Source organism: Solanum verrucosum, unplaced genomic scaffold, assembly GCF_900185275.1.
Source record: "Solanum verrucosum unplaced genomic scaffold, falcon-dt-bn FXZP01000113.1, whole genome shotgun sequence".
Lineage (NCBI taxonomy): Eukaryota > Viridiplantae > Streptophyta > Magnoliopsida > Solanales > Solanaceae > Solanum > Solanum verrucosum.
Genome location: NW_026020105.1, coordinates 1,409,381 through 1,521,534, shown reverse-complemented (window position 1 = coordinate 1,521,534; position 112,154 = coordinate 1,409,381). Strand labels below are relative to the sequence as shown.

Below are 112,154 nucleotides of genomic sequence, written 5' to 3'. Positions count from 1 at the left end.
TCTCCAATACTCTTCTTCAAAATGCACATACATTTTTAACTCTGCTTGGGCTTTCTGTAAAATCTCTCTATTCCCTGCTGTAGGGCTTGTTTCAAATAATGCCTCTTTCACCCTCACAATCTCCTCCTTGATAGATAACTGTTTGAAAATATCTCCAAAAGTTGCTCTACTCCAGTTAGACAAGGTAGTTTTAGTCTTCTTCATCTTTTGTTTCAATTTAATAAACACATCTGCTTCTTCTGAAATCTAGCTATCCTTTACTACCTGCTGAAATTCTGTATGTTCTGACCAAAACTTTAGAAATCTAAAAGGTCTCCTAACAACATCTGTCTTCTGGCCACAAGTTAGTAGTATAGGAGCATGATCAGACCCTGTTCTTGCCAGATGTTCAGATTCCACCAACCCAAAATAGCCAAGACCAACCTGGTTCATCATGTACCTATCCAGTCTTTTAAATATACATTGATCATCAATCCTCCCATTCCACCATGTAAAAGGACTCCCTTTGAAACTGACTTCCACCAGATCACAAGAGTTCACACAATGCAAAATTCTCATACTCATTAGGATATACAGGTAGACCACCAATCTTCTCCTCATCACTCATAATGACATTAAAATCTCCCCCAATCAGCTAAGTTGAATTCTGAATATCATTGCTAATACAGTAAATATCATTCCATAATTGTATCCTTTCCTCAGCATCACACTTTGCATACACAATAGAAACAATTAAATGTTGATTATTCTCCAGAAACAACAGTTCCAGAGTCAGCATCTGATCAGAGTCTACCAACACCTCTACCTGAATATGCTCTTGAATAAACACCCATATTTTACCATTGCAGTTATAATTAGAATACTCCATACCCAATCTTCTTTTGAATCTTTGAATGCTATCAGAATTCTTAAAAGGTTCCATCAATGCTATGATATTAAACTTGTGATGTCTATGTAACATCTGAATTCTATGGAATGAATTTTGAGATCTAACAGACCTCACATTCCAAAATAAGGACTTCAACATCATTTGACCCCATTCCTAGCCCCTGGATTTGATCTTGTGGGTAACACTTCCCTTTTATTCTTGCCTTTATGTGTGATTACTGTTTCATGTGAAACACCTGCTTCATTAAACACCAAGTTCTCCACCTGTAGGTTCTCTTTTTCCTCCTTATCTTCAACATCACTAGACTGTGAGACCTTTATCATGTACCTCAATTGCCCCTTGATGTGACACTATTTCATGTAATGTTTGAACTGGTGGTGATTTTGGACAGACCACTGCCAACTCTGTCATATTGTGAACCTCCTCAATCCCTCCCTGTATTAGTGAACCCTGCAGTTGTACAGGATACCATGCTTCGTTTGGGTCCAAAATTTGTAAAGGAATCTGATAATCAACATTCAGTAAATTTAGTCTATTAGACAAATGATTCTGTGAAGTTCCTTCATCCTCTTCATATCCCCTCTATATTGCACTACTAACCCCTCCATTAAGAAACATGATATCCTTGTTGTAAACCGAAACAACCCCATCATTTTTGCCACAATCTTCAATCATTTCTCCATCTTCTTTGTTTTCCATTTCAAGTTTTTCATCAGTCTTATAGTCCAGCCCATGTGTACTCTCAACCCTTGTAACCACCGACTCATCTATCTGCTTCTGATTTTGCACCTTTACCTCTACGACCTCCTCCTCCACTAGTACATTTTTATTAAGAATAACAAAAGGATTGATGTTCTCATTGATGTCTTTCCTTTCCAGTCCCTTAACAGTCATCAGTTCCCCAACTTTATTTGTAAAGGTCCTGTTTGTAGGCTTCCATCTACTCTTTACTACCCCCTTGTATAGCTGTCTATTTTCTATGTTCTGTGTTGTATTTTGAGTGTTATCATACTGTTGTACTAACTCTGGATGTAAGATCCTACACTCTTCTTTTCCATGCCCTTGTAATTTACACTTCATGCAATAAGCAGGTAAAGAATCATATTGAATTCTCACATTAATAATTCTTTTCTCAAGAGTGGATTCATCTTCTAACTGCATTTGTACAAACTCAGGCTTCTTAGTAAGCAGATCCACTTGGACCTTCACTCTAGCACAACTTGGCCGAGTTTTATTTATCGTAGCAAGATTCAATTGAAGAGGCTTCCCAACCACAGAAGCCAGTGAGAACAGGACTTCCTTCACAAAAAATATTGGCAACAAATCAGGGAATGAAATCAAAATCGTAGCCTTTGTCGTCTCTTCACTAGCTTTGAAGTTTGCATCATAAATAAACGACCTCATTTGATATGCATATCCATCCTTAGCAATTATATAGTAGGAGTTTTTCGATAGAATTTTTATATAATCATCCATCCGATCACATCTGATCAAAACATGCCTATTACGAAGCAAGCCTATTTGACAAGACCCCAACAATCAACACTGTTTTGGAATTAAATCTCGTAACTCATTAATATCAGGAGTTCCATAGGAGAATTTGCCTACCACAGCATATTGCAAATTTTCTATGATATTCATTTGCTGTATTTCGCTTGCTGACCAATTAATGGTAGGTATACCACCAATGAGAGTCGGCTTTTTCATAGGAATAGATTGTATTTCCACAACATTTTTCTCATTACCTGAAGAGCTATGTCCTTTAATAATGTCTGCAAACTTGTTCAGAAATGGAGAATTAGGGATTGTGTTTTGACCAATGTGCATTTTGTTCAGAAGAGGTGGAAACTGAGCAGATGAGGCCGAGTCTAGCCCAACCATCAATGGTGGTTGGCTGTCAGCCGACAACATTCAAACAAGGTGACCTAGTCGCCGCCATAGGAGAGAGTTTGTTACTTGGATTTTATATATATATATATATATATATATATACCTTTTTAATATATATTTATGGGTAGCGCATCTGTAATGACCCGGAAGATCATTTTTAGAAATGTTCATAAAATTACTATTTTTACCCCTCCCGATATTGGTCCCGAGTCATTTTTAAATGAGTTTTGAAATTGGTTTCAAGCTTCGAGTAAAACCGTTGTGAATTATGTAAGTTTTTGGTTTCAAAAGACTAATATTTTTAGAAATGGTTTTCAATGTCTTTTTGAGTTTTGAGTGTCAGAATAGAATTCAGTTGATTCCATCAGTTCCGGAATGTGGAAATTGATCTAAGAGAATTCTCTGTTTCAAATTTTGAGTCTTTTTAAGGATTTGAGGTCATTAATTAGTTGGAAATTTGTGAAATTTTAGCTTTTGGGTTGATTTTGGTCAACATTTAGGGTTCACACTGATTATAATTCTGAGAGTTCCGTTGGATTTGGGATGATTTTAGGCCTAGGTGAGGTCTTGGTTGAATTTTCATAGGTTCCGAGCTTGATTTATCTTTTTTAGGCATTATGTTCATTACGTGTGACTTTCACGAGTTTTGCAACAAAGAGACCTCAGATTCGTGTTTCGATGGTTCCATTGAGTTTGAAACGTCATATTTCATCAGATTATATATATGGTTATTGTGTATGGGGTTTCGAACAAATCCCGAGGTCCAAGGGTCCTTTTGATGATTTTTGAAACGGCTGTAATTTTCTGGTGTTTGTTATACTTCGCGATCGTGATAGGATATTCACTTTTGCGAACCTCGTGTTAGCAAGACCAAGATCCCGAAAGTGAGGGAGGTGAGACGCCAAACCTTCCCAAAAGCGAAGGGCCTATTCACGAATCCAACCTCGCGAAAGCAAAGGCCGAGTTTTTTTGTGGTTCGCTTTTCTGAATCATAGGTCGCTTTTGCGACATCAGAAGGGGGTTTATGCTTGCTATTTTTAGGGTTTTACCCATTTTAATGTTTGTAAAATCCTTAGGGGCAATTTTGAAGAGATTTCTTGTGCTAAATCATTTGGGTAAGCCTTTGTGACCCTAAAACTTCATTTCCTTTTTATTATTTATGAATTTTTAACATCAAAACTTGAGATTTTGATTGGAAAATGGCAAGGTTTTTCAAAAATTTGAGTTTTAAGGTAAAATGGTGATTGTTAACTGATTTTAATTCCTTTTTCCAAATAGTTTTCACCAATGAGTTTCAAATGCATTGGGTAACATTTTCAAGTAAATATTTTCGTATTCAAACCTCAATTTCGGAATTGGGTTCTACAGTTGAATTGACCTATTTTTCAAAGTGAATGATTTGGGTGTTATTATATTTGAAATCAGATTTTGATTACTTGATTGAATTAGATGTACTACCTTGAAAGTTGGAGAGTTTAAATTGCTTTAAATTACTTGATTTAAAAATAACACCTTCTAAGAGATGTTTAGACTGGTTTGCCGAGACTATGATTAGACTTCTACTTAATGTCAAACTCTTTTGTTGTGTGAGACGTCCTTCTTAAATTTTCGTAGTTTATACTATATTGTGTTGTATGCATGTAAAGTGTCTTGTGTAGGGTCTCTAGGTCTTATACGCTATTGGGTCGTGAAACTTCTAAATTATAGTATACAAACACACTGCATGCCATGGTCAGTGTTTTGGAAGCATTTATGTAGTTAATGAAGATTAGAACTAGAGAAATAGTAGAAGAAGAAGAATAAGAAGAAATAGACGAGGAAGAAGAAGAAGAATCAATCTGTTATAGAAGCTTATATTTGAGAGTTATAGGATCTCTCACAACTCTCTTATTGATTCATTGAAACAAATGAGTACAAGAGTGATTATATATATACAACACTTCTGGAACTTAGTTAGTTAGAACTCCTAACTAACTTTTGGATAGGTAGTTATATAACCGACTAACTAACTTATACACTTCCTATTTTGAATATTAAACTAACTAATCTTAACACTCCCCCTCAAGCTTGGAAGTGAAAATATGTTCTGAACTCCAAGCTTGGAACTGAGCAACTGATGTTGAATTTTAGTCAACCCTTTTATAAGCATATCAGCTGGTTGTTCATATGTAGGAGTGTACTTGGTAAATATTATTCCTTGTACAATTTTTTCCCTTATGAAGTGGCAGTCTATCTCAATGTGTTTTGTCCTCTCATGATACATAGAATTAGCAGCTAACAAAATGGCTGCTTTACTGTCTGTGCATACTTCTACAGGTTTATGCATTTCAATCCCTAAGTCTTTTAACAGCCCTAGCATCCTGATTATTTCTGTTACAATTGTAGCTATACTCCTGTACTCAGTTTCTGCTGAGCTTCTAGAAATAATAGATTGTTTCTTAGACTTCCATGACACCACTGAGTTACCAAACTTGATAAAATACCCTGTTACAGGCTTCCTTGTAAGAGGACAAGATGCCTAGTCAGCATCACAAAAAGCTGTGAGATTGGTATCTTGAATGCTGGATAGTAATATCCCTTGACCGGCTGACTTTTTATGTATCTAACAATCCTTAAAGCTGCTTCCATATGATTCTTTTTAGGTTGTTGTAAGAACTGACTCAAAGTTTGCACTCCAAATGCAATATCAGGCCTTATCATAATGAGATATAGTAGCTTTCCTATCAGTCTCTGATATAGGCTTTGATCAGCTGGAGGATCTTGTTGTACATTCTCTGAATTGAAGTGATCATCATATTGTTTTGAGCTTAGCTTGTTGTTATTGTCAATAGGAGTTACTGTTGGTTTTGCATTTCCCAGTCCTGTTTCAGAAATGAGTTCTAATGCATACTTCATTTGATACATCAGTATACCCTTACTTGATCTTAAACTCAATCCCCAGAAAAAACCTTAACTCTCCTAAGTCATTCATCTTGAAGGTTTGATTCAGTTTAGCTTTTGTTTCTTCAATGAGCTGAACACTACTTCTTGTAATTAGCATATCATCCACATATATGAGAACAAACACTGAACCTGTTGATGTTTGCTTGATAAACAAAGAGTGATCATTTTCACTCTGCTTGAACCCAAGCCTTAACAATGCCTCAGATAACTTTGCATTCCACTGTCTGGGGAGCCTGTTTCAATCCATAGAGGGATTTAGTGAGTACACACTTTATTCTCCCCCTGACTCTCAAATCCCTGAGGTAATTGCATATAGATTTCATCAGGTAAATCTCTTTGAAGAAATGCATTAAATACATCCATTTGATGTATCTGCCAGTGTTGTTGTGCAGCAATAGCCAAGATAGTCCTAACAGTCTTCATCTTTACAACAGGACTGAAGGTTTCTTGATAATCTATACCTTCTTTTTGGTTGTACCCCTTTGCCACCAACCTTGCCTTGAACCTTTCAACCTCTCCATTAGATTTGTACTTAACTTTGAATATCCATCTGCAACCTATAGGTGTTTTTCCATCAGGAAGCTCAACTACTTCCCAAGTATGATTATCTTGCAGTGCCTTTATCTCAACATTCATTGCCTCAGTCCACTTAAGATCAGATGCTGCCTCCTTGTAAGACTGTGGTTCTGTCACACTTGACATCTTTGCTAGATATGCCTGATAGGTAGGATTAATATTGTTGTATGACACATAATTATCCAAACTGTAAGGTCCTTCATGGATGTTTAATGACACAAAATCTTTTAACCATAATGGAGGTTTGGTTCCTCTTCCTGATTTTCTCACTTCAGTTTGAGATATCTGTTTTGCTTGTATATCCTCATATATATTTGTTTGTTGTAGGTTGGTAGAAGTCTCCACCTTAACATTTTCAACTTGTTCTTGAGGCGTTAACTCAGCTTGAGAATTATGTTGTGAATGTGTTGCTATTGACACTTCTTTTAGACCATCCACTTCATGATTTATACCAATGTATGTAAAAATAGGAACTGAATCCTTGGACTTGAGTTTGAATGGAAAAACATCTTCCTGAAACACTACATCCCTGTTGACAGAAAACACATTATTAGTTAGATCATATACCACATATCCCTTTTTAGTCTCAGCATATCCCAGGAAAACACAAGATGTAGACCTGGGCTTCAACTTGTCTAACTCATTTACTCTCTTAGCAAAACATATACATCCTAACACCCTTAATTGATGCAAAGAAGGTTTCTTATTATACAGTTTTTCAAAAGGAGACATATCAACAATAATACTACTAGGCATCCTGTTAATAATATAAACAACAACTTTAACACACAACCCCCAAAACATTATAGGAATATGTGCTTGAAATCTTATGGCTCTTGTTATCTTGTGTTTTCTTTCAGCTATTCCATTTTGTTGGGGTGTGTAAGCACACGAAGTTTGATGTATTATGCCTAACTCTTTGAACAACTCAGAACAATTTGTATTCATAAATTCAGTACCATTATCACTTCTTATGACCTTCACTTGTTTATTGAATTGAGTCTTTATGTAAGTCAAAAAGTTTTCAGCATTGTACACACATCAGACTTCATTCTTAACAGGAACACCCAAGTCATTCTAGAGTAGTCATCTACAATAGTTAAGAAGTATTTGAAACCATCAAATGTAGGTTTTTTATAAGGACCCCACAAATCCATATGTAGCTAATCAAAAGTACTTAAGCTGCTAGAAGTACTAATAGGACATTCTAGCTTGTTTGGCACAAGGACATACAATACATTTACTTATAGACTTTGTAATATCCTCCAAACTAGTATTTAACAACTTCTTAAGCTTTGAACTAGAACTATGCCCAAGCCTTTTATGTAGTAACTGAATATCTATTTTCTCAGTCTTTCTATCACTGTGCTCAGAATGTCTTGCTGACAATACAACATCATCTTCTTTATCTATTTTGTTGGACAAAATGTACAATCCTCCATCCTCTTTACCAATCATCTTCACCTTTCCACTGAAGAGTTCCTGAAACAACCAGAAGTCAGGATACCTGAAATATATGAAACAACCAAAAGTCAGCAACATATAATAGATTAAATTTGAACTGAGAAATATAAAATACTCCTGAAACTGTGTTCTTCCCATCAAGTGTGCTAGAACCTAGATGTGTTACCAAGGCTTTATCACCATTTGGACGATGTACTTTCTTGGGATTTTCAACTTTAGATATAGACTGATTTTTTAAGAGACTCAGGTTAGCCACAACATGATTTGTGGCTCCTGTATCTATTATCCATCCTGGACTGTGACTCTGACTTCTTGAAGTAGGATTCGTACCTGCTGCATTTACACAATGTGAAACCTCTGACTTCTTGTCAAGGAATTGCAAGACCTGGTTATATTGCTCCCTAGTCAATGTACAGGATTCCAACTGATTCTGATGTGGTAGTTTAACCTCTCCATCACACATCAACTGTCCACTTCCTGCATCACTTGCATTTGACCTCACTCCATCATCAGACCTTGACCTCAACCCATCCTCAGATTCACCAGTTACATTATATGCAGAACTACTTACTCCCTTCTTTTTGAACTTAAAATCATGTGGATACCCAATGATCTTGTAACAATTTTCCCTTGTATGTCCTTTAATTTTGCAGAAATCACACACAAGATTATATCCCTTCTTGAATCTATTTTGAGTTCCACTTGTCCTTGAGTACATAACAGCATCAAAAGACCCTTGTAGATTCGCTGGACCAGTACTCAACACTCCTGCATTAGCTACAATAGACCTTTGACTTTCATCACTTAAGATCATAGAATAAACTTGATTAACACTAGATACTGGTTTCAACATCAGAATTTGACTTCTTGCTTGCAGATATGAGTCATTCAACCCCATGAGAAACTGAAACAACTTCAAATTTTGATGATGCACACTATATTCCTTTGACCCCTCACAAGAACACCCTGGTATTGGAACTAGAGCTTCAAACTCTTCCCACAGTCCTTTGAGTTTAGAATAGTACACAGAAACAAAACTGGTGCCTTGACTTAAGGTGGCAATTTCTTTATGAAGATTAAATGTTCTTGATCCATCCACCATGTTGAATCTTTCGAACAAGTCATCCCATACAACTGTAGCACTTGAAGCATACATTATGCCTCTTCATAAGCTTTTTGAAACAAAATTCATGATCCAAGACAGAACTATGGCATTGACTGTTTCCCAATTGCCCTCTAGCCCTGGAAACATTTCCTTTTTACAAGATCCATCAACCATTCCCAGTTTGTTTCTTCCTAGCAACGCAATCTTCATTGATCTAAACCAAACTGAATAATTTTCCACTCCAGTTAACTGAAACAAAATTATTTGTATCCTACTTACATCAGAAGAGTGCAAGAACAATGGGTGATTGTGATCAATCACAGCTACAGCTCCTCCATTGGTACTAGTGGCCTGACCTTGAGAATCAGCAGAATTTGGTGCCATTTCTTGAAGAAGAAGAATAAGAAGAAATAGACGAGGAAGAAGAAGAAGAATCAATCTGTTATAGAAGCTTATATCTGAGAGTTATAGGATCTCTCACAACTCTCTTATTGATTCATTGAAACAAATGACAAGAGTGATTATATATATATAACACTTCTGGAACTTAGTTAGTTAGAGCTCCTAACTAACTTTTGGATAGGTAGTTATATAACCGACTAACTAACTCATACACTTCCTATTTTGAATATTGAACTAACTAATTTTGCTCACTAATCTTAAAAATTTACCACTGTACAAATACATATCAAATTATCAATGATCAGTAACAGGTTTAAATTTACCTCAAAATTCTATAATTACTATTGCAGTCATGATGACGATGAAAAGGCCAGACTCCATCAAATATAAGTAGGGATATAATGACGTATGGACAGGGGTGGAAATGTAAGAGTAAGAATTGAATTTATCATGTAAAATTAATTGTTTTGGGTTGTTCTTGGATGATGTCGAATATGTTAGGAAGGGAAGCAAGAGATTTTAGAAGAAATGATGTTTGACACCATACATGTATGCGGAGGCAACTTCAAAGGAAGTGAATGGGAACTTGCCAAGGCCAGCCGAACAGAAATTTCGCAGAAGGAGAGTTTGAGAGAAAATCGGGGAATTAAAAGTAAGAAACGGGGAGGGAGGAGATTGATACAGGAGCTAGCATGCCTGGATGGTTCAGAGGAGTGTGCTGATTTTCTGATAGCTTCGAAGGCGACAGATTTGGAGTGATGGTGAGAACAATTCAAAATCAGTGGAGCCGTACCAATTAAGTCTCAAAAATATTTCATAAGGGTTTAATCAATATATGAAAGCCATGATGCAACTCACACAAAAAAAAAATACCATGAACCCATATTCATTTCCATAATTATACTGATATATCATACAAATAATAGCCTAATTAGTAGCCTCTTTAGAAGGGAAAATGACAATTTGATCATTTAAAAGGAAATGACAAATAGGGGTAGTTCCAGGCTTAACATTGAGCACTACAAAAGGTAATCCCTTTGGAGTCCAAAAAGATGTATCTTGGTGGCATACTGATAGTGCTTTCACTTTTGTTCCATCAACACCTATCATAGATACCATGAATGTCTTCGTTCTTCCTCCAACATGACAATAGTGCACAGCGTATGGATAGTTTACTTTGTGACATACCATGTTGTTCCCATCCGCTATTTGTTCAACTTTTTCCATAGTATATTTCTGAAATATTTGACTACTTTTCCCTTCAACCTCTGTTGTAATTGCTTGGATATTGTTTGTTCCTAGCTCGGATAACATGAAATCTACCATAGACTCCAATGAGGTTGCACAAAATTTCTTCTCTTTATGGAGATCTGGCTCTTCACATAAATCGATTGTTTCCTTGATTGTTTGAGCATCCTTTGACCACTTACTATCGATTGAGAAATGGTTTAGAATTTCTGGGATTTTTTTCGATGAGAAGGGAATGGTTGATTGGCGAGGCAAAAATGGTGCATCATTTTTATGTTTCAAAAAGGAAAGTTGATGATATTTCCTTTCTTCAAGTCATTTTCGAAGAAGTAAGGTTTATAAAGAAAATGATTGTCATCGTTTTTCAGCTCACTTATCTCTTCCTCTGTACCGGCATGATGCCAAGGCCACACTCCATAATCGAAGTTACCACGGTATACTTTCTGATTACTGTTGGTATTAAGATCTACATAAATCAAATTTGTAAACACATCAAGTTCGTTATAATAAGTATAGCTTCCACCCAAAAGTGACGGAAGTCATTTCCCTATTTCAAAATAATTTTCATAAAAAAAAAAAAAAGGCTTATGTCGTGTCAAATACACAAATAACTTTTTTTTTAATGAAAAATAGTGTTCTTTTTAGAGAAGTCATTTTATGTCGTATATACAAAATTATACACTCATGACATTAAAACAAAATGTGTGGAATTGACGAAAAACCTGTGTGGGGAAGAACATCTTTGATTACTTTAGGCATCTCAGTGTTGGGCAATTTTATTTTCCAATAAACTTCTGGAGGTATCGCTGCATGACTTACTACAAAAGCAAGCTACATATATACAAAAATAAAAAATAAAAAATAAAAACTCTAATCAGTATAATTCCTCATGTAACTAAACAAGGGAAAAAGCTCAAATAGATCATCGAATTGTAAGAAAAGGCTCATTTATGTCATTCGTTAAAAGTTTGGTTCATCTATGTCATTGTCGTTTGAGAAAAAGCGCATTCATGCCATTATTTTTAACTTCAATTTTGCAAAACCATTTTTACCTCAACAAGACCCCTAAACAACTTTTAACACTTTTCAATTGGAGCTTTGGATCAAATGTACTCTTTTTGCTTCTGCTTCCTCAAGAATATATGAAGAACATCATGAACTCTCAAATTTCCAACTTCTTCATTTCTTCACGAAATCACCTCAAATTTCAAGAATAGTTTTCCTTCGGATCCTTAATATCTTTTGAGCTTGAATTCAACCTAACTCAACAAGATCCACTTGAAATTTCTTCAAAACTTCGACATCTTTTAATGGTAGAATTTTCTCCACAACTCCAAATCACTTGAAATTTTGGACATAGATTCAAAAAATACTAGGGAACAAAGATCTAATGTCAAAAACAACAACCAAAACACATCAAAATAGATTTTCAAAATTTTGGGATTTCGCTTTTTTGGAATATTTTTTAATACGGGCGGGTTCTTTTTAACTCTACAAATGATTTAAGAATTTTTCTTTTTTTTAAAAAATAATGACGTGGCCAAAATTTGAGGTAATTTCATGAAGAATTGAAGAAGATGAAAATTTGGGAGTTCTTGATGTTATTCATGTGTTCTTGACAAGGAAGAAGCAAAAGAGTACATCTGATCCAAAACCACAATTGAAAAGTGTTAAAAGTTGTTTGAGGGTCTTGTTAATAAAAAATAGTTTTGCAAAATTAGACTTAAAAAATAATGGCATGGATGAACATTTTCTCAAACAGGACAAAAATGTGCAATTTTTTTAACAAATGCCGTAAATGAATTATTTCTTAAAATTTGATGACATATTTGAGTCTTTTCCATTAAACAATAAGTAGATATTAGTTGATATTTTTTCAATTACGACTACTTTGATTTGTCAAAGAGTATAATTATAGAGAAAGTATATATATGTGGAATATAATAGAGAAAAAAAATCATATATCATATATTATTATTATTATTATTAATTATTAATTATTATTATTATTATTTTATTATATTTACTATATTTATTATTATATTATATAATATGTATTATTATATTAAATATTATATTATTATTATATTTAATTAAAAGTGAAAAAAGCTCCTATTTTCAAAGTTGAATTACCATTTTATCTTTTTACTAAATAAAAATATTTACGAATAAAAATATCTAATTAATAATAATAATTAAATTGTTACACAATTACTGCACCCTAATGTAATAAATAAAATATCTACTTTAATTAAATTGGAATATTTTAATTATCACACAATTATAGCAGTCTATATTCAATGTTTTAGAATTGCTAGCTTTTTAATCTTCCTTAAACTGTCCTCAATTCAATATTTTGGTTTCTTTTCAAATCAAAATGGCCATTTACAATACACGCAATAAGCCTCTTCATTGCTAAATAAATAGGAGAATTGGAAGAATTGCATTGAGTAATTAAATGTAGACTAATTAATCAGAAATAATAAATACATGAATAAAAAAGTTCAAGGAATGCACATCAGAAAAGATCTATAAAAAGGTGCAAACAAAAATCTCATTTTGGGTGACCTTCCTATTTTTCTTTTGGCATTGTGTGATCAGCCATAACTTACTGTTGATTTTGTCTGACTTTGGGGCAATTCAGTTTTGTTTTCCCTTAGGAATGTCGTCTTATATATGGAAAGGTTAAAGAGAGTTGTCATTAGTTAGTTGTTATGGGGCAAGGCGGGTTTAAGGCTATGAGGGACAGCCGGACAGGGTTGTTTCAAGGTTGTGCAAGGTGGGATGGAATGCGAGATTGGTTAAAGTGGTTTTTTAAAAACTAATGTGGGGTGAGGGCGGGTTGCAGGTCTATTTATTTTATATGTGTTTAAACTTAATTTTAACTTTTTACATGTTATAAGAGTGATAGAGCATTATTTATTAAGGTAATTTCTTTAAAATTACTAAAATATTTAAGATAGTAAATAAAAATAGTTTCTTTACATGCTTCCCAATTGACCTAAAAAAAAAAACTTATAAGTTATTATCTATTAAATTAATATAATTTAATGAGAAAATGAATTTATTTTTAGTATCAAACTTAATTTAAAAAGATATATTAAAAAATTTATGTGGGATGTCGATGCGGCGCGAGGTGGGGTGGATTAAAAATGAAAAGAATTGTTATGCAGTGCGGGTTAAGCTCAACTCACCCTATCCGACACCCAATCCGCCCCGCCACATTGCCATCTCCCGGGGGTGGGGGTGGGTGGTGATGGGTGAAAATATTTGACCTTTTATTCTTTATTTGCTTTAATATTTTTAATTCATAACTCCTATTTAATTACAAATGAATTAATTTCTACTCTTCATAACTTTCATGTTTTTCATATTCATAATTCCTAAATTTTAATTTGAAAATTTAAGATATTTTATGATCTTCTTTTATTTTTTTTGCCTATATAAATTTACATTTTTGATTTCATGAAACTCTATCCAAGGTTATTCTTTTCATTTTATATTAGAATGCATTTATATTATTATTCTAGTATTGTAGAATTAGATTCACATTTTTGTTTAACTCGATGAACAATGCTCTTGAATGTTCATTGATTTGCGGGATGGAGTATAGAGCTCAAGAAATTATTCATTGATTCTTTGTAAAAGAAAAAATCCATCCATTTTCTTATGATTACTACAGTATTAGATTCATGCTTTAGTTTGACGAAGAAAAATCTTAAATATGTCAGTTAATTAACATAAAATTTGCAAGATTTTCTAACCTCAAATTACAAATTGTTACTTTATGTATGTTTAGATTTTTATTTTATAACACAATGAAATTTCAATAATATATGTACCATTTAAAATAAATCATATGCAATATAAAATTTATATTAAGTATTCAGTGCACGTTAAGACTAGTACATATACCAGATACAATAGCCTGGACAAACCGGTAAACCTGTGTCTAATATATATTACTTTATTTATTTTAATTTATGTGACATTGATAAAATTAGGAGAGTCAACTGAATTTTTAAAATTCTTTTGTTGTTAACTATTTTTATAATATTTTTAATGTACTTGTCAAATAATATATGTGGCACATGCGATATTTTGATAGTTAATCATTTTTTAATATATTTATTTAAATATTTTAAGTTGTTAATTATTGTGATTTATGTGACACATGTGAAATTTTGAGAGTTTATCAAATTTTAAATATTTCTTACATATTTAAGTTATTAATTATTGTGATTTAGGATACTTTTAACGTAATTTTCAAATAATATATGTTACCCCCTCTATCTCAATATATGTCGCATAGAAATTTCGAAAACTAATCAAAATTTTAATATATTTTAAAAATATTTTAAGTTGTTAAATATTGTGATTTAGAGTACTTTTAACTTAATTTTCAAATAATATATGTTGCTCTCTCAGCCCCCAATTTATGTGGCATAGATGAAATATTACTAGAAAAGTAAGACAAATAAATTAAAACAAAGAAAACACTAAATATAAATAGAGGAATTTACTAAATATAAAATAGAGGAAATTTGTACATATAAAATAGAGGAAATTTGAGGAGAAGGGCAGATAGGTCAATTAACCGACTGATCTTAAGCTCCTCAAATTCACTTATATATGTTATTCCCTATGTCTCAATTTATGTAGCATAGGTGATATTTCGAAAGTTAATCAAATTTTTAATATATATTTTAAATATATTGTGATTTAGAGTACTTTTGACGAAATTTTCAAATAATATATGTTACTCTCTCAGTCTCAATTTATGTGTCATAGATGAAATTTCAAAATTAATAATAAAAAAATGTAAGACAAATAAATTAAAACAGAAAAAACACTAAATATAAATAGAGAAAATTACTGCATATGAAATAGAGGAAATTTGAGGAAAAGGGCAGATCGGTCAATTGACAAACTGACTTTAAGCTCCTCAAATTCGCTCTTCTTATAAATAGTAATACTAAATATTTTGAGATGTTAATTACTGTATTTTAGAGTATTTTTAACATAATTTCAAATAATCTATGTTATTCTCTTAATTCCAATTTATGTGACATAGATGAAATTTCAAAAATAATAAAATAAGTAAGACAAATAAATTAAAACAGAGAAAACACTAAATATAAATAGAGGAAATTACTAAATATAAAATAGAGGAAATTAGTAAATATAAATAGAGGAAATTTAAGAAGTATAGCAGATGGGCCAATTGACTGACCAACCCTAAGCTCCTCAAATGAAATTACTGAATATAAAATAGAGGAAATTTGAGGAGTAGGGCAGATCGATCAATTGACCTATTGACCATAAGCTCCTCATATAAAATTACCAAATATAACATCGAGGAAATTTGAGGAGATGGGTAGATAGGTCAATTGATCGACTGATCCTAAGCTCTTCAAATTTCGCTCTTCTAATATTTAGTAAAATATATTAGTGGGGAATTTACTTACACAAAAGAATGAGAGCAAGCAGAGAAACTGAGACTTCATTGAGAAATTTTAGAATTGCTAAAAGGCTTTGGATATTTGGATAGAAAGAAAACAGAAAATATTCTTTATTTATAGGCACAACAACAGCTTACTGTAAACAAACATAGATTTTAGTGATCTTCACGTGAATGTTGCATCTGTGATCAAATCAGTCATGGTATACATGCTTGATCATGCTTTTGGTAAAACTGTTCTATTTTGGTTTTTTCTATAAGAATTAGATTTTAGTGATCATTAAAATTTGAGATTCTTCACGTGAATGTTGCATCTGGCATCAAACTAGTTAGGGGTGTCAAATAGACGGGTTGGGTTGAAATTGAAGATATTAAAATAGGTTGAAATAAAAATTGGGTTGGGTTCTGAACCGTTCAAGTTTACTTTGGGCTCAAATGGACTTAAAACAGGTTGGATCTTGACCCGCCCAATTTGACCTCCTTAATCTCAATAATTTTAGTACATTGCTATTTAAGTTTTATAACCATAATTTGACTTTCAACTCAAGAAATTTTTAAAAGAGAAGTTACAAATGGATAGCTAAATCCTAAAAGATATAAAATAAATAGTAATTCATACCTTCAATATAGGAAAATACATTACATCAATGCAAATAAAGAGTCTTAAAACGGATTGAAGTTGGAGATTAAATTGGGTTCAATTGAGGATTCTCTTAAAATGGGTTAGGACTGTAATGAGGATTCAACCCACTTTAAAAAATCTTGAGCCCAACCCTAATAATTCTGAGCGATTGGGCGGGTTACCTATAATTGAGCTCAATTTTGACACCACCAGTCATGATATACATGCTTGGTCATGATTTTGGTAAGACTGTTTTTTTGTTTTTTTTTTTTCTATAAGAATTAGATTTTAGTGATCATTAAAAAGTTAAGGTTCTTGTAACACCCCAAAAAAAATTGAGCTAAAATCTAAACTATTCTTTTTTATGCATGTAGACTCATACCAGATGATTCCTCGTTGTTCAAGTGTATTAAGGCTTATTACCAACTGTTGTAAGTATGTTGGAAGTGATTTAGGGTTAATAAGGACCTCTAGCACTAAGGCGAGCTCAAAATCATTCTTACTCACAAAGTTTTTCCATGAAATCATACAATGGTCAACTTCAAACAACAATATATCTTATAATATGAGAAGTTTTATAAGTCATGACCTACCAAATTAAAGGTCTATGAGTTTTCTTTTCAACTCTACCAAATTTTCCACATACGGCGTTTGGAGTAAAAAGTTATGATAGTTTTACTAACGACACTCTAGTGTGAAATTCCATCCAGAAACCACAGACTCGTAACTACGGGACGTGCAACCAATTACGGGTCATGAAACATGCTCGGGGTTTAAGATCAGAGGCTCAATTTTTTAATCTGAGTTCCACAGATCCAATCCATGGATCATTTTATAGTCCGTAAATGGGGCCCATAGACCATGTATATCACTCGTATATTCAGTGTATATCAAATTTCCAGATTTCATAAAAATGTTATTGTGAGTTTCTATTCTCACTTTTCACTCCTTGGTCGATCCCAACAGCCCCCTAAATCTCTCTTCAACCTTACTAAGTATTGGTAAATATTTTTCATGATCTTACGACATAAATAGTTGAATTTCTACAAGATTCTAACATCAAATCATCCTCCTATCTCTAGTGAAATTAAGAATTCAATTTTAGGGTTCAAAGACTTGACTTTTGAGCAGGTTTATCAAGAGTTCTTCCTTCCAAATCAATGTAAGCTTATTCTCATAATTTCTTAGTAAATCCAACATATAATTATGTATCTTAAGCAAGAATCTTCCATCAAAACATAGGATATTCAATAAACGAATTCAAGAATTTCAAGAAAGGATTTTTTTATCGTTCTTCATCAAGTTAGGGTTCTCATTTAAAGATTCATGAAGTGTTTAAGATATGTAAGGCTTCAATGAGAATATCCCTTCAGTCTCATATCTAATGTATTTTAAATTCAAGGATTTTGTAAAACTATGTGAAGAAAAGTCAGGATTTTCATAAAAACTACGATTTTCCTCACAAGCTTATATTTCATTTAATCTATTTTAGCCGTTAAAACCTCATTTTACTGATTTAGGATGATTTCTATAGTCATTTAAACCTTTATGGATTTCAAGTATGAAAATTTGTATAATATGAATCTTAACCTTAATACAGTGTGACGATCCAAGCCTACACCCTTAACGTGGCCGGCACTTGAGAACCATTGTTGGTCCCCAAGCGAACCCTCGACTTAGCTAACTACAATCAGAAGACTAACTAAAGCATACACAAGCATCAAAACTGAAAAATTATTTATAAACAACTTACTAAATCTTAAAGTTATCTAAAAATACTGAGCATTAAACATAAAGTTTTAAATATCATATCTGAAACTGAATATTACAAGACTGACCAAGAATGTCTATCTATGAAGCCTCTACTGTAAAAAAAAATGTGTCAGGACAGGTGTCACGACCCGATTTCTCAAGTCATGATGGCACCTATTATAACCCACCAGTAGGTAAGCCAACCCGTAACCCGGAACAACAAGTAATGGGTCTGAGGGTAGAAACTAAACAAGAGTAGACAAATAACAATATAAACAGGCGGAAGCAAGCCAAAAACATATATACAAATAAAGATCCCTCCCAGAACCTGAAAGTCACTAGTACAGAGCTACTAACAAAATGAGTACAAGTCCCAAAATTAGACAACAGAGACTGGACTGTCTCGAAAGGTAAAAACAAGTCTATATATACAGATGGAGACTGAAATAGTACAAAACATCGTGTGCTCACTCCCGTCTCCGGATCATTCTGCTCCAAGCTTGATCAACGCTGGCTACTAGTGCCCGGACCTGCATCACGAAATAGATGCAGAGCGTAGCATGAGTACCAAAACAACAGGTACCCAGTAGGCATCATAGGTCGACTGAACTTGAAAAGTAAAGGCAATATGAAAAGAAGGAATAATACAAACCGAAGTCAAGAACTAAAATCTAACTAACAAGGGAATGCACACGAGTGTACAAAGAACTAACTAAAGTAATCTATAAGCTAACTACACCTAACTGGGCCCCCATAAGCCCAGAAAGTACACTCGTGCGCAAGTAAAATAAAAACCCGAACAGGCCCCCATAAGCCCGACGAGTACACAAAATAACTCACTACTAAAAAAACTGTAAAAAGAGACTTAAAAAAGAGACCTCATGAGGTCTCTTTTCTGAAAAAAGAGACCTAAAAAGAGACCTCAACGGTAGGTCGCTATAATGTAGGTGACTTTTTTGTAGAGACCTCACGACGTCACCAATAAATTTTCCAATTTTTTTTTAAAAGAGACCTCATTAGGTCGCAATTTCGTAATTTACATTTGTTTTATTTTTAATAAAGGTGGCCTCATGAGGTCACTATTATATTATTTATTTTTATTTTATATTTAAAAAGAGAGACCTCACGAGGCCGCTTTATTTCATAGCCTAAAAAATGAAATTGCCAAAAAGAGACCTCGTGAAGTCTCTTTACTGCATTTCTAAAAAATAAACTGCAGAAAAGAGACCTCATGAGGTCTCTCTACTGCATTTCTAAAAAATAAACTGCAGAAAAGAGACCTCATGAGGTCTCTCTACTGCATTTCTAAAAATTAAAATGCAGAAAAGAGACCTCATGAGATCTCTTTTATGAAATTTCTGAAAAATAAAATGCAAAGAAGAGACCTCATAAGGTCTCTTTTTCTGGAAAAAAACTTACAACTTGTAACTGTTTTTGCAGCTGCTCATCACCTGTCATATTAATTCAATACCTTTCTAATTAGCTAAATCAAGCTCAAAGAGCTTCCAACAATCAACTAATACAACACATTTACTAAATATTCTCTTATCAACTCAATATGCAACTCACCTTCAATGTAATTCAAAATTAAACGAAAAATCATAAAATCCATAAGTTATATAACAGGATTTCAATGTTATCATGCATTCACAAAACGAATAAGTCCCATAAAAAAGTCATAAAGTAAAGAACTTAGATTATCTATTACAACTCTAAACTTCACTAATGCGGTAGTGTGTTTGCCACATGATCACCATCTTCTTCATCACTACTAGACTCATCTGTCATATTTCTTTGTTGGCCATAGACTGGATATCGAGTAGGTTGAGACTGAGAGGGTTGAGGAGGGAAAGTGACGTCATTGGAACAAGGGGGAATCCCTCCTGAAGCAAGTAATGCATCTAATTGAGCCTTAAGACCCTCATACTCTATGTCGATTCATCATCATAGAAACTACTTAGGCCTTCAAACTCAGAATGATATTCACGAAAGGTCTGTTGTGGCATGCCATAGGCATACTCATATCTACTCGGCCCACCAAGCAAGCTAGCCACACTCTCTCAGCCTGTTCTTGGGTAAGTGGCATACCTCGATTTCTTCATGTTAAGTTTGTCGTAAATCCTCCAAAACTTGAAGATATCGATTCTAAATTGAATGGTATTATTGTTAGAATATAAATTTAGAAAATAAGTAACTATTAGTTTAAATTAGAGGCTTACATAGGTCAATTCAGCTCGCGGCTCAACCCACATGTCTGGATCTTTGAGATTTTTCTTCTTTCTTATGTGTGTTGCCTTGAATGCCTCAGTCTGAGCTACCAATCTTCCTAGTTCCTTTTCCTACATATTGAACTAATTAAGTTATAATCAAGAGTAATTAAATATTAATACCTAAAATATATAAAAACTTACAGAAAAATGATACATACCAATTTCCTCCTTGTACTTCCTTGACTTTGAGCCCCACTTGTGTGTAGAGAACCACCCTTAGTAGATGGTCTAGCCTTCTTACCGATCTCACTCATTTGCTTAAATCTTGGATCCTTCACCCTTAACAATATCTGATTTTTCATAATTCAAACATTGACATTTATTACAAGGACACTTAAGCACACCATTACGTTGAAAAAGTTCTAGTGTCTTTGCATACTCCACAAAATCAGTGACGCCTTCTACAAATTCAGGTCTTAGCCCCATTCGACCAAAATTAGTCATTTTATACATCCAACTACGATTCATTTACATAAAGATCACAAAAAATTGAATTTGTTAAACACTAATTTATGTAATAATTTACTGAAAATCAAATTGTAACAATCCTAGTAGGGACTGCTTAACGAGGCCTTGTGCAAATGAATAAATGTATCTTTGGTGACTACAAAAGCATACTTCTCTCAACAGTTTGTCCCAAATAATGTCCACTTCCCTAAATAAATCAAAATAGAATACATCATTAAAAAAATAGTAGTAAGGTGGCACTATTACAGAAGGGTCAAGGACCTTTCTGGGCACAATGATTTCTTAACCTTTCTCTCTTCATTACTGCACATGAATGGTTTATATCTATAGACTATAGTATATATATAACTTTCCTCTTCTCATTACTACAACCAATAAAATAATAGGTAGATCCATATGTCATCTTAATTACTCATAAACAACGAACAAGTCATATTAATTGTCAATTCTCAGCAAAAACATCTAATCCACACATTTTTCAGTTTAAAAACAACTAAATACATACAACGACATAAACCAAAATGATATTAGTTCTAAGTTTGCATCAGAATTTACAACATGATTATTTTAGATTGAGATATAAGATATAATAATCTCAAAATACAATACAAATCTTCATAACAGATTTTATTTCTTTATTCTTAGATATTACTACCCATGTATCTTCAGGCCTTAGGCCCGCTCGACCAAAATTATTCCTATTATACATCAAACTACGATCCATCTACACACAAAATTTGAATTTTTCAAACAAGAAATTAAGTCATCTTCCCAGTTAGTAGTATTAAGGAGATTCCTGCATTTGAGGCAACAGCTTCAGCTAGCATGATGATGATGATGATGCAGCCAATAGGCACTATTAAGGGTCAAGGACCTTTCTCGGTACAATGGTTTCTTAACTTGTCTCTCCTCATTATTGCACGATGGTTTATATCTATAGACTATAGTGTGTGTATATATATATATGTATAACTTTTCTCTCCTCAGTTAAAAAACAACCAAAATACATACAGAGACATGAACCAAAATGATATTAGTTCTAAATTTAAATCAGAATTCAACACATGATTATTAGGAGTTATTTAGAGTGAGATATAAGGTATAATAATCTCAAAATAAAATAGAAAATCTTCATAACCGATGTTATTTCTTTATTCTTAGATATTACTACCCATGTATCTTCTTCTAAATTATATGATACAAAACTTGCTAGCATTCATGTTAATCATCATGAGAAGTCAAAATAGGACATTAAGATAGAACAAGAGTAAAACCCAAAGTTAATTATATGTTCATGAAGTGAAAAGAGAATCACAAATTCTACTAATGCTTGCAGTAAATTGAAAGAGAGAGTCTGCATTGATGGATGCTTGCAATAAATAAACAATATAGTTACAACTTGGTTTAAAGATTGAAAGATTCACCTTTATTTGCAGAGAAAGAAATCGACACCGAGAATTTGAATCGATGACGAAAGCTTTGGCTTCAAACCGAGTGAGTTTCGAAGGTGAAAACTAAAATTTCAAACTGATGAGAGGCTTGACGACAATCGGAGGCTACACATCTGTAAAGCTATGGGGAAGAGACAAGTTAGGGCTTTTTTTAGCTTTTAGGTGAAGAGCAGGAAAGGAGATAAACTAAATTAAAAATGCCCTCTTATTTTAATTTAATAAAAATAAGCGACCTCATGAGGTCTCTTATTTTAAAATATTATTTTACAAATTTGACTAATAAAATGAGATCTCACAAGATATCTAAACCTAAATTAATATTTTTTTTATTTTAACAAATAGTGACCTCGTGAGGTCGCATATTTTATGCAAAGACATACTATAAAATAAAAAAATAAAAATAAGTCACTTATATTATTAATTAGGAAGATTTTTTTATAAAATTGACCTCACGAGGTCTCTCCTGTTAAAAAAAAATTAAAAAAAGTTATTGATGCAAATAGCGACTTCATGAGGTCTCTTTTTAGCGACCTATTTTTGAGGTCTCTTTTTTTAGGTCTCCTTTTGCAATTTTTTTAGTAGTGACTATAACTAAAGAGAATTGCATATGAGAACCCAAGAACGAAGAACACGAATCAGAACCTCAACCCTAATTAGTAGAATCTGACAGTACGGAGGCCGGACCTCGAACCGGATGCTCACAAGAAATATCCAAGTAACCAATCACAAATAACAAGTATAAGAGGCCGGAACTCTAACCGGATGCTCTATATAGGTATCTGAGCAATAGAGGTCGGACCTTAAACCGGATGCTCTATATAAATATTTGGGCAATAGAGGCCGGACCTTAAACCGGATGCTCTATAAAGGTGCTAATGTAGCTGCTGAAAGAGTCCTAATCGATCCACACTCATAAATGTCTGTGGAACGCCGTTCATACTTAGCCAATCAATGTAAGTCCTTGGAACCAAATCGAAAATCAAATTCAAATCGCGAAGTAGAATTAGTGTCGCCGATGTAACTCGTGAAGCCGTAACATCGGGGAAAATAAGGATAACTATAGTCAGAGAAAGAGTATCACCTAACTAAGGCCCAAACTATCAGACTCAAGTCTGCTACACCAGTCTACAGGGATCTAAGTCGGTCGAGCGACGTCAGGGCAAAACTAAGGCCTACTGGATCCGAATAATGTATTTCTAAGGCAAGCCCTAGGCAAACCTAAACTAAGGCCCAACATTCTTCAAATAAATAATAATTAAGCATGCAAGCACTCCACATAGCGAGGAGGGTCCGTTAATAACACAAAGCATGCTCACAGTTACCCGATAATTCCGGAAATAGGCCGAAAACATGATTTCTTAACACCTATGCAAGATTCAATAACTACCCAACCGAAATCCCAACTAATCAACATGCATTCACATTCTCGAGCTCAATCTAAAAGAGGAAAACCGTAGCCTACCTGTAGGCCGATCACACACGCTCCAAAATCACTCCTTCGGAGCTTTTCCTTTATGAACGGCCTCGAAACGCTTCCCCGCTATCAAAAATAGAGTCACAACGTTAATACGGTCGTTTAGACACCAAAATCACAACAAACAGAGACAGGTCAATTTTGGAGTCAATACGGGAATTGTGGGACCCGCGCCGGAAATTCCGAAATTAACCCCAAAAGTGGGTCCTAACCAGTTTCCCCCAGATCATGTCCCAAAATGGGACACAATTCGGGGCTCGGGAACAACACAATATCAACATGCAACTAAAACCCAAATTTCTCAAAAATTAGAAATGGGACAGCAGCTAATTCAGCGTATTTACCAAAAACGGGGGATCTGCAGTAAAAATTGACAACACCTCAATGTTCTCCTCGAAAAACCACTCAAGATAGCCTCAAAAATCACCAAAATCGGATCTAAAATGGCTAAGAAAACTAGTCTAAAAAATTTCCAAAATCAAGCTTACAAAAAGAGGTCTGGCAGCAGGTATTTTTCGAAATTTACCTCAAACGGGGACTCCAAATCACTATCTGAGCTCACCAACACATTGTCCTCGAAAAATCTCACAACTTAGCCTTTTGAATCACCCAAATCGGTTGAGAGATGAGAGAGAAATGAGGGTTTGAAGTTTGAAAAATGTTGCTGATTTTCTGCAATTTATTGCAGAAAATCAGCAACATTTCCAAAACTTAAAATTCCGATGTGGTGCTCCGATCTCGTTCGGAACCCCGTGCACGCAAACGAGATATGCAACCATATCAAATTCGATATTCCAGACTCAACGGCGCAGTCAAAATTTCCATCAGATGTCATTTCGATAAAAAGTGGGCCCCACTTCCAACAGCCCTTTTAAGTCAAAACCCACAAAAGGGCTCGGAAAGATATCGAAAACCTCCAGACACAAAAGAAGGGTCAATCTAGACCAAACTCGACATTCCGAAGCTAACCACGCTGACGAAATTCTCATCCGAGCGCGTTTACTCAGAATGTTGACCAAAGTCAAACTTAGGCTTACACTTAAAGTTAAAACGCCTAATCGCACCGACTCACACTGAAAACCTCGGGAGTCATGTCAACCATGCTACTAGCTTAAAATGACCCTTCCGGAGCTGATGGAATCGTCAGAATTGGATTTCGATGTCATCTTCTTGAACTTTTGATCGAAAATGATCGTTCAAGGTTCATAAGTTCCAAAACACAAAAACTCGCACCAAGACCAAACGAACGATCAGGTGACCGAACTGTCAGTCCCAGCAAGTCATAAATGACTTGGGGTCGCTATAGGAACGCTCTAAAAGACACACAGAAGGCAAGACACAGAAATGACCATGAGGGTCATTACAACAGGACCCATGGAACATCAAAATGCTACTACTAACAAACCATAAAACTGGAGTTGTACGAAAGCAAGCAGGTCTCACCTAAATCTGACGAACGGATGATGTGATCTCAAAAGTTGAAAATCCTAAGTACTTAAATCTGCATCATGAAAAGATGTAAGTCGAATGACATCAATACATTGAATGTACGAGTATGTTATCGGGCTGAATAAAATAAATAACTGAATTGAAATGCTGAACGTATCTCAACTAAGGAATAGCAAAAGTTACGATGAAAATCATTTAATGTTCTTACTGTATGGATGAAATAAAAGTAAATATTGAACTAAAGTGTATATATATATATATACACACACACTTTACTAGGGAGTTTCTCTAACCGACAACCATCACTATGTGCCTCATTATGATACAACATCTTACTCATGTTGCTAGATCCGCCCTATACCTTGCCAGAGTATAGAACACAACTAAATTGATGGATCAACTAAAAAGCCTTCTTGAGGCAGCTAAGGAGTTGCTCGTCTTGCGATACTATCTTATATACGGTGGCTGCGCAGTTTATGGGGGCTGTAAATTGTTTGTACTCTCCCTATATTGGTGCTCAATACTATATGTATGTATGTAAGCTCATGTAAAACACTCATTGCGTTGAGTCAATTACTCAAAAGGGTCTCTTTAAGAGTCAAATGAACTGTACACAATTTTTGTGAAAACTCTTTATACTTTTTCTGAAAATGGCACTATCTTTTCAATGTGAAAAATAATACCTACTTTAAGGGGTACCTGAACTTCTCTTTATTTGGTTAAAATATTTTTGAAACCTATTTATGTTCTTCTTAAAAATAGAAATTATTTTCTCAATGTGAAAATAGTACTTTTGAAACCATTTGTGTTCCCTTAAACTCATCTCAAAAGATACTTTAAAAATACTCTTGAATCCACTTTAAAATTTCAAAACCAATGCATGAAAATAAATGCACAACGGAGTTCAATAAAATTCTCATCAACTAGGGTTCATGTGAAATATAAGCATGAACAACAACTCAAAGATATCAATGCACATAATATTGCAATCTCATAATATAGAAATTTAAAATTCAGAACAAGAACATAACTCATATCAAGCATTTCATAAAAATTGAGGGTAGAACCTTATATTCAACTTGCTACTGAATTAAGATGTAGGGCGTGAGGACGAACTAGTCCAACACTATGAATGAACTTACATATCTTATACGTTCCAAATTCTTGAGAAAAGATGAGAGCTTTGGATGAAAAGATGGCAAGAATTTGTTTCTTGAACCTTAGAGGTGGATTTTCTTGAAAATCTATGAATTTCATGAATAGAAGATATTAATTGGTGTTTAGATGAAGAAATATGAAATTATATGGTCAAATCTTACCTTGGATGATGGATGAACCTTAGAGGAAGGTAGTTTATTGAAAACTTATCTTTCTAAGGTAAATTTATGAACTAGGGAGGTAAACTATGTTTTTAGGAATTTTTAAAGGACGCAGACATCCACGCTCCCGTGCGGAAAACGCCTCAGGCGCGCAGCCAACTGCGCAGGAAGGCAGTAGCTACTGCCTCGGCATGCGCCCACGCGAAAAATGCTCGGTCATCACGTGGAAAGATAGTGTCCAGTAAAATGGGCATAACCTTTACTTCAAAATCCAATTGATGCAAACTTGGTGGCGTTGGAAAGAAGACTCAAATGCCTTTACTTTAATATATTATAGGTAACATAACTCTTCATATTCTAAGAGATATGGTCGTATGAATTTAACTCAAGTAGAATCTTGCATCAAAACTTAATCGATAAGGAATCTTTCAACTCAACTTTGTGCTAGGGGATTCTTGTGACCTTGATTCATCTCCAAATTTATTCCAACACTAAATAATTGACCTTAACACCTAAGAAAAATTTATGAGTCACCCAATACGATTTTATAGGTAAATAAGGAATGATTCAGGTCTTAGATTAGAATTTTTTAGGATGTTACATGCAGGTTATACACCGTTAATGGATAGATTTTGGCCTTCTCCCGGCCATATGCTAGATGTTATGTCCTTAAAGACTTGTAGACTTGTGTTATATCTCTATTATGTCATATATGGCCTTATGCCTTGTTATTTATTGATGTCTCAAATATCAAGAACTTATTTAACTTTGAATTTATCACATAAAAGTTATTCTTTTATTTGGGGTGTCATCATATTTTCAATACAAAATATAAGAATTCAGATGAGATTATATTACGATCCAAAAAGGGTCATGAGTGGCACCCATTTTTAACTTTTTAGGTGGGTGAACCAACAAATTCAAATCCCAACTTATATTAATTGTTCAACTTACAAAATATAATCATAATGCGGAAACTCAAATAGTATTAATATAAGAAAAAAAAAGTCACTAGAGTCTATTACATATCATTTTCAAAACCTAAAAGTCATCACATCAAGGACATTTAATCCCCAAACACTAAGTCCAAGAGTATCAAAGACACCATAATAGATAAATAAAATAGCTTGTGTCTGAAATCTAAGGACATCATGTCATGACCTAGAGAATCCAACAAGAGCTAGAAGGAATAGCTCACCTTGGAATCTAATATGCTGGAGACTGGCTAGAGCTGAGGGCGAGTCGAAGTTGCCAGTACACTTGTTGCACTCCACAAAAGGAAAACGAAGAAAAAAATACAAGTAGGGTCAGTACATGATATCATCGGCAGACTCAAAATAGAAACTAATATGCACAAAGTTATAACATGAAATCAACTATAGCACTTAGCAGGTGACAAGCAACAAGCAATATGAACGGGTGATGACAACAATGAAACAAGTACGTAATTAGTCAACAATAGCAAGAACACACATGAGGTCCACACCACGCTCTTTCGGGAAATGGGTTCTTTGAGATTGAGTTATTAAATTATTTTATTATGTTTTCTGTTAATGTTATCGTGTCGGAACATGGCCTCTGATCAAAATATATTGTGTCGGCTTGTGGCACCCGATCCAACAATATAGTTAATTCATCATTCTTTATCATCACTTTTCACTTCATTAACAATATTTCATCAAGCCTTCTTTATTCAAGGCATCACTTTGATAGAGCAAGTTCAACATTATGGATTTAATTTCGCGGTCTTGGGATTAAAGACCAACCACAACAACATATAAATCTTCCAAACCACAGTAACTAAGTACATAGAAAATTTCACAATATTACTAAATTACTATCAATCACTAGTAAGAATTTCTCTATCACATAGAACAAACCATAACCTACCTCAATCGAAGAACCGAAGTCAAGTAAACTAATTTCCCAATGCTTTTCCTTTACTCAATGCATCAGAATGTTCCCAATCTATCAAGAATACATAATTGGTAAGTAAACGCGCTTAATTTTATAATCAAGTTCCTAATTTTGATGTCAATTAATATGTAGTCTTCTATTTCCTAAATTTCAAGCCTAGGGTTAAGTCTTAATTCTTTCAATATCATAAATTTAATAGTATTTATATAATACAGTACATCTAATATTTAATTATATGTCTCAATATATCAAACTTAAATCATAATATGGTTACAAAATGGTCGTAGCATTACTGATAAGTGATAAGCTTGCAGGCTTGATATATCCTTATTCAAGACTTTTCAACTATTTGATAATCATTAACCCAACATTACAACATCATTAACCATAAAATTTGTCTCCAAAAGTATTAAGAATACATGTGCAACAACATTATATAATAATTGAAAGAAGCAATAGCTTCTAAAGACAAAATAATATATATAATACTTTCTCCTGTCTCTATCATTTACCGTAATTTTTTCATATATTTTGAATTTATACATTATTGTAACTCATAATATTTTTCTATATAATTTATAAATATATAAATTTCATTTTAAAAAAGTGAAAATTCCATGAGCAAATTTCCAGTCAAATTTAAATTATTTGATTCTCGAAAAACAAAAAGTATCACATAAATTGGGGACGAAAGAATAGTATCTTAAAAGGACCAATGAGAAAAGAATTCTTGAAAAGACATGTAGTGCATGGAGTGTGTGCATAAAAATCACATTAATTTATCATGTTTAACCAATAAATTAAGGTGATAATAGATACATTCATTAATCATTATGAATACAAAGGTACATGTATAGAATCGGACTTAAAGTTATATTAATCCATAATGTTAATTACGCTTGCTTACTCAAAGACAATGTAGACATGAATTAGCTATACATAGATTCAAATTTCTACCAAACATATATAGTATTAAATAATATCATACATAATATAGGAATTATTTATTTTATTGTGGCCTACCAAACGAAACCTATTGTCTTTGAAAATTGTTAAGCAGTCGTTCGGTATATAGGATGTGATGAACAAAAATATCCCACCTTCTGAACAGTAGTCCTAATATTTACAACGTGTGAATTGTTGAGCGTTTCTTATATATATATATATATATATAATATCTCTTCTTCTTCTTCTTCTTCTTTCTTTTCTACTCCTCTATTTTTTTTTCTCTTTGATTTGTAGACTTGTATGGCAACAAAAAATCATCTCAGTTATTCGAGACAACGACTACTTCTAATCATCATCTTGTCTTCACTCATTTAAAGAAAAAAACTAAGTACTTCAACAGGGCAATTGTTGGCTCATGGAAAGGAATTGAAACCAGTTTACAACAAAAAAGGATTAAAGAAAACCTTCCGTTTTGACGAAAAAAACCATGTCTGGATTATGAAAGAATATCGTCCAACCGATAATATACTCTCACAACGTGGTCAAATTCGACATGAGAAGGATTTGCATTAAGAGGAGCGTCAATTCTTCTCAGGTTATCATCCCTTCGGATCACAATGTAGAGAATTTTCTTGATTCTCTACTAATTGCTCAGTATCAGTTTCAAGAAAATCAAGATTTCCAATGAGAACATGAGCCCAGTTAGTTCAAAAGAAGAAGAATGCTCTGTTTCTGTGATTTATCAAGAAACTCCCTCTGTTAGTTTAGTCCAGAAATAGAGCATTCTTCTTCTTCTGCAGCACTCACATTTGACGAAGATTTTTATATTGGTTTTACAGATATATGGAGTTAAGAGTTGGTGATAGTTGATACAACTCAAATCTTACAATTTTGTTTGCCCAATTGTATATGTTTTTTATTTTCATCTGTCAATGCACTTACACTTTTCTTTTTATACTTTGTGGTTTAGAATTATTTTTTTATAAAAATATTTCCTTATACATGAAAAGAAAACTGCACTATTTGAAAAAAATAATGGTCCGAGGATTTTCACATATAGCCACTCAAAAACAAGTTAATTATGCTTCATAGCTATAGTTTGCTAATTACGATTCGTAGCTACATGTTAGAGAGAGGAGAGAGGCGAGCGAGAGAGGGCAGAGAATGGAGAGAGACGAATTGTATATGTATATTTGTTGATATATATGTATATCTGTCAAATAATTGTATATATGTAACTGATATACATATGTATTTGTATATCTGGCGAATGAGATTGAGAGAGGTAGGAGAGAGGCGAACAAGATTGGGAGAGGGGGGGGGGGGGGGGGGGGGCAGAGGCAAGCGAGAGAGGACACAGAGTGGAGACAGACGAACTGTATATGTATATATGTCATGTAATTGTATATATGTAACTGATATACATATGTATTTGTATATCTGGCAAGCGAGACTGAGAGAAGGAGGAGAGACGCGAGCGAGACTGGGAAAGGGAGGAGAGACGTGAGCAAGAGAGGGCACAAAGTGGAGAGAGATTAATTGTATTTGTATATCTGTCATATAATTGTGTATATGTGTATAATTTGTATTTGTATATGTATAAGCGACATAATTACAACTAAATGTAAGTTGCAAACCGGAATTAATTCAAATCATAGTTATATTAGCTAATTAACTAATATATGTTTGCTTATCCACATGATTTTTCCAAAATATAAAATAGGATAGTTCTGAACATAAAAATAATGACTATGAAACAAGGAGTTTTTCGGTTGGTAAGCGATAAGCACCCCTCACTTTCAGTTCGATGATCATGAGTTTGAGTCATTGAGGGAGCAAAAAGATGAAAGCTCCGACGGAGAGGCCTAGAGAGGGATAAAAATAAATTTAAAAAAACAAGAATAACTATCATAAAATTAATTAATTGATTTTCCCTTGAATTGTTTCTTCGTATAAACATTCACGAAGCCAAAAAAATCACGGCGATGGAAGGAATATTATAGTACAGCACAATATTTTATATCAATTATTATTTTAAGAAACGTGCAAAATTTAAAATAGACAAGTAAAATAGATCGAATGAAATATATTATCGTGTTTGAGGAACACGCTCAGTCACATTTAGGGTTGTCAAAACGAGTCTAATTTAATATCAAATTCAACCCGTTTAAGATTCTTTATTTGCATTGAGTAATGTATGTTCCTATATTGAATGTATGAAATATTATCTCTTTTATTTATCCATTGTTTTTATTTGTAAATTAAAATTTGCTTTTCTCAGACCAAAATAATCTCAAAAAGTTAAATAATAATTTTTTCATAGAATACATGCTAAGTGAGTCATCATAAATGTATGTTTATTTGATTGGTATAATGTATGGTAACTTTCCACTTCAAAATCAAGAACTTACTTTTTATTTTCTTCGGTTGAAATTCAAATTGTGGTTATAAAAGCTAAATTACATTGATATGTTAAAATTGTTAAAATTAAGCGAGTCAAATTGAGCGGATCGCAACCAGATTTTCAGCCCATTTAAGCTTAATCAATTTTAATCCAAAATAAATTTAAATAGATCATGATCTAACCTAATTTTTAATTCAAACTCATTTTAATCTCTCTAATTTCAGTTCAACTTGTCCATTTGAGACCCTAATCACATCACATATGTTACTAATATGAAAGTGTATTTTAAATGAAAAAGTTGTGAGTTTTATATGTATTTATTTTCTCTATATATATAAGTGGCTTGACAAGCACCTCTCAAGTGTCTTGCCAGCTTACCGACCAAGTCTTAGATCATCTCCAATCCACCTCTATTTTACTCTCCATTTTCTATATTTGGAGAGTAAAATAGAGAATGAACACTCCAACCCACCTCCAAATCACCATCTATTCTTCAAATTTAGGAGGTGAATATTAACTATTATTCACACTCTCTATTTCACTTTTTTATTATTTTATTATTATTTCTATTTACTTTCTAATTAACATATTATTTTACATATAATTCCATTAATTAAATATCTAATATTCATAATTATTTTTTAAATGTAATATAATATTTTTAAAAATATTATTTAATATATACTATTTTAATTTCAAATTAATAGTGTTTTTTTTCTAATTTTAGTGAATAATAAAATTTTATTTTATTATTAATTTTAATTATAAAGAGTACGCAAAATTTAAATGGCAAGATGAAAAAAATTAGTTTAAAAATACAATACATGATATGATAATTTAAATACAAGATAACAATACAGTACATAACATAATAATTTAAATACAAGATAACAATACAATATAATACATAACATAATAATTTAAATACAAGATAAAATACAATACATAATTGATCACAACAATAATTTAAAAATGTAATCTTCATATTCACCATTAGATGGATTTCATCTTATTATAAACGGTTGGATGAGATTCTCATCAGTACATTTAATATATTTTAGATAAAACATTACATATTATATAATGAACACCATTTACCACTTGAAGTCTGCACATTCATTTCATTTCAAAACATATTCAAGTAATTTGGTTTGTCCTTTGGAAAATGAATTTCAATCTTAGAGATTGTTCTAATAATAATGATGAATATTTTTCTTCTTCGTCATCATCTTCCTTAGATTTGAAATTTTTTTCCTAGTACAGAACATCATGATAATTTAATAAATCATCTATGTATGAACAAATACATGTTCCAACAAGTCTACAAAATCATACTAATGAAGTTTTCATAGGTGGCTCCATTTCAGGTCATGTGGTAATCAATCGTGATCGTGAGGCGGCTGATGATAATTTATTTCGTGATTATTTTTCAGCCACACCACACTTTAATGATGCAATATTTCGCCGTCGTTCACGACACGTACTTTGAACAACGCATTGATGTGCTGGGTAGATTTGGATTATCTACTTTGCAAAAAATCACCACTGTGTTTAGAATGTTGGCATTAAAGATCACGACACATACTACATGATATAATGAATACATGTATTATATTGCACAACATGATAATTGAGGATGAACGTGATCTCAATGCACCAATTCAAGATGCCGTAGAGGCTCCAACTCCAACTATAGAAATGGTGGTAGATGAAAATCTCCGGTTTGAACAATTTTTAGCTAGACATAAAAAAATTAAGAACAAAAAATGTTCATTTTGAACTCCGTAATGCATTAATAGAGCATTTATGGGAGCAACGTAATAATTTTGAAAATTGAGTGTTTATGTAATTGTATGTCACTTTTATTTGAATTTGTCCCCTAATTTATGTATTATATTATATTTTCTTGCAATTTATGTTATTTAAAAATTTAGAATAAAATATAATTTCATATCACATTAAAAATTATATAAAGTAATTATTTGGGAAAAAAATAAAGAATTTATATTATGAAATAAGAAAATAAGAATGAAATAAAAATAATAATATAATATTGAGGAGAGAGAAATAAAATCATTTAAAAAAGTAAAATAGAGAATTGAGTTGGAGTTGATTATCTGAAAAAATAGAAAGTTTTATATTTGGAGAGTAAAATAAAGGATTGGGTTGGAGATACCCTTATTTTGGTATTTACAAAAATTTAATGCTTTAACTTTTTTTTACTTCATCGTTACATGGATGTGCATTTTCTTAAAGTCATACTCCCTCTGTATCAATTAAATTGACTTACTTTCCTTTTTAGTCAATTTCAAAAGGAATGATATATTTATATATTAAATAATAATTTAATTATAAAATGTTTATTTTACCCTTAATAAAATGATTTACAGCTACACAAATTTCTATCATTCATTTTGGATCACAAGTTTTAAAAGTCTACCTTTTTTTCTTAAATTTCGTATCGAGTCAAACTACCTCACATAAAATAGGACGGAGGGAGTACTATTTTCAATTATTTAAAGTCTATCTTTTGAATGCTTCTAGACAATTTTACTGAATATGTGGGCCCACTTGCATTGTGCTCCATATACGTGTGATTACTGCCTTTTTGAGACTATCTCTTTTTACTTGTGGGGCCAACTTTACACTTACTGTAGTTATATTGATAATTATAATTGCTAATTAAATATTTGCATTAATAACTTAATCCTGGATGTTTTTGTACATGTTTCAAACGACGACATTGTGGTAACTTTATTAAATTATATAAAAATATTATAAATCACAATAATAATTGGTCTAAAATATTTAAAAACATTCAGTTAATTAGGATAGAGAAAGTTAGAAAAAAATGACATAAAAATAATATAAGTCACGATAATTAATAATTTAAAAAGTTAAAAGACATAAAAAAATTTAATTGACTATCAAATTTCTACCAGTGCTACATAAATGGAATAGAGAGAGTAACATAGTATTAGTTAAAACTTACGTAAAATAAGTACCATAATAGTTAACAACTTAAAATATCTAAATATCATATTAAAATTCAATTGACTCTCCAAATTCTATTTATGTCACATAAATTGAAACTAAAAAATACTGTCTCCGTCCACTTTTAGTTGTTATAGTTTCATAAATTACAATAGTTAACGACTTAAAATATCTAAATATCATATAAAATTTCAGTTGACTTTCTAAATTTTATTTATGTCACATAAATTGTAAAATATACTGCTTCCATCCACTTTTAATTGTCATAGTTTCATTTTTTAGAGTCAAACAATAATAACTTTGACTAATATTTTACGATATATTTTTTAATCATATTGATATGCAAAAAATTGAAATTTATATTACTTTTCATATAATTTTTGAGTATCTAAATTTTTTATTTAAAATATCAAATTAATATAATCTAATTTAACTTTAAAAATTAATCAAATTGACTTTTAGAAAATATAACATAATAATAAAAATCAACAGAGAAAGTAACATATATTGAACTCGACTCGTGCTAGCACGGTCCTGTATCTAGTATCTAGTATAGAGAGAGATAACAAATGAGTGCAAGTTTAGGTGGCAATTTTTCCTTGCAAGTTGCAACTTAGCCGCCACATTTGAAAACACAAATTCTAATATTCCCCGTTTCACAAATAATGACATTTTTTTTTTAGTCAGTTTAAAAAAGAATGATTTTTTTTCTTTTTTGATAACATATTACTTTTTGTTTTTCACGTGGCATGTTTAAGACCACAAGATTAAGGACAATTTTGTACATTTGACATAATTTTAATTTAGGACCACAAAATTCAAAAATCTTCTTTATTTACTTAAACTCTATATCAAGTCAAACCAAGTCATTCTTTGTGAAATGGAGGAAGTAATATATAGTCTATTATCTAATTCGATCTTTTTCACCTAACAAGATTTTTTTCTAAATAATTAATTCAAAATGCTTGTCATTCTAATAGTATTTCCTCCGTTCATTTTTATTTATTCAATTTAAATAAAATAATAATACATAATTTATCAATTTATATTTATTTTATCCTTATTATCATAACTCACTTCAATCATATTTCAATGAGAGATAATGTATGAGTAATAATTAGAATGGATATAGTAAAAGTGTCATTTTATTTATTATCCTCTCCGGCTCAAATATAATTATTTGTTGTGTTTTCTTCTTTACACGTTCCTTGAAAAATTATAAATTAAGAGAATTTTAATTATTCTATCCTTTTAAAAATATATAATCTCTTTGCATTGAATATTTACTCTAGTATCATCACTCCATAATTAAAGTGTTTATAGTCCTTAAAAACAGTTAATATTAAGGATTAAATGAGAAAAAATATTGATTTTATCTTGAAATTTTAAAATAATAAAGTTGAGATAACTATTTCAAGAATTACAAAATATAATTTAAGATAAAGAAAATATATATTTTTAGAGGGTGTGCCAAGTCAAATATAAACGAACAGAGTAATGGATAGATGATGAACCTTCTTCAATTAATTGCATGTCCAATAGCTAGGGTTCAACTTGAGAAAAAGATATTATTTTCAAGGCCATTAATTCCAGCTCTTCAGTATTAATCTTTAATTTCTATTTTCACCAAGTGGGTAGTGTATAATATAATTAGTCTATGCCTATAAATAATGGACATTTATCTATTGTGGTTCCATACAAAAGATTTACAATGAAGTTTCAGCTACTTTACTCCCTCACAATTTGTGTGGTGAGTTGTATTTTCTTTATATGTATATATTTGCTTTTTTATCGTTCACAATTTAATTAATTTTCATCTTTTTCTAGTTATCATTTAATTCTGAAAGTTAACAAAATTGTTTATTGTTGTACATATGTAGTTAGCTTTTGTAGCAAGTAGTGATGCAGCTATATCTCCGGAGGTTTATTGGAAAATAAAATTGCCCAACACTCGTATGCCCAAAGTGATCAGAGATTTTCTTTCCCAAGCAGGTTAGTCTTAGTTTGAGTCGATAGATATTGTTTGAGGGAGTTAATTTAACGGTCATTGAGTAATTAGTCTTGTGAAATTTCAATTAAAATTTAATTGAAATCTAGAAATTTATTGCTAATTTGTTGCGAAATGAATTTGCAAAAAATAAATCTATGACAGTGAAAAAGATTCTAGCACAGAAAAAAATAAGAGAAATGTTTACTATAGTTAATTAAACAAATAATATGCATGCATCCTGTTAATATTTTTAAGGAGCATGTAAACAAGTTAATTAAGACGAAGGAAGAAATAGTCATTGACCGGTGAATGATATTTCCAATTAGTGACATTTAATGTCTCTAGAACTTAGGGGTCGTTTGGTGTGAGAGATTAAAAATAATAGTGATGGAATAAGGAAATAGTGATGGGATGATTTTTTTTTTTATCTTGTTTGGTTGCCATATTTGGGATAACTTATCCCACCATTTATATCATAGTAATGGGATAAGTTATCCCATATACATGGTGGAATAAGTTATCTCAGGATAGCTAATCTTGTTCCCAACCAAACGATTAGACAGTTTGATATCCTAACCGCAATGCCAAACAAGCTCTTATTCTGAGAGAAATAATACCATATCGATTGGATCTGAAAAAATAATTATTCAGCCAGATGAACTTTGGCTAGATGATTGTCCATTTTGTTACCCATCAAATTACTCTTTTTCTTACTTAAACTATTTTTGAAGCCAACTTAATTTGATCATTATTCAACCATTTGGAGAAAAATCATTAGGGTAACTAGCACTTTTTCCTCCATTATTCAATTATTTGGAGAAAAATCATTAGGGTGATCACTTGCACTTTTTCCTCTATTTGGTGTTGGTTTTTAATTTTTACTTGTAATAAATAATTTTTTATGATGTATAAATTCATATTATTGTATCATAATTTTTCACATGGCTTTTCAATTTCTTAAAAGACCTTATGCCCCACTAAATATAAATTCAGTTGCGAGGGGCATTAATTAAACACTTATTCATCTGAAGGATAAAAATTGAAGGTCAGTCCATTTAAATAGAAAATTAATCGTACTATTTTATGTATGAAATAATTGTTATTGTGTTGCCACAGAGAATGACATTGGTGACACAAAGGAGAAAGTGTATTATGGTTTGCACCAACATGGAATTTGGGTTTTTAGTGCTGCTACTGATGAAGAGATTCATAACCTAAAAAGGGAAACCCCAAATGCACATCTTCGACAAGTAATTGAAGAAAGTATTAATAGTGATTTTCAAGATAATAATTTCCTTTACAAACCTTTCTTCTTAGAAAACGACTTGGAAAAAGGAAACATCATCAATTTTCCCTCTCTAAAAAATAAAAACGAAGCACCCATTTGGCCTAGACAATTTGTTGAATCGATTCCCTTCTCATCGAAAAAAATTCCAGAAATCCTAAACCATTTCTCAATAAATAGTTCAAAGGACGCTGAAACAATCAAGGAAACAATTAAATTTTGTGAATCGCCAACGAAGAAAGGACAAAAGCAAAATTGTGCAACTTCTTTGGAGTCTATGGTAGATTTTGGGATATTCATGCTTGGAACAAACAATGTTAAGGTAATTGCAACGGAAGTACAAGGGGAAAATCAAATGTTGTTGCAAAAATACACTATTGAAGAAGTTGAACAAATAGGTGAGGGGGTTAACATGGTATGCCACAAACTTAACTACGCGTATGCAGTACATTTTTGTCATGGTGGAGGAATTACGAAGACATTTATGGTATCGATGATTGGTGTTGATGGAACAAAAGTTAAAGCAGTATCGATATGTCACAAAGATACATCTCTTTGGAATCCGAAAGGATTGCCTTTTGTAGTGCTTAATGTTAAGCCTGGAACTACGACAATTTGTCATTTCCTTGAAGATGATCAAATCGCCTTTTTACCTTATGAAGACGCCTAACAAAATGGCTAAATTTAAATCCTAAGAGGTGTAATAAACTAAATGGTCCACAAATAAATTATGACTACTTTTACTATGAATATGTGTGTGCTATAGCAACCTACTGCACCAGACATAAGAAATTGAAATAAACTTTATAAAATTGTTTGGTAGCTAGTTAGAATTATATTTATACTAGTTCTGGACACGTGCAACGCATGTGTATTCCAAATTTTTAAAATAAAACTGTTTACCATTTACAGTTTTTGATAGAACAAAGGAAGAGAGTAGATTGTTTTGTGAATATTTCCTTACAATCATACTCTAAAACCAAAGTACATACTGAGTTCTTTTATTTTTCAAAGAATTTTTAGTGATTCTTGAACTACTCTATGTGTGATTCATTATAATGACACAAGAAACTGTTATCAATTTTTTTTTAAAAACAAAAAAATGATTGTAGTATTTAAATCATGACAAACATGGAAATGTGATTCAACTACAAATACAGTGAAGCCGGTATTATACCAATTGATCAACAATAACTTAAAAGTAGGAAGAAGTTTTTGTGTTTTGTGCCCCTACCTAACATATATTTGTATCCTTTTCAATTACATTCATTTTTTAACGATTTGCATCCTAACATTTATATTTTCCTTTAAAATCATAAAAAAGATGTATATTCTATTGTTATTTGTAACGACAAAATAGGGAACATAAATTCAAATATCCCTTGAAACTAATTGTGAGTGGTAGATCGTGTATTTCTTATACTACTATTTTAGTTTCTTGCTAAAAAATTAAAAACATAGAAGATATACATTTGAGTAGAGAAGAAAAACTTCTAGCGACATGTCTTTGACGGAAGGAAAATATCAATACCTTTAGATTGCAAACGATCTTATTCCATCTGCAAAATTTCAAATCATTAATCAAATTTCAAAAGAACATCCAAAAATATTTTGAGGTTCATACATGGAAAGTAAAAAAAAAAACAAAATTGGAAAAAAATAAATAAAAATTGCAGAAGAAAATATTTTTCCCAACAAAAGAAGAAAGATTGGAGAAAGATTATGTGATTTGACACTAAGGTGTCAAAAGGATTAATGATTATGAATGAATAAATTGTGTAATGGACTGAAACTTCAAAATAAGAAATGTTGTGAAAGGATTGTAATCTAAATTACTATGTATTAAAAAATATGTTATAATAATTATTGGTAGATGAACCAATCATCCATATAACAGTAGAAGCTTCAGACTAATAAATGTTGGAATGAGAAAAGGTTGTATTTTACTTACTATTAAGAAATATGCTACTATAATAATTACTGGCAAATGAACCATCTATTACTTACTCGGTTTCAGTGCATCTAATATTATTCCCTTGGTTTAATAAGTACTACTTATATATTAAAATGGTAGTTGTTGGACTTTAAATGCTACGTTTATACAATTAAAATGTTATTATTTATTAAGATATTAAGATTAAATTTTAAATTTTTATTTAGTGTAAGGGTAAAATGGTAATTCAACTTTTTACTTTGGAGCTTTATACACTAGAGGGGCATAGCCCGTTAAGCACGGGCCCAACATAATTAATGTGTTCTTCATAGAGAATAATTGTCACTGAACATTATGTAAATCATTAATCACAAGGAATTGATTTGTTCAAGTTATGAGTATGTATTAGTAAGGACGATCTAGTACGTTATAGAATTAAACAAAGTATGTTCAGTCAATATGAAGATTATATACATTATACAATACCAAATTGTCGATAAAATAGAAGACATTAAAATGTTGAGTCAACACAAACAACTTGCACCCCAAAATATCGAGGAGGGAGGAAAAAAAGGAAAATGCTCAAAAAAGTGTCATAACTTCCGAACTATCTACTTTAGCGATGTTACAACTTCTGAACTATCCGATGTGCCATAGGGACATCAACTCTTTCAACTCTTTGTACATTTATTTTTCTTTGCCCAAATATTACTATTTGTTGTTCCTGCAATTATTGAAAAGCGCACACACCAGCACAAGTTCATGTTAAGTGTATCAACTTCAATATTTGCACAAATTGAATATTTATACCAAGATTGTAAAAAAGAATATGTATAAAAATAGAATATTTAGACAGGAGAAAGTTAAACTGTTAAAGTGGTTCTTTAGGATTGAACTTTCAATTTTATCTACTTGTCTTTTCATACATGTTAACTAAGCAAAAAACATCTTATAAATTAAAGGTACACATTTGCTTAAGTCCTCTCTTAGCAACTGAGTCAAAAACTCTATTCCAGATAAATTTGCAAGGGTGTGGTATATATTTAGGTACACAAGTTCTTCTTTCTATTGATACGTAATATAATCTGTAAGCGTGAAGGAGAATTTATCTCTAAAATAGTATTTGTATTAACCAATAGGTCGATAAAAGAGTGAGAAAAATAAAATTACATGTGTTGTCTTAATCACATTGTTTTTCTCTTTGGCTACCCTTAAGAGGAAGCTACCTTCAGATATTATGGATAGATTACTTTTTTCTTGGCCTGTTAAAGTATGATCATATACTTTAGTATGCAGTTTATTTCACTGATCTCAGCAATTGATGCTATCTAAATTCTTGTACTTGGGCATTATAGCTTTTGGATCTAATAAAATGATAATAAACCTCAAGTAAATTAAAGATGATGACACGGAGAGACGGTATATGATCTGTCAAAGCCGATTTTTCAATAACCTTACTTCTTAACATTAAAAATTTGAGTCTCTCTTTCCAGATAAAAACATATTATAACTGCATTTCTGCCCTTTCATCTAGTTTACTACTCTTGACTTGAGATTTTCAATTCAATAAATCAAAAGCTGAATAACAAAATTTTAAAGTAAAACCTATTTCATATGTACAATCACAAAAATGTGGAAACTTAATCATTGGATATTATGTGTGTCAAGTTATCACACATAGTACTTCATTAAGGAAACAAAAATCAAGATGGTCTGCCACATGCTATGGGAAATTTCAAAATAGAGTTAGTTATATTGAATGATCTTTATTTGAGCTCATAATTAAATCTATCCATTAGGTAAATTAATATAAGTGAAGATTATCTAATCGTTCTTAGCCATTAATAGTCATTCTATTTTATATCATCCTCTTATAATACATATATGATAGAAGTTACTACAAAAATAACAAACGAAATCTACATCACTTATTAAAGTTAAATCTAGAGTTGAAGTGTTTTCAAGTTTTGCATCCCAATACTATATCCAAGAACAACTCTAAATACAAAACGCAACATCATAATCCGCCACTTACCATTAACAGTACACAAAATAGAACATTATAATTCTTTTTTAAGAAAAAGGAGCCAAAATTTAAAGAGCCTGGAAAAAGTATGTGAAATTGTACCTGAAGGACTTGAAAATTATGAGAATCCGAAATCAACCCTTCTCATAGTTTAGCCTGCTTGTTGTTATGTTTTAGACCTTGATTGTTATTTGATCACCTTACCTCAGTCAGAATATAATTATTAGTGAGCAAGGATCCAAAGTACTAATTGGCAAGTATATGATATATCAAACATCTTTGAATCACAAAGAAATTTACTTCAGAAGAACTCAAAATAAAAGTAGGTGATCTTTTAGTGGTGCCAGAATACTATTTTTCTTCCATCACCTGAAACAAATCGTACATTAAATTATTTATGCACCATTAAATTTTTCTACCCCACACTTTTGTAATCATCTTTCTCCAAAGGGCCTCTTATTTCACTATATATGTTCATAACCACTTCATGAGTAAGCTACAATTTGTTACACTTATTCTATTTATTCCTAAACCTACTATTTTCTTGTTCAAAGTGACATAGTCCCACTTTATTAGATGTATCTCTTGGTTCTGTTCGTTTTTTCCTTTCCCATTTCATTCAACTTGCGTGCTATATTTATAGTATTGAGGGAAAGTATCTAAACTGAAGGCACATTTTCATGTGCTCTCCATAAAGAAGATAGCAAAAGATCATCTTTACCTGATATATATTTGTGAGAAGTAAATATAATTATATAATCTTAAAAGTGTTTTACAACAGTTTATAACAGTGTCATCCAACATGAGTCATACATCTTAAAAGTGTTTTACAATAGTTTATAACATTGTCATCCAACATGAGTCATACATCTTAAAAGTGTTTTACAATAGTTTATAACATTGTCATCCAACATGAGTCATACATCAACTCTTCTTTTTCACGTCTATTCATCACACCGTTTCATATCTCAATAGCCTTGCGTTTTGTTCCTATAGAAGCCCAAATAAGTAGTTGAAAAACTACATATTTCATAAAAAAAATTCCTACAAATTCATGTATATTATCTATTTCATTAATAGGGAATGCCAAGTTCTTTGCCCAGTTTTCTCCAATCCGCATATTGCTTCAAACATGAGAAGAACCATACTTAGATATCTCCACTGACTAACATTTGTATGACATAATGTGTCATCAACGATATAATGTTTGATATGCTTACCAAGTTCTGATGCATAGTTTTCACCTTATCATTGCACTTCAATTGGGTCACCATCGCTATAAAATGCTTTTGTACTCTGCATCTGTAACACCCTGTAGAACCTAGTTAGACCTAGCTATTATTTGATGGAATCTAGTACGTGAAACTAGAGGCTAAAGAGGTTGTTTTGAGCCAAGGTAAGGTTTAAATGATGTAAAGTGGCTTTTCAAGTTAGGTTGAGTATTTTAGAGGTCAAATGTCAAGAAACAACTATAACTTTCGGAAACTAGTCATTTGAGCTAGTGTGTTATAGTGTCTTGTCGTTGAAGTTTGGAGTGTTGTATGAGGGTGAAAACTTGTAGAAGTGACTCCTATACTTAGAACATCATGTTTAGGGGTTAAACGTTCGGGTAAGACTCCCCAAGGACCACCCTAGGGGTCCTTGAGGAGGACCCCAACACTGCCCAAAAGCTGTCAAAAATAGCATGACCTACGACTCCCATCTACGCCCCTTAGACCAGTCCACGCCATCGAGTTTGCCTAATTCCGATCTCGAAGTAAAACGTTATTCCCGAAATAGTGAAGCACTGTCAGTCCCAAATCATGAGACCAAACCACGGACAGTAAATCAATCTACGATCCATGGATGGCCAAACGTAGATGCTGCCAGTTTTTCAGCTTTTCGTTTTAAGTTAGAAGTTAGGGGTTGGGTTAGTTATTAATTAGGGGTTAATGTAGGTCAGTTAATAGGTTATTTAACCACCTATATAAGCTTAAATAAACCCTAAACTAATCATTCTAACTCACCCATCTAAAGACCCCAAAACTCTCTCAAAATATCATCTCTCTAGAATTGAAGAAGTAAAAGAAGAAGAGAAGAGAAGAGGGCAGCTTCTAGGACGAATTCACCATTGATTCAAGCTTAGTTTAAGGCTGTGGTTAAAGGTATGTGAAGCTTATTCATAAATGGGTTCTTTTACCCATGGAGCCCCCATAGATTCCCCCCAACTGTGAACTCAAAAACTCAATTCTAGCTAAGGTTGTGATTACATTGTGGGTAGGGCTTGGGTGTGACTCCAATCTAGTGGATAACATCCAATTATGATTGAATTGTACTTTTTTAATGATATTATGATGAATTCATGTTATTTCTATGATGAACCCTAATCTAAGTTGATGAATGTAATCTTTGTGGGTTTATGCAATTAGAGGCAAAGTTGAAGGTTCATATGTGATCTTCCTAACTCAATGTTGTGTGTTGTAATTGATCAAAGTTAGGATCATATTATCATGAATTGAACTAGATTCTATTGTATATGGTTGATCTTGACTTGCAAAGTTAGAATTGAACCTTTAGGATCAATTAAGACTAGAATCACCAGGTAATGAAAGAAGTGATCAAATTACCTTGAAATCTAGGTATAAAGAAGAGATGAAGAAAGAAAACATGAGAGTAGGGTTTGTGATCATGATAGTTAGGGCTTTAGGGTAAGGCTAATGTGACTACCTAGTGATGTTAAGGCTTTGAGAGTAAAGTCTAAAAGAGAATAGAAGTCTAATAGGTTGAATTGTGGTGAAAGGCCTATACTCACCTAACCTACCTTATGAATGCTTGATAAATGAAAGTGATAGAATCACTTTAGCATAGATGGGTTGTCAAGGACATCCTTCCATGAGAGATGAGTGTTAAGTAAAGTCTTAACAAGTAAACCTCGGGGTGTATGCTTGGCTCCAAGTGGATATTGACAATGATATGGAGTGTCACACACGATAGGGTCCGGACACCAAGAAGAAAGGAGAGTCACACCTAGTTGATGTGAGGACTATCCAAGTTAAAAGGGGAACTCTTACGTAGTAGAATGTGGGTTTTCCCAAAGTTAGGTCTCATGAGATGGGATCCTTCACATAGTTATGTTAAGGTTCCTAGAAGTAATCTCCATATCCAATGAACTAAGACATGTTTGAGAAACATCTCATAGTGTTCAAAACATAATGAACTAAGACATGCTTGAGAAACATCTCATAGTGTTCAAAGTATAATGAAGTAAGACTTACATAATGAAGTAATTCATAGTGTTCAAAGTATAAATGGAGTTAGACATGCTTAAGTAAGTATCTCATAGTATCCATGCTAGTAATGAACTTAGACATACTTAAGATAGCACCTCATAGGGTTCAAGTTATTAATGAACTAAGATATGCTAAGAGAGTATCTCATAGTGTTCTAAAGTTAAGAGAGGAACTAGGTTCCAAACCAAGAAAAGTTAGCATGACGACCTAAAGGTAGTACTTAACATGTATAGTATTATGGGGTGCTATGCATGCATTGCACAAGTATGACTTAGGGTCACTAAAGAGAAGTCTTGAGATAGGATTGGACTAGAGTTGCCTTTCCTAGTTATAGTTGACTAAAGGTGAGAGATTCCCTTAGTTATGAGAGGTAAGCTAATAAGGAGGCCAAAGTAGGGTGAATATGACTAGGATGACTTCAAGGCTATACTTAGTGTGAAGGGTAGTATGGGATGCCTTTCATGCATTGCACAAGTGTGTCTTGAGGTTACTTGGAAGTATTATACCCTTATGGCATAGAAAAACTTAAGAGTTGACCATGTATAGAGGTTAAGGTTAAAATGACATGAAGACCTAAGCCTTGAATGTGAAGGTGGACTATGACCAAAAATGACCAAAGAGAGGTACTTAACTTGGATGGTAGTATGGGATGCTATCCTTGCATTGGACATGTATACTTGGAGGTGGCTTGTAAAGTAGTTCTCTTGTACCATGAAGGACTTAAGGTTGAAGTATGTAACCATGAAAGTCTTATTAAAGACTAGGCCATGAATATGATGTATCTCCTATGCTCATTAAATATATCTTATGTGACTTGTGTTTATATGATGCTTATATTGGAGACCATGCTATGACTATGATGATTATATTGTGATTATGTTATTGTCTCTTATGCTTATGTCTTATGTTGACTAACCATTTGAGATGCTCTTATGATGTTGTGTTAGCTTTCATACTTAGTACATTTTATACTAACGCATATTGCCTACATTCTAACCAAATGTAGGGTTGGAGGCTAGAGTTTCAAGGATTTAGAAGAATTGGTGAGTCCTCATAGCTTCGAGGACGAACCCTTTATTTCCTTATGGCATTTCTTTATGTTTTTAGACTTTGCATGGGATGCGTCCCAAAGACTTTTATTCATGATTTTAAATAGATGGTTTGAGACAAAGGTTTTAGTAAGACTTCCGCTTGCTTTATGAAATAAGACTTCGATTGTAAAAGTTTTCAATTTTCCTATATTTTCTATTATCTTATGTTAAGAATGTGCTAAGGGCTTGTATGCGACCCCTTTGGGGTCAACTACGCCATGTTACGACTAAAGGGTGCTCCCGGGTCGTGACAGCATCAAGACATTCTTATTAGTAAGCACATCAACATAACAAATTATTGTCTCAAGTATTAAACACACAACTTTGAAGATATGACAGATAGCACTATAAGTTATTGCCAAATAAGATGAGTTAGACATTTAATCAAATATCACAGGTGCATAGTAAAAGAAGTGTTTTCCAATTATGAAATGTATTTTAACTGGTTGGAATTGTCACAAACTTGCAATGCGAGTGTTTTGAATTTGCTAAAATTGGCAAGTGTCATAGTTATGGGAAAATTGCTTCAGATAGAGCCATCATCGAGAATTATTCCAGGTAGTTCGCTTTATTTAAAAGAGCAGCAACAAATTATATATGCGGAGAAAATAAGCAAAAAAGCATAAACATCATACTTGAAAGAAACTATCATCGTTGATGAAAGAAATCACATGGAGCAGGAAAACTAATAACAAATCTGATATGGTTCTGGTTCTCTTCTGTCCCGTTCATTCAATCAAAGAAGAATCCATGTCAGGGCTAGTGCCAGCGCATAGTCAAAGTCTTTTCCCTGTGTACCTAACATCCACTCCTTCTAGTCAACTGCCTTGCGGCGCCTTTAACGATGAGAGAAGGCGATATCGAAGACCTATCAAGAAGGTCAAGTTTTTCACTACCATAGTAGTTTCTAAGTTGATTTGTTCACTTTGTTGTGGACAATGCTTTTCTCTACACTTCTCAAAGATTTTTCAAGATTTGCTTATAAAAAAAATTCACTTCGAGCACTATTTTTTTTAATTAAAAGTGTTCATCTCAGAAAGTTACCCAATATACCCATTTTGTACACAAACTAAAGAGACAACTTAAATTGGGTGCAGAGAGTAGAGAAGAATTGGCGTTGGGATACCTTTAAAACTTAATTCACTCTATAGCCACTTAGTTTATTTTTGCTTTATTTTCTAGTGTTGGACTTTTTAAAAAAGGAAAAAGTGTGGGGTCATGGGTATGATTGGCTTTTTTAAAACTTGGGGTATGTTTGTGAATGTGGGTCCAGGGTTTATTTATTATTTTTAAAACTTAGGGAAAAAATATAACACTACAAAAATATATTATAATCCCAATACATTTTTTACAATATATTATTCTGATAAAATATTAATTATTTATGAAAAATGAGGATACGTTTCTTCTTCTCCAAGTGCTATGTCCCGCTTTTCATCTTCATTTTCCCCATACACTTCTCTTCTAGTCTAATCATACGCTACTCTTCCCCATACACTTTTCTCCATTTTCATCATCCTAAACCCTGTCAAATCGTCACCTGTTTTTTTCAAGCTTTTTCTCTAAGTTCAAAGGTTTCTTCTTTGGTAAGTTGATTCTTCTTTAATGGTCTTTTTCGGTAATTTTTAGTCGTATTTGGTTGTTTATTTTGTTATAGTAGTGTAATGATTTAATGAACCCTTTTTCTGGACGGTTTTTCTTCATGTTCTTGTTTAGGATGAAAATTTGTTGCCGTATTCCATGAATATTTGTGGTCTCTAATGACGTTTTTGTTTGAATATAAATGTTTGACCCTATTTGGTTGCTTTTTTTAAAAAAAATAATTTATATTTATCTCGCTTGTTGATTTTTAAATTTTGGCTTTTGTTGTGGATTGTTGTTTTTCTCCGTTGTATTTGTTTGCTTTTGCTGGTCTTGTTTTTTCTCATTACATGTGTTGTTACACGAAGTTGATGTGCAGTATTTTTCATTGCCATCTTTTAGTGGCGTTTTCTGTCAATCGCATTTTTTATTTCTATTGTATCTGCTATTTATTTTTCATGTTTTATTGTAGGTTTACTCTGGTTATGGCTAAAACTAGAGGTGGGATTGTTAAAAAAGTTATTCCTAAGCCTTGTAAAAACAAGAAAAGAAAGGCTGAACAAGTTTCAAGATGTTCAAAAAAGAAAAAAGTTGTGGTTGAAGAACCCAAGTATGACTCGGATTTTGATACGATGGATGAATCTACAACTATGAAGACAGTAGTGTCCAAGCTACTGATGAGGTTGAGTTTGTGAAGAGAATAGTGACAATGGGGACGAGGAAACTAATAGAGATAGCTGAGATACTGAAGATGAGGATGGTGATCTTCTGTCCTTGCCAACTTGTGCAAAAGAAATCTCTGGTAAGCCCTATAATCTCACTACATGGATGGATGAGTTAGAATCTTTTCCAGCGAAAATTTTTGTTAGAGCAAGAATGAATCTTTTTCAAGATTTTAGAAATGTTTTACTTCAAGAAAAAATTTATAATGACTTTAAAGGTATTTGTTTAGGTCATTTAAGGCATATTCCAGAATATTGCAAGTTCAATGGACAGATGGTCCATTACATGTTGTTGCGTCATGTCAAAAATGATAAAAAATTGCATGAGATGTGGTTTTGTGTGAATGATAAGTCTACTTGTTTTGGCTTAAAAGAATTTGCATTGATTACAGGGCTGAATTGCTCAGCATACCCCCGTGATGCAAAAATGAAAAAAAGTGCTTCAGAAAGGTGTAAATTTTACTATAAAGTAACCAGGAATAAGAATATCAGTGGTTCAAAGTTGTTGAGTTTGATTAAGGGTACCAGATTGAATAAGAAGCAGAAGTTGAAGTGCTCTTTAGTTGGTTCGTCCACTCAATGTTGCTTGCCCACGATCGATCTAAGATTATGGATTCAAACCACATTAAGATGGTTGATGATTTAGATTTTTGCAAGTGTTATCCATGGGGAAAAGAGTGTTTTGATTTAACACTGAAGTATTTGAAGAACAAAATTAATTTGAAAAAAACAAAGTGAAGTGTACAGGGAAAGAGGGAATGCATCGTATGCTTTGTATGGCTTCCCCTAGGCATTTCTGGTAATTTTTATCAATTATGGAGTTGATTAATATTAAACTCTTATATATTTATATAGTATTTCATAGTCTCTATTTATTTATTTATTATTTTATTAATTTCAAGTTTGGATATATGAGGCTTTTCCTCATCTTGGTAATTATGCAAAGAAGTCCTTGGATTCTCCTTTGCCAATTCCCCGTGTACTTAGATGGCACACAACAAAGAGCGATAATATTATCGAAGGTGATCCATTTAAGTACAAAGGGTGAAGTACAAAGGTATAAACTTATTTATTATTATCTAGCAATATTTGTAAATTTGTGAAGGGCTTGTACTATTTATGTTTTTTTTGTAGGTTGTGCATCCATACATCATACCTACTGTCTGTGAGACCAAACAAAATTATATGGCAACATTAAAGCCATATACGGACGTAGTGAAGGACACAATCATTGATGACTTAAAGGCCAGTTTGAAAGGTGTCACTGTCCTCACTTCTGCAGAAGGTACTGTGGAGGATGAGTATTCAAATGATCACAATCCTAATTAACCTTGTGAGAATTATGTACCAAGTACTTCTAAAGATGAAAGTCTGGGTGAGCGTATTGCTTCCCTCGAGCAATCAATGATGGAAATTGTTACTTTTGTACGAGGGGAGAAATTGAGAAGAAATGAAAAGAAAAAGAAAGGTAGATAAATTTATATATTAATTATGTAAAATAATGTATTTGTATTAATGCTTAGCCACTGATCTTGCAGTAGATGATGACAACTTTTCATCACCAACAGTTGATGATAACATCCTTCCATTAGTTGTAGTCGATGATGATCTTGCTGCAGTTGATGCATACTTTGCTGAAGAAGTTGATGAAGAGATGAAGGAAGAGGAGATTAAAGAAGAAGAGAAACAACAAGATGAGGAGAAGATGACAAAAAAAAAAAAAGAGAAGATGGAAGAGAACGATGAAGTAAAAGAAGAGGAGAATCTAGAAGAAAAGAAAGAAGAAGAAAGTGAAGAGGAGAATCTGGAAGAGAAGAAAAATGAAGAAAACGAAGCAAGTGGAGAAGAAGAGAAAGAACAACAAGAGGAAAAGATAACAGAGAATGAAGAAGAGGAAAAGTTAGAAGAAAGGAGCTTGGACTGATGTGGCAGAAGTGGAAAAATAAATAGACGTGATGGGCATTGTGATGGAGCTTAATGGTGAGGTTGGTGGTGATGAGTAAGGGCAGTTGTGGTTTTTGTGATGGTTATACCCTAGTATTTTAAAACAATTTTTGAAGTTGTTCATTTTTTATGACAATTTATTTTTCTGATAGTTGGGTTTTCCCTGGTTTGAAGACAATTGATTTTTTTATATGGTTTTTTTAAGACAATAGATTTTTGATAAGTTGATTTTTAAAAACATGGTTAAAGTGATTTGTTGTTTTCTTGTTTTTGACGACAAAAATGTACATTGGACAGTACATATTATGAAGGGTTTTTAGATTTCTTATTAATCTATCTCTTAATAAACTTGTATGTCTAATACTATAAGTTGTTATCACTATTGATCTATAACATTATCGATCAAATATAAAAGATATAACAATGCAATAAATAGAGATAAATACTTTATTTATTCAGCACTACATTCTTGTTACACACTTGTTACACACTTGTTACAGATTTCCAAAAAGCAAACACCAAATATAAACCATACAATATAGCTTTTAGGCGTTTTTCTTTTTCTTCTGCCAAAATCAACCTTTCTTTTAGTTGATCTCTATCTATTTCAGCATCTTTTAGCAACACTTTCAAGTGATTTCTCTGCTCTTCGGCCTCATTTAAGAAAGTCATTAGCAGATTTCTATTTTCTTTGGATTCCCGTAGCTTTGTTAATAATTCAAATTTGGCAATGCCTTGAAAATTTGATGGGTTACTCGTTGATGATTCATTTTCAGCCACCTAAAACATGAGCACATGCCAATTGCACAATTAAAGAATTGTCGACCTGAATTTGTATCGGTGTGTGACGTCCTCAACGTAGCTGGATTACCTCAATGACAATTTTAAGACTTTTTTGCTTTGGATGTTTGACATGTTTGAGACATTGTAAAAATGGAGGTTTTTGAGTTGTTTATGAGGAATTGCCTTCCTTTTATACTAAAAAATAAGCAGATGTTACCGTTGAAAAAGTGGAATTTGAACTTTTGTTACCGTTGTAAAATTTGTCTATGTAAATATGTACTGGTTGTTAAAATATATAGATCTCTTAAACAATCGATGCATATCTATGTATGTGGTATGTGTATGATCATTGAGATTTACACTCTGACATTAGTAAGGTATATTCGGATTTATGTCTATGTTAAAGCATTGTCGATACTGCATGTACTAGAATATGACGCTTATATATAAACCAAAAACTAGTAGGATTTAAAAAAAAACAATTAATTAATAATAAATAATATTTTTGAACTTTATCCAATTAAATAAGTTTAAACAAGTCATATGATCATTTAAGAGTCCACATAAATTGGGTGCGGTGATTAGAGATGTATGATGAAGAGTTGTGGTTATACAATCAACATCCTTACATCATACTTATGCTTTCTCAAACATTGTTACAAGAATGTTGATTGTATAACTACAACTCTTCCTCATACACCTCTAATCACCTCATACAATTTTGGGAGTTTCCTCCCATACTCCCATATAATCACCAACAACAACAACAAATTCAGTTACTGCCATTATCGACTACAAAGATATATACTAGATTACAGTATCAGTCGTTAACAATCGATGAAGTCTGACATCCGTACAGAAACGCGACTGAATGAGATCGTGGTTAAAAATGCAGCTCCTGCAATGACGAAACAGATCTTTAATGCTTTTAAACTACTAAAATGTATCCATAATGAGTTATCAAGTGATTATTATGGAAGATTTCTCAAATTTCTAAAATGGCGAAAAAATCATTTTGAAGCTTGGGTTTTGAAAGAAAATGAAGTAAAAATGAAGATGGAGTAGGAGATGATGATGATATTACCTTGAAAATGGATATTTTGGCCGAAAAACTCATCGGAATTGTCACTTTCGACAACAGCAAAAACGAGCTGCTCTCTTCTTTCCCGTTTGGTTTTTTTCTTTGTTTTTAATATAACTTTAAAAAAATGCAAATAGATATATATTATTCCAAATTAGTTGGAAAAGAAGGGGGGACCATAGTGGAGATATGAAAACCTAGTGAGGTCTTTTGTATGTGCCAATTAGGGCACATAGATGATGTCATTAATAGTGGCTATACCACAAATTGTTGAAGACTTTTGTCTTAATGTTCATTAAACTTCTGGAGATATCGTTGCATGACTTACTACAAAAGCAAGCTACATATATAGAAAAATAAAAAATTAAATTTTTAATCAGTATAATTTCTCATGTAACTAAACAAGGGAAAAGGCTCAAATATATCATCGAATTTTGAGAAAATACTCATTTATGTCATCCGTTAAAAGATTGGTTCATCTATGACATTGTCGTTTGAGAAAGATTATTCATTTCATTATGTTTTAACTCCGACTTTGCAAAACCATTTTTACCTCAACAAGACCCCTAAACAAATTTTAACATTTTTCAATTGGAGCTTTGGATCAAATGTACTCTTTTTGCTTCTTCTTCCTCAAAAACATATGAAGAACATTATGAACTTTCAAATTTCCAACTTCTTCATTTCTTCACGAAATCACCTCAAATTTTAAGAGTAGTTTTCCTCCGAACTAGATATCAAACTCAATATCTTTTGAGCTAGAATTTAACCTAACTCAATAAGACTCACTTGAAATTTGTTCAATACTTCAACATCCTTTAATGGTAGAAGTTTCTCCACAACCCTAAATCACTTGAAATTTCGGACATAGATTCAAAAAAATACTAGGGAACAAAGATTTAATGTCAAAACAACAACCAAAAAACGAATCAAAGCAAATTTTCAAATTTTGGGATTCCGCTTTTTTGGAATTTTTTAAATACAGATGGGTTTTCTTAACTCCACAAATGATTTTTTTTTTAAATTAAAAATAATGACGTGACCCAAATTTGAGGTGATTTCATGAAGAATTGAAGAACTTGAAAATTTGAGAGTTCTTGATGTTGTTGATCATGTGTTCTTGAGGAAGATGAAACAAAAGAGTACATCTGATTCAAAAACCACAATTGAAGTGATAAAAGTCGTTCGAGGATCTTGTTTAGGTAAAAAATGATTTCGCAAAATTGGAGTTAAAAAATAATGGTGAGCCTTTTCTCAAACACATGGATGAGCAAATTTTTTAACAGGTGACATAAATGAACCTTTTTTCTCAAAGTTCAATAATATATTTGAGTCTTTCCCATTAAATAATAATAAGTAGGATATTAGTTCATATTTTTCCAATTACGACTACTTTGATTTGTCAAAAAATATAATTATAGAGAAAGTATGCAACTATATATGTGGGATATAATAGAGAAAACACGATATATTATTATTATTATTATTATTATTATTATTATTATTATTATTATTAATTAATTAATTAATTAATTAAAAGTTGGAAGCTCCTATTTTCAAAGTCGAATTACTATTTTACCTTTTGACTAAATAAAAATATTGTATGAATAAAAATATCTAATCTAATTAATAGTAATAATTAAATTGTTACACAATTACTGCACCCTAATGTAATAAATGAAATATCTACTCTAATTAAATTGGAATATTTTAATTATTACACAATTACAGCACCCTATATTCAATGTTTTAGAATTGCTAGCTTTTTAATCTTCCTTAAACTGTTCTCTATTCAATATTTTGGTTTCTTTTCAACTTCCTTAACATTATTTTTCAATTTTTTTATACCAATTTAATGTTTTGGTGTTCTACTTTAATATTTCATAGAATCAAATCAAAATGGCCCTTTACAATTTACACAATAAGCCTCTTCATTGCTAAATAAATAGAAGAATTAGAAGAGTTGCATTGAGTAATTGAACGTAGACTATTTAACTAGAAATATTAAATACGTGAATCAAAGGGGTCAAGGGATGTACATCAGAAAAAATCAATAAAAAGGCAAGATATTATCCCTCAATTCTTACTAATTTTCATCTTCTTCTATGTTCTTGTAAAAAAAAAAACCAACAATTTTAGAGGTTGAGAAGTATTGAGAGGCTAGAAGTGTTGGAGTCTAGAATTCGTTTGCCATTCAAATCCAACTTCGCTAACCATCTCACCGCCTCTTCTTGTTAGGTTTTAATGCGTTTTAACGCACAATCTTTATATATCATTGTTTTTAGACACATATATTATTATCTTAAAATGCAAATATTTTAGATTTAGCATTCAAATATTCTTGAGTTATTTCTTCTTTATGTAAAGAGAGAATTGATTTGTCTTTAATTTACTTATTCTCCAACACGTAAATAAAAAGATTGTCGAAGGACGTGAAAATTAAAATTGTTTATAGAGCATTTTTTTCTCCATCAATTCCATTAGTAAGACTTAAGAGAGTAGTTAAGAAAAGGAAAAGAGAGATGGTTGCAAATTTGATTGCACGAAAGTTTGTCTTTTATTTACTTTGTGACCTGTGATATAGTTTTACAAAATCAGAAGCTTTATTATAGTTGGTATCTAGTGTCATTTTATTTATTACTTTTGGTAATGTTTATAAATGCACATTTATTTCACATTCTCAATCAGTTTTCTCTAATTAACATTTGTATTTATAACAGACTCCTTTTGTATTCAATATTTTTGGTCACCTACAGCTTTACACACTTAGACTATTCGGAAAAATGAACTTATATTTTCCACAGTTACGTTTTTTATTACTCATTATAGTAATATATATTCAAAATGAGTCTACACAAATTAACATGGGGTAGAGTACTGTTATTATTAAAAGTGCGAAGCTTCAAATAACAAAGTTGAATTACCATTTTATCTCTATACTAAATAAAATTGTTATAAAAATCTAATTAATTAATTACTATATCTTCTTATTCTAAGTATTAAAGTGGGAAGATGTTAAGTCAAAAGTTGATAATAATAATAATAATTTTTAAAAAATATCAATTGACCATTGATGGACTCATTATCCTTTATCTATACATTATTTCTAATGTTTTTGTACTGCCCAAATAGGAGTAGTAAATTTGTACAGTCTATGCAATTGGGTAGGGCAGATGTGGGGCAAGACGCTTGGGGGGGGGGGATATAACTTAAATGAGAAAATGAATATTTTTATGAATTTTATTTTTAGTATCAAATTTATTTTATTTTTAAAAAGAAAATATTAAAAAACTTATGTGGGGCATTTCTCTATGTTGTGCGAGGTGGGGTGAATAAAAAATGAAAAATACTGTTATATGGTGTATGTGATTTTAAATTTTGTATGGGTTAAGTTCAACCAACCCCATCCGACACTCGTCCGGCCACATTGTCATCTCTAGAAAGGGGGGGAGGTAATCTGATATGCCTCTCTTTTCTTAATCTTTTTTTTTTTTACAAAAAATCCTATTTAAGTAAATCTAAAAATTACTCTATAATAATAGTTTCCACTATTGACTTGACACATGGATTAAGAAACAATAAATAAAATAGACTCAAAATGGTAAATTATTCATTGATTTTATAAATTAGATAAGTATTATTGAATATTCCAAAATAATATAGTAAGAAGTAAAGATGGACGGAGAGAATATTTCTTAATTACATTCTCTTAATTATCCATCTCTTTTTTGGTTCAGAAAATCCAATAATCTTGACACTAATTTAGTGATTTGGTGATCATTTATTATGCAATAAAATAACATAACATAAAGAATAAAAGGTAAAATATTTATTCAAATAAGATAACGGAAGGATTTAAGATATTTTATGGTATTCTTTTATTTTGTTTGCTCTATCCAACGTTATTCTTTTCATTTAATACTAGAATGCCTTTATATCATTATTGTAATATTAGATTCACATTTTTATTTAACTCGATGAACAATGCTCTTGAATGTTCATTTGTTTGCGGGATGGAGTATCAATAAGAGCTCAAGAAATTATTCATTGATTCTTTGTTAAAAAAAAAAGAATCCATTTATTTTTTATGATTACTATAGTATTAGATTCATGCTTTAGTTTGGCGAAGAAGAATCTTGAATATGTCAGTAAATTAGCATAAAATTTGAAGATTTTCTAACCTGAAGTTACAAATTGTTACTTTATGTATGTTTAAATTTTTATTTTATAGCTCAATAAAATTTCAATAATATATTTGCCATTTAAAATAAATCATATGCGATATAAAATTGATATTAAGTATTTTGGTTAAACATGCCGCGCACATTTTCATGACTAGTACTTATACTAAATACAAATGCCTGGGCAAGTCGGTAAGACTCTGTCCAATATATATTATTTTATTTATTTTAATTTATGCGACACAGATAGAATTAAGAGAGTCAATTGAATTTTTAAATATTCGGTTGTTGTTAAATATTTTTATAATATTTTAATGTACTTTTCAAATAATATATGTGCCACATGTGATATTTTGATTGTTAATCAATTTTTAATATATTTTTTAAAATATTTTAAGTTGTTAATTATGGTGATTTATATGTCATATTTGAAATTTTGAGAGTTAATCAAATTTTAAATATTTTTTACATATTTAAGTTGTTAATTGTTGAGATTTAGGGTACTTTTAACGTAATTTTCAAATAATATATGTTACCCCCTTTGTCTCAACTTATGTCGCATAGTTGAAATTTCGAAAATTAATCAAATTTTTAATATATTTTTAAAACATTCTAAGTTGTTAATTATTGTGATTTAGAGTACTTTTAACTTAACTTTCAAATAATATATGTTACTCTCTCAGCCTCAATTTATGTGGCATAAATGAAATTTTGATAGTAATAATAAAATTAAGACAAATAAATTAAAATAGATAAAACATTGAATATAAATGGAGGAAATTACTAAATATAAAATAGAGGAAATTAGTACATATAAAATAGAGGAAATTACTAAATATAAAATAGAGGAAATTAGTACATATAAAATAGAGAATATTTGAGGAGAAGGGCGGATCGGTCAACTAACCGACTGATCCTAAGTTCCTCAAATTCACTTTTATATATGTACCCTCTCTATCTCAATTTATGTGGCATAAGTGATATTTCGAAAGTTAATCAAATTTTTAATATACATTTTTAATATTTTAAGTTGATAAATATTATGATTTAGAGTAGTTTTGACGTAATTTTCAAATACTATATGTTACTCTCTCAGTCTCAATTTATATTGCATAGATGAAATTTTAAATTTAATAAAAAAAAAAAGTGAGACAAATAACTAAAACAGAGAAAACACTAAATAAAAATAGAGAAAATTACTACATATAAAATAGAGGAAATTTGAGGAGAAGGGTAGATCGGTCAATTGACCGACTAACCTTAAGCTCCTCAAATTCGCTCCTCTAATATATAGTAATTTTAAATATTTTGAGATGTTAATTATTGTATTTTGGAGTATTCTTAACGGAATTTTCAAATAAGATATGTTACTCTCTCAGTTTCAATTTATGTGGCATAGATGAAATTTTGAGAGTAATAAAAAAAATTAGACAAATTAATTAAAGCACGAAAAATACTAAATATAAATAGAGAAAATTACTAAATAATTTAAGAAGTATAGCAGATGGGTCAATTGACCAACTAACCCTAAGCTCCTCAAATGAAATTATTAAATATAAAATAGAGGAAATTTGAGGAGTAGAGCAGATCGATCAATTGACCTACTGACCCTAAGCTCTTCATATAAAATTACTAAATATAAAATAGAGGAAATTTGAGGAGTAGGGCAGATCGATCAATTGACCTACTGACCCTAAGCTCCTCATATAAAATTACTAAATATAAAATAAAGGAAATTTGAGGAGTAGGGCAGATCGATCAATTGATCGACTGATCTTAAGGTCCTCAAATTCGCTCTTCTAATATTTAGTAAAATATATAAGTGGGGAATTTACTTACCCAAAAGAATGAGAGCAAGTAGAGGAACTGAGACTTCATTGAGAAATTTTAGAATTGCTAAAAGGCTTTGGATATTTGGATAGAAAGAAAACAAAAAATATTATATATTTATAGGCACAACAACAACAGCTTATTGTAAACAAAAATAGATTTTAGTGATCTTCACGTGAATGTTGCATCTGTGATCAAATCAATCATGATATACATGCTTGATCATGCTTTTGGTAAAACTGTTATATTTTGGCTTTTTCTATAAGAATTAAATTTTAGTGATCATTAAAAGTTGAGATTCTTCACTTGAATTTTAGTGATCTTCATGTGAATGTTGCATCTGCTATCAAATCAGTTAGGGGTGTCAAATGGACGGGTTGGGTTGAAGTTGAAGATATTAAAATAGGTTGAAATAAAAATTAGACTAGGTTCTGACCCGCCCAAATTTACTTTGGGCTCAAATGGACTTAAAACAGGTTAAATCTTGACCCACCCAATTAGACCCGCTTAATCTAAATAATTTTAGTACATTGTTATTTAAGTTTTATAACCATAATTTGACTTTCAACTCAAGAAATTTTTAAAAGAGAAGTTACAAATGGATAGCTAAATCCTAAAAGATATAAAATAAATAGTAATTCATACCTTCAATATAGGAAAATACATTACATCAATGCAAATAAAGAGTATTAAAACGGATTGAAGTTGGAGATTAAATTGAGCTCAATTGAGAATTCTCTTAAAATGGGTTAGGACTTGAATGAGGATTGAACCCACTACAAATAATCTTGAGTCCAACCCTAACAATTCTGAGCGGATTGAGCGGGTTACCTATAATTGAGCTCAATTTTGACACCTCTAAAACTAGTCATGATATACATGCTTGGTCATGCTTTTGGTAAGACTGTTTTTTTGCTTTTCTTTTTCAACGAGGATTAGAATTTAGTGATCATTAAAAAGTTGAGGCTCTTCATGTGAATTTTAGTGATCTTCACATGAATGTTGCATTTGGCATCAAACCAGTCATGATATACATGCTTGGTCATGCTTTTGGTAAGACTGTTTTTTGTTTTTTTTTCTATAAAAATTAGATTTTAGTGATCATTAAAAATTTAAGGTTCTTGTAACACCCCAAAAAAAATTGAGCTAAAATCTAAACTATTCTTTTTTATGCATGTAGACTCATACCGGATGATTCCTAGTTGTTCAGGTGTATTAAGGCTTATTACCAAGTGTTGTAAGTATGTTGGAAGTGATTTAGGGTTACTAAGGACCTCTAGCACTAATGCGAGCTCAAAATCATTCTTACTCGCAAAGTTTTTCCATGAAATCATACAATGGTCAACTTCAAACAACAATATCTCTTATAATATGAGAAGTTTTATAAGTGATGACCTACCAAATTAAAGGTCTATTAGTCTTCTTTCCAACTCTTCCATCAAAACATAGGATATTCAATAAACGAATTCAAGAATTTCAAGAAAGGGTTTTTTTTATCGTTCTTCATCAAGTTAGGGTTCTCATTTAAAGATTCATGAAGTGTTTGAGGTATGTAAGGCTTCAATGAGAATATCCATTCACGCTCATATCTAATGTATTTTAAATTCAAGAATTTTGTGAAACTCTGTGAAGAAAAGTTAGGATTTTCATAAAAACTACGATTTTTCTCACAAGGTAATATTTCCTTTAATCTATTTTAGCCGTTAAAACCTCATTTTACTGATTTAGGATGATTTCTATAGTCATTTAAACCTTTATGGATTTCAAGTATGAAAATTTGCAAAATATGAATCTGAACCTTAATACAGTGTGATGATCCAAGCCTACACCCTGAACGTAGCCGACACTTGAGAACCATTGTTGGTCCCCAAGCGAACCATCATCTTTGCTGACTATAAGCGGAAGACTAATTCAAGCATACACAAGCATCAAAACTGAAAAATTATTTATAAACAACTTACTAAATCTGAAAGTTATCTAAAAATACTTAGCATTAAACATAAAGTTTTAAATATCATATCTGAAACTGAATATTGCAAGACTGACCAATAATGTCTATCTATGAAGCCTCTACTGTAAAAAAAATATGTATCAGGACAGGACCCATGGAACCTCAAAATGCTACTACTAACAAACCATAAAACTGGAGTTGTACGAAAACAAAGAGGTCTCACCTAAATTTGACGAACGGATGATATGATCTCAACAGAACGCGTGTTGAAAATCCTAAGTACTTAAATCTGCATCATGAAAAGATGAAAGTCGAATGACATCAATATTGAATGTACGAGTATGTTATCGGGCTGAATAAAATAAATAACTGAATTGAAATGCTGAAAGTATCTCAACTAAGGAATAGCATAAGTTACGATGAAAATCATTTAATGTTCTTATTGTATGGATGAAATAAAAGTAAATATTGAACTAAAGTGTATATATATATATATATACACACTTTACTAGGCAGTTTCTCTAACCAACAATCATCACTCTGTGCCTCGTTAATACAATATCTTACTCATGTTGCTAGAGTCGCCCTATACCTTGCCAGAGTATAGAACACAACTAAATTGATGGATCCACTAAAAATCTTTCTTGAGGCAGATAAGGAGTTGCTCGTCTTACAGTACTATCTTATATACAGTGGCTAATTAGTTTATGGGGGCTGTGAATTGTTTGAACTCTCCCCCATATGCTCAATACTATATGTATGTGTGTAAGCTCATGTAAAACACTCATTGGGTTAAGTCAACTGCTCATGTAAAACACTCATTGGGTTAAGTCAACTTCTCAAAAGGGTCTCTTTAAGAGTTAAATGAACTGTACACAATTTTTGTGAAAACTCTTTATACTTTTCTGAAAATGGCACTATCTTTTCAATGTGAAAAGTAATACCTACTTTAAGAGGTAACTGAACTTCTCTTTATTTGGTTGAAATGTTTTTGAAACCTGTTTATGCTCTTCTTAAAAATAGATTATTTTCTCAATGTGAAAATAGTACTTTTGAAACCACTTGGGTTCCCTTAAACTCATCTCAAAAGATACTTTAAAAATACTCTTGAATCCACTTTAAAATTTCAAAACCAATGCATGAAAATAAATGCACAACGGAGGTCAATAAAAATCTCATCAACTAGGGTTCATGTGAAATATAAGCATGAACAACAACTCAAAGATATCAATGCACATAATATAGCAATCTCATAATATAAGAATTTAAAATTCAGAACAAGAACATAACTCATATCAAGAATTTCATAAAAATTGAGGGTAGAACCCTAGATTCAACTTGCTACTGCCTCGGTGCACGCCCACGCGGAAAATGCTCAGTCAGCGCGTGGAAAGATAGTGTCCAGTAAAATGGGCATAAACTTTTACTTCAAAATCCAATTGATGCAAACTTGGTGGCGTTGGAAACAAGACTCAAATACCTTTAATTTAATATATTATAGGTCATATAATTCTTCATATTCTAAGAGATATGGTCGTATGAATTTAATTCAAGTGGAATCTTGCATCAAAACTTAATTGGTAAGGAATCTTTCAACTCAACCTTGTGCTAGGGGATTCTTGTGTCCTTAATTCATCTCCAAATTTATTCCCACACTAAATAATTAACTTTAACACCTAAAAAAAAAAAAATATGAGTCAGCCAATACAATCTTATACGTAAATAAAGAATGATTAGGTTAGAATTTTTTAGAATGTTACATGCAGGTTATACACAGTTAATGGATAGATTTTGGCCTTCTCCCGGCCATATGTTAGATGTTAGGTCCTTAAAGACTTGTAGACTTGTGTTATATCTCTAATATGTCATATATGGCCTTATGCCTTGTTATTTATTGATGTCTCAAATATCAAAGTACTTATTTAACTTTGAATTTATCACATAAAAGTTATTCTTTTATTTGGGGTGTCATCATATTTTCAATACAAAATATAAGAATTCAGATGAGATTATATTACAATCCAATAAGGTCATGAGTGGCACCCACTGCTAACCTTTTAGGTGGGTGAACCAACAAATTCAAACCCTAACTTATATTAATTGTTCAACTTACGAAATACAATCATAATGCAGAAACTCAAATCGTATTAATATAAGATACAAAAATTCACTAAGAGTCTATTACATATCTTTTCCAAAATCTAAAAGTCATCACATCAAAGACATTTAATCCCCAAATACTAAGTTTAAGAGTATCAAAGACACCATAATAGATAAATTAAACAGCTTGTGTCTCAGAAATTCGTCTTGTAGACTTGTATGGCAACAAGAAGCCATCTCAGTTATTCGAGACAACGACTACTTTTAATCATCATCATCATGTCTTCACTCATTTAAAGAAAAAAACTAAGAACTTCAACAGGGCAATTGTTGGTTCATGGAAAGGAATCGAAACCAGTTTACAACAAGAAAGGATTAAAGAAAACCTTCCGTTTTGATGAAAAAAAACCATGTATGGATTATGAAAGAATATCGTCCTTCGCATTACGAGGAGTGTCAATTCTTCTCAGGTTATCATTCCTTCGGATCAGAATTTTCTTGATTCTCTACTAATTTCTTCATCACAATGTCAAGAATCCTTTGCTCAGTATAAGTTTCAAGAAAATCAAGATTCGGAACAATTCAGCCCAGTTAGTTTAGTCTTGAAAGAAACAAATGTGTCTGCTTCAAAAGAAGAAGAATGCTCTGTTTCTGTGATTCATCAAGAAACTCCCTCTTTTTGTTTAGTCCAGAAATAGAGCATTCTTCTTCTTCTGCAGCACTCACATTTGACGAAGATTTTTATATTGGTTTTACAGATCTATGGAGTTAAGAGTTGGTGATAGTTGATACAACTCAAATCTTACAATTTTGTTTGCCCAATTGTATATGTTTTTTATTTTGATCTGTCAATGCACTTCCACTTTTCTTTTTATACTTTGTGGTTTAGAATTATTTTTTTATAAAAATATTTCCTTATACATGAAAAGAAAACTGCACTATTTGAAAAAAAATAATGGTCCGAGAATTTTTGCATATAGCCACTCAAAAATAAGTTAATTATGTTTCATAGTTATAGTTTGTTAATTACGATTCGTAGCTACATGTTAGATGGAGGAGAGAGGTGAGCAAGAGAGGGCAAAAAATGGAGAGAGACGAATTGTATATGTATATTTGTTGATAGACTTGTGTATATCTATCAAATAATTGTATATATGTAACTGATATACATATGTATTTGTATATCTGGCGAGTGAGATTGAGAGAGGTAGGAGAGATGCAAACGAGATTGGGAGAGGGGGGACAGAGGCAAGCGAGAGAGGACACAGAGTGGAGAGAGACGAACTGTATATGTATATCTGTCAGATAATTGTATATATGTAACTGGTGTACATATGTATTTGTATATCTGGCGAGCAAGACGGAGAGAGGGAGGAGAGAAGCAAGCGAGATTGGGAAAGGGAGGAGAGAGGTGAGCAAGAGAGGGCAGAGAGTGGAGGGAGATTAATTGTATTTGTATATCTGTCATATAATTGTATATATGTGTATAATTTGTATTTGTATATGTATAAGCGACGTAATTACAACTAAAATTAAGTTGCAAACCGTAATTAATTCAAACTATAGTTGTATTAGCTAATTAACTAGTATATGTTTGCTTATCCACATAATTTTCCCAAAATATAAAATAGGATAGTTCTGAACATAAAAATAATGACTATGAAACAAGGAGCTGTTCGGATGGTAAGCGATAAGCACCCCTCACTTTCAATTCGATAATCATGAGTTTGAGTTATTAAGGGAGCAAAAAGATGGGAGCTCCGACGGAGAGGCCTAGAGAGGGATAAAAATAAAATTTAAAAAAACAAGAATAACTATCATAAAATTAATTGATTTTCTCTTGAATTGTTTCTTCGTATAAACATTCATGAAGCCAAAGAAATCACGGCGATGGAAGGAATATTATAGTACAATACAATGTTTTATATCAATTATTATTTTAAGAAATGTGCAAAATTTAAAATAGACAAGTAAACAGATCGAATAAAATATATTATCGTGTTTGAGGAACACGCTCAGTCACATTTAGGGTTGTCAAAACGAGTCTAATTTAATATCAAATTTAACCCGTTTAAAATTCTTTATTTGCATTGAGTAATATATGTTCCTATATTGAACGTATAAAATACTATCTCTTTTATCTATCCATTATTTTTATTTGTAAATTAAAATTTGCTTTTCTCAGATCAAAATAATCTCAAAATATTTTTTTCATAGAATACATGTTAAGTGAGTCATCATAAATGTATGTTTATCTGATTGGTATAATGTATGGTAACTTTCCACTTCAAAATTAAGAACTTACTTTTTTATTTTTTTCGGTTGAAATTCAAATTGTGGTTATAAAAGCTAAATTGCACTAATATGTTAAAATTGTTAAGATTAAGTGAGTCAAATTAAGTGGATCGCAATTGAATTTTCAGCCCATTTAAGCTTAATCAATTTTAACCCAAAATAAATTTAAATAGATCATGATCATGATCTAACCTAATTTTTTATTTAAGTCATTTTAATCTCTCTAATTTCAGTTCAACTTGTCCATTTGAGACCCTAATCACATCACATCTGTTACTAATATGCAAGTGTATTTTAAATGAAAAAGTTGCAACTTAGCCGCCACATTTAAAAACTCAAATTCAAATAATAAATTGTCTATTATCTAATTCGATCTTTTTCACCTAACAAGGCTTTTTTTCTAAATAATTAATTCAAAATGCTTGTTATTCTAATAGTATTTCCTCCGTTTATTTTTAATTTTTCTATTATATAAAAATAGATGTTTATATTTATTTATTCAATTTAAATAAAATAATAATACATAATTTATCAATTTATATTTATTTCATCCTTATTATCATAACTCACTTCAATTATATTTCAATGAGTGAGATAATGTATGAGTAATAATTAGAACTGATATAGTAAAATTGTCATTTTATTTATTATCCTCTCCGGCTCAAATATAATTATTTGTTGTGTTTTCGTCTTTACACGTTCCTTAAAAAATTATTAATTAAGAGAATTTTAATTATTTTATCCTTTTAAAAAAATGTAATCACTTTATAATTAAAGTGTTTATAGTCGTTAAAAACAGTTAATATTAAGGATAAAATGAGAAAAAATATTAATTTTATCTTGAAATTTTAAAATAATAAAGTTGAGATAACTATTTCAAAAATTACAAAATATATTTTAAGATAGAGGAAATATATTTTTTAGAGAGTGTGCCAAATTAAATATAAACAAACAAAGTAATGGATAGATGATGGACGTTCTTCAATTAATTGCATGTCCAATATCTAGGGTTTAACTTGAGAAAAATATATTATTTTCAAGACCATCACCAAGTGGGTAGTGTATAATATAATTAGTTTATGCCTATAAATAATGGACATTTATCTATTGTGGTTCCATACAAAAGATTTACAATGAAGTTTCAGCTACTAATTTACTCCCTCACAATTTGTTTGGTGAGTTGTATTTTCTTTATATGTATATATATTTGCTTTCTTATCCTTCACAATTTAATTAATTTTCATCTTTATCTAATTATCATTAAATTCTGAAAATTTTAAAGAAAATATTTATTATTGTATATATGTAGTTAGCTTTTGTAGCAAGTAGTGATGCAGCTATATCTCCAGAGGTTTATTGGAAAATAAAATTGCCCAACACTCGTATGCCCAAAGTGATCAGAGATTTCCTTCCCCAAGCAGGTTAGTCTTAATTTGACTCGATGGATATTGTTTGAGGGAGGTAATTTAACGGTCATTGAGTAATAAGTCTTGAGAAAATTTTCAATTAAAATTTAATTTTTGTGAGAGGTATAGGAATCAATAGAAAAATTATCAATAACTAAAGGTAAAATGAATTTGAATCCCATATATAAACACCACAAATAAAATTTAGAAATTTATTGCTGATTTGCTGTGAAATGAATTTTAAAGAAAACAAAGCTATGATAGAGAAGAAAAAGATTCTAGCATAGAAAAAAAATGTTTACGATAGTTAATTAAACAAATCTGACCCCTTAGATTATTGAAAGGGTCACATATCATAATTTTAAGGATGTAATGTGGAATCATATTCTTCAAGATTATAAACACCCTTAATTATAATGTGTTAAGGACGATTATAATTTTAAGGATGTAATGGAATCATGTTCTTCAAGATTATAAACACCCTTAATGATGCGTTAAGGACGATTCAAGTACTATGATGGCCTAAAATTAAAATCGAATGGTAGCTTAAGATTTTTGAAATTCTTTTCATGAAATCTATTATTCTAGTTGTTAATGTATTTTTTTATAATCGGTTTCTTTTAATAATTTATTTTAAAAATAGTATAGCCAATCTATTTAATCTTTAAGCTTCTTCTAATAATTCCTCTCTCATATAAAAAATTACATTTTATGCAAATAATACTTCATATTTATTTTTAAAATACCTATAACTTATTATTCCTAAAAAAAAAAAGGGGGGGGGGGGGGGGGGCAATAAATTTAGGGGTCTAAGGAAGCTGCCTTTTCTTTTAAGGCTTTAAAGTCAATTTTCTAACGTGTGTTATGATTGTTCAAATATTAATTAAGGTTAAAATAGTTTTTTCTTTAAAAAATTTTCTAAATAATTATGTTAATATTTTTTTAAAGAAGGATGTAAAAAAATTACAACAAATAATTTAAGATGGAGGAGGTAATTGTCATTGACCGGTGCATAATATTTCCAAGTGGACATGTTAATGTCTTTAGAACTTATTCTATGAGAAATAATACCACATATCGATCGGATCTGAGCAAATAATTATGTCAATCAGATAAACTTTGGTTAGATGATTTTCCATTTTGTTACGCATTAAATTACTCTTTTGCTTAAACTAATTTTCTTTTTATAAAATATAATTTTCCGATAAAGGGTATTCAACTGATTACCATTTGTTCTATGTAGCTCCTCCATCGTCCAATAGGAAAGTCGTCTTTCTTATTTTAAAAAAACTTACTTTCCTAAAAAAAAGATGTTCTCTAAAAATTTTGACCAATCAAACATGATCCTCCGTATCGAACACACCATTAGTCCAATTTGAAACAGACGAATTTAACTACACATATGAGCCGTACAAGTATTAATTTTTTGGGTAGATGACTGCCCATATTTTGTTAACTATCCAACTTTTCTTTTGATGAAGACACTTATTCAACTATTTGAAAAAATTGATTGTTATTTATATGTTACTACAGATGATGGCATTCTTGACACAAAGAAGAAAGTATACTATGGTTTACACCAACATGGAGCCTGGATTTTCCATGCTGCTACCGAGGATGAGATTCACGAGATAAGAAATGAGACCCCTACCCAAAGCGATCATCAAGATAACAATTTCCTTTACAAACCTTACTTCTTCGAAAAAGAATTAGTGAAAGGGAAAGTCATCAACTTTCCCTCTCTAAAGAACAAAAACAAAGCACCATTTTGGCCACGACAATTTGTGGAATCCATTCCCTTCTCATCGAAAAAAATCCCACAAATTCTAAACTATTTCTCAATAAATAACAACTCAAAAGATGCTAAAACAATTGAGGAAACAGTCAAAGTATGTGAAGAACCCGCGATGAAAGGAGAGAAGAGAAAGTGTGCAACTTCTTTAGAGTCTATGGTAGATTTTGGGATATTCATGCTTGGAACAAACAATGTTAAGGTAGTTGCAACAGAGGTTCAAGGGGAAAATCAAATGGTGCAAAAATACACCATTAAAGAAGTCGAACTCATGGCTGATGGACTTAACATGATATGCCACAAACTTAACTACGCGTATGCAGTGCATTTTTGTCATGGTGGAGGAGGTACAAAGACATATATGGTATCGATGATTGGTGTTGATGGAACAAAGGTTAAAGCAATATCAATATGCCACAAAGATACATCTCTTTGGAATCCAAAAGGATTGCCTTTTGTAGTGCTTAATGCTAAGCCTGGTGCTCCCTCTATTTGTCATTACCTTCAAGATGATCAAATCGTTTTTCTCCCTTTTGTTTCATAAGTTCGATATAAATATCAAGTGCAGGTAAATATATATAATCCTAGATTGCCCTTAAAAGAATACTTTGGTTATAGCCTTTGAGTACCTATGTCTTTTCCTGTAAATGTATGTTTTTTACAATAATAAATGGAAATCATGATTTTGGCAACATGTTGCAAAAAGTCATTTTTTTTGGATTTTCTAATCGATTGCTCAACTTTTGCATGTTGGTATTTTGTCGAGCGTGTGTTATTTATACGTCCAATGTACAAAATACATACATGCAATACAATTGTATTTTTATATGCTAATGGTATGTTTTTGCTATATTGTCTATATTTTATAAAATATATATATATATTGATTTGCCAATTGTATGTTTTTACCAGATTGTCTATATTTGTATAAGAATATATTATTACTTGTTGTATGTTATTTAAGTTAAAGGGCAAAAATGTCTAAAAATAAACTAATTTATAATGTAAACATGTCTTTTTACCATTCTGGCCAAATTATGGCCAAAAGAATTTTTCCTTAAAAATCTATGCTCAAACGCTATTGTTGTCACTTGTTCCCATTGTTTTCTCACTTTGCTAATTAATCCTTGGTTCCCATAATGACTTCAATGATTAGTTAATCATTATTGAATAATTACTCACATAATTATTTCTCAATTATTACTAATTAATGATTCGAAGCAATGCAATAATATTAGTTCATTCAACTAATTTAAACGCTTATTCCCACAGGTCCTTTTTAGTTCTCATAAAAAAATTTAGAGTAAAATGATATAAACTTTGATTAATATTTTAAAATGTATTTCTTTATCATATTAATATGAAAAAAGCTGCAACTTATAATACTTTTCATATAGAATTTAAATATCTAATTATTATTTTTTCGGAAAAGGGTCATATTTGTCCTTATACTCTTAGAAAAGGGTTATGTTTACCATTCGTCATACTTTTTGATATATTTGCCCTTGCTATCTAATTTTGGGCACATATTTGCCCTTGGACAGTTAAGTATCATGTCACCACTTTTATTTAACGTTTACGTGGCGCTTACGTATGAATATATTTTTATTATAATTATAAAATTACTTTCTATTTAATAGTTTACTTAATAAATCTGACCTACCCAAACTCCTAACAATCTTGAACTTTTCCCCCAAACTCATCCTGAAACATCAGTATGATGTCACGGGCAAAATGTGCCCAAGGGCAAACATAATAACCCAAAGAGAAATATGTGTTCAAAGTCGGTTGACAAGGGCAAATATATCAAAAAAATATAACGAAGGATAAAAATAACTTTTTTCTAAGAGTACAAAATAAAGGAATAATTAATTTACATAGACATAATAGAACATATATTACATCTTCTACCGGTACTTATTAGTAATTAGTAATATAACATAATAATTACTACTGATGACAGATTTGAATTAATTAATAATTAATAAATATTATTTAAATTATTTAATGTAAATTAATATGGAAGCGTGTAAATATATATTTAGATTGTTTAGTTATTTAATAAGGAAGCGTGTATCTAGGAAATGGTTACTGCACACGTTTCTCAATGAGTCTTTTTGATTTTTTAATAATTAATTATATTTATAATTTTATTTTTAGTTTGTTAAAGTCCTAGAAAGTAGTCTAATGGCACACGTTTCAATTATAAAGCCATTGGACTTTTTTTAATAATTAATGTATATTTAAATCAATAATTAATTAAGGTGACTTTTTGTAGGTGTCTGCACATATTTCGAAAGTCTGCCTAGGAACCGCTTCCTTATTAAATAATAAGCCATTTTTAAATAATTAATAAGCCATTTTTTAAATAATTAATAAGCCATTTTTTGTATAAGCCAATTTTTGAAAGTTAGCAGTTTAATTAATAAATCTGCTAACTTTTTGTATGTGTCTGCACTGAACATGTGTCTGCACGTTTAATTAATAAGCCATTTTTTAATAATTAATTCAGATTATTAATTAATTAAGAAGTTAGCAGTTTTTGAAAGTGTGCATAGGAAGTGGTGAGATTATGTATTTGATTGACTACACACGTTTAGTGCAGAGAATAACTTCAAGTTTGTTTTCAATATCCCATTATCTGCATGTCCTTCATTCTTAGTCTCTGTGTTTTTTAAATTATATATTAACAATCATGAAGAGGTATTTGAAATCTAACCTTTCCCCTAGAAAAAGCCCTAGATTTAGTAACAATCATGGATTGAGTCAACCTCCAAGCTTCAATTTGATATCACAATCACTTGAGAACGATTGTTTGGAGAATAATGAAAGTGAAAATGTTCCTATTCAAATTAGTTCAACCAAGCAACAAAAAAAAAAAAAAAAAAATGCAATAGTGTTGTGTATACATGTTCGGATGATTCGGATTCAGATTTTGTGCCAGAATCAAGTTACATTAAGGACAAGAACTATATGAAGGGTGAGACTTCTAGAGCCCCAAATCCAAAAATTAAGGTGCGAGCGAAGAAGTTCAATTCCAGAAGTGGAAAAGTTGTTCCAAAGGTATTAAATGAACATATTTTCATGATTTTATTATTTTACTCTTTGCATGTTATTTTCATTGATGGAGATATTTAAACATAAATTTGTGTATGTGTCTGATTTATGTTCGTTTGTATATACAATTTTGGCATAAGAATTTGAGTTTATTGATGTGGTTTTGAGTATCATATGGTTATAAAGTATGAAATAGACTTTTGTAATCCTTCATTATTATCTCAGAACCAAAAAAAATCTGATATTATATCAATTAGATACATCAGTGTGAATTAATGTCGTTGTATGTGAGTATATTGTGTCTATTGAAATGGTCATTTCTCCTTTTGTTTTTAAATCATGTAACAAGTAATTTATTTTGATTATCTCTTTGGTATTACCAATTTTATATCAAACGTATTCATAATGTTGTTGTTTGTTAGTATATAGTATGTATTGCTTGAATTTATTTCTTGAATTAGCTCATGATCAATTTTTATACACAAGTTATTTTTTTATTTTTTTTAAAAAAGTACCTTTTTTTACTCCAGGAAAAGAAGAAATATACCCATTGGTGTTCCTACACCAATATGGATGTTTGTGATGACATTAGGAATCGTCTTAACGACCAACAATTTCTACAGTTTAAGGAATCTCCTTTTGGTTTATTTTTGGACATGCCACATATAAAGGTTCAGCCACAACTATTACGCAGCCTTTTGCTTGTTGAAACAAAGAATGATAGAGATGATATGTTCATTGTGAATGAAAATGATACTGAGCTTAAATTTGGAATTAGAGAATTTGTTGTTATCACTGGGTTAAAATGTGGTTTGGATAGTGATTTTTATTCAGATCCAGATTCTCCAAACAGGCTGCTAGCACAGTACTTTCCTGGAATAAAACAAGTTAGAAAGTCAGAATTTATTAATGCTTTTAATGCCAAAGATTTTATAGAGCCTGGAGATGTCTTCAAAATGGCATTGGTATAATTTATTGAGACTTTCTTACTTTCTGTTGAACCAAACAACAATTTTGTATCGAAATTGCACTTTGACTTGGTTGAAACTGGGGAGTATAAAGATTATCCATGGGGGAACCTTTGTTTTCGCACACTGCTTAAAAATTGTAGCCATAAACTGGGAAAAAATCCATCATCATTCAAGTTTGGTGGATTTCATCTTGCCTTACAAATATGGTTTTATGAGTGTTGCTCTAAGGTTGATCGTTCTGTTGCAACTCGCATATGTACCACCACTCCGCGGATACTCAATTGGCGGACATCTGATTCGTTGATTTATTTTGAATTCTTAAAGAATACAATGTTTAGAAAATACGGAAATCAGGTAAGTGTGTTCATGTGGTTTGATTATAAGAATTTTATTTCTTGAATTATGTCTATAATCTCTTTGTTTGAAATGTTTTTTCATATGAATTTTTAATGCTAGATCAAGTTTTCAAACATAGTACTGACAGATGTGGAGCTGGCTGACATGGATCCTTCAATCATGCCAGAAAGCACAAATAATCAGGATGAAGGGGTTAAGATGGTTTTAACTGATGAAGAAAGATATTTAAGATTAAAGAATGAAATTGTGAATGTAAGGGAAAATTTTACTATGTTTATATAATCGTATACATGTTTTGATAGTTTCTTTTTTCTTACATAGGTCCGGGAAGATTTTTGAAGTTGATGATCATATAAAGGATTTGAAAGCTTATATTGATGATTCAATGAAGTTGCTTATTGAAGAATTCAGATCATCAAAAAAAAAGTCAAGTGAAAGTCCAACACATGAAAAGTTTTTCCCAGTTCAAGGTTTTTATTATTTTGATGATATATGTTGAAAATCTATTGTTATATTAGTTTTATAATTATCATGTTTATGTTTATGTCTCATATCTGCCTATATGAGTTATTTGCGAACTACTTTTTCCTAAAATATTTGTTCCACTTAAAATGTACACAAAATCAAGGAGTCGATTCTCTTGAAAAGAATTCGCCCGATTAAGGTATGGTTCTTTAAAAATTACTTTGATAATTGGTTAATCTATTATTATCACTTTATATACAAAATTTATACAAAGTGAAGATTAGCAACAACCTGTTTTCATACTTGTTTTATACTCAATAATTTTTTTCATAGAATTATATGAATTTATAGTGAAATACTGATATTTTCTAAATATTTGTTCATGTTAAATATAGATGTTGAACAAAATCAAACAGCTGATACTTTTGGAATGAAAAATTCAGATACAGGTATTGAGTCCTTTATAAATTCTATTCAACTTGCTTTTATACATATTATTAGTTGTTATACCTAATTTTTATAATAAGTTGATAATTTTTATTACCTGTTGTGAATATATTTTATCATTTTAAAATGCAGTGGCATCAGAAAATGAGGTAGATGATTCTTCTGGAATGAATTTGTCAGATACAGGTTCGAAATATGTTAATGTTTTTGTTGTAGAATTGAGGTCCTATGATGAAGCACTAATTTGTTATATTATATATGATTCTAGTTTCTAAATATGATATGCCGGGAACTTCGTCTACTAAAACACCAACATTGGACGATTTTCCTCCATTCACAGACACACGAATGGTTGCATTGGACCCAATACTTAATGAAACAGTGACACCGCAATTGCAAATGCAAATTAAAAATTCAGGCAAGTATGATACATCCCCATATGTGCAGCTTCCTGAAGGTGGAAATAGTTGTGAAAAGAGGATGATTTTTTCTAATGCTAAGCATCCTTTTGAAAAGTTTAAAGGGTTTGATTGTTCTGCTGATTTGATAAATAAGTTTGTAGATTGGGTGTATCAGAATGTATCACAGAGACGAAATAGGTACTTTTGACATTACATTATGACGATTTTACTCAATTTTTATCAATTATTTTCCATATTATGGATTTATATATATAAAAACATAATTGAAGCAGGAAGTCTGCGTACACCGCAGTGTATGATAAGTTGAAGCCTGAACTTGATCTAGGAATTGTAAAAGTAAAGAAAATGGATTGGTTCCACATAATGGTTCATGATGGAAAACCTTGGGAAGATGAGGTATCTTTCAAAATTTTATCTTCTTCATGTATTATATTAATATGACGTTGTCCATAGAAGAATTTCCAGATTCACATATTAATGTCATTTATTTAATTTATATGTATGTGACCGATGAGTATATAATTCAAAAAAAATGTAGAAATCTTATTATATATCTATTATATACAGTTATTGTGTTTTTGAAATCACAATATTTTAAAAACAAAATGTTAATCATATTGTATGCAATTAATATGTATATTTATAAACTACGGTTAATCATATTGTATGCAATCAATATGTAATTTTTTAATCCTGTTTTATCATTTTGATGTTATTATTTACTGATTGTTTATATTGAAACAGCATGTTGATGTCATTATGTACTATTTACGGAAAAAGGCTAAACACTCTACAAACATTCGTACTAGATATGTCACCACAGACTCTGTTTTTATGTCGTGGTTGTTGGGAGCTGAAATATTGTGGGAAGAATCAAATTGTGATATGAGTTCAATATCTCCTAACCATTGTGTTGGTCAATATATGCGGGGTTACAATTTGATTGCCAATATCCCTTGGGATAGAGTTGATAACATCATCATCCCTGTGAATGTTAGTGAGTGGTTTCATTGGATTCTTGTAGTTTTTCGCATAAAACACAGGTGTTTGTACGTTTATGATTCAAAGATGGGTGATGAAAATCACACTAAAATGGTAAAACAAGCTGTTGAGTCTATTGCAAGAATGATACTGTTGTTCTTTAGTAGCATAGGCTATTATGGTAAACGTTCAGATATTCAATGGCATATGGAACCTGCTTATTTTGACAAGTCAGAAATGGAACCGCTTGAATATAAGATGCAAAGGAACATCCCACAACAACATCCTGATTCAAAGTAAGTGATTCCCTTTTTGAATTTGCTTGTGTAACTAAATTGCCTTCATATTTCGTTAATGAATTTAGTGTACTGAAAATGGAATTTTGAATACGTTCTATGATAATATCAACTATTTTGAAGAATTAGATTATTAAATAGAGCTCACCATTTTTGATAATAGACTTGTTAAAAAGAAGTGAAGTTGATAGCCATAGGTGGACTGTGCTCAATTTTATGTGTTAGTTTAGGTTTAAAAGATTCAATTCCGACCTGCCAGTGCCTCCTGTTTATTTTATAAATAATATTTGATGTTTCTAGTTCATAAGCTTTATTTTTTTAATTTTTTTTTAATTTTTTATCTACCAGTTTTAAGATTTTCAATGTTTTCAGTGATAGTGGACTTTATGCATGCGTATTTGCTGAACTTATTACACTTGGAGTTTTTGAAATTCCAAGTCAATGTTTCATGCCAAAACTTCACCGTAAGAGATATGGTGCATTACTTTGGGAATATGCAACATCAAAACTTAGTCAAGGTGCTATAAGTGAAGGTGAGGTGAGTGGCAAATTTTCAAGCAAATTGGGTGAACCAAGTATTAACAGAGATATTGTTAGGGATTGCCAGAAGTTTCAGATGCCAAATCCTACACCAAGAGTCTACAAATAAATATGATGGATTATGACATTTATTTAAGTTTTTTCATTTTAAAGGATTATCTGTCTTATATTTTTGGTTTTGAATATTTCTGGATGAAGACGGTAAATGTTTTTTTTAGTTGGTGATTGTGAACTTGATTTCTGGCAGTTTGTATATGGTATTAAAAAAGATTTGTGGCAGTTTTATTTTTAAAGTTTTGATGAAAACTATTATGTATTATTTTTAGTTGTGGATTGTGAATATATATTTGATATATAATCACTAGTGTACAAATTATTTTGTAACGATTCTATATAGCAATATTATTAATTAAAGCAGTCATTCCATGGTTATACAACTATTATATATAAAAATAGTTACACTATGTAATATAGTTTGTATTGAAAGATTGATGATTATGAGAAGTGTTGAAAGATTTAAACACAAAGGATGATGATCATACGAAAGTTTTGAAAGCTTTTTTTTGATGATTCAATCAAGTTGCTTATAATTATCATATTTAATGCTTATCTCTCAATGCTGCTTATACGATTTTTTGCGAACAATTAAATATTCTTAAAATATTTGTTTCACTTAAATAAACGCAAAATCAAGGAGTTGATTATGTTAATAAGAATTCACCAGAGATAGACGTATTAAGTCTTTATAAATTATATAGAAACTTGGTTCCTCAATTATAATCACTTTATATATCAAAATTATGCAAAGTGATTATTCTCAAAAATCTATTATAATAACTGTTGTATATTTGTTATAATTTCTAATATGACTTGTATGATTTTATAGGGATCTACAGATCATTCCCAAATTATTTGTTCCATCTTTAAATTTAGATGCAGTACAAATCAAGGAGTTGATAATTTTGGAATGAACATTTCAGATGCAGGTATTGAGTCTTTAAAATTTTATGTCACATAACAAAAAATATATAATTATAATATTTTTTACTAAATTGTATTTCATAAACTTAAATAGAATCCTTAAAACATACTAATAACATAGATGAATCACCTAGAAATAACAAAAAACAGTTCAATTGTTTGTAAACAAAGAAATAAATAGAACAATCACAAACATATGATCATAAACTATGCATCTAGTGGATATCTACCACATGTTGTCCTGTTGTGCCCCTCGCGACGACATATGTTGCATGTTACCTTGGCCCTCTTGAATTTTCCTTCGCTATATGACTTCTTGCGTTCCATTGGTGGTCTCCCTGGCCCTCTCTTATAATCTGGTGGTAATAATTTTTGATCCAGCACATGAGACGGTATTTCCCATCTACTCTCACATGGAAGAGGTTCAACTGGAATTGCATACGCGTCTTGGAAATTTTTATTGTTGTAGAACTCAGAACAATAGTCCTCTCCATGTTTATTTCTGTGTGCAATTGCAGCCATAGCATGACCACATGGTATCTCATCCAGTTGAAAACGTCCACAACTACATTTTCTACTTCGTAGACACACTGTGAAACATCTTGCTCCATCAGTTATTGTATGTAGGAATTGTGTTGATGGGCTTACCTAAAACAATTTCATGTATCAAAAGTATAAAAATACATACAAAATTTGCTTAGTTACAAAAATATTCAAAAATTAACATTACAAATGTTCAGAGAATTAGATACTTACCGTCATACGGTGAGATATCTCACGGTTATCTTCAAGTATTTTATTGTATGGTTCAGTAAGATCAGTTTTGGTTGCCCAGCCTCTTCGCTATGTTTAGCACTCCATGATTGAATTGTTATTCTCATAAAATCCAACAATGATACTACCGGAAGTTTCCGTGCTAATCGATTGGTGTTGTTTATTGATTCTGCTATGTTTGAGGTCATTACCCATGTATGATTAACAGTTGCATGTGTCCTTGTCCATTTATGATATCCTATTCCAAATAAATATTTTCTTATCTTCTTATCGATTTCGTCCACCTTTCTCATCAATTCTTCAAATTGTTGAAGTGTGTATGCCTTTTGCCATTGCAAAGAAAAGCCTTTTCAAATCTTCAACATTCTTGTGAAATTTTTTGATAACATTGCACCATAAATGCCAAATGCATGCGTAACGAGGCAGACCAGGATATACTCTTGATGTACCTTTCCATATACTCTCATGCCTATCTGAGACGAAGCACATATTTTGTCTTTCTCCAAATGCATCTCTAAACTTTTCAAAAAATCATGTCCACGAAGCATCATTTTCAGAATCAACAATAGCATATGCCAGTGGGAGAATATGAGCTGTTTGCATACCAAATTTATACACATTTATTACTTAAAACGAAGATTTTAATAAACATTGAATTTTATAATTAAATATTAAAGGAGTCACTAACAATATAAGTTAAAAGGTTTTATAAATAATAGTAAAATATGTAGACATACCTCCTGGATCCAACGTGCTTGCAATAAGAATGGTACCCCCATAAGAACACTTCAGATGTGCTCCATCAACAACTACTACAGGCATGCAATATTCTCATCCTCTGATTGATGCCTCTAAAGCAACAAATGCAAATAGAAATCTATCGTCTTCGGTTTTCTCTAAACTTAGGACTGAACCAAGATAATGCTTATCCAAAATGTAAAAATAAGCTGGTATTCTTGCATATGATTCCGTTGGATCTCCTCGCAACATCTTTACTGCCTTTTCCTTTGATCGCCAGGCTTGCATGTAACTCAATGTAACACCATGAAGTTTCAGCATGTCATCAGCAATATCTCTTGGTGTGTATATTTTTTTTGTATCTATAAACTTATCCAAGACCATAATAGCGACCACATCAGTAATTCCTTGGCGCCTTGCGTATATTCTCTCCCGGACAGAACATGTGTGAGTACCACAATATTTTCTTATCTTGAAAAGTCCAGACTGATTGAGACTTGATGATTTCAAGAACCAAGTACAATTTTTTGACAGACAAACAAGATAATAGCTGCAAGAGAACACAAGTGAATTTTGAAGTTAGTATTCAAACATCAAAAAAATATGATAATACCTGCAAGAGAACATTAAAATAATTACAAAGTTGAGATGGATCTCTTAACATTGAATGTAAACTTATTGACAAATGCGTAATGCTTCATTCATTCTGCTAGTACACTTTTATCTTTGTAAACTTGTTTCACATCCACAGAAAGATCTGAAGCATCACTAATGATATCATTTTCTTCATCATCCACAGTATCAATATATTCAATAGGATTCATCCCAATCAAACGCACTGAATTATTTGAATATAAATCTGGAACACCACTGATTTCACCAACAACATTATTTGTGCGTTCAATAATAGGACCATATTCATCTTCAACCATTGCCCTTTTTTTAAGAGTTATACACAATGGATACTTACTAAAAAAATCGACATTTACCCTCCGTTGGTCGAGATAAACATGCACGCCCATATCATTGTGTATTGACATAGGTGGACTTTTGTCGCTTACCAAGTACATAATATTCAACTCATCAACTGTTGTGTCTATACCGAGTTGATCTGCTATAGCAGCAACCAACCCAATGTGTTTCGTGTCTAAATTATATTTAACTCCTTCTAAATGGTACTCAACATATCTACCTGAGAATGAATGAAATTTTAATGTAATGTGGTTGTCAAGTACGTTAATCACCAAAAAGAATATACATCACAAAACACTGTTAAAGTTTATTAGAAGAAAAAAATTCCAAATCAGTTATACGTATAATTTTAAGACAAACTTTAGCACCTCCAGTATTACTCCAATTCAAATTTTATACCAAAATTATATAATTAAATGTTTTTTTTACATTAAATAGCTTTGTAAAATTATATAGCTCATTATACACCATAAAAAATTATCAATATACGATCATAAGTATACAAATAGCACAAAATCAAAATTTATACTAAAAATATACTTGAACATAAATGACATGATAAAAGCTTACTTTATATGAATATTATACACTAAATCAGTTAAATACGATAACATATTTTTTCAATAAATGTAGAGTTTTATTTGCATTAAACGATACCTACAAATATATCAATATAATACTTTAATATTTTCTAGATGCGCTTACTTAAATACAAAAAAATAGCACATCAAATAAACAAGTAATAAAACGTCAAGAAATGCTATTATACCTTAATGCAGTTAAATCAGATCACATAATTAAATTCAATATTTATACAGTAAAAGCTATCTACAAATATATCAATATAATACTTTGATATCTTTAGATGCGCTTATTTACAAATCAAAAATAGTACCTCATAAAAACAAGTCAAAATATGGGGAAAAAAACACAAAACGTCAAAAAAAACCCATAATAATACATTAAAAACAAACCTGTCGCATCCCATCGACCTCCATGATGAATCAATATTGAGCAAATGTTATTATTTTCCATGATTAAAATATGATATTGAAAATAAAACCTCAAGAAAGAATAAAAGATGCAGAAATGCAAGGAGAATATAGGTCAATTACACAAAAACTATATTTATAGATGCACGATTCAGTTTCCCATAACCTATATTTTTGGAAGCACGATGCTATTTTTATTTTTTTTTCTTGTGTTTAATTTAAAATAGATAATTTATTATATATATATATATATATATTTTTTTTTAAATAGACACGTTTAATAGTAATTGTTAGATAGTGTTAGAATTCTACTGCTATGTATGGAAAACTTGAAAATACTGTTACGTCTTGTAATATATAATCTATATTTTGTTATTTGGCTAGTTTACTCAAAATAAATATGACTCTTTTTCGTTTTATTTTAAAATATCAAATTAATGTAATTTAATTTAACTTTGAAAATTAATCAAACGGATTCCCAAAAAGCGCAACATGACAACTCAAAAAGGACTAAAAGTATATATCAGTAGAAGAATTATAATTTATTACTCCAACTTATATCAATATATTTCTCATTATTTTATTATATTCAAGTGAATTTCGTGCAACTCGAATTATATTTAGAAACGTATCTAAATTAGTCTGAATTAATTGTAGAAATTCGACGCTTACATATTCCGCATACGACGCTTGACTGCAGCCAATATGAAAGTTGAGAAATATAAATTTGTAATATACTATGAAGTAGTTCATAGTTGATAATTAAACTTATTAATGTCACTATAGGGATATTCCAATTTGTCATTCAAACCTTAATTATGCAGCCATTTTATTAATAGCAAATTTCAACTGAAGCCGAAAAATTTAAGAGACAATATATTTGTTTGATAAAAACCATCCACCGTTAACGGCTGAGTCAGAAATTTTATTAAAAACAAAATTAATTTCTTATATTTATATTTGACGCGGTTCATTTTTAAAAAATAAATTAATTAATTATATCATTTTTATTAATTATAAACCATCTTAATGTTAGTAAATAAATAATATTATATTTGATATTATCTCTTAATTTTTAAAATTAAATAATTATTTTTAATATAATAGACAAATAAAAAAATAGACGAGCAAAATATTATTAACAAATCATGGACCTCCCACGTTTATTTATATGGTCAATAGTTCTAGAGGAATTCAAATTCATCACACTGTAGAGGTTTCAACGTACAAAATATACATATATTTTTATGACCATTGTTGATAGAAATTCATTAATTGTTCTAATAATTAATTAAGAGGGGCACAAATATTTAATAGTAGTATTCTATGCCTATAAATATAGGATAGTTTCTATTCTTGTTCATCCAAGGTTTTTCTTTTCGAGTTTTTTTAATCTATTCACAATTTATTATAACAAAAAAAAAAAATTCAATGAAGTTGCAGCTACTCTACTCTACCATTTTCTTGGTGAGTGGTATTTTTATGATTTTGAAATCCTAAATTAACATTTTAGTAGTAATTTACATTTCAAGTTGTGATTTCAATTTATTAAATGTAAAATTTAATCTATAAATTTATATTTGATAAAAAGAAAATCAATCATTTTGAATTTTACAAAAGAAATATTGTTTATGTTTGACCTAAATAAATTGTACGTGTCATGTGGAAGTAATGTATAAACAAATAACTTTACTACTGTTGTTGATTTATTGGATCAGTAGATCCTTCCATAATTATGTGTATTTAAAAGTTTGTAGTAACATGTAATAGCAAATATTTCTTAATTAAAATATGGAGACATGTGATTTATTAATGCGGCATTTCAGGATGTTCAAATGTCTTGCTTATGAATTATATATGTTTTGCTCATTTGGTAAAATTGATAAGAATTGAGAAAGTTCTTAATAATCATTACAAATTTTGAGATTTTTATGTTTATGAAAAAAAATATACAATTTAAAAAATTTAAATTACACATTCAAAAAAAAAATTCAATTTCATTTTTAAATAACTACTTCCAAATCATAATTTGAAATCATATCCGAATCCGCCTTATAGTTGACTTAATCAGGGGAGATACTGATAAAAAAAATTGTTTATTGTTATATACGTGCAGCTTACTTTTATAGCAAGTACTCATGCAGCTATATCTCCGGAGGTTTATTGGAAAATAAAATTGCCTAAAGCTCAAATTCCCAAAGTGATCAAAGATTTACTTCCCCAAGCAGGTTAGTTGTAATTCGTTTCGATGGATATTGTTTTATAGAGTTAATGTCAGATATATTATAAGATCGCAAAATTGTTATTTAATTTTGTCCTCTGTAATAGTAAAATCATGATTAGTTTTTGTCTTACTAAAATAAATTAGGAATGAAGTTCACATACTTCGACAAAAAGAAGTTTATGATTTTATATTATAGTGAAAAAGTTACAGCGATTATACATCAAATTAACTAAGTATTAATTTTATTATTACATGTTTCACATATATGTCTTAATGCATAATTATATTTCTACCATTGGGGTTAATTAGCTACGTACTATCAGTATGGATAAAAGTTCCATAAATATTTCAGATTGTATCCATGCATCTAAATTCTATGCAATTTCATGTAGAAATTTATTCATCAGATATTATAGAGTAGGGTATGTTCCTAATAAAGGAAGATGTTTTTAGAAAATAATTGAATTTCTTACTGTTTTCTGGCAAAAAAATATTATATATATATAATCTAAAAAAATATTGTGGGAGGTGGGGCGCTACGGGCGATGAGGTGTAATGGAGGATGGAGAAAACGTAATCTATGTGTGAAATATCACTTGTGAAACTTGTTTTTCATACTTTCACTAGCAATAGCGAAACCAGAAATTTCATCCTTTGATATGTATAGTATAATTTTCTTTTTATAAAATATAATTTTTCGGTGAAGGGTATTCAACTGATTACCATTTGTTCTATGTAGCTCCTCCATCGTCCAATAGGAAAGTCGTCTTTCTTATTTTAAAAAAACTTACTTTCCTAAAAAAAAGATGTTCTCTAAAAATTTTGACCAACCAAACATGATCCTCCGTATCGAACAAACCATTAGTCCAATTTGAAACAGACGAATTTAACTACACATATGAGCCGTACAAGTATTAATTTTTTGGGTAGATGACTGCCCATATTTTGTTAACTATCCAACTTTTCTTTTGATGAAGACACTTATTCAACTATTTGAAAAAATTGATTGTTATTTATATGTTACTACAGATGATGGCATTCTTGACACAAAGAAGAAAGTATACTATGGTTTACACCAACATGGAGCCTGGATTTTCCATGCTGCTACCGAGGATGAGATTCACGAGATAAGAAATGAGACCCCTACCCAAAGCGATCATCAAGATAACAATTTCCTTTACAAACCTTACTTCTTCGAAAAAGAATTAGTGAAAGGGAAAGTCATCAACTTTCCCTCTCTAAAGAACAAAAACAAAGCACCATTTTGGCCACGACAATTTGTGGAATCCATTCCCTTCTCATCGAAAAAAATCCCACAAATTCTAAACTATTTCTCAATAAATAACAACTCAAAAGATGCTAAAACAATTGAGGAAACAGTCAAAGTATGTGAAGAACCCGCGATGAAAGGAGAGAAGAGAAAGTGTGCAACTTCTTTAGAGTCTATGGTAGATTTTGGGATATTCATGCTTGGAACAAACAATGTTAAGGTAGTTGCAACAGAGGTTCAAGGGGAAAATCAAATGGTGCAAAAATACACCATTAAAGAAGTCGAACTCATGGCTGATGGACTTAACATGATATGCCACAAACTTAACTACGCGTATGCAGTGCATTTTTGTCATGGTGGAGGAGGTACAAAGACATATATGGTATCGATGATTGGTGTTGATGGAACAAAGGTTAAAGCAATATCAATATGCCACAAAGATACATCTCTTTGGAATCCAAAAGGATTGCCTTTTGTAGTGCTTAATGCTAAGCCTGGTGCTCCCTCTATTTGTCATTACCTTCAAGATGATCAAATCGTTTTTCTCCCTTTTGTTTCATAAGTTCGATATAAATATCAAGTGCAGGTAAATATATATAATCCTAGATTGCCCTTAAAAGAATACTTTGGTTATAGCCTTTGAGTACCTATGTCTTTTCCTGTAAATGTATGTTTTTTACAATAATAAATGGAAATCATGATTTTGGCAACATGTTGCAAAAAGTCATTTTTAGATTTTCTAATCGATTGCTCAAATTTTGCATGTTGGTATTTTGTCGAGCGTGTGTTATTTATACGTCTAATGTACAAAATACATACATGCAATACAATTGTATTTTTATATGCTAATGGTATGTTTTTGCTATATTGTCTATATTTTATATAAAAAAAAAAAAAAAAAAATATATATATATATATATATATATATATATTGATTTGCCAATTGTATGTTTTTTACCAGATTGTGTGTATTGGTATAAGAATATATTATTACTTGTTGGAAAACAGGTTGTTTAGTAGATGAGATTCTGCAACTGTTTACATTCATTTTTGTTTCTTCACTTGGCAGAAGTTAAATCATAATTTCAACTTCAACACCAGGTTTTTATTCTTTTTTCTATTCTTAATGACGATAAAATCGATCTTGCTTGTTTTCCCTCTGCTGATAACCAGTACCGCCCACAAACACAAGTGCTGAATAATCCTTTACACCAAAGATTAGAGCAAATAAGCTCAAACTGAATGTGTTACTCCAACCCCTCAACCCACTCGCCGTCATATGCAGTGTTTTGAGTCCCAAAGCAGGGCGTAGCGCACCAAATAGGCTCCAGCACATAGATGAAAAAGCATAAATCCATAAAGTCCCCTCAGAGGTAAAAGAGTGTGTTCTAGACTTGCACAATAATAAAACGGATGTTAATTTCATTTAAAAAGTATCTCAAAAGGATTAGTAGGTGTGGAGAACGATGATAGAAAGGATAATGATTTCATTAGACTTGCACCCAGTGCGTCGCTCGTCTTTATAACACTGCTCCTAAGCATCAACCACTTAGTATTCCCTTGTGGCTTTACGTTAATGCTTTCCCCAGTTACCATGTCATCTTTTTAAAGAAACACATTTGCACTAATCAGCATTAACACTTTCCCCAGTTACCATGGCATCTTTTAAATAAATACACTCAGTTGCACTAATCAGCTATCTGAGAATGGCAGGAAGGCAAAACAAGCCTAATCTACACATGCTTTCATAAATGTCTAGTTCGGACATTTTAATCTCTTGCCTAAAAAAACACACAATAATGACGCAATCAAGAACACATATTTAACAAGCTGAATGGGATTTCTACAGTTTCTTCACTAACTTTAGCATTCTACTAAAACTGAATCCACATATAATTAGAATTACAATAATGCAGAAAAGAATTACTTACAATCAATAACAAACCTCAGTTATTGCTTTATTCTAATTAAATATCCTACATATGCATCAACCAAAAAGAGAGTAAATAGAAGTTGAAAGACTGGACCACTCGGATTGAATTGCATCACCTGTAATTTCATGGAAACGATGAACGCAATCTCACCTAACTTTAAGACTCGAAAAAGAGATGTAAGAACAAAACTGGACCATCACAGCCCAAAAATCTCAATCCAAAGCACCTCCGCTAACCCTCAACTAACTCATAGTCAATATCTAATCAATATCATCAGAAACTAAATCATACACCAACTAAAAATCTACTCCCATTACAATCCGAAACAAACATGAACTTTGAAAAGATGATATACGCAAACTGACCAGCTTTAACAGAGTGGAGTAATTAATATCATTGCAGAAAACATATACTCTAAAATTTCTCGTCCACAATAGAGATGCACTAAATCTTGGCTTTACTGGACTAAAGAACCAACCATGATGTGTATACAACATCAGCAGAATGGATCTCGAATTGGAAACCTTCATATTTATAAAATTAAAAAAAAAAAAGACTGGAGGAATACAGAGAGCAGCACCAAAAACTCCAAAGGCTCACATCATGAACCAAATTTTCCTGCACTTCAAAACAAATGTTGATCTTGTAATATAAACTCCCACCACAAAGCAACACAAAAAAAAAAAAGATACACAAGGTCCCCTCAAACGTGTCCCTAAGTTTCAATTACACACTTTCAGCTTAGTAGCCCGACTACTTCGACACCTAGCACTTGCAGTGTTTGCATGAAAATAGGAGCGCGCGGGAGAAGCCCCCTGTAACATCTCGCACCTAGAAACGACTAGAAGAGTTTAAAATCTGAAAATACTTATTTTTGGAAAGAATAAGAAAAATCTGGAAAATTTGTCTAAGTTAGAAAAGTGAGTTTTAGTCATTTTCAAACGACCATAACGCCGCTGAGTTTGCGCGATTTCGATATCGTATGAGTGAGCTATGCCTTTCGGAAGTTGGGATGTTGGATTGAGGAAAGTCCAAATTCGGATTTAAGGAAGGGCAAACTAGTCTTTTCTCTAATTAATTTCCTAATTCATTTTTAGGGGTTTATTGGGGTAAAAACAGAACTTAATTCAGTTTTGGAAAATTAGAATACGCTTAGGGCTTGGAGAAGAGAGAAAGGAAGAAAGAACGGGAGAAGAAGTCCAGAATTAGCCAAGATCATCCAAGCGGTTCGAGTGGAATTCGTCGGGGGTGATCCCTACAAGGTATGTGAGATCTTTTAGTGATGGGTTAGTTCACCCACACACCAACTTGTTTCAATTCAGCGATTTTGGGTTGTTTACATGTTAAAAAGTGAACTTCTTGAAAGACATCGTTAAGTTCTTGATTGGTTGTGTTGTTGAAGTTTCTTGTTGATTTGATTCGTGTTTCCGGGTGGATTTTCGAGTTAGATCTGTTGTAAGTTGAGAGTACTAATGACCCTAAGTGTTTGGGGAAAGAACTAGGGAAGATTGGATGGTTTAGAGATGAAAAACGAAGGGGAAAAGTCTAAATTTTTTGGGTAAAAGGGGTGGGGCGCCACGCCAGCCAGCGCGCCCCAATGCAGTGTCTGAAGTTTTGGCCTTGGGGAGCCGCGCCAGCAGCGCGCCCCAACATGTTCTCTGAAGTTTGGGGCCTAGCGCCCCACGCCCCACGCCTCTCAGAGCGCCAGGGACGTCAGTTCTCCACCTTTTCATACTTGTTCCCTAGCAATGTACCTATGTTTTCTAGTTGATTCCAACACTCTAAGGTACATCTAAACATCATGAAATCATCCATAAACATGAGTTCATGAACCTTGAATCCATAATCCAATTCAAGGAAAGTTAAGATCAAAGTCAAAGAAGTTAAGAGTCAAATCTAGAAGTTAAGAAGCAAGTCAAAGCAAAGTTTCTTAAAGATTTCAAGAGTCTTTAACAATGTTTTAACTTCGTTTTAAGACTCAAGTTTTCAAGTTAAGCAAAGAGTAAAGAGTTGAGTTGATTTCTCAAAAGTTATAAGGGAACTAAGTATTCCCTAAGAGTTTATAAATGTTTTTACACATTTGAGCAAGAAAAGGGAACATCGATTTCAAGAGAGCCTTTGGGCTAAGCTTTGAGTAATTATCTCAAATCAAAGAAAGAAAGTTGTTTAAAACACTTATGAGCCAAGTATATTTTGGGAGTAGTATGGAGCACCGATATGGGGATGCGAGTTCATATTAACTCAAGTCTCCATAAACCATGTAGCCATCATGGGTAGTAAAGGATCATACTTTTTAGATGACTCCTTAAGATACTTTTAGCATAGACTAGTGGATCCACTAAGTTAAGTAAGGTCCTATATCACGGCAAGGTATAGGATGGTCCTTGGGCAACGTGAGGTAAAACGTTGTATCATCACTTAGGCTCAGAGTGGTGGTTGTCGGTTAGAGAATCTCCCACAAAAGTTATATTACTTTTATATATAAGTAAAGTTGAGTTTGTTATTGTTTTATCTTTAACGAACTAAGTTGTTTACATTGTTTTACAAGCTTTATATATATATTGCATGTGTCTTATTGCTTTATATTGAGTTCAGTTATTCATGAGTTGTACAGAGCCAACGTAAGTGTTCCTTCTTACTCTTTTCAAGCTTAAGTTGTTGTTTAGCATTCCAACTTGCATACTCGTACATTCAATGTACTGATGCCAGTTGGCCTGCATCATCTTATGATGCAGACGCAGGTAACCAGGATCAGCATCCAACGCCTTGTTGATCCAGTTGAACACTCAGAGTCAATGGTGAGCCTCCTTGCTTTCTGGAGGACTTTTATTTTCTTTTAGTCTTTCATTATTAGGATGTTGTGGGGTCTGTCCCAACATCCATCTCAGTATTATAGAGGCTTCATAGACAGTCAGACAGTATTTATGAGTCTCGCATCTATGTATTTGCAGAGACTTTGTTTTGAGACAGAAGTTGCCAATTTGGCAAAGATGTTATCATTTAAACTATTACATGAGTTTATTTGGTTGAGTTAAGTCTTCCGCTGAGTTAAGTAAGCCAGGCCAAGGGTTCGCTTGGGGCCAGCAATGGTCTCCGAGTGCCGGCCACGTCCAGGGTGTAGGCTCAGGGCGTGACACCCCCCAAAGTAATGTTTTACCATTTCTTTCATTAATCTTTTTAGCTCTTTTTCCTTTCCCTTTTCGTTTCTTTTTTCATTTTTTCTCCCTGCCGCATCATATGCCACTTCCACCACCTCCCTTTTCTTTTTTCTCTTTCTTCAGGTTCTGCTAATCCATACCACCTTCTTTCTCTTTTATTTTCTTGTTCTCTTTCTTCCTTTTTGACAATTCAGTTTCTTCGACAAGGACCCCTGTCCAATGATTCCGATTTTGTGCAAAGGTAATTTGGTGGACCAATTTTAGCGGTGGTTTGATGGTGGCTGATTTGAGAAGATAAGGGTGATTTGGTGGTAGCTTTGATTTTTAGATTTTGTGAACTATAGATTTGGTTTGAGGAGAAGATGGTGGAATAAAATTTGAAAAGGAAAATAAGAATAGTATTAAGAAAAGAAAAATCAGGTGCAAAACAGTATTGGTATGCGACCAACGCTGCCTTGATTAAAACTGCAGTTGGTCGCAAAAGGTGGTATTAGAACTAGTTTGGGGTTTGGGGTTTGGGGGGGGGGGGGGGGGGGGGGCAACTAGGAACCTCCCAAACTTAAAACTGGAAAAAGTAGGAGAAGTTGGACCTGATAGGTTTTCTGTCCGAAACTTCTATGGTCAAGGTGTGTCCGAAACCTTATTTTCATTGTTGCTATGGAAGGACTTCATCATTTGCTTAGAAAGGCTGAGGAGAGGAATTGGGTCAGGGGCTTCAAGGTGAGTTCAGGGGTGGATAGTACTCTTAAGATTTCACACCTAAAATATGCAGATGACATAATGGTGTTCTGTGAGGCAAATTTGTGACCAAGTGAGAATGCTGAGGATCATTTTTATTCTTGCTCGAAGCAATATATCTGGTTTACACATAAACTGGACCAAAATTTATCTTTATCCAGTAGGAGTAATCCCGTTACACTCTTTGGCCAGAATCATTGGAGGAAAAGTTGGTGTCCTGCCTACTGAGTATCTAAGGATGCCTTTGGGAGCCAAAAGCAAATGTGAGAAGAAATTATCTATTTGGAAGAGTAATTATTTGTCCCTGGGGGTAAACTAATTCCGATAAACTCTGTATCAGATGTCATGCCTACTTACTTGATGTCCTTATTTCCTGTCCCAGTTAATGTGAGCAAGAAATTAGACTCTATCAGAAGAAACTTCTTCTGGGAAGGAAACAGTCACAAGAAAAAGTTTCATCAGGTAAAATGGAATTCTCTTGTGCAGCACAAGGAAAGGGGCATTGGGTATCAAGAACCTTAAATCCCAAAATAATAGCTTGTTGTAGAAATTTGCAGCTGAGGAGCTGGAAAGAGGCAATTCTACACAAGTATGTGAGAGAAGGAAGATGGACTTAAATGGTTCATATAGGATCAGTCTGGAAATCAATCAGAAATCTTTTGCCAGTGCTCAAGGAGAAATCTTCAATCAGAATAGGTAACTGAAGGAAGACATTATATTGGGAGAACAATTGGTTAGGCCAAGGACCTCTGAAGCAGAGTTCCCCAGAGATGTTTGTACTTTCTTTACAGCAGGGGGAAACTGTAGCTGATCTAGGAGCATCCTAGGGCTGAACCTCATTTACAGGAGACCACTTAATGACTGGGAAATCAAGATTTTGACAGAGTTATTAAAAAGTTTTGGAAAATTCAAGAATCTTTCTACTGCTGAGAATAGTTAAAGGTGGGATGGTGAGAGACAAGGTAATTTTACTGTCATATCTGCTTAGAAAGAGTGCAACACTTCCAACTTTCAAATTGAAGAGTGGGCATGGAAGTTGACAAGGAAGGTGAAAATACATTACAAGGTTGCATGTTTCACCTGGTTGCTGTCCTCACCCAGGATAACCTTAGTAAGAGAGGATATCCTCTCTGTTACATATGTGTGTTTTTTTTGTTGAGAGGAGTTAGAGACTACTCTGCATCTCCTCTTTTTGCACTGTTAAGTGACTTGCAGTTATGGAGAATGTTTCTCAGCTTCAGGGTATAAGTTGGGCTATGTCTAGGAACCAGGGGCAGCTCAATATGATTCGTGACCTAAAGCAAAATTTTAAAATGAGGCCTTAAGTTTATTCTCAAGAAAAAAAGATTTTATACATTTATTTTATTTAAATTTTATTTTTATAGCTTTTTGAGATGCAAATTATAAATAAATTCGTTTTATGATCGGCTTTTTCAATTTTAATTTCAAGGAACTTTTTTCAGCCGAGACAATTGTTATAGGAACTCTATAAGCAATATACGCATTTGGAAAATGATAAGATCTTCATATCTAATTGAAATATTTCTTACCTTTCTACTCCCTCTGTCCCTCGCGTCCATTAAGCAAAATAATAAATATAGGGTATAGTTTACTAAGTTATTCCTATTTATTAGATTCTCTTTTTTAGGATTGAGCAGTATTTAAATCTTCTTCATTGTTAATGATATAATTGGAAACAAATGTCAACTTTAATCTTAAATTCCTAAATGATTTTTTTTTTGGATCTACCACAACATTAATATGAGAAGGAAGAATATTAAAAGTACTCAATAGTTTTAAAACAAAAAATCTACATGACTATAAAATTATAATTGCTAAAAGCCGGGGGCCTAAAGCCTTGGCTGAGTAGCTTCATACTGAAGCAGGCCCTGCTAGGAACATTGTAGATGTTCTAGCAAGTGGGAACAGAGAATGTGCTAACTCAAGCCCAAAGGAGAGATGAAAGGTCATTCCAGCCTGTATTTGGTGGACAATAAGGGAAGAAATGAACAAAAGATGATTTTAGATAAATCAAGTCATATCCAGAAGATAAAGTACAAATGTGTGGTATTTTTGCATTTTTGGTGTAAAGGAACATGTGTAGAATATCATGATTCAATTTTTGATGTTTTAGGCTCCTCGTAGATGATAGAGGAGCTGTAAGTTTAGTCTCTTTACTTCCATGAAATAATGCAGTAACTGGAGGCAACAGGAAGTCTAAAACATCGCAAGATAAGTTATCCTGCGATTTTGACTAGGATAAAATCGCAGGATAACTTATCCCGAGATTGTAGTGTTATTTTTATCCCACATTGAGGGTGGGCTAACAATCCTGGGATTAGGACAACTTGTCCCCAACCAAACAAGCCCTAAGATTATTTTCAGTTAGTTGTCCCCAACCAAACAAGCCCTAAGATTATTTTCAGTTAGTTGTCCCCAACCAAACAAGCCCTAAGATTATTTTCAGTATCATCTACCAAAACTGAAAATTTAAAATACAATTCAACTTAACTTTTTGTACGGAATATACTTGTCTTCAAAACTTGTTGAATGCTTACCTTGATATATTACATATTAGTATACAATGTATGACTAAAAATATTTGTCTACTTTTTGAACAAAATAAAATAAAAATGTTACTATTATGAGGGTTAGCTGGGTCATTTTAGCATTTTTAATCCTATACTACTAATAAGTGCATCCTTATTCCACATTCTACCCAACATTAAATAATACATAGATTATCACAAAACTCATGCAGGTATTATTTGTGAGTTAAACAAAAAGGATCTACCAAACATTGTATTTAACTAATGTTGATCTCTACATGGAGATAAATCTCCTCAATTTATAACCATAAATTGTATAAATTTATGTTGATCTTTATGTGGAGATCATATCTGATCTCTCCTAGAACCCAAACCAAAACGGTCCTTAAAGGCTACATAAATTGTTGCAACCATTGAAAAGAAAAGGCCCAAGAATAGTTCAAAATTCTTTATCTTGGGAGCTAGAAGTTTCCATCTCAAGCTTCAGAAGGGACATTCATCCATTTACCAAAAGTACAAGAGAAACTCTATAGAACCAAACCATCAGTGCCTAATATTGATGGTAATACACCCTTTTTCCACCATCAAAAAAAAAAAAAAAAAATAGAATCTACACTAAGCCAACCAAGCGCTTTATTTGTTGACACTTTAAAAGTAAAATTCTTAATACTTTATTCAACTTGGAGAAACCGGATCATATGATATAAAAGCTTAGGTGGCTCTCTAGATACACCAGATTCATCAGTTGTATAAAATGGCCTATAACCACATCATATTTCTGTTACAGAGCAACCATGAGAATACATTGAGCCAAAGGTGATCCCACAAGCCATGATAGTAGACAAGTCACTCATAATGCATCACCATGATGAGGCAAATCCCTTCCAAGGCAATACATCATTGCAATTCATAAATACTGTTCATAATTGAAACCAAATGATATTCTTCTTCTCTTGAAAGGCTGAAATATCTCGATGACTACCACTGCTCCATGACGAATTTTACAAGAGTCAACCTTAGGAGGATCTTTCCCTTAACAATAGTGCTGAATATTTGAACCTATATATAAAATCTCCACAAATACCATCGAGGTAATATCCCCAATATCATTATTTTGAAAGACTCTGCAAATTTGCCTCTCCATGTATGTGAATACCACTAACTACTAAATATAGTAAGACACCCAAAAATAAATCTTTCACAATGAAGATCTCAACACATATAACTATTCCAGCAAAAATGAACGCTTGTACGAAAGTTGCCTTATCTTAATAGTCATATCCACTACCCCATAACACTGTTTCTATCTAGAGCAGAAGGAGATCGTTACTAGTCAAACTCCATCTAACAGACATAATACCATGTCCGGATTGATGCCCCCAAAACAGGCACAATCTAAACTAAGAAAGATGGAACTTTGGACAGCTGAAAGCGAAACATTACAGCGGGGGGAAACAAAAAGAGAGATAAACATTAAATGCATAGGAAAGAAGTTAAAAGACGGCTTCTCTTTCCTTTTTATACGGCACCACAAAAATCTCATTCCATCGTCAAGAAGAACATTCTACCATTTGAAGACACCTGAAATAGTTTTGTAACAGAAAAGTCAATCAGACTAACAATATGAGGTAAGATGAGTATGAATAAAGAATAATAAAGCATCCGATTATCCAAATTACCGACTGCTCATCAAGACTAATAATAACCACGACCATATCCACGCCCATGTGGATGACCACCTCCATAGAAAGATGGATGTTGGCCTCTCCCATACTGCAAGATTACATAGAAAGAAATATCACAACTAGGGTTTAATAACAACAAGAAAGATAAAGTGAAACATCATACTCACATCAGAGCCATAATAACCACGTGAGTATTGATCACCACCGGGAGGAACATTATCTAACATAGAAGAGAGTAAATACATAAATAATAATTGATCTAACAAACAAGCAGCTTAACAAAAAAACTGCAGATAAACCCCATACTTCTATAACGATCCCCTTGAAGAGAACTTGCAGAATCTGGATGATCAAACCGAGGACGTCTGCTAGGCCCCAAGTAATCCGGATTCGGGACCTACAGAGTAGAAGGATCAATTGTAATCTATTACAGTCAGTCATCTAATGCTCTTTGACCTAAGATGGTAACAGGGGAAGGAGCAACAGAGAAATTTCATGTAACTTACTGTCATGGAAAAGGGCCTCTTTAACCCATGGTCAGTATTATCATAACCGAAACGGTCCTCAATGTGCCTATCCATGGATGGCCGGTTATTTCCTTCAATAGGAAATTGTTGTCTCCTAAAGAAGGCATCATCTGCTTGACCTCTATCTCCATGACTCATTCTATCAACAAACATTGGACCCTCACTAGTTACTGGATGAGCACCACTGAAATTCCACCTCCCACCTGCTAAATTAGTAAGATATGTTACTGAGATCTATTTTGTGGAATATATAAGTCAAAATAGGAAGGAGACATGAAAAGGGGAAAGTGTGATGTACTTGGAAAATGGATGGGAAGAGCTAAAGCAGATAGGTTACTGAGATCTACAATTATCTTAAGGTCAACCACATCAGAAGACCTAGAATTTGATCTAGTCTATGCAGGTAACATACATTAAACATATTATTTTATTATTATAAAAGTAGGAAACAAAAGTAAAAAGTTGGAAGACCAAAATGCCCACATAAAGTTGAGTTACCTTTTTGCCCTTCAATTAAACTACTTCTATAACATTTACAAAAATGTAATATAACAAAATGTAAATAAGAAATTAGTCTTGAAATATTCAAGTGCTTATTAATTAATGTTTAGAGAATTTATTCTGGAAGATGTATCCAATACCTGTATGTTTTTCCAAGTTAACTTCAAATTTCACAAAATAACATATCACATCATCTCAAATTTCAACTTTGACTTGTTAGATCTTTTAGAAAACTTTTAGATAAGATTTTTAACTCATAAATATATATTTGATCAAGAGTACAAAATGTAAGATTATGGTAATTTGAATGTAAATTAATTATGCCTCACTTGTGGGATTATACTGGGTATGCAGTTGTTGTTGGATGTATAAAATTATGGTGATTTGAATATTGAAGACATCTAGAGATAGCGAAACTGGCTATCAAATTATTTTTACATATGTATAGTCCAGGCATAAGAGTCTCTCTCACCAAAAGCTGCAATAATAAGGAATTGTGTGACACCAAAGAAGCAATGGCACTACAACCTCATAATTTAATTTCTTCATATCAAGTATATTCTGCTAATAAATCCCAAAAAAAAAGTAAGAAGATAATCAATAACTTTGGTAATTGGAGGCAGAGTCATAAATTACAATAAGACATTCAGGGGAAAGCCGGAAATTATAATAGGCATTTGAGGACTTCTGCGGGGGTAGGTTTCTTCCTTTATTCAGATACTTTAATAGTATCAACATTTCTTACTTTCAGGAACTTGTACTTTTTTTATTTGATATTTTATTTTATAACTCAAATATAGTGTGTAATAATCTTTCTGTGACTCATTTAATTCTGTACTCATTAATATGTGGTACACGCGCAAAGTGTGTGCCCAAAGACCAGTCAACATAAATGGGAGAGAGAGACAGAGGAGAAGGAGAAAGAGGTATAAAGTTTGCAAATTTCATTTTTAATGAAGATGAACAAAGTTAGTTATTTTCATTACCTCGTCCAAAGTTTGACCGTCCACGGAAAGGAGGGTAAGGGCTACCAAATTCATGTTCAGTGAAGCCCATTCTACCACCATGACCAGGTCCACGAGGGTGAAAGCCCCTACCACGCGGAAAATTAGCTCTACCAAGAGTATGTCCTCCTCGCGGAAGGCCCCTTCCTAAAAAAGTAAGGTACATATTGCAGTTAGGTCATGCACAAAGGAAAATTTCTTGAGCAGCTTATAAAGAAATATAGAATTTGATAGAGTTACCCATGGGACCACGGCTAATTCGGAACCCTCCAGATATTCCACCTTTCACAGCCTGAGTTTTTGGTTGGGGATTTGAAAGCCTGGCTCGCACTTTTGCCTAAGTAACATAACAAAACTGTGAGAATTCACCAATCCAGTAAAGACATAACATCAAAATCATCGCTTATGTGAGGAGGAAGGTTTTTGCATGTTTAACCAATACACACACAACTGAATAGCAACAGTCCCACATCAGCTTATAGCTCTTCTACAAGGACCACCGTCCACTCAAGAGCAAAATATATGTTAGTAAGAAAACCCATTAGGGTTATATGTATAGAAGTTCAGCCACATACACAAACTGGAAGCATTCTGTATATTCTGAAGCTATAAAGTATGACATCAGCCAGCAAAACACAGACAAACAACATAAAAGTCAAGAATACCTTCAAATTTCCATCACCCAGCTCTGTGTTATTAACGCCCTCAACGCAAGAAACAGCAGCTTCATGTGTGTCATAATCAACAAATCCAAAATCCTTCCGCTTTGCTGTTGATATATTCCTGGCTAGCGTAATTCTTGTGATCTCCCCAAAACATTTGAATTTCTCACGGACGCGTTCTTCATTCCAATAAGGAGGGAGTCCATCAATAAATACTGACTTCACTTGAGCCATTACCTCTGGATCTGGATCGCGTAAAGGTTCAGCAAAAGCTATTTTGGCAGTCCTCTCAGAGTGACCAAAAACAACATCAGGCCTTTGAAGTCTTTTGTATGCCGTCATGGCATCAGTGTGACAAGAGAACTCGAGAAACGCGAAACCACGACTCAAACCTTCACGTTTCGGATCGGCCACCAAATTAATGTTTTCAACACTTTCTACACCATAATCTTTCAGCTTTTGCCTCACCTGTCATAACCACATATCATAGTTAACTAGAGATACTTAATAACCCATTTGTGTACATTGAATATTAACAATCTTGCAGAATCAAATTCCTGCACTGTTGAAGTTAAACAGAGTTATCCAGAAACATGATTCAGTAGAGATTGGTTATATCACTTACGGCTTCCTTTGTCCATGTGTTGCAAATATTTCCTAAGAATAAGGTGTCATTGTCCTCACTTGGAGAAGTTCCACATCGCTTTCCCCGAATCTGATGTCAAAAGGATAAATTAGATTAATAGTGCAATTCTAAATGTATTCAAACATGAATTGGAAAAAAATCATACAACTGGATTTCTCATTTCAGCCAAAGCACGGCTAACTTGCTCCTTAGTTGCAAACTTCACGAAGGCATATCCCTTATTCTTGTTTGTTGACAGCTCTCTGTGCATTCGAACATCAATAACCTCCCCCACATGCTGGAACACCCTTTTCAGATCCTCCTCCACAGCATCACGGTCTAACCCACCAACAAATACTTCCAGCTCCCTCCTCTTCTTTCGTTCCTTTGCAAGAGCATTCAATTGAGCACGCTCATCTTCCAACGTCTCGGCTTCTTCACAGTGCTCAGGCACATCATCTTCCACAAATTCTTCACTATTTTCTTGATCAGCAAAAGCCTCTATTTTATCTTCACCAGCTTCGTCAAGAGAAATATCCTTTCCTTTCATCTTCCTATCTGTATCTTCCTCCATTCTATCTTCTGCACACTGTGCATTTACATTATCCCCTGTAGGAGTTGAACCATCGTCATTTTCTCCCCTCAACTCCAGTCCTTCTTTTCCTTTATTAGATCCTTCACCCTCCTGAGATTTCAGTTCTGTAGTAATAAGTTCCTGACTGTTTGAAGATTTCATATCCTCAATAATAGGCTCCTTAGATTTGACATATGTAACAGCAGGTCCCTGATTTTCTGAAGTTCTCACATCATGGCCAATTTTTTCTGACAATCTCACATCATAGACAACAGTTACTTCATCTAGAGACATTAAAGTATTTAAAGCTGGCTCCCCCTGTGCATCACCTGCATGTTCCTCCTTGTTTCCATTTTGATCTTCCGCCACAGAATCACCAACATCTTTAGCTGTGGACACTAAATTATTTGAAGATTCTTCAATTTCTTTATTTGGCTCATACATGGGTGTTGGTCCTGCATCATTTAAGCCCTCTGCATCCTTCTCCTTAACAGGATCTTCCTTTGAATCCTCTGCATCTTCCCCCATGACAGGATTTTCCTTCAAGTCCTCTGCATCTTCCTCCTTTGCAGGATCTTCCTTTGAGACCTCTGCATCTTCCTCCATGACAGCACTTTCCTTTGAGTCCTCTGCGTTTTTCTCCTTCACAAGATATTCCTTCGAGTCCTCTGCATCTGCTTCCCTGACAAGATCTTCCTTCAACTCCTCTCCATCTTTTTCCTTCGCAACATCTTCCTTTGAACCCTCTGCATCTTCCTCCTCCATAGGATATTCCTTTGAGTCCTCTGCAGCTTCCCCCATGACAAGATCTTCCTTTGACTCAGCATCTTTCTCCTTTATAGCATTTTCTTTTGAGTTCTCTGCATCTTCCTCCTCACCAATATCTTCCTTTAAGTCCTCTGCATCTTTCTCCTTCACATGATATTCCTTTGAGTCCTCTGCAGCTTCCCCCATGACAAGATCTTCCTTTGACTCCTCTGCATCTTTCTCCTTTATAGCATTTTCTTCTGATTCCTCCGCAACTTTCTCCTTGACAATATCTTCCTTAAGGTCCTCTGCACCTTTCTCCTTCGCAGCGTCTTCCTTGGGATCCTGTAGATCTTTCTCCTTGACAGGATCTTCCTTTGGGTCCTCTGCATCTTCCTCCTTGACATCAACTTCCTCTGTATCCTCTGTATCTCCCTCCTTGATAGATTCCTGTGCATCTTCCTCCTTCACATGATCTTCCTTCGGGTCCTCTGTATCTCCCTCCTCGACACATTCCGTTGATCCGGCTGCATCTTTCTCATTGCCATGATCTTCCTTTGAGTCCTTCGCATCCTTCTCTTCAACAGGATCTTCGATCATTGCCGTTCCAGCATCTTCTGATATAAGTGTTTTATCCGAGGTAGTTTTAGAAGAAGCAGGACTTTTCTTTACCACCTTCTTCACAGCCCTTCGAGTAGTTTTCCTACCTGAAGCAGATTTTGCTACTGGTGTTGATTGAACAGCTCCATCTGCATCTGAAGCCTTTGCTTCTTCAGCTGCATGAAAAAATATAGAGAACATGATAACATTCTTTGGGTAAATAGAGAACATGATAACTAATCATGTATCTAACAGACTCTGACTCCCACACCAAAGACAATTAAATAGATAGTTTGCATGCTTTCATCAGCATATATAGGAGGTTAAAAGCTCATTTGCTTTGGTGATTGGAAGTAGCTGATAAGCATTAAGTGCTGAAACTAATGTTATAAACAAGCAGTTATGTGTTCAGGTAGAAGCACTGAAACTAATAATAAGCAATTGATGTATTTCGTGAAAAAAGTGTTGATAAGCAATTTTTCTGTTACAATGACTAATAAGTCTTTTAAAAGTAATTAACAAAAATCATAAATCAAAAAGTATCTGTACAAGGGGAAGAACGAATGATGGAGTGAAAGAGAATTATTTTAAGAATTTTAGAAGATATAGGGATAAAATATTCAGTCAACTAAAATTGCTTACAAGCTGGAAAATCATTAGTTGATTTTAGCTTATAAGCACTTTGGGTGTATACCAAAGGCTTAAATAAGTTAGAAAGCTAGTTTGATCAATTCTATAAGTTCACCAAAACACCCTCTAAGCCGCTGTAATGTTCAATCAGGTACAGTTTGTAAAGTCGAAAAGGCAAAAAACTGGAATTTGATATATTGTAATCTTAGCAAGCCATTACCTCCATCTAAAGATAAATAAATGAAAAAAAGGTTGACACTTGGAACTAACAAAATCATCTTTGAACTTTTGCAATGAAGATGGCAACAGGCAAGCTATTAACTTTTCTATATCTGTGCACCCCACCCACACACCACCCAAAAAAATGCTTGTTGAAGTAGTAGAACGGCCAATAAAGGAGGAATCTTGGTCCCCATTTCCCCTTCCCCTAAGCCGCAATTAAAGAAAAGGACCAACAAAAATCCTATGGATATCCCCAAATCTAATCCACCACTCCCTTTGAAGCATAACGATACAGCAGAAATGGGGAAATGAGAAAAATGAAACAACATGCAGACTCGACAAAGAACGACTTCAGATATACATCAATCAAGTATCAATTTTTCCCTAAAGTTTCACATTTTATTGCAATGAAGCTTGCAACAGGCAAGCTATATTAACTTTTCTATATCTGTGCACCCCACACTCACACACAACAAAAAATTGCTTATTGAATCAATAGAACGGACAATAAAGGATGAATCTTAGTAGCTCAGCTGGTTAGCTACTAGCTTTCAACTTCACCTTGTCCGTGAGGGGTTCCATTCCCCCACCTTGTAAGCCCCTCCCCATTTTCCCTTCCCCTAACTCCCAATTAAAAAAAAAAAAGACCAATAGATATCCCAAAACATACAGCAGAAAGGGGGCAAATAAGCAAAATGAACTCAACATAGAACAAGTTCAGATATACATCAATCAAGTATCAATTTTTCCCTAAAATTTCACATTTTATTGCGAGGCTAACATAATCCCTCCCCTAAAACAATAAAATAACATAAAACAAATAAAAAAGAGAACTTTTTGAGTACCGGCAGGTGAGCTTTTGGATCCAACGTTCCTAGTTTGCTTAGCCCTAGATGGCGGCGTACGCTTCGGCTCGGCCGGCGGGGTTTGATTTATTCCGGCAGACCTCTTTTCGGCACTTCGAGTTCTCATAATTGATTGATTCGATTAAAAGTTGGAAACGGAAAATAAAAATGAAGTGAAGTTTTGTAGAGTCGATAATGGAACGCGGAGGCAATGGAAGATGACACGAATACCCTCACAAATACTACTTATTTATTTATTTTCTGAATGAAATTTTATTTTTTTTCTAGTACTATCTGCTTTATTAAATATATTTTTTGCCAAATAAATAACGAAATGCTTTGTTTGGATGGTTATTACTTATTATCAATTTACTATTTTGTACTCATTAGGGCAGGCATTTTAAAAAGTTTGGCTCGATTTTTTTATTTTGATTTATCAAGAATTTAAATTGGAACCGAATGAAAATTAATTTGACTTTTATAATTATTTGATTTGATTTTTTTATTTTTCAAATTTTTGTTGGTCTTAAAAAACTGTGATTTATTCTTTTTTCTAGAATTAAATTGGTAGAAAGGCAAAAAAATATGCAAAGGTCTAATCATATCATATCATACTACTATATAAGAAGAGGGAATAAGTATTCACCACAAGTCAACATGTGTTCCAATAAGAAGAGGGAATAATCAATATATTTATAAAAAGAAATAACATATAAAATAAAATGGAGAGAGTATTGGTTTTTAAAAATGGAAAAGGACAAAACACATATAAGATTAAAAGACATGTAAAAAAGTTAGTTTAACTCTCAAACATAAAAAGTAACATATGTTATTAAAAACTTTAATAAAAAGTACTATAATTTACAATAAATAATAACTTAAAATATCTACAAGACAACAAAAAAAAGACTAATTTTTGTACTACTTCTGTCACATAAATTAGGATTGGAATGATTTTAAAATTTTAATTTTGGTTATACATTATAAAATAGCCGAAAAATTGAATGATATAATTTTTTTAAAAATAACCGAATGAATCGTCCTATCGATAACCCTAATGTTACTTCTACTCTATTTATTTTTACTTAAATTTAGAAAGATATGTTTCATATCTACCCTCAATCTTATCGCTACATTTATTTGCTATTTAAAATTGAAATTAATAAGACAAATGACATAAGTTTCTATATTAGCTCAATTATGAGCAAAATATATTATAACAATCTTTACTAATTTTATAACAATACATAAACTATACTCCCTCCGTCCCATATTAGATGGGCACTTCCAACTTTACACGGTGATTAAAAAATCATTAATAAATTGGAAGACTTCACCATTTTGCCCTTTGTTTATATCAATGCACATTGAAATGAGTTACAAAAAATACACATACAATATAGGAATGGTCATATTAATTGTAGGGGTAAAATGGAAAAGAATTAATTAATTCTATCCTAATTTAATAAGTGCTCAAATAATATGAAAAAAATATTTTTAGTAAGATTCTCATCTAATATGGGACGGAGAGAGTATTAGTTTTTGAAAATGGAAAAGGACAAAACACATATAAAATTAAAAGACATAAAAAAAAGTTGGTTTAACTCTCAAACATAAAAAGTAACATATGTTATTAAAAACTTTAATAAAAAATACTATAATTTACAATAAATAATAACTTAAAATATCTACAAGACAAAAAAAAAAGACTAATTTTTGTACTGCTTCTGTCACATAAATTAGGATTGGGATGATTTTAAAATTTTAATTTTGGTTATACATTATAAAATAGCCGAAAAATTGAATGATATAATTTTTTAAAAAATAACCGAATGAATCGTCCTATCGATAATCCTAATGTTACTTCTACTCTGTTTATTTTTACTTAAATTTAGAAAGATATGTTTCATATCTACCCTCAATCTTATCGCTACATTTATTTGCTATTTAAAATTGAAATTTAAAAGACAAATGACAAATAAGTTTCTATATTAGCTCACTTATGAGTAAAATATATTATAACAATCTTTGCTAATTTTATAACAATACATAAACTATACTCCCTCCGTTCCATATTAGATGGGCACTTCCAACTTTACACGGTGATTAAGAAATCATTAATACATTGGAAGACTTCACCATTTTGCCCTTTGTTTATATCAATGCACATTGAAATGAGTTACAAAAAATACACATACAATATAGGAATGGTCATATTAATTTGTAGGGGTAAAATGGAAAAGAATTAATTAATTCTATCCTAATTTAATAAGTGCTCAAATAATATGAAAAAAATATTTTTAGTAAGATTCTCATCTAATATGGGACGGAGAGAGTAACAATATAACTTTATTAATGTTGGGCCCGGGCAGCGCCCGGGCTTTCTTTACTAGTATATATATATATATATATATAAATAAGAGAATCCTCAACCCGGTGACATGGCACCACCAGAAGCAAGGATTCTCTTCTTATTTATTTATGTATTTCCAACATTGCCCTTCCCCTATGCAATAAGAACGCCACTTCAGCCTTCAACAATCGCTTCTCCCGTTCATTGTTTTACCACTCTTGCCGCTCTTCATAAACGTTGTGCCTATTTACAACAGCGGATCTAACTATGTGGCGCCCTCACAAATCAAAATTTTTATTTATCCTTTATAAAAGTCACAACTCTTTAGAAAAGTCAAACTCTTCATAAAAGTCACAATTTTTCACAAAAGTCACAACTTTTTATAAAAGTCATAACTTTTCACAGAAGTCACAAATTTTCATAAAAGTCACAACTTTTAATAAAAGTCACAATTTTTCACAAAAGTGATCACATCTCTTCATTTTTTATTTACACCTTTGAAAATCCAACACTTAATTTCAAGGCACCAAAAGAAGAAAGAATAAACAAAGAAAATTAATTTCAATTGCAATGTGACATTACTACTTTTGCACCACTCAGTCCACAACTATTTGAATGGTTGAATTCATTACATTTGGTTCTTTAGGAAACAAACTTTTATTTCTGTCAATATTATTTGTAGATTTTTCCCGCTATAGGGGAGTCGAATTCAAATACACTAATTAAGTTTCTTATGAAGTGTGTTTCTTTTCTCAAAGTTTTCTCCTTCCTATTTCATGAAGGTCATAGAAATTCATGAAACTATTGCAATTTCTTTTTGCTATTTTGGTGACTTTTTTTCTAATTATGTTAACAATTTCAGTAAGGATGATTGAAAATTGATCTTCTCTTTTGTCCCTTTCTACAGGTTTCTTCATATGCTTTTTGGGACAATTGCTTGTGGGATATGTTATATTTGATAGCACACAACACAAATATTTGATAACTAATACGAAATCAATGGTGAAGTTTGTTAAAAGAACCAAACATGTTATTCTCTTACTTGCCACAATTAGTATATTATTTTGATTGTTTTATCTTAGGTACAAATATTTTGTATGCCATTGCACTATTCCTAGAATATTAGTATAAAGACAATTAGTCCACTTCTTTTATTGCAAGTTGACTAATTTTCCATATTTCTTCATTTCTTCTTTTTGGGCATAATAAGAGATCACGTTTTCTTGAAATTAACAGATGCCCAAAATACACTATAACAAAAATATTTTTTTTGGCAAAAATATGTATATTAACGAAGAGTGCTAGAACCTTTATCGACATTAATTAATTTTCATTAAATACAATGTCTCTATAGACTTTAGGGACATTTATAGAGAGTACTTATTGCCTCTGAAAATACATATTTAGCGGCAATTAAGCTATTAGTTACCGTTAAAGATCATTTTTGTTGTAGTGATAACTCTTTCTTTGGCTTCTTTCAATTAAATTTGTGAACTGTAAACTTAGATACAACCCGACAGACTATCTTTTTGAAAATATGTTAAGCAACATGCCTTTTTCTTCTTGATTGTTAGAAAAAGTAACGTCGTCTTTATTATAATTTGTGGATATTTGTGAGTTCAAGTGCTCACAATTTATGCTGTGAGATTTTAATATGTTATGCATCAAAATTTTGGTTTAGAATATTCAGTTATGAACGGTTCCCTTCAGATGTCACCTACTGCGTGGTTGATCATTGCATTAATTCTTTGTAACTGCATACTATAACCATAACAATAACTTTGGTTCAATTCCATATACGTTAGGGCCGATGATATGAAACCTAATCATTAGTAATGACTATTCTGAGATAATGAGGAAAAACCTTTATGATACTAACAATTTTAGGGTCATTTTCAACATATAATAAAAAAGAGATTGATGGAGGTTTATAAGAAAGGAGCAGAAGGTCCTCTATTTGAATTTAGTTAATTATGTTTCTTGTATGGATGTCTCACTTTACTTCAGAGTGTTGTTGTTCGAGACTTTTTTGTCTCTTCTTTAACATATAATGTTGTTTTTTATGACTTCTTGGAATTTAGAAAATTTCGTTACTTCTGTCAAGCTATTTCCTTTGAGATTTTCATAGACTTTTTTCTTATACTTAAAATCTCTCTATGACTCGTAATTTTTTGTATAACAAAAATAAAATTTAAAAAATATAGCACTTTAAGATTTTTGAGGAACGTTTTGCCTGAAGATAAAATATTCTTGACAATATAGTGTATGTATTGAAAATATGAATATTACCAAATGATCATTCAATCTCGTGCGATGCACCGGTAATTTACCAAATCTATATATAATAATAACTCTGGATATAGAAAAGCTGAGGTGGCACCTCTCTCTAACCAGAATTAGTATTTATATTTTTTTGTCAACTTTTTTTGCTTTTAAAATTATTTTTCTGATTAAAATTCACTATATTCATGGTATTTGAAGAACCATAAACGGCTGCATATATTAATTTCAGTTAATTACTTATTATGAGGATTAATTTGTATGGTTGTTACATAATATTTAATGTTATTTTCCTTTAGTGCTTTTGCCGTTTCTAATTTGTCATTAATTCTCTTAATTGTCTTTTCCTCCCTTTCTCTTCTATTTCCAAAGGTTATGCCATTAATGAACATTGAAAAATATATAAACATCCTGTTTATGTTTGTTTGTTCGAGTAAACATTTCAAGGTAGACACTACTGTTTTCATTTTCTTTTCTTTCAATTTTTCCTTCTAACATATACTGATTTGTATTTAATTTATTTACTATTTTTGTTTGTTTTGGTTCATTTGAAGTTTTTTTATTATCTCAACACTTTTTTTCATTATCTAAACACTTCATCTCACTTCTATCAATTTAATTTTGTGTATTTTTTTCTACAGAAAAGGTAATAATTGCTATTGGAGTGATAGAAAAGATGATCAAGGATAAGTTTCCGGAATTTAACAAACCTACAAGAAGAACAAATATTTCGCAAAAGAATTTTAAGAAGGAAGAATGAACATTTGATTGACGTGAAATTAGAAAAATTTTCTTCTCTACTTTTTGTTTTTAATGAAATTTTGCTCAATTAAATCAAGCAAACAAAATTAGAAAAAAAACAACTTTGATTTTTGTAAATAGTATTAGCATTAGAATCATGTCACGACCCAAAACGAGTCGTGAGTGGCACCCACACTTAACCTCCTAAGTGGGCGAACCAAGGAACTTAAACCCCAACATATATCAATAATTCAACTTCGAATAACAATAAAATGCGGAAGCTCAAAACTTGTTAAAGTAACCAATCAAATCAACCTCTAAAGTCTATTACACATTATCCCAAAACCTAAAAGTCATCACATCAAGGACATCTAATCTTCAAATACCAAGTCTAAGAGTATTAAAGACACCAAAATAAATGAATAAAATAGTTTATGTCCGAAAACTAAGGACATCATGCCATGACCAAGATAATCCAATACGAGTTGGAATGAATAGCTCACCCTGGAACCTGATGTGCTGGAGACTGGCAAGAGCTGAGGGCGAGTCGAAGTCACTAATACAATCGCTGCACTCCACAAAAAGAAAACAAAGAAAACACAAGCAGGGCTCAGTACAAGGCAACATGTACTGAGTAGATATCATCGGCCAACCCAAAATAGAAACTAATATGTAATGAATAATAGTATAAAGTCAACTATGACACTTAGCAGGTGGCAAGCAACAAACACATGAACCAGTATCAACAACACTAAAGTAAGTACGTAATCAGTCAGTAATATCAAGAGCACGCATGAGGACTCATGCCTCCAAACCAAACTAATTTGGGAATTGAGTTCTTTGAGATTGAGTACATTAAGTTAATTCAATAGCTTTTTTCCTTTAATGTTACCGTGTTGGAACGTGACACTCCGATCCAATTATATCGTGTCGGAACGTGACACTCCGATCCTATAATATCATTAATTTATTTCGTCAAGCCTTTTTTATTCAAGGCATCACTTTGATAGAGAGGGTTTTAGATTATATATTTCACGGTATCGGGATTTTAGACCAATCACAAACCATACAACCAAACCACACAAAACCACACAATCAAGTACATAGAGAACTTCACAATATCACTCAATACATATCAGTCACTATTAAGAGTCTAACTATCGAAATAGAATAAACCATAACCTACCTCCACCGAAGAACTAAAGTCAAGCAAGTTACTTCTCCAATAATTTTCCTTTCCTCAATGCCTCCGAACCTTTCCAATCTATCAAATATATATGCATAATTTGTAAGTTAACGAGTCTATAAACACTCTTAATATTATTCTATGTCTAGCCTAGACCCAAAAACTTACCTAATTCTATAATCAATTTCCTAAAGTTCAAACCTATGGGTAAGTCTTAATTCCTCCCATTAATATATCTTTAATGAAATTTAAATAATTCGATACACCTAATATTTAATTACCTATCTGTCTTAATTCCTCCCAATAATATATCTTTAATGAAATTTAAATAATTCGATACACCTAATATTTAATTACCTATCTCAATATATCAAAATTAAACTTGATTTATTATATGATATCTTACGATCAAACTTCAACCCGACACACAGGCCGTACCTACAACATCTCATATAGCTTATGATGGATAATGGAAGGTGATTGTATTCATTAGTAATTCTGATCAAAAGAGGAATTTGGAATTTCCAACAGAAACAACAAGAGGAACGAAGACAAAATTATATGCATGACTTTTCCGATTAGCAATTCATCCTTTCTATCCCTTCTTAAGTCATCATTATTCTAATCAATAGCATCATTAATTCCTTCTACAAAGATTCCCTTAGTTACATTGTCAATCCACTATTTCTGTCCAAAATATATCAACCACAATCACGTAATTAGTTAGTTACTTTCCATTAAAATATAATATACACATATATGAATGCAACACCTCAATTCTCTTACCTTAACATTCTAATAATAATAATATAAATTCTTGCCTAACAGTTTCACCTCCAACCCAACCTAACGCTACTATCTATTATCCAATCTTAATTATAAAATAGTTTCTAATTGTTATCTATTCACCAACCTTTAATTATACAGCCACCAAGAGATAATTATATGTGAACCAAATTGAAAGCGTAAATTAGGTTACCTGAATCGACCTTCTCCATTACCGCTTGTCCCCAACCGTCAAGCCCTCTTTTCTTTTAATTAACCACTCAAAATTAGTAAACCCTAATTATTATATGAAGCTATTTATAAAAGCGGTAAAAGTGGTTCACTATTAATTTTAATGTTATTTTTTTTAACCACCAACTAAACTAATTTATTTAAACTATCCCATTAGTTTTATAATTGTAGCTACGAATAGTCCAAAATACCCATTTAAAATCTATCGGAAGAGTCTTTTATGCAATAAAAAGTTCTATACTCAAAACGACCAAACGGGTCGTTACAAATCGTCTATACTGTAAAATTGTAAAAATTTCATAAAGATCTCATCTATGATTAAATATAGTAGTATATAGATTGTGTCATTCTTTTTTTCTTAGTGTACTAAATGAAAATTTAATTTATTAGAGGTGAGATCTGTAAATGTTGATCTTGATATAATCTCTCCAATAGGTTAAGAAAATTTTAATTTGTGATGAATAATAATAGGAGTTGAAATTGATTAAGAATACACTTGCCATAACAAGAGCACAAAAATTATTCTAATACATGACCAATTGTGAGAAAAAATGAGAAACTAAAAAATGTCTTGCTGTTTTGTTTAACGATTGTATATGACAAGATTTTCTCCACGGTTCAACCATAATATATTTTTAATATGGTAATTGAAGTTTATATTTTACTTATTTAAATATTTATAAATAACAATATTTACATACTTTTATTTGTATGTATCTATGAGATTAAAAAAAATAGACTTTTTCCTAATGCCAATAAGAAAGAATGATGTTTCCTCTTTCGTAGGAAAATGATCGGGTGTTGATTTGGCATCTTCATATGTATATTATGCACCTATATATAACAACTGCAAATTTTCATAGTAATTTCTAAAAAAAAAAAATGAAATTTATATTATTTTATTTCAATTTTACATTTCAAATGGAATTACTCTTTGAATCTTTTGTTAATAATAAAAATGTTAGTGTCTGAATTGAATTCAAATGCATGACCAGTATAAAAAAATGGAATTGTAGTATCTAAATTCACAATAAGCATGACGCTCAATAAATTTAACCGCGTTTTTTTTGTCTATTGCAATTTAACAATTTTCTTTTATTAACCCAAATTAAAAGGGATCAAGAGTGGTTATCATAGATAATGTGGTAATTTATTAAACCTCTTTTATTTGAGCTTTAAATGTGTTGTGGCCTTAATTTTTCTTTATTAATACTCTTGATTGTTTAATATATTGAATGAGAGATTCAGAGGTATGTGTATATACATCTTCTTTATTTATTTATTTATTTACATTATCAAATATTTTATTTAAATACCTAGGAAGCTAGATGCAATTATTAAAGAATAGGTATTAGATGGTCATAATTTAAGAATTTTTTATTTTTTATTTTTGGATAACATCAAATCCATGAATCATGTTAAAATTACACATCAAAGTGCTAAAATTTATCATCTAGTTTATTTGGAATTGAAGATAAAAAAGACACCGCGCATAGCGCAACTAAGTTTACTAGTTCAATAATAAAACTAATAACTCACATCACTGAGTTTAGGAGTGTTTTTTCAATATTTCTCTAAGTTTTATTGTATGTCTTCTTATTTGATATTTTTGTAATGGGACTTAGTGATGTGAGACTAAAATACATATTTTTAATCATTATTTGCCTCATATTTAGTATTTATATTTGTCCTTTTTGAGGATGAATTTTATGGATTATGCTTAATAGTATATTTTATTTGTAGGATTAAATTGGTGTGAAGATGAAGAAATTTGGAGCTAAAACAAATTAAATATGAAAAGTTAAAGAAAGAAATCAAGCAGACAACTTAATATAATTTCAATATAATAATAATCTATCTATCTATTTATATATATATATATATATATATATATATATATATATATAAAGCTGAATATAGTCAATCTGATGTGGCACCTCTCTATGACCAACATTCTTTTTTATCTTTTATCTCCTTTTTTGGCATTTTATATTTGTTTTCTATTTTTTATTTATATTTTGAAAAAACTGAAAGTGTTTAAACGCATTGTCCAATTAATCACACCATTTAAAACATTAATTATATTAAAATACATTTAAGTAAATGAAAAATGAAAAGACTAAAAGCTTTTCATTTTTCACAACTGTTATATTTTGACTATAAAAAGATTTCAGCATCCATAAACAACAACAATAACAATATACTTCTTAACTTTGCCTCCTCTTCTTCTTCTTCACGTCAATCAATATCCGAAAATCAAGTTGTATATATACTTCTTTCAACAGTAAACTTTGTAGATTTGATATTATATGTGTGTCGGTGTCATCAACATGACTCGTGAACAATTCATAATTTCAACAGATTTCGTCTAACTTTGTATATATTAGAGTGATTGATCACATTAATACACAATTCTACTCTATCCAAAAAGAAAAAAGAGAGTGACTACATTATTGTAAGAAGAAAGGTCATGCAATAACAATATCTCCTCAAAATAAAAGACTTTTTGAAAGAATATTGGACTAGAATTCTTCCTACAAAGAGATATGTGTTTGGGGAAAAAAATTAGTTGGCTAAGAAATTTATATGAGTGAAGAGTGTTCAAAGAACAAGAAGATTATTTCGAGAAAGAATCAACCTATTTATGGAATTCATATCAAATTAGGAGGAGAAGAATAAGGAAGAATTATTTGAAGAAAGAAAATCAATTTATTTATGAAATTCTTATCAAATTAGGAGGAGAATAAGGGAAAATGATTTTGTGATTTGAAAAGAGCCGGAATTAATGCTGGCATTATTTCTTTCATAAATCTCACTTCCACTATAAGAAGTGTTAGTTTGATTACAATCTCTTTCCTCTATTAAAACGTCATGTATCGTTGGTATCAGAGCCTAGGAACTTTCATGGTATATATATAATTGATGTGAAGAATTTCAGCATAGATATAATCTCTCTTTCATGGATGAAGAAGATATTAAAAGTACTTGGTTAGAAGAGGTAGATATACATCAAAACCTTGATTTGTTAAACAAATGGACTATTCCGAAAGTGAATATAAAAACTATCAAAGTGAATATAAATACTTTTATTGAGCCCATGTGTCTGATAGTTCTAATCGGGTATCAAGCGCCCTACTTATCAAACTCAATTTCGGGCTAAAAACCACGGCTCATCAGACGAAGTCATAAAGACAAAGCCAATAAAAGTAGTACTAGATCTGACTGTACCTCAATCTCAGAACCAAGTCGAGAAGCCATACTAAAATTCTTCTATATTTAAATAAAGCTTAGATCCGTTCATGGTCTATATAAAAGAGAAGTTAGTTATCCGACATAGATATAAATTTTTAGCCGGACATAGTCACAACTTCCAGATCGGAGATATAAAAAGATTTAAAATTAAAAGAAGAGAATTAAATTACCTTGTAACAATGGCCAACAGGGCCGATAAGAAATATCAACAACTTTATTTACTTCCGACGAACCTCCGGCAAACCGAGAACTTTACAAACTAAGAGAAACAAATAACTTAAAAAAAACTTTAATGAAGAGAGAGTGTTTTTCCCGACGCCCTCCTTCCAACTACAAAAGACCTTATTTATAGAAGAAAAAGGGATCTATCTACAATGACTGATCTACAGTGATTTACAGTGACCATGGGTCCCTTATCAATGGGTCCCAAATGTACAGTAACAGTTTTTCTACTGTGGTTTAACAGTGTATCTACTGTTAATCAATAGTGGTCATCTTGTCTTTCTTTTTCAACTCCATAAGTAAACCTTC

At 31.8% G+C, this 112,154-nt stretch overlaps 7 protein-coding genes and 1 pseudogene across 9 annotated transcripts; 4 read left to right on the top strand and 4 right to left on the bottom strand.

The window, feature by feature from the left end:
- Positions 1–10,196: 10,196 nt before the first annotated feature.
- Positions 10,197–16,024, bottom strand: LOC125825206 (BURP domain-containing protein 5-like; annotated as a pseudogene).
- Positions 16,025–20,455: 4,431 nt separating this feature from the next.
- LOC125825275 (uncharacterized) lies at positions 20,456–20,876 on the bottom strand. Its single transcript, XM_049504626.1, has 3 exons — positions 20,781–20,876; positions 20,572–20,691; positions 20,456–20,497 (listed from the first exon to the last, which is right to left on the bottom strand). Exons 1-3 carry the CDS (start codon positions 20,874–20,876, stop codon positions 20,456–20,458), a joined length of 258 nt encoding a protein of 85 aa, XP_049360583.1.
- A 15,881-nt stretch (positions 20,877–36,757) lies between these two features.
- LOC125825199 (BURP domain-containing protein 5-like) lies at positions 36,758–38,991 on the top strand. The gene is made up of 3 exons (XM_049504533.1): positions 36,758–36,796; positions 36,927–37,038; positions 38,153–38,991. Exons 1-3 carry the CDS (start codon positions 36,758–36,760, stop codon positions 38,989–38,991), a joined length of 990 nt encoding a protein of 329 aa, XP_049360490.1.
- Positions 38,992–48,930: 9,939 nt separating this feature from the next.
- LOC125825180 (uncharacterized) lies at positions 48,931–50,867 on the top strand. The gene is made up of 3 exons (XM_049504514.1): positions 48,931–49,023; positions 50,078–50,228; positions 50,467–50,867. The coding sequence occupies exons 1-3, from the start codon at positions 48,931–48,933 to the stop codon at positions 50,865–50,867; spliced, it is 645 nt and encodes a 214-aa protein (XP_049360471.1).
- Positions 50,868–64,466: 13,599 nt separating this feature from the next.
- Positions 64,467–68,946, top strand: LOC125825179 (BURP domain-containing protein 3-like). Its single transcript, XM_049504513.1, has 3 exons — positions 64,467–64,496; positions 66,418–66,529; positions 68,048–68,946. The coding sequence occupies exons 1-3, from the start codon at positions 64,467–64,469 to the stop codon at positions 68,848–68,850; spliced, it is 945 nt and encodes a 314-aa protein (XP_049360470.1). The 3' UTR covers positions 68,851–68,946.
- Positions 68,947–77,030: 8,084 nt separating this feature from the next.
- LOC125825178 (uncharacterized) lies at positions 77,031–78,148 on the bottom strand. Its single transcript, XM_049504512.1, has 3 exons — positions 78,047–78,148; positions 77,580–77,666; positions 77,031–77,471 (listed from the first exon to the last, which is right to left on the bottom strand). Exons 1-3 carry the CDS (start codon positions 78,146–78,148, stop codon positions 77,031–77,033), a joined length of 630 nt encoding a protein of 209 aa, XP_049360469.1.
- A 3,582-nt stretch (positions 78,149–81,730) lies between these two features.
- LOC125825177 (BURP domain-containing protein 3-like) lies at positions 81,731–84,451 on the top strand. Its single transcript, XM_049504511.1, has 3 exons — positions 81,731–81,766; positions 82,416–82,527; positions 83,553–84,451. Exons 1-3 carry the CDS (start codon positions 81,731–81,733, stop codon positions 84,353–84,355), a joined length of 951 nt encoding a protein of 316 aa, XP_049360468.1. The 3' UTR covers positions 84,356–84,451.
- An 8,896-nt stretch (positions 84,452–93,347) lies between these two features.
- On the bottom strand, positions 93,348–100,955 carry LOC125825284 (uncharacterized). 3 transcript variants are annotated; one of them, XM_049504637.1, is made up of 12 exons: positions 100,795–100,955; positions 98,365–99,273; positions 97,343–98,325; positions 97,177–97,266; positions 96,555–97,019; positions 96,130–96,226; positions 95,872–96,036; positions 94,364–94,590; positions 94,164–94,254; positions 94,025–94,077; positions 93,852–93,945; positions 93,348–93,753 (listed from the first exon to the last, which is right to left on the bottom strand). In XM_049504637.1, the coding sequence occupies exons 1-11, from the start codon at positions 100,919–100,921 to the stop codon at positions 93,868–93,870; spliced, it is 3,285 nt and encodes a 1,094-aa protein (XP_049360594.1). In that variant the 5' UTR covers positions 100,922–100,955; the 3' UTR covers positions 93,348–93,753; positions 93,852–93,867. The 3 variants fall into 3 exon arrangements, with proteins under 3 accessions (XP_049360594.1, XP_049360591.1, XP_049360593.1); XM_049504634.1 differs by having other exon boundaries at positions 97,343–99,273; XM_049504636.1 differs by having other exon boundaries at positions 94,364–94,587; positions 97,343–99,273.
- Positions 100,956–112,154: the final 11,199 nt, after the last annotated feature.

Coding starts and splice junctions, on each gene's coding strand:
- LOC125825275 (XM_049504626.1), bottom strand. CDS start 20,876: ATGAGTGAGATCGGTAAGAAGGCTAGACCATCTACTAAGGGTGGTTCT. Junction 20,692..20,780: donor GAAGTACAAGGAGGAAATTG/GTATGTATCATT, acceptor TTCAATATGTAG/GAAAAGGAACTAGGAAGATT. Junction 20,498..20,571: donor CGCGAGCTGAATTGACCTAT/GTAAGCCTCTAA, acceptor CATTCAATTTAG/AATCGATATCTTCAAGTTTT.
- LOC125825199 (XM_049504533.1), top strand. CDS start 36,758: ATGAAGTTTCAGCTACTTTACTCCCTCACAATTTGTGTG. Junction 36,797..36,926: donor ACTCCCTCACAATTTGTGTG/GTGAGTTGTATT, acceptor GTACATATGTAG/TTAGCTTTTGTAGCAAGTAG. Junction 37,039..38,152: donor AGATTTTCTTTCCCAAGCAG/GTTAGTCTTAGT, acceptor GTGTTGCCACAG/AGAATGACATTGGTGACACA.
- LOC125825180 (XM_049504514.1), top strand. CDS start 48,931: ATGGGGACGAGGAAACTAATAGAGATAGCTGAGATACTGAAGATGAGG. Junction 49,024..50,077: donor TTGTGCAAAAGAAATCTCTG/GTAAGCCCTATA, acceptor TTTTTTTTGTAG/GTTGTGCATCCATACATCAT. Junction 50,229..50,466: donor TGTCCTCACTTCTGCAGAAG/GTACTGTGGAGG, acceptor ATTAATGCTTAG/CCACTGATCTTGCAGTAGAT.
- LOC125825179 (XM_049504513.1), top strand. CDS start 64,467: ATGACTATGAAACAAGGAGCTGTTCGGATG. Junction 64,497..66,417: donor AACAAGGAGCTGTTCGGATG/GTAAGCGATAAG, acceptor GTATATATGTAG/TTAGCTTTTGTAGCAAGTAG. Junction 66,530..68,047: donor AGATTTCCTTCCCCAAGCAG/GTTAGTCTTAAT, acceptor ATGTTACTACAG/ATGATGGCATTCTTGACACA.
- LOC125825178 (XM_049504512.1), bottom strand. CDS start 78,148: ATGATGCTTCGTGGACATGATTTTTTGAAAAGTTTAGAGATGCATTTG. Junction 77,667..78,046: donor GCATGAGAGTATATGGAAAG/GTACATCAAGAG, acceptor TGCTAAACATAG/CGAAGAGGCTGGGCAACCAA. Junction 77,472..77,579: donor AGATATCTCACCGTATGACG/GTAAGTATCTAA, acceptor AAATTGTTTTAG/GTAAGCCCATCAACACAATT.
- LOC125825177 (XM_049504511.1), top strand. CDS start 81,731: ATGAAGTTGCAGCTACTCTACTCTACCATTTTCTTG. Junction 81,767..82,415: donor TCTACTCTACCATTTTCTTG/GTGAGTGGTATT, acceptor ATATACGTGCAG/CTTACTTTTATAGCAAGTAC. Junction 82,528..83,552: donor AGATTTACTTCCCCAAGCAG/GTTAGTTGTAAT, acceptor ATGTTACTACAG/ATGATGGCATTCTTGACACA.
- LOC125825284 (XM_049504634.1), bottom strand. CDS start 100,921: ATGAGAACTCGAAGTGCCGAAAAGAGGTCTGCCGGAATAAATCAAACC. Junction 96,037..96,129: donor AATTAGCCGTGGTCCCATGG/GTAACTCTATCA, acceptor TTACTTTTTTAG/GAAGGGGCCTTCCGCGAGGA. Junction 94,078..94,163: donor TCAAGGGGATCGTTATAGAA/GTATGGGGTTTA, acceptor CTTCTATGTTAG/ATAATGTTCCTCCCGGTGGT.